The 142,558-nt window shown below is 23.7% G+C and overlaps 1 protein-coding gene across 1 annotated transcript; it reads left to right on the top strand.

Moving 5' to 3' along the window:
- Positions 1-21,326: 21,326 nt before the first annotated feature.
- LOC112593516 (frequenin-1) lies at positions 21,327-139,133 on the top strand. Its single transcript, XM_025337928.1, has 8 exons — positions 21,327-21,508; positions 22,468-22,612; positions 41,736-41,760; positions 49,980-50,028; positions 51,124-51,213; positions 77,635-77,713; positions 117,631-117,719; positions 138,837-139,133. The coding sequence occupies exons 2-8, from the start codon at positions 22,549-22,551 to the stop codon at positions 139,038-139,040; spliced, it is 600 nt and encodes a 199-aa protein (XP_025193713.1). The 5' UTR covers positions 21,327-21,508; positions 22,468-22,548; the 3' UTR covers positions 139,041-139,133.
- Positions 139,134-142,558: the final 3,425 nt, after the last annotated feature.

Below are 142,558 nucleotides of genomic sequence, written 5' to 3'. Positions count from 1 at the left end.
AAATACAATATGATAAAATTAATGGCCATCGTTTCGTTCAAAATTTAAAATTAATTAATTTAATAATACTTAAATGTATTGTGTGTAATATCGTAAGTTTCAGAATTTCAGATTTTCAAAAGGGTATGTAGCCACGTAACAATAAGAATATTTTTTAAATTCACTAAAACAATCTTATGTTAAAATATTAAAATTTTAGTATTTTAATCGGATTTTTTTTTAAATTTCAAACGTCTATAAATGTATAGTATAAAAATGCCAAAATGTTTTGAAAGTTATATTAAATCAAGTAAAGGTTATTATGAATATTTGCTGCCAAGTCCCTATAACTAGTTATTTTTGAATTGCAAAAAAAAAAAAAGTTGATTTTATCAAAAACTATATAGATAGTTTTGTGAAAGAATAAAATTTTCCTTAATTTTTCTTGATAACTATGAAAATAACTGATATATTTTTATTTTTACCATCCAAAAGTACTTACTAGATTCATATTACTTCTAGGAATAACCTTAGTTAAATATCTTAGCATTTTGCCTGTACATCCATAGAAAAAATAAAAATATGGAATTATTCAGTTCAAAATCTTAAAAATGTACTTTTCTAACAAATTTGTAGATCCATTAGTTGTTATGATGAGATTTGAATTCACAGTGTTGTATATTTGAATATTCTCATACTAACCTGAGGAATAACCAAATTATAACTTAAATTAATTTAAATATTTAATAGTTAAAAATTCCAAGTACAAGATTTCAAATTTACAAAAATACATTTTAGTTCTAAACTTATGATAATTATTTTTCATAACGATTTTAAACTGTTAAACTAATATTAATAATGACTTATTCTGAAAAAATTATCATTGATAATAATTTTTTCAGATTAAACAAGTTTTATTTGTTTTATTAAAGCAGTTAGAACTGTGTATATATAAAATATAGGTTGTCATCTAAAAATCAAACGTTTATAATGATTTCACTATTAAATATAAGCACGAAAAAAATAAAAATTGAATATAATTCCTGAACAGCATAAAACTAAACATTTTGAAAAAAAAAAAAAATTGAAAAAAGTCAACCCATTAAGAAATAATGAGTGTTCAATGATAAAAGAATTACCCTGTAAATTATATACTGTATGATAATCAAATTTATCAGTTCTAATAAAATATAGCTAGGAGATACGCGTCTATGCTAATGTGCTTACCAATATTTTTACTTTTTACTTTCCATGTTTTCACGTAACAAAGATGTTTTATACTACCTACCTATTTACGTTTAATTCATCATACAACCACATTATACATTATTAAATATAATAATTACTGTCCTTTTTCGTTTGAATAAAATAACTATAAGTGCATTTAGTTATGACATTTATTAACTTATAATTTTACAAAATTATAGTATGGGTAGTGGGAACACATAAAGAAGGGATTCAGGATGAGTTATAAGGTCAAGACATAAAGGTAGGTACCTACATTATATGTCACGGTGATCCTATAATTACAGCACTCCAGTTCAGTACAGTACTTTGTGATTATTATAGCGTTTCTTTTACTTAAAAATAAAAAAAAACCGTGTCATTTGAAATATTAAAACTTTGAATTCGCTACCAACCTAAGCAATTATTCAAATAATCATCATATATTAAGCATTTTTTTTATGATATTCCATTGCATTTTACATTTCAAGTATAAAATATTTTAGTGGAAATGAGTATCTACCTTCTTTTAGCAAAGCTCGTGTTGAAAAAAAGAGTTCTTATATAAAATAAGGCTAGGATAAAAAAAGTATAGTACAGAAAATAAGGATAAACCGTAACATATAAAAATGGATTTAAAGTAAAAAAAAAATCACAAAAATGTTACATACAAACTATATTTATTAATTAAATTGTAGTACTAAATATTTTGGAAATAAATTGCTAAACATTAAAAGTGACCCATATAAAATCATTTATATTTACACCCATATATACTGAGGCTATTTGGTCGAGTTAAAGATGTTGATTTGGATGATTATTGAATTCATTGATTTCTTTATTTAATTATTTTACAAATTGTAAGATTATGATGTCGCGACCTTAACACTATTTAGATATTTTTATTTTTGTGTTAAAATTATGTACATGGAATATACAAAACCTGACTATAGTATCCTTATAATTTACATATATATATCATTATATAATATAAATTTATAACAATCTAAAATTTACCATTTTTTTTTTTTTATAGCAGCAGGAGTTATTGAACTTTAATCCTTATACTGATAAAATAAATTATTTTTTCTTTTAAGTTGTTTTGGAGTTTGATGCGACGAAAAATGACGACACAGTGTTCGACTAAACCTTTTTTATTTATGTTACATAAATAATATTTTATAAAGATTTTAAAATTATAATATTTGAAATAGGTACTTATTTTATTTGGTATAAAAGTATAAGAATAATACTAAAATAAACATAATGTAATGGCATCATTTAATTTTTTTTTAATATTCTATTATTTTGTGTTAATTTTGATTAATAAAATAAAATAAATTATATATATATATATATATATTATTTTATATATATATATGTATAATATATTGTAATAATCTATATTTTCAAGATTTTTATTATAAATTTCAACTATATCATGTTAGATTCATTAAACAATTTAAACATAATAGATATAGAGAATATTTACAATTTTTTATTTTAAGATAAATTCAGTTTCTAAATTAGTTTAATTTTAAATAAGATAATGCTATATCATCACAATATATTTTGAATAATTTAAAAAATGTAAATAATATTTCAGATTTTTTTTATTTAAATGAATATTTTATAAAACGTATAATATTTTCATACAAACTAATTATTATTAATAACTAGGAGAAACTATTCGACATTAACTGTTTTGAGAGGGTGTTAAACTAAAATCAAGTAAGTTGATATTTCGCTAAAATTTTCGTCTATATGGCGTTTTTATTTAAATTTAGCAAAACTTATGGAACAATTGAAAATTTTCTTTTAAAAGTACCATTGAGTCATCAACTAGTAAAGAGATATTTTAATATTTTAAAGCATTCTATCTAAAGTATATAGGTATATACTCGTAAAATAAAATCATTGTTAGATATAGAGGTATATCCCTAATTTGTTTTAGAATCAAAAAGCTTTATAATCTAAGTCCTAACTATACGTTTTAAAACTCAATAATATTACACGTATACTACTTACATCGAGTCTCTAATTTACAGTGATTAATATTTAATTATTTTACATTTTGTTTACCTACCTGTAATTTTTTTTTTCAATTAGCCAGTTCACATCAAAGTCGTCTTCGTCAAACGACGAGCTCACCATTAACCAACTCGACATGTAGAAGAAAAACAGAAAATTAAATGTTTATGTTTCTGAAATACCTAACTACTCCATTTGCATACTTGCAGAAACGTGAATATTGGAATTATTAAATAATTTGGATGTATCGGATACCCTTTGCGACGATACTGATTACTCATTTATAATATTACAAAGTAAACACGGTTAATGTTACCTGTAACATTAGGTATAGTATTGTATCGCCTTCGAAGATATTAGTGTCAATTAGTTTGAATTTTGGGTACAAGATTTAACTTATTAAGTTCAAAATTTATTTGTGCAAACACATATTAGTTACGAACAAATTATTCAGATCAATTTTATAACATAACAATTGCGGACACGATTTTCATTGTCTTAATATTAATTGCGTATACAGAATTTTTTTTTATAAAAATCACGTGAATTACCCTTCACCACTTTTTCAAAACTCGTGCAAAATTTTTTTTTTTTGAAACTGTATAAATGATACTCTACTGATTTCACTACTTGAATATTGCAACATTTGTTTGCTGATAAATGCCTCCTTTTTGACAGCTTTTTTTGTTCATTTTAAATTTCGTACAGCAATAGCAGTAGGTGCAATTTATTTTCGTATAGCTACCAATCTGTACTTCATTTAAGGCTTCAGTCAATTTGTATATAATAGGGTTACTGCGATACTACATTCCATAAGGTTAGCATGAACACTTACAAGCATTTTGCGGTTCGCGAAATAGAAGAAAATTAAGTTTTTCACTATACATTTTTATACAGAAAGTAAACGATCAAAAAGATGACAAATATTAAGTAAGCATGAGTAAGGTTAAATTGATCAAATATATTTTTTGACAGCTGTCGCAATATCGTCAATATCAAACAGTCATTTCTCAGCGTCCACGATCATTATATAAAAAATAATAATTGGACTTCTGTTTGTATATAATTTGTCCTCAGTTCGATTGTTACCTTTTTAGATTTCATTCATTCACAACTCACATAGTTTTTGTCACTTTGTCCGCAATTCCGAAATATCGATTTGTGTTTTTATTCCTTGTTAAGTAATTAGTAGTGAGATAAAAGCGTAAAATTAAATTGTACTAATCCATTAAACATTGCACCCGCAACTATTATTGGTTTTAGTTTAACATTTATCGATCATTTATACATATATTATATATATAATATAATATTATATCATATTATATTATATATTTATTCATTTATATCATTTTATTTGTATTTAATTCTTAATCATAATGCATTTTATTGTTTCATCAACAATATCGATTGAATGTTGAATTAAGTTAGATTGCACAGATTATTTAGTAAATAACAATTTTCGACATTTTTTGTTTGCCCCGTTTATTTTGAAAAATTTTATTGCAATTCGTGTTTCAAATAAATCAATGTATCTACATTCAAGTAATGTGTTGTCTGTTGCCATCCAATATTCAAAACAACTGATTAAACACCAGAGGAAATGTAGCTCTACAGTTATTGCTAATATTAAAACATGGAAAATGCACACAGAAAAAAAATCTTGATTGGATTATTTAAAATCTGTGTTTTAAATTTAATTTTAAGGTGCATATACCGTAAAATCTCAATTAATAATAATTTTGATTTTGTTAAAATAGACTTTATTTTAATAAAGTTTATTTGCACACAAAGGGGGAATACTACATTTTTTAAATAAAGCTTAATTTAAGTAGACAAATAGAATTGTGTAACTAATTCATTTACCTATCGATGTTTTAAATATTTTTGTAAACAATAAAAATTAATCATATTATTGAATATAATCATTTATCAAATAAAATATTTTTATAACTAAAAGACAATAAAAATGTGTTTACATGTCATTGAATACATTTAATAAAAATAAAAAGGTCCGCGAAATATCTCACAGTCAACTTGGCTCGGGCCAAAAATAAAATGTATTGACTCTAACTTAAGTATTACAGACTCATTTGACAAAAATGAAATATAGTTTTAAAATAATAACAAACCGGTCTAATAATTCAAGTTTTAAAATTAAAAATCTAATATTTTATGTGAATTAAAATTATTTATGAGGGGTATTTAGCTAAACTTTTCTTTGCTCTGACAAACATTTTCTTAAGTTTATTTCTCATTACCTATATCTTAGTAGAACATCCATAAAAATACATTATGTTATAATAATTGTATTCAAGATTTAAAATGAAAACGGATTATATAGATACCAGGTAGTTTAAATACATTAGATAGGTATTAGTAGATATGTAGTTAGGTATAATAAATTTTAATTTAATATTATGTGTTATTCAATGGTGTAAAGTGAGTATAAAATTTAAAATTTTAAACTAACAATTAAATGTTTTAAAAAAGTAAAAGGTAAAAATGTTAATGTTTTCATAATACTATAATTATTACACGTATAAAATATAATCTTCCACAAAACTCTTAATATTATATTATGTACCTAAGTATAAGAATTTGTACCAATACATTTATAAGACGTGTTACGTTTCCAGAGTCCCCAGAGGAAAACTATATTTTATATGGAACTCAAATATTGTATTGAACTATTATTACTAGCAAGAACATAATAAATGGTAGAATAATAGCTAGAACAATACATAACGCATGTGGATCAATGATGATATTATACAATAGGTATGAATAAACACATAACACATAACACATAAAATATAAATTAGAATATTATGTGTATTAAGTATATACATGGAGCATTTTTTATTCATCAATTGATTGCAATCAGATAAATTTATCTAATACTATATTCAATTTATGTATGGATTAAAAAAAAAAACAAAACAAACAAAACATTGTGTTTCAATTTCAATATAAAATTTATTTTAATGTTCTTTTGTATATAAAATATATTGCTTTATGTGGTACGTGTTTCATTTTGTAGTTTTATGGTAGAATATAAGTAAACCATAGCTCGTTGTTTTCAAAATTATATCTACGCGTCACATAAATTATTTACCGAATGTTGGTATAAAGTTTTAATACAAATATTTTCAATACATTGTATAATTTTTTTTAGTTATAGTTAATGTATAAAATTCCGATTCTTCGGATTCGATCAAAGTTCTTTTTTTTTCTGCTACAATATATTTAATTACTCTGTCGTATCTTTTCAACTGTAAATATAATTAATACAACAGTCAAAAGACAAAAGTGTTGCTATAGTGACACTTTCCTTCTTTGAAATGTCATCTAATATGAGAACATTTTACAATATGGTATCAATAATAATGATTAATACCAAACAACAGTTAAATAAATTAAACATCTGTAGGATATTCTCTATCTCCTTATCCATAATGCATTATATTAAATTTAGATTGTTTTTTTACTAGAAATTTACCGATGAATTGTTATTTTAAATTCGTTTTTATGTATAGGCATTGCTTATAAAATAATTTTTTTATTGGATATAGATAGAGACAGTAGCTATAATAGATACTTTAATGTAATCTTCTATATTATATAGTTGTAGATAAAACGAAATTGCTAATAAATAAAAAAAATAAAAACAATATTATCGTAATTTTAATCTATTTTATTTAAGTATGCTTAGATAGTACTGTAAAATCATTAAATAAGTCTAAAATCTATATTTTTGGTGAACTATATGATCTTATTTTAAATATAAAGTATAATTATCTAGAAAAAAAATGTAGAATAAATTAGATTTATTTTGTTTAATGTCATGTAATGTGGTTTATAATTAAAAGATGAAGAAGTACATGGTTATACATATTTTATATTAATTAACTTTGTATAATTACCTATATAAATTAGCTAAAAAATAAACTTTTTCATCAAACGCAAATTAATACTTTGAAGTATAGATTGCATTTCAGTAGAAAATAAAATATAGATATAAAGCTTAATGTTTTTAGTATTAATCCATTTTTGTTTTACTTTATAATATTTGATAAGATATGAAATGTAGCCTTTAAGTGTTCAAAAATACGTTTTAATTAAGTAATAATATAATGAATAATGATAAAATCTAAAATGGGTTGATTAGAGTGTATTGAGATAATTACACTATACGTAAAATTGCATAGTGAAAGATTATGAATTATTCTCATCATATATTAAATATTTTTATGGAAAATTATAGTATAATGTAAGACATCAACAAGAAACCGTTTAAAAAAAAAAAAAAATTTTGGATCACAATTAATAATATTTATATTTAATTATAATATTTAGGTAAAAAAGAAAAAATAATAAATAAATAATTAAATAAAAAAAATAAATAGCACTTTTTAATTCTTTTAAAATGTTATAATAATAATTAAAAATGTATAAAAACTTGTATTAAATTTTAAAATTTTTTGATCGATTAACGAATTGTTAATCGATTTAATGGAAAAATGTATTTGATAATTTTAAATGTCTTTAAAAGGAATCAAAATATTTTGATCTAATTATATTATGTAGTATGGAAAATTCTATTAAAAATATTTTAAACGTTTTTTTACAAATTTCAAGTATTGATAGTTATTTGTTTTTGAATTAAAACAAAATAAAAAAATCTACATTGTTAAAAAATACAACAGTTTTGTTTATAAATTCTTGTTTTTTGCTAATTGTTTTTTGTTTTATCGAATTGTTTGAAAAGTAATGGAAATTTTTAATTTTGACCTCTTCAAAGTACTAATTATTTAAAGTTTAATTTAAAAATTGTAAAAAATTATATTTACTTAACATCTATTTAATCTATGAGGAATTGTTTTGGATGAACTTTGGAGCTTAAGAACTCCAAGCCTTCAAATGTGCACTATGAGTTAGGTACCTATCAATATATTCTATTACTATTGCTTGCGTGTAAATTAGTGGCACATTAATCCAATCGTAGCTACCATAATTTAATTTTATCTTGTTTATTTTGTTAACTAATAATTTGTAATACATCCCTCGTTTTTGCCTTGTAATATGGTTGTAGCGGTCTATACTAGTGGCATCTAATGATTAGGGTGACTAGTTTTACTGTTCGTTGACTCAAGTAGGGCTTTTTCGTCTGGCATTAAAAATCCCGACTCCATGAAATGATTCATTGTTGAAAATCTTTTTTTCACTGCCGGACATATCATTGTCAAAGTCATAAGAATAGAAAACTTGGCATATCTTATTATTGTCCATCTTATTAGTTGAGTGCGATCGTTTTATTATTATAAATTAGTGTTTTCCTCAAATATCGTATAGATTATTATATATTTATATTCAAGTTATATATATATAAATGAATAATATTGATAAAAAGTGTAATTAAACAGCTATTTTTTTTTATATAGTCATTAAACGTATAATAGGATTAAAATATACATTAAGTTATTTAAATGTTAAATAATATTGGTTTTTTTTTTACATTAATATTTTAGAAAATATAATACTAGGTACTGACACACCATTAATATAATTTATTGATTTAATTAGTGAATTTATTATATTATTATTATTATTTTTATGTTTATTAATAAAAAATCTTGTTTATATAATAATAAAAGTATATATAATTATAAAATAATATCCTAACATTTAGTTTACAATAATAACTTTGAAGATGACAAATTATTTTTTTCTCTAAAAACGCTATGTTAAATATAAAAACTGCGAGTCAAATTGTTAAATGTTCAAGTATAAATTACTATTTTTTTTTGAAACGTATCCATTTAAAAATATTTATTCACAAATTAAAAAAAAAGACAACTGTATTATTTTTACAATTATACTACATATTTAAATTGAATTAAATTCTTTTTGAAGTTTAGTTTACAAACTGTTTGATAAATTTATCATATTATACATTATACATTTATTGCAATATACATGTTGTCATCATCAGTGCATTATGAGCATTTAATCCTCATTTATATATAATATAGTTCTATTGTTAAATGACGTCACATGTCATACTAGTAATTAGAATTTTTGAAATGTGTCATTCATAGTAATTAAGCAAAATGGTTTTATGTTTTATTTTTTAATTTTATACCATGGTTAATGATTATACAATATTTGACTCTTGAAAATAAAATAAGTATTAATATTTTTAAATATATTAATTACATTTTTTATAATATACTGAAAATACTTCCAAATAATATGTTTTTTTTTTTTTTTTTTATGAATTAAGTTTGATTTGGAAAAAATAATATATTAAGTTAATATATTTATTTTAAATTAAAAATGCATTATGGCTTTATAAGTTTATAATAATTATAATTTTGTTTTAATTACTGCATATATCTAATAAATTAATATTGTAATTATTTGTAACATAAAATTAAAATTGATGTTTTGTAGCCATAAAAATATTTTAGAAATTAGAGAAATTTTAAAAAGCAGAAAAAGGGTTGTTTTGGTGTTGCAACATTTATTGTACAAGTATGTTAGATATATAATGATTTATATTTCCCAATGTCTGCAGAAATGTTATTGCATTATTTTAGATATATTTATATAATAACCTAATGCAGGCATAGTGTGACCTAATCAAGTAGATACATTCTTGCCAGATGATTAACGTACTGACGTACAAAGCCAGAGAATCCGGATAAGGTATGCTTAAGTACTGATTCCACCATTACCAACAACTGTAACGTAAAATCCCAATATAAACGACACAGGGATTAGATTGGTATACATTTGACAGTGCAACGATATTTTTTCAAAACGACTAAATCAAGTTTTAAAAATGGAGGTTGAGTTGATATCATAACAATAAAATAAGTATTATATGGTTGTTTCTTACTCTCTCTCTATGATTTTGTTAGTATTATTCTGTACGTAAAACTTAACGAAAAATAATAAACTATGAACAATATTAGATTAGGCTACTGTAGTTTGTAAATGTTGACTTTTAAACTGAAATGATAGTTTATTAGTACTAGGTATATAGAACCTAATATATTGGAATTAAAACGTATGTGTAATTAAATATGTATTATATAGTTTAACAAATTAATATATAACAATATATTTTGTTTGATAGGTAACAGTTATGTTATTTTCTATAAATTTTAATGTAGAAGTTTGGGTAAAGGTATTGTGACGATATTGAAGTTTACTTTGTCGTAATACACAGATAATTCTAAACGGAATTACCGAAAAAGTAATTTCCAAAAACATTCCGGACCACGGCACGTGGCGACCTGGTTGGTGTACGTGATGGTCATTTTGCAAACATCCGAAATAAATTTGAAAAGTTTTCGAGATGAGACCTTTTTCCGAGTGTGTAGAAAAACAGTTCATGTGTTTTTGTTATTGTTTTGTATTTCACCGCGCGTAACCATGCTTAAACGTATCCATTACAACAGTAACGTTCCGATGAATTAATTTCAGTAATTGTTTGGTGGATTCCTATCTACTAAAATTAAACACCGGATCAAGGTAATATTTTACTACATCCCGGACTTGATTAAGGAGCTGCTTTGTTTTAATACATTGATGCATAATGGCATTCATTCTGTACATAATAGTGTAATTAAAAACGTCGACATCAAAATAAATGTATCCTTAAAATATATCACAATATTAATCGTAATAAATAGAAATATATGGGAAAAATAAAAGAATACCCAAAAAGAGAAAAAATAACGTGGAAAATACCCATCTTAGGTCTGAGCATTTATTGACGGATCAGGTGTTAGTCTAGTGTTCGTTTGTGATTATTATAGACTATGACTGTATAATATACGCTCACCTGTAACTATTCAGTATTCACACTTATTTGTTTATATGTTCGTAAAGCGTAAGTCACATTACTAATGAGTATAATTTATTCATAAGTATGATAATTTATTAAAATTGCTGATTTGTAGAAAATAGGAGGAGAGTAAGATGATAAAATATTAATAAGTAAACAACAACAATAATAATAAAAATAATAATAAAATGTATCATATTTGGATAGAAGGTCATTTTATAGAGTCAGATCAAGGTTTCGCATTAACTTGATGGCGTCTGTACTCTCATTGGTAAAGTTTACACGCACCGATGTGTTTATTTCAAATATAGTTAGTACAATTTTATATTTGGTTTATAGGTTGCGATATTATAAAATAACAAATATAGTATAATTTTAGACGTGTTTTATATTTTAATATTAGTTACCTATGTAACATTTTATTTTTGATAGTCAAATATGTTACCTTTTGTTATTATTTGTTAACACTTTTCAAATGACTTATATTTTGTTTAAATATAATGTTTGTATTGATGATTCATACCAATGTTAGTGTTATCAATTATACTATTATATTCTCTATATTTTTATAAAACTAAATCTCACTTTATAGTTTTATAAAAACTTGTACGTTATATAAACGTAAGGAATTACGGTTTCAAAATGTCTGAGAAATACATTTTTGAAATTCTTAAGTAAACTAAAGAATCAATCAGAATTCTATGAGTAAGAGTAAAAAAAAAGTTTATTTTATTAGAGGTAATTTTCTGTACAAAGTTATTCCCAGTAAGTGGTTCTAGAAAATTGAAAGAAAACAATAAGAATGTAATTTATTGTGTTAGAAAATAACAATAATAAATCGAGTTTTTGTTAAAATGAAATGGATCGAAGATATAGTTATCCAGAACGTTATTATCTGATAATAATTTAATTATAAAATTATTACCATTTACCACGGTTGTTTAAAATATTTTATATGGTATTTCAGAACCATATAGGATTCTTATATACCATATAGGTTGAGTCTTGTATCTACTACAAGCATACAGTTGTTCAAAATATACATATATTATGCTAAAATCTCCCAAGAAAACCTAAGATTGAAATATTCATTTCGCTTTTAGTGTATGTTTGGTGTATGGTAGTAGTGGTCATCGGATTAAAACCAGAGCTTTCGCTAAAAGAAATATTAGAGCTGCACATTCTGTTTTTTTTACAGAAGTGAAAAAATTTGACTGATCATTGAATTATATATTCTTTACTTTGCATCTTAATATTATTTGAAAAAAAAAAAAATGTTTATAATATGTTATCACAATTTACGTTATCGTGTTAAACAATTATATTATTATTAATTTGAGCATAATCACAATATTTGGTGGTATAATACAACAGTCATGACCACGGTTTATCTTAAATGCCAAAGATTTAATTTCTTGATATTCATAAATAAATATTTATTTATTATCAATATTTTAATCATAATTTTGGAAAACAAAATAATGTGAAATAGTACCCATGTTATAAGCTCATAGACATATAAAATTAATTATTAAAAATCATATTATTTTTTATAAACTGCACAACATTTAAACAATAATTGTACATTTTACGTACACAATTGTATGTTAGCACAAGCTCTGATTCAATCAAAAAGATGTACAATTAAGTACAAAACGGTGGCAATAATGTAATTTGGCTGCGATCGATTAAATACAATTATTTCCATGACGTATATATTTGATATTTTTATATAACATATTATAATAGTATAAAAAAAGAACCTAATTGGAATTTGATATATTTATATAGACTATTTTCTTTAGACTATAGAGTTATGTTTTTTATGCTTTATAGACATTTAATTATAGGTTACTTTAAGTCGGTGTTTTTGCTATTGCTATTAATTCATTTTATTATACGCTTATTTGCATAATACTATGAAGATACATTTGAAATATTTTTTATGTTTAGGTATCAGCTTTTTCATCTCTATTGGGAGAGTATGTTTATTACGACTGCTTTAGAGCATATTATATATTACTTCGATATTAAAACCGATGAATCCATGATCGCAATGTACCTAAATAGCCTATCCAAAACGCCGTGTAATTAAATTGTTTAAAATAGTACTGTGACCAACATTTTTATTAAGTTATTAGTTATTATTGTTTTGGAATTATTTTAACTTCGAGTTTAAATAATCCACTTGGTTATTAATTTTATTAAATGAAACTAAATTATGTAGTATCTTAAAGGCAATAATGTTATGTAATATACTATAGTCATTAACGTTCCCGAGAATTTTTAAATGTAAAATTATAATTTATATATATATATATATATATATATGTAGTATTTAAAAAATCTGTACAGAAAAGGTAAACTGACTTTATTGAAATACTGAATGTATTTGATATTAAAAATGTATTGCTAGGATGGTCGATTATTATAAAATGGGAAATTATAATACAACATACTTTTGCAGTATACTTGTGTATTAAAATCAAAATTTTCGTGTAAATGTATTTTTGAAAAGCTGTAACAATAATACTAGACCATAATAAATAATAATATATGAGTATTATTTTTTATAAGAAGATCAAAATACTCATAAGATGGTTACTTTAAGTAAGACGAGGAAAACAACGGTTTTTAATACCACATGATAAATAATTGTTGTCGGGAAACAAAAAGAGAAAAAAGTAAATATCATGTTATAAATATCACAATTACTCAGAACTTGGTAAAAATCGATAAATCAAGCACGTTGTCTAAATATTCAATAGTAATAGTAGTTGAGTACAGATATGTTTGTGGCTCATTTATTGGGTAGTCGGCTTTTCAAAGTTCATGGTCCAAAAATCGTGCAAATACACAAATCAACGTCTAAGGCAAATTCGCGGAAAATTTATTTGCCATTTGAGGTTAACATCCAAACAAGTTATTACATGTAGATCAAAGTACATATAACTAGGATAATGAGCAACTGTGTGTATTGAATGAACGTATATTATGTATGGTTTTACGCTATTTCATTGTTTGACTACATTGTACTCGTTATACATATGTTTTCATTAGTTTTCAAAATCCTAAGCAAATAGTAATCAAGATCTCTTCGGGTATGCATCTACGGAGGAATCCTAAAAGGTTTTAAACGTTTAAAATGCATCCTGCATGTAGATAAAATTTCGTATGTGCATCGAAACTAGATTTAAGTACAGCTACATTGATTGAATCTTGAAGTTATCGAAGTAGCCATATCTTATAATTATAATTACCATAACTTTTCTTTTAAGATTTCAATCTAAATCTTACTATTAAAATATAATAATATGATGTAATATAAAAATATCGCATTCAATGTAAATATTTTTATTCTAGTATTCATCAACATTTTTTAAAAATTAAAAGATCTTTAATTAAATATACAATTTTCCCGAATAAAATTATATTGGTAAAATAAAATGTATTTTTTTTTTATATTCAAAATACAACATTAAGTAGAAGAAAGTACAACATAAAACTGTCTAATATTGTCTTTTAATTAGCGTACTTTGAATGAAAATTTTTTTTTGAAAGTTACAACATTATGGTGAATGTATCCTATCGCATGGGTCAAGAACCTTTTAGAAGAAAAGAGTTATTAAAAAAAAAAAAAATTACTAACCCATGATAACTGGAGAGCCGCAGAAGTTTAAACAACTTCTTTTTTTTTAGTTGTAGTTGTTGGTATAGAGTCTATACTATAGACTATAGATGATAACATAGGTATAATAAAATTTATATTTTACGGGTCTTGATAAATTGCTGAATTTTCCAAAGAGCCGTACATTACATGTTAAGGAGCAGTAAGTTCTCGACCACTGCCCTATAGATACATTAGTACTTTGTATTGTTTACAGTTTTTAATTGGAACAGTCATTGGCTGAATTTAAACTATAAAAGCTACGTATAAACGTATATAATTATTTCTAATATATATGAAATAGAAAAAAGTAAATTTATAAATTGATCGTATTTGAAAAAATTATTTTGTGACTTAATATAATACGAATATTATTTACAATTAATTAAAAATATATTACAGTTTGTATTCGATATTAAATTTTTTTATTACTTATAAATAATTTACTAATTAGTTTTTGATAAAATATTTTTACCAACATCTATTTATATTATATCTATTAAATAATAATATAATATCTTTATTGGTTTAAATATATGACAAAATACAAAAAGACATTAATGTAACTTTTTATTAAGAGCAAATTAAATTAATAATAATATATAATGTATATACAGTAAAAACTGTCTAATGCGAAATAGCATGGGACCAACCAAAAATTCTACTTTAAGCAGTTTTTCGCTTTATTGAATAAAACGGAAAAATTCAGGATTATATATTCGTATCAATTTTTCACATTAAAAAATTAGTTTATAACAATAATTTTTATTTTTGAGTTAGAAGCTAATTATAAACTTAATTTATTACTTTACTTTACATAACTTATTTTAGATTAATTATAGACTTATTTTAATACAAAATTATTAATAATTTATACATAATTGTATGAAGGTCGGGAATTAAATTTAAACATTTAGCTTTTCCAAAAATAATTTAAAGTTTTTTGTTTTGTTACTGTTATTGCTATTTTTCCAATATTATATGTATTTAAATAGACATCACTTTGTATGTACAAGCAAACTGTTCAGTGTAAGACTGTTGGTGCATAATTGTTTCACTGCTATACATATTATATATACGATACATAAGGGATAAGTTTGTATTGTAGATATGATAACCTAAAATACAAATTACGTAACTTATATTATATGTAGTGCAGTTTTATCTTGATTATCGTTTTACGATATACCTACATACTCATATCAACATACTTGACGCGTGTCATTTTTTCATCTTTAGCTAGGTTTTTACTTGCATAGGACCTACAAAATTGTTACGTTACCGCGTTAGGAAGGTTCCGTTTCATTGAGGTTCAATGTCTATATAAAACTATATACTCAATTATTATGAACAATAAAGAATATGAATTATATAGTATTATAATTTTGTAATACAGATCTTCAAAATATTATATTATATGATTATGGAATTGCAATAATGCTTTAGCTAGTTAGTATTTACATTAATAATATGGTACTATCTGAAGATATTATTTAACAAAATAGAGGAGAGGGGAAAAATAAGATGTATTTTTTTTTTAAACCGCTTTTGATTTCTTACGTATTATAATTATTAATCACTACTCCGATATATTTTTTAAAATGATTTCATAATAAATTATTGTTTAATTTTTGAATTCTATATTTATATTTGCATCACTCTAGGTTAATAGGTTAATAGCATATTTTTTTTTTTAGAGGGGTGGAGTGGAGTGTAAATGGTCATGGTATATATCTATGTATATCATTTTTTTATTAATAATAGTTTAAAGCTAACGAATCACTTAAAAATGAACTTGTACGAACGCAATGCGCGTGTTTATTTATAAACTACTAACAAGTGGAATTGTCTATTCACATTACACGAAACGATGAAAAATTATGGGTTTTAATAAACTGTAAATATTGTGAATTTCCAACCGTGAATACATGTAAATAGTTTGTAGGTAGAGCTCTTAAGATACACTTACGTTATAGTAATCCAGATGATATGTACGCCTGGGATTCGGGGTTGTTTTAATCTCGTACTCCGGGCAAACGGAATCGTTAATAATTACAGACCATACACGAATGCCGTTAGAAAAGCTTGGTAACTTTACGTCATCACAAACGCAATATATTTTCATCAAACCATAAACTACCGTTGTTTCGGTGAAATTCAGCAGAAAGGTTATATTTTTGTCTAAAAAACAAAACAACTTTGAGGTAATTTAGTGTTCACACGTTTGTACGGAAACTCTACTTCGTGTGGTAAACTGTAATGTAATAGAGTTTATGTATTTTACTAACTATTTTGTTTTAGACGCGCCGAAAAGAGGCTCGGTGAGGTTGAACGGCAAAGAGTGAGTTGTGAAAATGATGATATCAAGAAAAAAACGATTGTAAACTGGTTGGAAGTAGTTACATATTTTATATTTGAAACGGCAATCGGGATATATTATTACATGTAGAACAACAAAAACGAACGTAATATTATTGCCGGTAACATAATTCTCGACTAAAAAAAAAAAAAATGCAGATTAGATACCTATAATATATTTATGTTATTTGATTATTAACAATAATAATTAAACTGACTGTATTAATCATAAGTAGTACATGCAGATACTATTTTATTAATATTTATCAGTAGTTTGGTTAAACAATAGCGAATAAAGATGAATTCTATAAATTAATTAAAAAAAAAGTGTCCTACAAGAACAAGTTATGTATTGGCTAAAAAAAAAAAAATGCTCGTTAATTGGTCCCCTGTATCCAATGGATACACTGTTGTGCGTCATGTTTGAAAAAACGTAGGTGCCTGTTATGATTATTTAATAGTATAACATTAATGGTTAATAATTTGTTGCTGATAAATAAAGTATGATACTTTTTCGTTCGTGTTTAGGTTGTGCTATATTTATCCTTCATTTGTTTTGTATAATCGGTTATCCAATTCACGACTTATCTTATAAGTAAGTATGATTATTATTTTTGCTATTTAAATTAATAGTGATTTTTTACCATTATCTGATGGAGTAATAAATACATTATCTGAGCTCAATATTATTGTCCAATTATTATATTTTAGCCTAATAAATGAAAAATATGACCAATTTCAGATTGAAATCGAATAAAAATCAGTTATTTCCTAAGGAAATATCTTATTTAGAACATGATGGTACTTCCGAACATAATTTGGATAAATTAATGCAGACTATATCAAAGGATTTATCCCCTGGTCAAAAGAATTCCTCCACGTTAGACAATATGTCGTGTTGGATAAATAATGTTTATTTCATAGCTAATTTCAATGCATCTGTAGTTAAAGTGGGTGAACCGTCATCCAGAGAAGATTTAGAGACCAATAAAAATAAGAAGTCACAAATTAAAACCAGCAAAACAAGTGAATGTAGTACTTCTGAAGTTGATCCCACTAAAATTAGAATGGCAGAATATTTTGATAAAGCTGGAAACACTGGGAAGTCAACATTTATTTTAAACCATTCTACAACAATGCAAACTACTGAAAATAATTTAGAAATTACTTATCATTATCCTTCTAAAACTAAAGTATAATTCATTATATTTTAATATTTTTTTTTTTATCAAATATACACAAAAAAGTAACATTAGTTTTTACTATATTATTTATGATTGAAATTTTTTACATTAATACATTAGTTAATTTTTGATATAGGTAAATCATTTAAAAAAAAAAAAATAAAAATAATTATTTGTTTATATTATTACTTAAAACAATTTCGCAAATAGTTTTATATTTTTGTATTTTGATTTTGAAATTATTTTATCAATTTTTGTTCATAATATTTAAATTTAAGTAAAAAAAATTGAAATTTTAAATCAATCGAGCTATAAATGTGTATTTAACTAGAGTATTCTAAAGTAACTTAATGTATTACATGTATCTGATTACAAAGCAAGTCTAAATATGTTCAAAAATAATAACATTTAAATATTTACAATAAATATAAACAATGAATATATTATTATTACAAATAACTTCAAATCGTTATTTTATTAAAATAATATATAAAATATATATAGTGTAATATTTTTGATAATTTCAAGTTTCGTAATATTATTGAATTTGATAGTTTTATTACTTGTAATTTATATATTATTTACTTGGCTGATTATTTTGTTGTATAATATGGGCGAGTAACTAGAGAACATTACTAATACTTTGTCTTAGAAAGACTTGTAGAAATATCAGATTAAATCTCACGGTTTATTCTTTTATTTAAATGTTATATTACTGTGCATTATATTATAGTTATGCATTACAATTGCAGTAGATGCAAATAATTGTGAAATGAACGATCGTTTGAACACAGATGCGTTAAAATCAACAATTTTGTATGCAGATTTTAAAATCTAGAGCAGCGTAATAGGTAAATGAGATAAAACTAAAATTAAATTGTGTGTCAATATTTAAAATGACAAATATACGGTTAAATTAACAAATGGTACGTTTGTTTAATTCTAAAATTGTACAAATAAAATCTATAGACAATGTAAATATTCTTCATGACACTCATAATATATTACTAAATTTACATAGTAAATCATAGTGTGTAGTTATTTAGCTAAAGCTAGATTAAAACAATCTTTTGTATATTAAAATGGTAATTTTATCAAAGACTAGAATATTTTTAATATCTAAGTACATTGTTTGAATTATAAAATTGATTTTTAAGACGGCTGCAGATAGTGAGACAGTGTTAATACTGCAAATTATGTGTTAATTCGTATTCATACGATTAATGAAACGAATTTGTCTATACATTTTATTTTTTCAATAAAATTAAAAGACACAATTTCAAAAGTTGGGTTGGATGTATTGCATTATATAATATAAATATAATTATAATTCTATAATAGCGAAATTTGTATTTATTTTTATGTTATTATCATACCATATAAAAAAACTTTCACTTTAAATAATTTTAAGTAAATATAAAATATTATGTACTTACTCATTTTACAATTTTATATAGTATGCAATGCTACTCGTATATTCATAAAATAATAGAATAATTTTGTTTTAGGTGCATAGATATCAATTATTTCAAAAATATTTAAGATTCTTTCTATCAACTTTAATATTCATGTAGGGAGAGTATAATTTTTTTAACCATTAAAAAAACGTTGTATTGAAAACTATTAAAATATCTAGAATTTTGGTAAATTTATTCATGTACGAGTATCCCTAACATTTTTTTAATATATATATATTTCGTAAATTCTTGTATTTGTTAGTGGAGCCACTTCTATTTTTTAATTTCATGACTTTAATATGAATATAAAATAGTAAAAATGTCAATTTCTCAGATAATAAATAAATAGGTACTTGTTTATTAATAAATAATTTAAGTGCATATGAATAAAATAGAGAAGCAAGGACAACCTTAAAGATCCATAGTTCATTAATCTTCTCATCTATACTAATAATAAAAAATTGTTGTCTTGAATTTTCTAAAAATGTTTGTTAATATTAATGTTATTATTTCATATACTTTGATATAGGTAATATTAATCTTACAATTTGAAAACAGTTCCAAATGATTCGCCAATTATATTCATATCATGACAACTGGTGGTAAAATCGTAAACGAATTAAACGAAATGAAACACAAACTAAATTTTCTCAACGAGAACTATTTGTAATCGGAAATTTAAATCATCTCTCTCTATCTCTATATATGTGTGTGTTTTTATATATAAGTATAAATTAATGTTTCTTTCTGTTTCTTTGCCTTCTATAGATTCGAAAACTTTATTGGACCGTTTAAAATAAAAGTTATTTCAATATAGATTCCTCGAGACCAGAAAAGAGTTTTTAACATCGTTTTCAATCCGTATAAATTGTGATTTTAATCGCTCACTTATGAATTATTCGGTTTTTACTCATGAAAATCGAATATCTTTCTGTTTTTCATATCATAAACGATTGTTAACGGTTACATATAATAAATTTGTTATCGCGATTTATTTGATCCGTATTTTTTATCTTATTTTATCATTTACGTTATGTGAAATCGAATAACGGTCATATAATAATATGATAATACATGTAAGAAGGGGGAAAATTGTGTATAATATAGTCGAGATAGGTGCTTTAAATATTGAAAAAAATGCTCGATTTTCGAGCGAACATTCCGTCTCGTGAGTTTTATTCGTCTCCAGGCACTAAAGCAAGTAAAAAAAAAAAAAAATTAAAAAAAAAAATATAAAACAAAAAACAGACGTTGTTTTGTGTGTATCTCGTTGTTTCGGCTCGGCTTTGAAGTGCTCTGGGTGCAGAGTCATTATTATAATAATATGTCGTATTGTTCGTGCGATATTTTCTATCGCGTACAATGAACAGCACACACGTTATATATCGGTGCAATACGCATTCACCTGCGTCGTGCACCTCGGGCCCAAAAAGTACGAATTCGCTTTTCGCGCACGTGTACACGGGGTACGCACGACGGTGATTTACCGTCGACGTCACGGGCGGCGTGTAAGGGCGCGCCTAGCAGCCAAAGTCCATCGGTTTACTCGCTCTCGGCCGACGGGCGACGACCGCGCGGCAGTCACGCATTGTTGCGCTTTGCCGTTGTTGTTCACCGTTCGCGCGACTGCGTTCGTTGTCGAAAGTCGTTTTCGTTTTCGAAATTCAATTTTCCCCTGCCGCGGTCGGCACACTGCACTGTCAATAGTAGTTTTCCATTCGACATAAGCGCGTTCGGTTTTAAACGAGAGGTAATTCACATTTTCTTGTCCGAATTTTTGTACGGATGTCGTTGGTCTTAATCCATCGCGATTGTCACGTTGCTGACGACACGATGTAGAATTATAATTGGAGAGCTGGTCGATGATAATAAGTCGATTGTACACGTCGAATAGCACACATACCTATCTATACTTACTATATTATAATGTACTGTAACATTTTATGAATACTTACGTCATACACGTTCGTACCTGTTGATTAAATATTTAACATAGGTATATAAGTATAATTAAACAATTTGAAACCAAAGTAATTTTAAATTTATTTTTTTAAATAAGGTTCTAAAAAAGTTTGAAAATACAGTTAAGTATTTTACTGTATTAAAATTTAATATTTATTTTTGTGATATAAACAAAATATAAGAACTGCTATATATTATAAATATTCATTTTAATCTTGATTAAAAAAAAATTAATATCGATCATAATATCATGATTTTTTCAACTTATTAAATTTTTAACTTAAATATGATCTCGAAAATATCTCGAATATTCTTAAAATTGATTTATTGTTATACAATTTCGGGATTAATAAAAATTTATAATCGGTTGTTAGTATATAATTTATCATAATTTTAATATTAGTTATTGATCTATACCATTAATGGAAGGTTTTCCAAGCAGTCCAAACTAACAGTTACTTATAGAATATCAAATATATTTGATTTCTATTTTATAATTACAAAAGAATATAAACTAAAAATTTTTTTTTTTTAAATGTAAAAAAATTTAATAGAAAACTAAAAAAAATAGAAATTAGAACCTTAAATGAATAAAGAAAATATAAATAAATAGCCAACATTTCCAACACCAAACTGGCTATTTGCCACGTTAAGTGACTTGTTACTCTAACACATTGTAACGAGTAACTTATTTAACTTTAAAAAGTAAGATGGATCAAATTATTAAAATATTTTTATTTTTTTCAGTAATAAAGCTATAATTCATTAACGTCCGTCAGATGCAAGAAGGCTGTTCTTGCACACATATATAGATAAGAAAAAGAAAGTATGGGCAAAAGGAACTCAAAACTGAAACAAGATACAATCGACAAATTAATAGAAGACACGTATTGTAAGTTTTTAAAAAAATATTATACGTTATAATACAATTTTAGACTTAAAGGTATGATAACTAGTTATGGTTAAATTGAAAATTAAATAAAACGAATATTTTATGTAGCTAGTTAATTCATTTTTAATCATTACTTAATAATTGAGTATTTACTTAAAAATATAGTTTTTCAATTAATTTTAAAAATATTAGAAGTTAAAATTTTTTATTTATTAACACATATGTACTTAAAATAAATGCTAACTAAATAGTTATTTTTTAAATTTAATTTACTGACTACAATAGTTTTGAATAAAAATGAACAAAAATAAACATATAAGTAAATATTTCACATGATTTAATAACTTAGTTGCAAACGTGTAATTTTCTAAGCTTAGGTAATATAGTATATTATAGAATAAAAAAAAAAAAATAAAATAATTTTTAGAGTTTAATAAAGTTGTTAGTTTATTTTATTAGATTATAAATTAACTCGAGTATATTTTTTCATTAACTAGCGTATATTAGACATTTTGCTTGGTATTTTTAATGATAACATATTTTACAATAGTAGCTGATATCTATGCAAACATATGATTTACATTTTTAATTTATTGTTGGTTTATGCATTTTTTAATGTTTTAAAACATAGTTACTTAAATATACTATAAACTGTAACATAGCTCTTAAAATTAGAATTTTTTTTACTTATTATAGCCAATTATTTATATATTATACTTATAGTATATTATTTATAGATAAAAATTAATTTTAGATGCAATTATCAATTTATAATTGGTTGCATAATTATTTCAAAAATACATATTTAAAACTTTAATAATTATAACATGGATCTAAGTATTATGTTTTATTGTTGACTTTTAAGGATCGTTTACATCTTCACTGAAATCCAACAACTAGTATTCCTGTAGACGAATTTAAATCATCTTTTATAGATTTAAGATATAATTATATAAATATTTTAGCATGAATTAAATATCACAGAGATTTAAGATTTGTTAGCTCATAAAGTATGTATTAAATATATCAGTGTACTTTACAAAAAGGATGCATCATTTAAAAAAAAAAAAAACATTTCCTTGTGTGAAAGATATTTCTAAAGTTGACGGTTTCATTATTAAATTTTGAGCAATGTCACTGATGATTTTATTTAAACCTGTATGATTATAGAAATTTATGAAAAATATTAAGAGTATAGTGCAAGTTTTATCAGAAAATATTTGTATTTATAGTTTATGAGTCTTTGTTACTTTAAAATGACATTTGTATACAATTAGAAATGTATTAATTAAAAAAAAAAAGGTCAGTTTTCTTGTTTAAAAATAGTAAATTGATTGCTGTTATACACTTATCTTATCTAATAATAATTATTATTATTCATTTTACGTTATTTCAGTAGGTATTTATTGGTAATAAGTTAATATGAATACATTGAGTGTATCTATGTACTAATTTTACCAATATAGAATGGTTATTGTTATTGATTGTTTAAGTCGTGGAAAACTGACTTGCATGACGCACTAACATCAATATGCGCCAACATTCTATAAAAATTAAACCGTTTTAAAAATTATAAATTATTATCAAAACACTCACGTGAAATGTTTCATGTAAAAAAAACATAAGTATGATAATATTATGTTTATAATTTCGTGTATCCGATTAAGTTCTTGCATAAAAAATGAGATCTCTTGTTATTGTTAATTTATTGGCAAAAAAAAAAAAAATTAGTGAGTGTTTGAGTGTGTATGTATGAGAATGTACGTAATAATATTATTAGGCGGGTGTTGAATTTGATTTCGTATTTGAAACTGTCTCAAGAGAGTTAAGTTTTGTCACCAATATTCGTGAATAGGTTTCCGTATAATAAATTTCCGTCACTGCCTTGATGACATGAGAAAGTTAAATCAATTTATACTTTTTTCTAACCACTATTGTATTTTGCTCAAATAACCCGATGATGAAAACTTTTATTGTTTTATCGAACGATGAGGTGATTTTATATCTTTGATTTTGATTATTCTTTACACATTGTATTCAGTAAATCAATTACTGGGTTATAGGTAGATACACGTTCTTTGTAAGATAATAAAATGTTATTCCCTTCTTTCATCAGTGAACTAATCTACCTTAAAAATTTAATTTAATAATCATAATAAAATATTTATCTAGGTATAAGATTTCAAGAGGTAATAATTGTGAAGAAAAATATTAAATTTAATATTTTTTTTTAACAATAATGACACTTATATTCAGTATTACGCATAAGTGTAAAAAATGTAAAAATTTATGTGAGTTTTTACTAATTTTTTTTTCTTCAGCTGATTTTTCATGAATAATATAAAAATATAATAACAATAATAAATTGAATGTAAATATACTTGACATTAAAGTTGTATACAAGTATTAGAGCAAAGTATAATTTTAAGTGGTTATGAATAATTTTAAGTTCTTCCATGTGTAAAATACGAGTGATATATTGTATTATTGACAATGTACTAAGTATAAGGTCTATAGTTATTTTTCTCCTTAATCTTTTATTCGTCTGATGTGCAACCTACGGACAATAAATAATTGTAAATTTAAGCATTTAAGTTCAAATAAAAGTGGTTGAGTGCCTGAGAATATCTTTGAGATCTTGATATTGTATCTCTACCATTCCATTCATACAAACTTTAAATACTTATTAATACGAAATAAACGTGGTATATATATATATATAGGTATTTATACAATTTTAGATATTTGAATACCAACTTTATCAAGTAAAGTAAATACATTTTGGTTAAAAAAAAAAAAATAACAAAACATTTAAACATTGTAATTCTCGTAATATTCCTGTGTTCAATTATATCGACCAAGAAAACTAATGTATATTGATGTATACTGTCTAAAATAAACAATAAATTAATGACTATATAGTTTAGATAAGAAAAAATAAAAAACACCACGTCGGAAAATGAATTAAATACTATTATCAACGGAACGTCGATTATTTAATATGTCGTTTTCATTGGTTAGTATTATTATAATATATTATAATTTTAATATGATCAGGACGTTAGATTAGTGCTAGACAATAATGATATTTGGTGCAAAAATATGCTGGCTAATAGCCGTTAACGACTGTCGTGCTAGTTGTGAACTATATGGCATAGACAGATATAAAAATAATATGACCATAATATTATGGTTAGTTGGTAAGTAAAATTATTTTATACAATAGTAATGCACCGGACAAAAGGACCGACAACTACAAGACGACTTGGTGATATAAATATTACGTAGGTACTTACCTGTCCTGCTAACCAATAGTGGCGGTGAATAGCGTGCGGTCGAGTTTCCGCCGTCTCATCCATTATTCGACGTATATGCGTATCATAATTTATCAACGCTCGTTATGGACGGTTCTGACCTATATATCACGGACCGGACGATTTCTAGAATACGCACTTAGGGTGTGGGAGGGGGGGGCTCGCGATGGAATTTCGTTTCTAGTATTATAATATTGTACAAAAGCGATACGAACCTTTATTAAAGGTATAATATAATACGTATTAAAATGCATATAAAGAGCTATTATATAATAACAACTACTAATCTTTGATAGTATAAACGTAATAATTCGACTTAAATTTTTAAAATACGCATCTAACTTGCAAGGGTGTTATCGAAAACAACGAGATGAACGTAAGTAATAATGTAGAGATGTATACTGTTGTAATAAAAATAATTAAAAATATAATGTGAACCAAAATTTGTCCTAACTTTTGTTTTAATCAATTTAATATTATTATATAATTAGGTTTTTAATTTAATTATAGAATATAAAAGATATTAAGTATACGGTTATACATATTTTTACACAATAATTGATTTATTACATAGTTTATCAGTTTTTTTTTTTTTATTAAACTCTGTATATTAAAGCATGCAAAGTTCAAAGGATGTGTAAAATTTGTTATATAATTTGTACTGTTATTATTATTTGATATGGGTTCTTAAGTCATTCATTGTTTTTAATCTTCAACATTATAATAATTTTTATTAGATACGTGTGCATTTTCATATTGTGACCATTATTGTTTATTATGTATTTATATAAAATGTTTGTATAATAAAAACCAACATGAGGTATTAAATTATATTTAATGCTAAAGACCCATGCATTCAAATTAATTCATAATTTTTCAAGTGTTTAATATCATTATATTTTAAGAAGTGCTAGGTGCTACATTTCTTCATGCAAATAGTAAGTCAAATATTTTTCTACTTTTAGTGTGTAATTTTTGTAGTTTTTTATTACTGTATGTATTTATAAATTTAATAAATTGGGTAGACCAGTTTATAATTTATGCAAAATGAGCTAAGTAGCAGTTAACATTTTTAAAAAGTTTTTTCCTTATAAACATAAAATGATACTAAAACTTCCTTAAAATTTATAGATATACCTAACAGTCATCGGATGAAAAACTTTTTATTTTTAAAATATGAATTCGACTTTCTCTAATTTAAACTTTTCAATGACTTCATAGAGATGAAAACTTCTGTTTTAACAAATCCAATTACCAAATTATGTTTCATGTTTTATACATATTATATAAGCACAAACTGTTATTTATAGTATTTGTTATGATTATGGTGTGAAATTTCGTTAAGTTTAGAGGCTTAATGTTTAAAGCAATTAATATTACAGTGTTGAATATTCGAATAATACAATAATATAATTAATATGATTTATCTTTACATGATTAATATTTTTTAATATCAAACGTATTTCGTGTCTTCAAACATTTTTATTAAATTTATAAAGATAACTTAATGTGTATTATTATATAATTTATAAAGGAATTGATTTATTAATTTTTAGTTATTAAAAATTTGATTTTAATTTTATACTTAAAAATACATTAAAAAAGGTATTTAAAAAGATTTTTAATTAATTTTTTTTTTTTTTTTTACTAAAAAAAAGTACATTATGAATTGTCAATAGACGCACTTAGCAAAAATTTAAATATTAATTTTAACATGATTATTATTTAAAAGTATTTTTGGCTATGGAATATAATTAATTATTTAATTGATATTGAAAAATAAAAATAACATTGGTTTTCATACTAATTTTATGATGAGTATTTCAGAATTTCCAAATTCTGATCAAAACTAATCAATAATACCTTAGATTCGAAAATAATATATTACCGATGTTATGTCAGATTTCATAATATACAATTATACATTTTTTTTTTTTTTTTTAAATCTAAACTTGTTTAAAGTTATTTATATTAATTACTGATATAGACAATTGTAAATTATAAATAACCGTATTGATATATACGTTATTATTTTTTTAAAGTGTAATATTTAATTGATGAGATTGACTGACAAGGAATAATTTGTCATTTCTTACTATTATATTTGTTAAGTGTTGCAATCGATTAAAATTATATTATAAGTTCAACTAAAACTATTTTTTTACTAAGTAATATTTTTATACACAAATTAATCGAATGAGTAAAATAATTAGCTAAATATTTTGTTTCATATAAAACAACTTTTCCAGATAAAATAAAAATTGATTAGCATAGGTACATTTACTGTTCATACAAAATATTTTTAAAACACTAACAATCTAAAATTTTGAAAATTTGATAAACTTAAATGGTTAATTTATATCGATATTTAAAAAAAACGATTTACTCATAGTTTTAAATTTAAAACTATGAAAATATAATGTTAAAATTTTCAAATAAATTTTAATTTTTAGATTCTTATTAAAAAAAATATAATTATATTCAGTTCCAAAAATCGAAATTGTTATTTTTTTAAATGTAAGTAACCATAGTATTAAATTAAACAGTTTCAAAAAAAAAAAAAAAAAATAGAAAATAGACAATATATTATACATACCTATTATACGAGATTTAATTTTCATTAATATCTGTTTAGAAATAGTATGTCTCAATATTATGTTAAATTCACCTCCTAATATTCGAAATCATCCTTCAGCTGATGTTTTAATGTTTAATCGATAATTTAAGTTGATGACAGCAAAAGTGATTTTTTCCCCTTGATACCTTTATAGTTTGTTTGTTTTTTGTATTTGTTTTTTTAGCTGATTATTAATGATTTAGTCAAAACCATAAAATCAAAACAATGACAGCGATACGTATGAAACTGTAAGTAATACCGATAGTGGTGTATTAATTAATTTATATTTTCAACGCATCTCTGCATAATAATAAGCCTTATTGTAATATTTGTGAACATTAAGTCACTCATTACCAGCAATCATATAAAATGTTATTGTTGTTTGGTGATTATTATTCATAAAGTTTTAATTTCAAAAGTGTTTTATGGGTTTATCGTGTTTGTAATATTTAATGAAATATTGCAATGTCATTGAATTTTCAAAATCCCATAACGATTCCACGTACAATACTTATATGTTCTACTTGTTAACGTTTTAATATAAAAATGTTTTTGATACGTTTTATTTTATAAAACTTTGTATTGACTACAAAGTGGGTATTTTTCAACTTTTCACATAATATAACTTTTAGTCTGTAGTAATACACGTATTTTCACAGAAAAATTTCCATCACATATATTGGATTCGTATTTTGTTGTAATTCAAAAAAAGAACTTAGAAATTTAATTTATGAATTGACACGTTAGTGACAAATCTGAAATTTCTTTGCATTTTCAATATTCTTATGGTTACATCAAAGTATAATTAAGATTCATATATTCATAATTTTTCGAATAAAATTGCATAGGTGTTAAAAAAAAATGTAGGTATTTTTGTGAATTTTTAAATAACGAGTACTTATGTAGTATGATTGTAATATTTATTAGACATGATACTTATAAATACAATATATTTAAAAATAAAAATATCAGAGTATTTTTTTTTACAGTTAACACTGATTATTTTCAAAAGTATGAATGTTCTGGTAAATACATTTTTTTATATATTCTATGTCGTGTAATAATATTTTTGAACAAATATTTTATGTTTATTGTAATCATTTGTTTAAGTTTTTAATATTTTGAATGAGATCATACATTTTTAGTTTTAAAATCTAAAACAAGATAATTTTTCGAAAATGTTGGTTATAAAAATCGAATTTCTAATGAGTTTAAACTAACATTAACTACGGTATTAAAATTTTTTTTTTTGGCTTATGTCTTTTTTAATAGTTTAAATTTTTAGTAATAGTTTATTATACTTTTAATATTTTAATTTAAATAATTTACTTTATGTTTTATTTCTTATATATTTTTTATTTTTTATTTTTGAATCAACGCCTGGTATCCTCAAGTACAGATTTGTAATATATTTTACCAAAAAACCAAATTTTGTATTAAAAAAATAGGCTTAAAATTAAGATAGAATTATTCAGGTGTAGTACATAAGATAAACAATGAACATAAAAAGTAAAACTTAATTATTACTATTTTAGATAATAGTGTGTTATTTTATAGTTAATAAATTTATTTTTTAAATTTACCTATACACAATTCAGAAAATAATTTTATTTTTAGTTTTTGTTAATTAATTTATAAAAATAATAATAATAAAGTTATCAAACTTTATTTTATTTAAACTTTTTAGGTTACTTAATAGTAAAATAATAGATATGATAATGCTAGTGAAAGTAACTTTTAAATTGTAACCTATCATTCAACTTATATTATAATGTTATAAAAACTGAAAACCAAACATTCTGTAATTTTTTGATGAATACATTTTATATTATGTACATAAAAGTGTTATGTGTATTTTATTTCAAAAACAAAAAATACAAGTGAATATTTTTAAAATTCAATTTATATTTCAAAGATTCATTTTTGAGATGATACCTCTATGATTTCATTGGAGTTGTTTATTTTAACACGTATGGATTGTAATCCACGGAAAACAATATAGATATTACTTTTTTTTTATTATTTGTATGTTTCAATAAAATTTTTATTCATAAATACAGAAACAAAAAATCAATACATTGACAAAATCGTACTAGATATCAAATTATATAGACCACTAAAAATAATTTTAATTTCATAGTTTGTTCCAATTTTTTCATGAATTGAGTATTGGTACGTGTACGAATATAATACCTATATTGATACTAATACGACTTATAATATTTTATTATTTCCACTAGTATATTATGCTTTGAAATTAAATAGCATATCAATATAATATGTGTGATATAAAATAATATTGCCTTAATCAAAATGAGAATTTGTTAAAATAACTTGCATAAGACACAACAGAAATTATGGTTTATTTAATACGGACAAGTATTAAAATTGTTATGTCTATAAATAATTTTATGTAAAGTATTCCAATTACAATCATACGTTATAATAGATCCAAAAAATGCATTTAATGATGAGCAAATTTGGTCTGGATCTTGCTGCAAGATCAAAACCAAGACCAAGACTACATGGCTCTGCAATACTAAGACCAAGACTGAGTCTGTAAGATCAAGGCCAAAACAAAACCCATAATAGCAATGTTTTTCTATTTTACAATTTTTTTTTTTAAATGTCCTAGAAAAGCACATTTTAATGTAGTTTAAATGAAATAATTTATTAGAAACATAATAAAAATTTAATATTAAATTTGATGGACGTACGACGCGACGTTCGGGGAAATAACGAATTATTGAATTATTGAAAACAATATAAGAAATAATTGGATATAATAATCACGATAAAGTAAAAGTGGTTTTGTAACAAATGGAAATTACATAAACATAATGGAAGTTGGAATTGTTTTAAGCTGCTGAATATGACACAAATGTTGATGTGTGAATACAAAAACATATTATAATAAATAATAATATCAGCTATTAGATATGGGCCATACGGTATATTTATAAATTATAAGCCATAATATTCATTTAGGGCCGTACATACATCTCTCCATTGAATATAATACTAATAACAGGATTTAATTATAGTTAGTACTTGGGATATTATTTTATAATATGTATTTATTCCGTGTGCTATTCGTATGATAGTTGTGATACTGTCAAATTGTATATTGTGTATTTGTGTTACTAATGTCTAATGTCGATTGTCGTATTTACATCGGTAACGTTTAAACAATTATTATTTTATTATTAATTGAAATGAGTGTAAATAATAATACAAATATGAATCTGGATAAAGCATTCACAATTTAACATTAAATTTGGTGACTTTTTTTAAAATTATTAGGTTGTAAAAATCAAATTTCTGGCAAATTTAAGTTATGCGAATAAACAAAAGAAAATACTTCAAATTCAAATTAATCAATTCAATTAATAAGAATTTTATTCATATTGCTTTAAAAAAAATAAACATAATATTTTTTGAAAAAGAAGTCAAAATTGAATTATTGTTTATGTTAGAATCATATACATATCTAAGTAATATATATATTGCACTAGTATAGTTATATTTTAGAGATTATAAACAATTAACAAATTCTATATAACCTAACCTAAATAGAGATATAATTGTTTTCTTTAAATTTTAAATTATGTAAGAATATTGCAAGAAGATTAAAACTTGAAGTGCAAGACCAATACCAATATTAAAATCTAGACCAAGAATGCCATAAATTTGGTGTTGGTTTGCTCTTCATTATCTTCGATGTAGTTTAAAGTGGTCTTTTCGTAGTAAAGGTATCGATGACTAAAACATGTATACTGTATAGAATAAAACACTAATTTTTCAAAAAAACCACTCATAAATATTTGACTAAATATCGTTTTAACTTGTGGTATGTTTCAATAGTAATATATTATATTAGATAAATGGACATCAATACATATGCTTAACTTAATAGTATGTGTGAACAACCGGCTTTTTGACCGATTTTTAACTCACGTCTTTGAGAAGAATGCAGTTTTATACATACTGAATTGAGAAATATATTTTATAACTTATCATTGAGTCGCTGAACAGTAAAACTACAAAATTAAATTCTAGTGTAAATGATGCACACTCATCACTTACTACCCGTTGTTATATAATACGCAGGTATTTAAACGTACTGTACACAAACAATTACAAAATTGTTGATATATAATATATATCCAGTATTATATCTCAACCAACTGATCAAATTTAGACAAAAAATAATACAAATCATTTTTATTTTGCATAATATACAAATTTAAATATAAATTTTTATAACCTTCATATTATTATGGCTGGTTTGATTGATTAATTAATACATTTATTGTATTTATACGTTTTATTGGTTTTTATAATATTATGTTTGAAAAAGTGTATTCGATTATTTTAATAATTTAACAATCACAAAATTTAGTATAATATTAAATTAAACTATACAAGATACGGATTTCTATATTATTTATTTTTGGAAAAATTCTGAATATTTGAAAATTGATTTAACAAATATGATATTTTACGCAATTTACGTTAAATTAAATTTATACAGAAAACATTTTTAATCAAATTTATTTAAAATAATATAAAGATACAATAAAGTATTTATTATTATATTATTTTATTATTATCTCTCTCAAAGAAACCTAATTTCATCAATAAAAATGATGGACTAGATCATTTTATGAAAATACAATTTTTTTTTTTAATATAATAAAAAATACAATATGTATCTATGATTAACAATAACATCGGAATAATAATATATACATTGGCACTATAGTAAATAATATTAATCAAGTGTGTGATGTATTGTGCTAAACTTGCAGTTTAGTAGTTTTAGCATTTATGTACGAGAAATAGATGTTGTTCGCTAATTATTTTCTATAAGTGTATCAAGGCTACATCTAGTATAAACTGTGATTGTATTTTATTACTGTTAATAGGTATATTGTTTGTATTAATCTGTGTACATATTTTATTGTAGTATATTATTTAGATGCGGGGACAGTGAGGCATCCCACGAGGATTTATTAATTCAAAAAAGGTATTGTAGAATCAAATACTCCACTACCATTCTATAAATTAATTAATCTTAGTGAAACATCCTGTAAATATATTATATATATTTAAACATAGTGTTCAAAAATTATGAACTACTCATGATATTATTTAATATGTATAATAGCAGTATTTTAGATGATTTACAATATCAATGATTAAAAAACAGTATATAATATAATGCCTAATATAAGTACCTAATTTTTAAAATCCTACATTATATTTTATACTATCTTTTATTTTATTAGACTGAATTTGAATTGTATGATATTATCGTAAGATTTAAATAGTTTATTTTTTATCTAATTTAGAACTAAAATCACAAACTAAAAAGTATTTTTTATTTTTTGAGTATTATTAGTAGATAGTATGGTTTCACTAACGACTTTGTTTAAAATGGTTAGACAATTCTTTGTTTCCAGGGCTTACACCGTTGAGCAATTTGATTTTCAATGGTACAACTTAGTGGTAGTAGTAAACCTAACTTGAGCTCTCAAGATTGACGAGAAACCTTTAAAATGCATGAGTTTTAAACTTGTACTGAGATATTTGTTAGTAAATACTTGTACATATTATACTTGGTGATGAATATAAAAGAGACCGATAAACTTCAAATTAAAGTAATTGTTGATCCTCAAACTTGTTTTTACAATGATTATAACTTTTGAACTATCGAGTTATATATATAGTAAATAAATCATTACATTTTCGATAGCAAAGTTGTAAAATACTGAACAATATTTATTTATCGATATTTAAAAAAAAAATATTATTCTAAAAGTGAAAAAATACTGCACTTATAAATATTTGATTTTATATTTAAACCTATTTATTTTGAGATTTTCTTGAAATAATGGGAATTTCACTACACAATCTACTCGTTTATTCAATTTCCGATCAGTTTGATAATAGCTACGCGAGAAAGAAATTGAAAAGATTCACTACACTAAAAGTATTTAAGATGACATGTAGAAAAAAATTATAGAAAAAATAATAAGTGTTTTTTTTACACACAACGTATGGTTATATGAATAATAGTATAAGCGATATATTATATCAAGTACATAAATTAATATTAAATTACTCAGTTCAAAGTTATAAATAATAAAAAGTGGTGTAATAATTAATTATTGGAAATTAATTATATAACATGTAATTTTTAAATAATTATTTAATGGATAATAAATGAATGATAATAATAGGTTCTCGTTACGAATAATTATAAGTAGGACTTTTAGTACTCTACAAATCTTAAAATATGTGTACATTTATGTATTTAAAAATAAAAAACATGCACTTAAATTAGATAATATTTTCTAAAAGATAAATTTGATATTTATATTTGTAATAAAAATATGGTAAATTATAATATTTATATAAAAAAAAATTATGTTTATTTAAAAAAAAAGTTGATTGAGTAATGAAAACCTACATCGTAATATATGTACATAAAATGAAAATACTTCATAGGTGATAAATGATAATTAATTGATAAATTATCAATTATCACGAAAAAATAAAAATAAAAAATAGTTTATTAATGATTTATCATTTCCATTCGGATATGGTTTTGCAATAGTGAAATAATTTTATTTGTGGCGATAGTTTTCCAAACTCATCTGATATTAACCTTCTTTTATTGAAAAGTTGAATATCTTCTTAATTTTTTTTATATTTTGCTCAAATATGCATTTTTATACGTAAAATGACTAAGCATGCAATAATATACAAAATATTTACAATTTTAAGTATAGCTTTCTAGTGTTATGAAACATAATATTTATACATCAATCACATTTTTCTGCAACCTTTCTAAACAAATAAATATCAAATACTAGAAGTCCACAAACTTAGTTATAACTAAGAACATCTGCTAGAACTTTTTTAATTAACCACTTTTGTTTTAAATATAATTAGTATTTTATTATCTAAATAAAAATAATTTATCCTACTAATTCATTAGTTTTGCTCATTTTTTTTATATTACTATTATGTTAACTTTCGTGAATGAAATAACTTAAAAGTTAAACATTTTTCTAATAATCTGCTTTAATTTAGTTTTAGAAGTCAAGATCTATCTTATAACTAATTTTAGACATTGCCAATTTTTTATTTTGTAGAACGTTAGGTTCGCATCCCCCCTAGATAAAAATGTATTTATTTTTATTATTCAAAACCAGTGTGTTTTCACATTAAAGTTATGTTTGTATATTTAGAAATTTTTTACAGTATATCATATTTAAGTATCTTTTAATCGAAGAAGATAAAAGATAATTTTAGTTTAGTATAGACAAAAAAAAAAAAAGATAGCTTTCTGGACAGTATTTTGCATATTGAATTAAAGTAAGATGTAACAAATTTGTATCTTATATTACAATTAATCGTGATGGATTTTTGGTATATCTACAATTACATTTTTTTTTTATTGTTTCTTTGCTAAACCGTCTTTAATTTTTTACATAATCATACATGTCAGTTATTTTTTGTTATTTAATTAAACATAAAAAAGCTTACTATAGGTATAAAGTATTTGTTTGATGCTTAAATGGGATGATTAAGTCAGCGATATGAAGTACGTATTAGATGTTTAGTGATTAGTTTTCAAGTAAAGAACACTCTTCAGCTAACTTGGTGTCGATAATTGTGCGATTGTAATACTTCAAATTTACAAAAATTCTAGTCAATGGAAATTTTTTTTATAAATAATTATTAATTTATAATTAATCAAATTCAAAAATTGGTAAAAATTAGTATGAATAATAAAGATTTCTTCTGATAATTACTAATATTTAGTTACCTAAAATTGGTTATAGTATTGTACGAGAAACAATAATATTCATGAAATTGATGTAACTGAATAGTCTATCTAAAATGTTGTTCGATCATTGTACTATTATAAGGCGAAGAAAATTAGACCTAATAATAGTACCTAATTTCGAGAAGAAAGGCTGTGTCCAAAGCGGAAACCAATAAGCTATGTCAACTATTTATGTTTATAAATAATGTAGTCATGATAAAAATATGTGATTAAAATTTGCAAAATTAATTTCTAAATTTTTAATTTTATATTTAGAAAATATCACTGTTTTCTTTTTGTTACCCAAAAATATTTAAAAATTACAGCTCATAAATTAAAATCTTTTTTTTATTATGGAATATTTACAATAACTGTTTAGTAGTTCGAACACAAATATAATATATTATACGAATTTTAACTACAACATAATGATTACTCTCAGGAATCTCATGATTTATTTATTTTTTTATTACTACAATTTAGTATCGATATCAATAATAATAATAATAATAAAACAGTTATTACCTATTTATTTAAAAAACACATAATATTAATTGCTTAATCAATATTGGAAATTAAATTTCAAAATAATTGTTATCACTTCAGAATTTCAGAAAAAATAGAATATGTAAGTTGTATGTATATTTTATTAATACAGAGGCATTAAAATAATTTTTTGTTAGTTGCAAATAAATTGTTCTTAAAAGATCAAACATTTAAAAATGTTATTTCAGATTATATCATGCACATCTATTGGATTATTTATATCTGTATAATACATAATATGTTAAATTGCAAAGCTCTATCTATATAATTAATAATCGGCTTATATAATAAATCTTGACGAATTGTCTCTATAATAAGTCTGTATGAGTAATATATTATGTTTTATTTATTCTTTTATCTCAAAGATATTAAATTATTTGTACATAACTTTTTAGTGTTTGAGAGAAGATATTCTTTCTAAAGAAGCAATAGTATTATAAATTATGTTTATAATCACATATTTTGATAAATAAAATTGAAACTAAAATTGTTATATATTATTTAAGCTATTAACGAAATATGGTTCTAAAGTTATTAAACTCATAATAATCATTGTTTGTAGTTCTTCATAAATTGTACATAGTATTAATTATCATGTAATATTTTAAGCTCATTTTTAGATTTCTAAATTGTTTTTTATTTTAAACTATATAAAAAAAAAAACACATTTTAAAATCATAATCAAATGTTTTTGCTAAAAAACCAACTGTATATTTTTTTTTATCTCAATCTTATTCTCGATTTTAAATAATATTTGTCAAATACGAATATTATATTTTATTTTTTTATTATTTCTCCGAGTTGTGTTTATTCGTTCATGTATGTTCTCAAATAAATTCTAAAAATATTAAATTCATAACTACAACGTGTTTTTATGAATTTTATTTTATTTTCTTATTAATATTTTTTTTTTATTTTTTTTTTTTTAACGCTTAAGTCATGTAATGTTTAAAATTTATTTTTGGCTGATTAATGAAATAAATTATAGAACGGTAAAAAATTAAATAAAAATATATAAATTATTTATAGTTACTAATTGTAGTTTTTAGTAAAAATACAGTGGTAAAATTATCGTGAAAATTAGTTTTATTTGGATTCTAAAGATTTACCAATTATTTTAATAATTTCAGCATATTTCAGTTAATACTAAACACAATAAATAAAATGTGATATTATAATTATTGAAAAAAGTGCATTATATTATAATTTATTTAATTTTAATTGAATTTTTATCTTTAGGATTTAAATGCTGAATACAAAATCAATCTTAAAGTAATAAATAATGTATAGAATATAGATCTGGACTTTGTTTTTGTATACGTATAAATTACAAATTTCTGTATTAAAATATTAATTCATAATAATTGTTACCATCATTATTTATTAATGATTTATTTTAAAGGAATATTGTTAAAACAATAAATTAAAATATCGAATAAACCAGAGGAATGTAAAACAATATTTCTTCAAACATCGAACGGCCATTTTTATAAGTATTATAGTATTGAATTACAAGTGGGAGTGTGCCAACTGCAGTTTTCAACTATTAATGGGTGGGGGAGGCACCTTAAATTCCGCCCCATCGAAGTGGTTCTGTCTCTGATAACATTGTTCCGCACTAAAGTGTGGAAATAAGTTATGAACCACCGAATGACAGGCAAGGTAATTAGGAAATGTTTTAAAGCTCATGAGTTATTAAGATACGGAAAGTGACGACACATTATTCAAGTACTATATATTTAAAGGCATGCTTACTATTGAATTCTCAAATATATTCATATTTTGTTTTATCTCCTTTAATATTCAAAGTTACATCAAGCTTAATTTAATACCACAGAATGATTGATAGCAAAATGTCAAAGCATTTTATTATTTATTTATTTTTTACGTTACCCTAGTACCAGTGAGTTCAAAATGTCTATTCACTTGTGTATAATATAAAATTGGATTTCTTGAAATCAAATCGTTGAATATTTTTGTCATTAAAATTATATTAATATTGACTTATACAATTTAAAAAAAGTATAGTATTTTTGTTTAATAAATTGTATTGGATTCTATTAATACATAATTTTTATAAATAGCTCACGTAAATTTAAGTTTTGGAATAATATCTTCAGTAATTTTAAAGGAATACATTTGAATCAAATATTTATTACTATTTTTTAAATGTAAATTTAACTAAATTGTCTTCTTTAAGTATTTTTCAAATGTTTGTCTAGAATAAGATTTAATTTTTAATTATTTAAATTGCTATACAAAATAATAATAATATACTTCATTAGTAGTTGCAAAATAAAGTGTAGATACTTTGTATTAATATAAATTATAATTTATTTTATTAGACATTTTTGTGATAAAAATTTCATTTAAGTTAAAAACTTTACTAAAACAATTGAGAAGATTTGAAAAAATAAAGAAGATACTGTATTCTATAGTGTTTTAAACTCTTAACATTTGGTATTTATTTTTCAGAAAAAGAATTTTAACTTACTATTTAAGTTGTAATTACTATCTATATATTAATTAATTACCACTTAGTTGATAATAGAGTAATAATAAAAAATAATAAAAATCATAAAAATGTGTAATATAAGTTGCTTCCATAGAGTTTTTTTGTTGCAGACGTTCTTCTTTAACATAAAACAAACATGTTAAGACATAATTGAAGATAACTCGATTAATAAGCTGTCATTTAATGATGAATGCAACACATATTAACTTATAATTAACAATGTTGCTTAGTGTAAGAACTGTAAATAAATTATGTTTACGCTACAACTAGGAAACTGATTTACTTGAAATAAAAATACAAAATTATGCACATAGCCATGGTCGTTTAATTAATAAAATATTTATCAAAAATATCAAAATAGAAATATCTAGGAAATGTGTTTTTAATTTTAGTGTTATCGTCATTAAAATATTTATGGAAAATTTCATATACATATATATATGTATATAATAATAATAAAAATAAGAATATAAAGTAAAAATATATATATTATGAACAGAAAATATTAATTTTTGTTTGATTCTTAAGTAAAAATTAATTTTAAGTTCATATTTATAATTTACAAGTTTAATGTTTAAGTGTTAAATGTTGCTTTTTAGGTCTTAAAATATTTTTAAAACGATAAAATGAGTCATAAATGTGATTGACAAACCAACTAATATAATTGGTTGATAGTAATTTGTTTCACAAATTATCGAAGGCTATAATTCCAAAATCTATTAATAAATAATGCAATAATGTTTTAGTCAATAACAGCATGAATTTTTTAACTATATACATCTTTGGTATGAAATTTAATTTTGCATAATTTAAGTTTTTTCAATTGAATAGAAGTTTTCACATGTAATTTATTTTAAAATGATTAATTGTATTTTTTTTAAATGCTCTTAATGTTAAAATTTTATATGTATAAGCAATTTAATGTAGAAAACGTTTTCAAAATATTTATAAATTGATAAAACATGTAAATTAAATTTTTTATAGTTTTATTATAAATAATTTAATACTTAAATATTTTTTTAGCAAACTTTAGGTAACTTATATATAATGATATAAATATGCATTTCAGTAACATAAACCTGCTCTTTAAGAAAATATCTTTGGAAAACAATATATTATAATATGTATTCAGAGAACAGTTGTGGACAGTAGAAGAACATAAAATATTAAGTAGATACATAGATTATAATGACATAGGTTATAAATTTAAGACATGAAATCTTTGAACTTTCAACTATATATATATATATATATATGTATATCATTGTATCAAATAAATCTACTTCAATGATAATACAGAAATAAGAGTTACCATTATTATTACATGTCTATTATGATGTTAGTATATTAAAATTATATTATTTTCATGTTATTTTATCAAAGGTTTTTAATATTTAAATAAAGTATGATTTCAAATATTTTTCAGTGATCATTTTTAAAAATAATTAACACTAATTAGTGAAAATAAAGTGTTTGTTTTTCGTTGTTCAAAATCAATACTATATAATTATACACTATGAGTAAAAAAAAAAAAATAATATATTTTTAAAATTATTTCAATTAATTATAGTAGTTATGATGCTGTAAATAGTAAAGGTAATTGGTTTATAGGTACCTTTTTATTATTTTTGGAAATATTAATGTATTGCATTATACTAACATCTTTAGATTAATTTTTGTTTTCAACATCCAAGAAGACATCTAAAGATTTTTTTTTCATTTATTTTTATAAATCAGTGATCATCAAAAAAATGTCAATGATAATATTGTTCAATTCTCAGTTAAGTATTATTATTATATGAATATAATTTATAAAGAAACGGGTCTATTAGTGTAAAAATGTTGTAGTATTGATAAGTTCAAGTGTGCTTTTCTACGTTAAATGTGTTGATTAATTATTTTTGTACATATTATAATGACAATGCAGTCTTAATAAATGCTCTATTAAGTTATTTATATACTATATTTAATGTAATGCAACGTTATATAAAGGTTTATTGTTTGTACAAAAAATCTTAATATATTTAACAGCTCGTTTAGTACCAAATAACCCAAAACGTATGTGATTGGTCGATTAAACTTGAATCAAATCAAAATTTTAAAACTTGTGTATCTAACATTTAAAACACACCTGTTAATTTTCTATGTTACTAGAAAAAACAACTTAAAAATGATAAATTATCTCTGAGATTTAAAAGTGTTTTTTAATTTTTTCTATATAATGTTTATTTATATTTGTTATACCTATACTAATATATTATTATATTTTGTTTATGTGTTGTGCTGCTTAGTTTCGGAAAAAGAAATCAGACAATGGTGAGTACATTTTGTATCATTTATTTTGGTACATTATTTATATTATATTTTATTTTTATTACCTATATTGGCTGAATTATAAATCTTTTTATAATAGAAAATAAATATTAAAATATCATGAATATCGAAAGAAATGAATAAATGTATACAAAAAAATTTAAATTATAAGTAAAATACATTTTCTTTGAAATTAATTTTACCCAAGATATTACCTACTAAAGGCTTTGTGGAAAACCAAATATGCTATTAATTCATCATGAAAAAATACTACGAGAGATTTAGCATAGAGAATTAGATCTTTTTGCAAGTAGATTCTCAATAACCGGTAATTTTGATGCTATTTATTTTATACTTACCACAGCTGTCTATGTTTTTTTATATATCAAAATGCATTCATTTATTTGGACGGTAAAAATAATGCCAGACATAGAGTACTAAAGTATAGTGACGTATTTAGGTTAGGGTGATTTGTATTTAAATTTTCTAATTTTCATTAACACAAACAAATTACTACACACTGATATATTTACACATTTTTTTTTTATATATAGGTTTTCTTTAAATTAAAAATGTGTAAAAAAATCTACATTGCTATTTTTTTTTTGCGTGTGTAAAAATAAAATCAAGTGTAAGACATATTACATCACATATGTTATAGTTAATATAATAATTAAAAGATTTCTTTGAATTCTGATGCTCGACAATTACTAACGAACCCGGAAATTTTACCGTAGTTGATTTGTCGTTACCGTTTTTTCATCGCCTGACAATTTTTCGCAATTGTTTTGTTGTTGCACTATTTACCGCGAAGGATTAACCTCCCTATGAAATATCAATAACGCCATTAATGTACCTATCATTAACATTACAGGGTGATACCCATAACACAAAAATTATTGGTAATATTGATTTAATTTTTTTTTTTTTTTGGGTACAAGGGTATATTTAAAGTTTTATTTTATTAGGTTTTAAAAACGAAATTTTGAAGATGGCCATCGTCTTCGTAAATGTGCTGAGCTAGCTGAAATTTAAAATTACTGTCTACTTTTTTTAGCAATTCTGTGTCTATCTCGGCATTAGCAGCACGAATATTGCTCTTCAGATAACGAAGGATCTTTGGACAATCCGTGTAAAATATAGATTTAAGGCAGCCACACAGAAAAAAATCACATGGGATTAAATCTAGCGAACGCGTTGGCCTCTGAGTATCGCTTCTAAGATAAATGCGCTGGTTTTCGAGAAACATTTCATATGCATTTTTCCATACAATTTAATCGTGTAGATTTAGTTGTTGCATCACCGACAATTTATATGGATGAAAATTGAGTACTTCATGAAGAATTCGTCTCAATGTGGAGTTGGAAATCCTTAAAGCAGCTGAATGTTTGTGTACAGGTCGCTTAGGGGATTTAAAAAGCGCCATCCTTACCCTTTCGATGTTTCCAGGTACTTTGGCGGTTGTGAACGGTTAATTATGTTTTTTATTCATACTAACAGTATCCTTGAACGTGCCCACCTACAAACATATCGATTTTTGTTCAGACACATGATCTGCACGCATAATATTAAATTTTTATCTGAATGCACGCTGAATTGCGATGACTGAACAGCCGAAGGAAAAGTAGGCTTTTACGGAAAACGTGCGCTCTTTGTTCGTCCACTGTATGATTGATACTAAACTAACCTCTAAAAAATTTAGATCACGAGTTTTGGAACACTTCATAGGAACGCGCTCTAAGAGTAACAGTGGAGCGAGTTTCAATTAAGGAAATGACCGCGAATCATCCTATACAACAATACCAAGACTATGAAATTTTTTTAAGCCTCACAATTTTGATTTGTTTCTCAATTCAATTCAGGTACATTTTATGACCCTCATACTGGAATTTACAGCTTTAATTTCCGTTTGTGCATAAATGTGTAGTTTAAAAATGTTCGCACAAGATATGCAACCATGCACTTGCATACTCTAGGGGCAGATGGTTTTTTTTAGAGGACATAATATGAATAAGTCCTACAAAATAACACTTCTGGGAAATAAAAAATAATAAAATATTTTGTAGGTAGATCTATTAAACGTATACAATTTATACGTTTACAGCTTAATGTCATGTGACAAGAATTATGAAATAATTATGTATTTTTCATGTATATAATATATTTACATAAAGCTTTTATAAAAATATGTTTTTAATTTTTAATACAGAAAAAAAAATTGAAATACCTGTTATTCTTTTGAAAGTAAAAAGCAATGATAATAGAAATGTTTATCATACATATTTTAACCAATACTTTAAGCAAGGGAAATAATTGGACTGCCAAAAATCCAAAAATAATGTTTTAATGTTGTTTTCCGTTTATAAAAGATATTTGATCTATTTTCATGATATACTTCAAGATGACGATGGCGTTCATTGTTTATTATCAATTATTAACTAATATTTCAATTTTTTCTGTCCCTCCAAAAATTGTTTTTCAAATTATCTGGACCACCATAGAATTTATTTACCGACCCTTACCATTGATTTTAAAATTAATGCCCCTACTATAAACATTAATTTAAGGACATTCATTAGAATTTTAGTGTGCATATTTTATCAGCCACATACGCTGCGATCAAAGCCTACATACGTCTATAGCCTATAGTATAGTTATATTTCTGGATTATCTTTATCTCTTAAACTAATTTTTAGAACGGTAGCCCATTTACTGTTGGTAATTTATAATTTAATTTATAAATACACCTATATTAATGATAAAAGTATTATAGTCTAATCGTTTAATGTAATTATTAGTTTGTAATATTTAATCTGATTGCTTTGTTAAGTATGGTACATATTATTTGATAGCCTCATCTATATTCCTCACATTTAAACATTTGTGGGTCCAAATCAAAAATAAACTTTTTTCATATTTGTTATACATCTAGTTATTACATGTAAGAAAAGGTACTATTAGCTAATTCAATCACTACAGCTAAAAAAATATTGTTTCAAATAAAAATTTTACAATTTATTAGAAAATTTTTGAGTTGACTATAAATTAGATACTACGAAGCCAAAATAGAAAATTCAGCTATAAAATATAAAAAAGAATTGGTCAGAAACTCAGAAATGATACCTAATTACTTCGTTCTAAATCATCATTGTCAAACCATTGACTATTACATAAATAATTATTAATTGAACTGATTAATATATTAAATAGGATTATTTAGAAGTTAAAAATAATTTTAGTACAGTCGTTACGGGTTTTTTTTTTGTAGCATGCTAAATAATAATAAAAAAAATAATGATTATAAAATATTATGTTGTTTTATACTCTTATCTTCAATTTTTACTCTTACTATTGATATTGAACATAGTTGATATTTTCGCTAAGCTAACTTTACACTTCTATAGTATTTTGATACATTGTGTGTATTGTAGTGATTCTAAGTATAATGTTAATTGATACAAATAAAGTAGTATACAACTGTGGTTTTGCTAAAATTAGCACGATACTCTCGACCACAGTTTCAAACTAAATTTAATGTAATTTAGATGAAGTCTTATAAATTTTAGTGGAAAACGTATACCTAACCTATTAGTAAATTTCATGATAATTTATTAATAGTGTTAATTAAAAATATAACTTAATCTAATATAAAAACACCTTTGTTTCAATTGAAAGTGGATAAAATATAATAATATTATATAATGTTATACATTTCTGAATCTATGGCTTATGTATATTGTACAATTAATTGAATCAACACTGCTACAAAAATTGATCGCCACAACTACGAGTAATTCCACCTCAAACAATTAAACAACTACTTATTTTGTATATTTTGCTGAGCAGTATTGTTATAATATTAGTACTACATAGCCGGAACGCCTGTAGTATCTTTTGAAGTTGATATTATATAAGTGTTATAATCAGTCAACTTTTATTTAAGTTGGTTGTCAAAAAATTATTTATATTTTAGCCGTCTCCGAGTTATTTAATTTTGTGGAAAACTATAATTTATCCTATTGAATTTTTTTTTACGATTTCTGAGTGTCACTGCTAGGCAGCTACTCTCCTCAAAATTTCAGGACATTTATATTATTTATTTTTATTCACGCTTATATTATGTTTGTTGTAACTTTTAATTATAGATTGTAAATTGTCTAATAATTAAAAAAAAAAAAAAAATGTTTATTTTACAACTAGTATATTTATATGATTTTAATATTTTGTTGACTCGATACTAATTATATTAAGTGAATATTATCCATGTAGTTTTAAGTTTAAATGAGTAAAATAAACACATACCAGTAGAGTACCACAATATTCATACAGAGATCATTTATATTACAATAATTAATTTTATGGTTTTTTTTTTTTAACAAATATATATAATTGTAAGGTTACAATCACCTGTTGACGGAGTTTATTATTAATATAACCTTATATATTTGGAATTTTCAAACTGTTTTTTTTTCAATTTTTCCGGTAATTTAATATTTAATGCTTGGCAGCTATTATTTTGTCTATCAAAAAATCACAATAAACTATCGTTTATCATAAATATGAATCTTATTAACTATAAATATTTTAGCTCTAGCGAAATTAAATATATTTGTTTTAAGTTTATCACCTAGTTGTATAATTTTAATATAGGAAAATCAGTTAACTATAAAAGTCAGGAAAAAACTGTATTTATACTATGTTTGTAGCCCTTTTTAATTTTACGTAATACAATAATATTTTTATTTTTGTTTAAAGATATGTATATGTGTCACTATGATTTAATTATTCTTTACAAAACTTAAGGAACGTGTCTAGAATAGTATGTACACGAAACACCACTACCCTTAGAACAATGCGTTTTCGAGATCACATTTAAGTGGATATTTCCAATCCAGAGTTCTTGAAGTTTTCCTGAATCTCTTGGGAACTGAGAATACATTGGCTTATTTCGTTAATTTAATATTTTAAGGTTAACTACTTAATAAGTTTTTAATCTAACTGCATTATTGAGAAACTTGCTTAATATTTTCTGTATTTAGCTCATCATTCATAAATTTTGTAGTGTTTAGTTTTAGGTTTTAGAAAATATTGTGCAATTTTGCTGTAGGTATACAAACGCGTATAATATTATATTTATGGCCTACTTACAAATTTGTACATTCAATTATAATTTTAAATAAATTAAAACAGTTGTATGAAAAATAGCTATTTAATCACTATTTTAGCTAATCCTTAAATTGGTAAAAATCATACGAATAAAAATAAAAATGTATAAATTATTCTTCTTTAAATTATTCGATTAATAGTATATCCATGAAATATTTATTTGTTATGCATGATTATTTTTTTAAATCATATAGAGCGTTCATTTGTTATTTATGATTCAGATTTTTAATAATGATACTTTTATTTTTATTTAGGATTCAATTTTAATCATAATAGTTTTATTTATCAGATCTGGTTTAATTTTTAAACATGATTAAATGTATTATTTATTTATTTATTTTTTTGATAAAATTGTTAAAAAGTTGGTTTTTATTAAATACAATTAATTTGTTACGTACATAAAAAATATTTAGATACTTACATTAACAAATTAATTGGATTTTTAGTTAAATTTTTATGTTTTTAAAATTTGGTAGAACATGATTGACGAACTCATCAAGTCATAAACACGTAATTATGTAAATTATGCCGATTAGTTGACAATCTTGAATAGGATAGGAGTTCTCTATATTTTTTATTATTGAACCCCTATTTTTTACTCAGGTTTTCATTAAAATTCGTAAGAATTTCACATCTTTTTTTTTTTTAATTATAAGTAATTAGGGTTCGATTTACTAATTTTTTGGTATAAAATATTAAAATAATAATAATAATAATAATAATATTAAACAATTATTTAATATTTATGAACAAATTATTATTGTTTATGATAAATAAAATGTATACATAAAATTAAAATTATTTGTGAATTTAATAATTATTTTTTTAATCATAGATAATTTTGATTGAAAAACCTAGTTCTGGTAATATTTACGAGTTATGATATATAGTTAATAGTTTAGTTGTTTCCAATTTAAAGTTTGACTAGTCAACTATTACTTTTATTGTTTTATTTAGTTTAAAATACATACTGTGAACATAAATTTCCCTAGTAACATATTATTTAAATATAGTTAACAAGGGCAAGTAAGTCAGATCATTATGTTTTATTCCAATCCCAACTGTATCTTTATTAAGTTTTAATAATGTACCCTTTACAAATAAAGCATTAGTTAAACACATTAATTCAAATAGCGATGTGCATTACTAAAAACCCTGTTTGATTAATATACTTGTTGAACCTTATTATGGTTCATTGGCTATTAAATTTACTCTTTACTGTATTAGAATATTTTTAAGTATATTATATTTTATTTTAATATAAAATAATTTTATTCGTTATTATATACTCGTATTAGAATTTAATCAATACACAATATGTTTCATAACTTAATAGAAAATGGTTTAACAAAATGAGAATATAGTTTAAAAAATGGTTATTTTATTTTGCTAAGGTTAGTAAAATTTACAATAATAATAATAATAATAATAATAATAAAATATCCCAGGATGATCGCATAGGCTTATAATCAGAACCTTTCCACTGCAGATTATTCAGAGGTACAACATAAATTGACATTGTGTGTTTCAAAATACTTGCATATGCGTTTATGACCTTTATTGAATTTTTAGAAAAACATAGTACCTTATAAAAGCGTACTTTATAAAATATAAATGCGTATTTACAATCTTTAGGTAGGTATATCTTTATTCTCAAGTTAAAAAGTTTTTTTTCTTATAAATATATCAAAACACTAAATATTTAAATTGTTAATGCATTTTTTATTGAGAGTATATATATACGGCAGGTCATGTTTTTTAAATATTTTAATCGTATAATTCGTAAAACTATATGTATTGCGTAGTATATTGAACTAATGAAGTGACAAGTATTACCTGTAATTGACGTGGAATCGTTATTAATAATTGTTTATAAATTAAAACAACTAATTTTTACAGAGGAAAATAAAAAAAAATTGTTGCTTTTCAATAGATATTTTCTAAAATTCTAGAATAGGGTGATATTTGATAAATTCAATTTAAAACATCAAACTCAAAACAGGAGGTGAAAGCAAATAGCAAAATATTGTAATAATGATGAAAAAAAGTTTATCAATTATTACTGTTTTATAATATTGTAGGCATTTAGTAATTTTAAATGCGAGATATATCATTATGAACACGTAGAGTTGATATTTTGTTGTATGGAATTAATATAAATGATTTATTTAAGTATTATAGCTTTTACGTTATATTGTATACCATTTCACTACAGATAGAAAATAAATATTAATACACATGCCTACTAGTTTAAAATAAAATAGCCACAGCTATCAAAGATAATCTATATTATATATTATATATACATAATATAATAAGAAAAATCGTTTTAATTTATGTGTATTTAATATTTTTTTTATCTTAATTTACGTATTTACGCAATAAGAATTTATCAATAGGTATTTTTATATCATGTGTACAATAGTTTTTCGGGCAATAATTCAAATGTCAATTTATATTTAGAAATCAATGACGAGGAGGTCACAAAAATGTATACAATATTATGGTATGTCACGCGAAATAAATATTAGGAGTACTATTTATAAAACTGATAAAAAAAATAAAAAAAATACACTGGTAAGTATGAAAATTTAATTTTTAAATTGTTCAATATTTATAATATTTGTATCCTCATCTCTCTTTTTTTGTGAGCTACTTTAATAACCAATAAGCAATAACCGAAATTGGTAGTATGTAAACATTGCAAAAGTGTAGTTGATTATAGACTTCGTTGCATGTGGTATAGGTAAATTTTAAGTTTGCATAATGGTCGCTGAAATATGACCCACAAATGACATACATAGAAATAGAATTTTTCGTGGTTAGACCAAAAATAATAAAACTTTAAGTAGGCATAATATCCAATTTGTCGTGTTAGTATGTTACAGATTATATTAGAGTAATAATATGAACTACCTATCTATAATTTTTTAACCAATCATTTATTTAACAATTTTTAAAATTGTATGAATAAGTAAATATAATAGATTTAATCTGAACATTTATGTACACATTATGCAGTATATACTTAATCTATTTGTTTGTTATGTTAATAGGCACAAAGGTTTTTTAAAAGATTGCCCAAATGGACTACTGACGGAACAAGTAAGTTTTTAAATTAATAATTATGCCAAATAGTAATTCTTTCCATTATTTTTTCTTAATTGTTAAATTACTCTTAATTTATACATAAAATCAAATTCTTATTTTTTATATTTTTTATTATTAAACAACAGACACAAATTTATTATTTCTTCTTAAAATCTATTACATTTCAAACAAAAAAGAAAATTTCCATTGTTTAAAATATGTTCAAAATATTCACTTATTTTAACAAAACAAAAAAAAATCATAAATTTTAGTTATTTAGACTGAATTAATTAAAGTTTTTTGGGCAATATAAAAAATTGTAATTTATAGTTGGACTATTGAAATGATATTAATTTTCAATTATAATTTATTCTTTATTTTAATAATTTATACTAATTTATACTAACAGTAAAATAAAATTAAAAAAGTGCTTATTATTTATACAAATATCTAATGTCTAGTTAACCAATGAAATGACTAAACCTGTTTTTACAGAAATTTCATAGGAAGGTAGGACTTCGCAAATAGTGATCTACCCAGTTAAAGATACTTTTTATCTCGGAATCCAACCCCTCTATTAGTATGTTGGCATACATGTGCAGTGTGCACTTTGTCAATAAAATACGAAAATAAAATTGTTTTGTTTATTTTTGGTTGCCGTTAGTTACACACAAGAACAAAAACACATGGTTATTATTATTTAATTTTATTATCACAGGAAAGAAAGTTTTCTTTTAAAAATATCATCGTGTTATTGTATAAAGTTTACAACCGGTTACAGTTAGATAGAATCCACCATTTAATTTGATATTTAGAAGTTTAAACAATTAAATTATTCCCAAATCAGAAGAACGACAAATGTAATATGTATGGCAAGATATTTAATATTTTAATATTAAGCTAATATTCTTGGAAGTTCATATTGTAAAATAATAAAATAGCAATAACAATAAAATTCATATTTTTATATTTATATTAAACAATTTCTATATGTGAAACATATTTTCATTTGAACTAAAAGTATGATTTCAATAATTTTTTTTTTTTTTTAATGTAAAATGAACAATAGTTTTTAGACTTAATTTTCACAAAAATATTATTTATTTTCAGGGATTTATAAAAATATACAGACAGTTTTTCCCGCAAGGTGATCCAACAAAATTTGCATCACTTGTATTCAGAGTGTTTGACGAAAATAAAGTAAGTTTATTATTATAAAATATAATATTGTAATCCTTTCATAACAAATAGAGGAAAATTTCTATAAATTTATAAAATATGCATTTTAATCACTATGAAAAATTATTTTTTTTTAAACTATAAATAAAATAATTTTATTGCAAAGCATTAAAACTTAAAAGGCAGTTAAATTTTTCTTAAGTTTATAGAGGTCCATTAAATTTTTTTTCTGGGGTCATATTATGAGCCAGACTCACACTGACTATGCATAAACAATATTTGTGATCTCTTTACAAACATTTTCATCAAAACTCTATTGAACCCTAAGCCTGAAACAATAGTAATACCTATTAAAACGAAATAATTTTAAATCATCTTTGATTCGACCACACATTTATAACACAACCACTTCATGGTGATCTATTCACATGTGAATAATATGGAATAGATAATCTTGTCGTTCATCAAGTACATATTAAATAAATGTTAAAAATCTGAAAAACTTTAAACACCACACATCACAACAATTAGTAGAGCACTAAAACGTCTTGATCTTTATATTATTTTTAAATTTTTTAAAGGAAACTGAATCATATAATTCAATTTAAATGAAATGTAAACTATAAACAATAAAATATATTATATTATTAGAACTATTGGCCTTAGATGCTGATATTATAAAAATCAATGATAATAATATCACTAAAAATCTTTATCTAGCTATACATATTTTTAAAAATGAATAAGTCAATTAACTGACAAAACCAAGTTCGAAATACATCAAACCCATCCTTTAATGAAGCTATAGTCATATATATCAAAGAAAATAATCTAATGCAAGGTTCTTATATTAATATTTTTTATAAATATATTTCACATAGATTTTATATCATGGTAAAAGTTATTAATAATAATCAGTTCTTCCTGGAATTACTTATTAGTTATTAATTTATTTTATTTATTATGTTAGCTAATATATAATGAACATTATAACCAATTTAAAACCAAACATAATACGTTATACAATATTCCATTATATACTAGAAAAGCCTGAAATTAAATCATTAATATATTTTGTTTGTAATTTTCATTCAAATTATTTTTATTCATAACGAACTATTAAAAGTAGTTTGTATAATTGAAATGTATTCAATAGAAAATTTCAAAAATACATAATTTGTAATTAATTTTTCTTTTGTGCTTAACATTGAATGGAAGTTAATTGAAGTTGAGTGAGTGTGTACATAATCTCTATCATTTAAATAGGTAGCCTCTTGTTAAAATATCATGCTTATGTTTTATTGTTTCCTCATATATCGTATTAATATAATAATTAATTATGTCATGTATTAAACAAAAATTACTTTACCCTACCCTACCGTATTACTATTACAATGATTAATAATAATCTTTACACATTAAATAATTTTTGAGTACGTATGTATGTCTATTATTGAATTCTTCCTAAACGGATAGGTCAATTTTGATAAAATTGTTTGTGTTTGAGTGGATCCTGAATGATTTAGATTCACAATTGAACCCAACCGATAGGTGGCGCTGAAATTAGGTTAAGAAATTATATATTATGGCATTGGGTCATTCTTAAAATAATAGATTTTTTTTATTACAATAGTTGTATAGTATTGGTTTTTAAAGAATTTAAAATAAAAAAAAAAAGCAATGTCACGTATTTATGGAAAAGGAAAAACTATTGGTTGACGTACACGGAATTCATAAATATCTAACCTAACCCGTTGGTTAAGAAAAAACAATAGAATATCGATTGATGGATAATGTAAATTTAAGAAACCGGGTTGCAAACACGTGCAAAAATGAAAGTCAAAAGTAACGTAACGAACTCTTTCAAGACAGTGATACATGCACAAGAGCGCCCATAAAAAAATTCTCAAAGGGAGGACAAAATTTTAATTTTATCCATGAGATAGGAAGGGGTTTAAAATTTAACATTATACTAATATATTTTATATATCAAACTGGAAGATTATGAAATAATAATAATTTAACCAATTAACCATAAAAATTATTTATTGAATTTTTATTTGATTAATAACATACATTTATTAAAATATTAATTTACAAATAAAAATTTAAAATTTCTTTTTTTAACATCAAATATATTTAATACTTGTTATATGTATTCATTCGTTTTATCATCAATTTTTTCCCTATGTACGCTTATCATACATAATCCATCAAGTCCATCTTCACTCATTGTAGATCTTGTGTAAACTATTTTTCAAAATTTTTCAGGGGGGACATGTCCCTTCCTTGTCTCCCACCATATGGGTGCCCTTGCGCATGCATAACTTCTCTGTCTTGCAATCGAATAGTATGTCGAGTTGGGCATTGACTATTTGTCACATTTTCAAATTATGATCGACGCTATTAACAAAGAATACCAAAATTACTATGCATTCAAATACAAAGTTGAATCGGTGAATATTCCAAGGAGTACATTAATTTGCGTGATGCTGTTTTCGGTAACGTAGAACAACTAATATCAATGACATCGGAATCGCATATATCTTTCCATCATAATTTATTGGTAGTTCGCGTCTTATTATGCAAGAATATATTCAAGACGCCACGTCTATCGTACACGCGTACCGAAAATCAGATTTGTTCATTACATTTATTTACAATACAAATTGGAATAAAATTAAAATTTCGTTAATGTCAGTTCAAGCAGCAATGCAACACCACAATATTATTGCACGTGTCTTCAAACAAAAATTAAAATCGATGACGAACTTAGTTACACATCACTCTGTATTCAATGAAACACCTTTCTGGGTATATTCTGTTGAATGGCAAACATGAGATTTGCTATACAAACATATTTTTAATTAGTTGATCAAAAGAGCACAACTAGACAAAATTGATAAAACTGTTTCAGCAGAAACTCCGGAAAGGAATATTGATCAAGAGTTGTTTGACATTATTGTTACTGCTAACATAATCCATGGTCTGTGCGGTGCTCTAAATATGATTGCGCTATACATAGACAATAGAAAATGTGTAAAACGTTTCACAAAAGAGTGTATAAATTATATTATACTATTATCGATGATTATTTATTGTGTATCGTCGTAGAGACACTGACAATGGTGTTCAATCATATCAATTGCGCATGTCAAACAGTGGAACGGTTGATGTTGACAATCACTGGGTAGTTCCAAATTTTCCATTGATATGCAAAACGTACAAAGCACACATAAACGTAGAATTCTGAAGTTTGGTAAAGTCTATGAAATAAATTTGCAAATACGTTTATAATGGCAGCGATATGGCTATAGTTTTAGTTCAAATTATAAATAACAACGATAAAATAACGCGTTGTCGAATGGGCTGACTCATTAGCAATATTGAAGCAGTTTGTCGCATTTTGAGTTTACCCATACGTGAAAAAGACTGCAATATATTTGGCTATAAATCTTGAAAATGGGCAGGATATTAATTTATCAAAGAGGCTGTTTTACAACGCAAGCGTTAATAGTCTCAAAAACTATACTAATTGCATTTTGAAATTATGTGATCGACCAGATATTTTCGGTAAACTTGCTAGGACATTAAAGTATAATGATGTTCCACAATTTTTCATGTAAAATAAACAGTCAAAAAACTAGGACCCACGAAAGGGGGCGTTCTGATCCGAGGACATTAAGGGTGTTAAGACATATTTATGGGAACTATATGAGGCCAGTTATACGTAATCTATTCAAAGCAGAAAAAGTTCTTCTTACGTTTGTTGTTAGCTGATGTTCCTGGATTGACGTCATTCCAATATTCACGAACAGACTCTGGTATTTTGTGCAATACGTACCATAATGTGTATCACAAAATTTATTTGTTGGACGATGATAACCATTAGGATCTCACATTTTCAGATGCAGTATTGAGTTCTTATCTTCATAAAGTTCACCAATTATTCACTTTAATGTTGAATATATTATGTTTTCTGTTTTTATCTTCTGTTTACTGGGACAAATATAAAAATTAAATGAGTGATGAGAGTCTGCATCACATTCGGTTCGTAGTTCAAAATCCTAATATTGATTTTTCACCGGAAATTATAACGAGACGTTAATAAAGATAAAGGATATTTGCAATCTCATTTTGAATATACCACTCATTTATTTTAATACGTCATAGCCAAACTGCCTAAATATAGATATCATTAACAGTGATGTTCAGTGCGAACAACAATTAGATGCAGCTTCTTTGATTACTTTTGTTGTAAATAATGAGAAACTGATTACTGCCGAACAAACAAAAAAAAAAAAAAAAACATATACGATTTAATTAATTTGTCAAGTGCAGTACAACAAAGCGGATTCGTTTTTTTGGACTCACCAGGTGACTCTGGCAATACATTTTTCATCTAATTTATTCACACATTTGTCTATAAAATAATATTATTGGCAATCGCTTCATCAGTTATTGCAGCAACTCTGTGTTTAATAGTGGATGACCTGAAAATTCAACACTTAAGTTGCCATTGAACGTTCATCCAAATTCAAATATAATGTACCACATAAAGAAACAACTTGGCGTGGCTAAAGATTTTTTAAAAATACTAAATTATTGTTTGAAATGAATGCACAATAGCCAACAAGTATTCACTCGGAATTCTCAATAGAACAATGAAAGATCTCAATGAATTATTGTCTGGTATTAACCAGATTTTCGGTGGCGTTCTACTGCTGTTGTCCGGTGTAATTAGACAGTCGTTACGCGACCTAACGCGCTACACGTGTGGACGGAATTAACGCATGTTTAAAAAATCATATCTTTGGCGAAATGTTAATATAATACCCCTTAATATGCATGTTCAACTGCAAAACGATCAATTGACACGGTCATTCTTCAAACAGTTGCTTAACATTGATAATCGAAAAATTTTAGTTTATGGAAATATACAATCCATCGAATTGCCAGGTAATTGTTGCAACATCATAGCCACGAAAGATTTTTTGATTGAAAACTTTTTCAGATATGCGCAATAATTGCATTAATCATGCGTGAGTTATTTTGGCTAGATAAATATTGATGTTAATTATTTTAATTTCAAAATACAACAGTAATTTCTTGACAATAAGATGTCATTTAAAGTGATTGATATTGTTGTTGATCCTAACAAAGCAGTCAACTATCCTATTTAAATTCTTAATTTCATTGGATTTACCAGCTTTAAAAATTATCATAGTTAAACAAACATTTTATTTTTGAATTTAATTGCATCTAATTTGCAATGATTTATCAAAGTTTACGAAAAAGTCGTAGGAAATATTTTTGTTGCTATTATTTTGAACTGCAAGTTTTAGCGTAAAGTTGTTCTCCTACCACGTATCCTAACAAGCTCTTCAGACTCATCCATTCAATTTTGATGCCCACAATTTTCAATTATACTATTAGCCTAGCATTCGCAATGAATATAAGTCATCATAGGTAAAACAATGGCATTTGTAGGTTAGATTTAGTAAATCCATGTTTTTCAAATGGCTTATTATATATTGCGTATTTATTTTCGAGTTGGTAAACCATAAAGTTTATTAATTTATACATATTAGAAATTGATGAAAAAAAAATTATTTATTAATTCACATTAGGATAATATAAAAATAAACTTTATTTCTATTACTATTAAGATTATACATGTATTTTTTGTGCATATTTTACTTTTTTAGCATAAATAAAAATATGACTGACACGGAAATGATTTTCAGTTTTTCTTTGTTTTTTATAATTTATTTACAATGAAAATTATTCAAATTTACATAATGTTCATATATTATAAGTAAGGCTTCACATTTCTCTGAAATGACTTAAACGGATGAATTTTGTATGGGCGACGGAATGCAAGAGGCAGCTAATTGATAAATAATTACTTATATTAATATTAACTTATTATAAAACATCTTCGAAATTAGAGGTTTGACGTATCATTTCCGGTTAGAGTAATGTTTAGTATTTAATTATTTATTATTGAATTAAAATTAAACTCACTCATTACAGAGATATATTTAATACTGAGGTATACTCATAACTTATTAACATCGGGTCTGATAAAAGTTAAGAATGTGGGTTAAATAAATTAGCAAAACTAAAAAAAAATTAGATATTTTGTGTTTTTGGATCATGTATTTGACATTTACGATGTTAACTAATTTTGATCACGTCCAAAACAAATAAAAAATTGACTATTCTTAGTTGGTATTGATATTATCAATATAAACATCTTAATTTAAAATCTTTTTCGTTTTATCTGTAACACTACTTTTTCTTCATATAGTCAGCTTAGCAACTACTGTTTTTTTTCTTTAAAACGACTCCAAAACTTGTCCTGAACATCTGTCTCCTCCCATACTATATAAACTGAATTAGGATAAAAATCAAGAAATTCAAATAGTTTTCCGTCAAAAGTCTTGAAACAACAGCTAACATTAAATAAACTATTGTTTTAAAGTTTGCTCTACAGAGTATTATTATATAACCGTTAATAAAGATTTTGTTTTAATATATGTAATTAGTTTAAAAATGTAAACAATTTTAAATGGCATTTTTTAAACTCCGTTTTATTAAATGATAGTTAGATTAAGAGTCAAAAGAAAACGTGACATTTTTATTCTTTTTAGTTGTGGTGTGCCTATGTTCTAAATTATAATGTATAAACAATTAAGTTTTAATTTATTATTTTATAAAACTATATTGTTTATTTAATGTTAAAGGTAATTTTTTTTTTTTTTAATTCAAATATTTAATTTGATTTGCATCTGATTTAGAAAATCAAAACAGTAATTCACTGCATTTGCATTAGTAATATTTTATTTTATAGATAAAATATTTCATTTTAATAATTAATTTTCATTCGCATTTTTCATCTGAATTCGCTCTTTATATTTTTTCATGAAAAAATGTAAGCATTAGGATTATTTTCATAATGTATATACCATGATGTATATATATTTTACAGTTTTTTTTTTTATTCATTTGCTATTTGAATATAATTTAATAGTACTGTGCAAACCAGAAAAAAAAGGACAAGCAAATGGAATATTTGAAATATTAGCTTCCAATACAAAACGATTTAACACGTGTAATATAATTTTTTTCATGATATAAAAATATTATTATTTTTTTTTTTTTGCCACGCCTCTAGTACTTATGTTTTCGATTAGTTAAAAGTTAATTTTAACAAAACAATTAAACCAACATAAACATTAGTTCGATTAAACGATTTAATATATTTTATATTTATATACTTTGGATTAATTTCATATATTTTACTTTAAAGACAGAACATTTTTATAGTATTTGTGCCCGTTTCCAATAAATTTACGTAAACGTAAAAATGGCAAAAAATAATATGGTATATTAATATTAATATTTTATTTTTAAATAGTAATATTATAATTTGAAAGATTTAATCAAGGAAGATTGTTTTTAATGTAATTTAACTATGGAAACTAGTTTTTTTTTTCATTAAATCAAAAATAAAATAATATGTAGTTCACCCCAAGTTCATTCCCTAGTTCAGAACTTTAATTAAACTTTGTGCTATAGGCTATATTGAGAGGGTAACTAAGTTTGAGAACCACCGGTAGCTACAGGTTCTTGTATACATGAAATCCTCAACGTCATGAAATGTAATTCAAATGTAAAGTCTTCTACACTAATGCAAACAATTCTAGGATACATTATTCGATGAACGAATGATACTGTACATCAGTTATATTTAACATTTAAATATATTTTTTGTATATTTATAAAAATGATTTAATAATTATTATAATAATCATTAATTACCTATGTATGATAATTTCATCGAATAAATAAAAAAAAATTAAATATATTTTCATTTAACTAAACTAAAAGTAAATACACGCTTTTGATTTTCAGTTAAACTATAATTCGGGTTTTCGACTTTGTCACGTCTCAATGTACATAAAAAATTCAAATTGTTCAAATACATGTCCTATAATATAGTCCCTTGCCATTTACTAGCCAGTAACGTAATTTTTCACCGGAAAGAAAACGGTCAATAGGGAGCGTGAAAAATGCCTTTTATTTTATAAAATCGTAATAAGGAATGTTGACAAATTATTCACCTCATTTTATCCACTTAGGAATAATCTAAAAAAAAACTAGTGTTAACAGGCCTATATGTATTCATTTGAAATTACATTTTCTTAAAGAATAAAAAGAAAAATTAGTTGCCTTTTTTAAAGTTAAATTTTTGAATCGAAAAAATATCAAAATAACGCACTTATTACAATTTTATATAAATTATTACTACACAGTTTGTTATAATAGAGATTCATGTAAACTTTAATTAATATTGATATTATAATTATTTGTATTTTTCAAAGTACGCATAATTTTTAATAATTTGTAATTTATAAATAACTTTAACCCTAAATGTAATTATTACCGGAAACGCTGTTTAAAATTTTAAAGTTCTATAAAAACTAAATTTAATTTATATTAAAACAGTTCATGTAAATCCTTTACAGTTAATAATAACAAATAATTTATATCTTATTTGGAAAAGTTTCAGGTTTGTTTAAACTTATTTTATTTATAACTTTTTAATTTTTAGTTAATCTTTAAATCAACAATTATATCATCAACAAATATAATATGAGTAAATACTTTTATGATATATTTTGTCAATAGGTAAATCATAAATTTTAATAATGTATCATAATAAAATAATAAATAATATATCTAACGCAACAATCATGTTTCGTCGTGAAACTAAAATCTAATAACATAATTAAGTATTAATTGACTTGCCTTATTATTTAAAAATGATAAAATTATTGCTTTTTATAACGATATAATTTACATTTTATTAGCTGTTCTAATGACTAAAATTAATGTTTAAAAAATATTAGATCAATTTTAGTTAGTATTTTAATATTTTAGTCAAATATAGTTATAATTTTAGTTATATATAATTTTAAGTCAAAGAGATATGCTAAAAAGAACAAAAAAAAAAATATTGTAATAAAATTATTTTAAACGACATTTTCTCATCTCAACACTTTTTAGAACGGTTATACAAACAAATACTGTGATTTATCTTTGTATTCAAATGTTTTATTCCAACAGAAATATAACTACAGTCATAGGACTTTCAAGTCTATAATAATTTTATCCTTAGCTATCTAAATTCATACAAAATTATAGTACGTATTATTCTTATATTTATTATTCTATCGAGAAATCAGTAGAGTTTTGTTAAGTATAGAAATTATAAGAGGCAAAAAAAAGATGAAAAGTATATTTTTTTTATTTTTCCCTATCCATATTCATAAATTACATTATTGTTATTTGGTAATTGGCATTTAGTGAACACGTTTTATGTTCTAAGATAACTTATTGTATTTTAACATTGTTAGAAATATTACAGAATAGTAAATTGAAAAGTTGATATCAGTTTCTTCGTCAGTATCAGATTGTTCAGTATCTGACATAGTTTTATACTCTGCAGTCTGCATAATTTTTATGGAATACAGTGTATTTGTGAACATCACCTTGGGCAGTTTCAATATCTTGTTTTGAAGCCATTTTTTTTTCATCAGATTCATCGAAACCAACTGTAAAATACATAGTATAAATAAATAAACAATTTACTGCATATATAAACATGGTATACCTTGTGCGATATGTTATCATGAACTGTTGTATAGTAATTTTTCATAATGGTATACAAAATAGATAATACAATATATAAGTAATACTAATAATGAAATACATAGCTTTATAGGGTATATATTTTATATAATACATACTATAACTATTTAATAATAATAATAATTACTGAACAAATCACTTATGAATTTATCGTCCGACTTCTCGTTTGCTATAATTTCATCTAAACTTGTCAATATACTTTCATCATTTATAATATGGATGGTAGTAGGTAAAATAATAGAGAACAACAAATATACAAGTATAACAAATAATACAGACGTAGTCACTCAGGTGTACAGTAAATACTGAGTGCGTGAATACGTGATGAACATCTAACGATCAAAATATTCAAAACAACGAATATTGATATCAAGTTATAAAAACATAACAACTGATAACAACATTTTGAGAAGCCTGGCATATTTCAAAATATTAAAATGCATGTAACTTCTTTTGTAAGAATAGTACCATGTTTTTTTGATGTAGTTTAATTCGTTTTTGAAAATACTACAATTTAACAGTTATCATTTTTTCTATCAGATTATCTGATAATAATATAAACAAATAAACGCACATATGCGTCAATGGCCTATCAATATAGTTTGTCATTGACGCATATGTGCGCCAATGGCAGAGAAAGAGTTAAGTAGAGTGCCTTTTACGTGAACCCACAATTTACCACGATATTGACATACTGAATTCCATTGATGTTCCTTCACAGTTTTGCAGGGACATTTGGGAGTTTCAATCAACTAACTCGTAGCGTTAGAAAATAATTTTTGTATTCAATTCGTTTTAAGCTTAAAAAAAAAGCATAAGTCTTTTTTTGTAATTCAATATACCGTCGTCGTATATAATTTATTTAATATAAACTGTTCTATTACCTAATATGTATTGAAATTTCTGTCAAACTATTAATCCGTTGTACAAAATATGAACACATTTACATTGAGTATTTTTCTTTTTGTTTCTAGAAACTACTTGCACAATTTAAAACAAAAATTTTTGACTATGTTAATTTTTTTTCCAACGTGATAATCAATAATAGTATTACTAAATATTTGTAAGTCAATGTCGATGAATTCATATTATAGTACTACTATTCACTAAGCATACAATATAATTTATTACTATAATTGTTGTTGGAATTATCAAGTATAAAATACAACAGTTGTTCATAAAGTTGAAATAAACATTTTTTAGAGAATACTTATTATATAACATGTGTATAGGACACAATTATAAAAAAATTACAAAAATATAAAAATTATTTTAAATAAAATAAAATATAAAATTAAGTATAATAAAACGATCAACTATGGATATTTTGTCTTGATTTACTAAGCCTAATAATATTAAATATTTTTATTGATTTTTTATTTATTATTACCAATATTAATATAATACGTAGAAATATGTAACTAGTTACCTATCGTTTATTAATTAATTTAGCTTTATAATTAAAAAAAGTTTTAATTTCAACACTGTTATTACAATAATATAATAAATTTATTTTGTGATGAACATAAAGAAATTAAATTTGTATTAAGCCTGTATTATGTATTTATTATTATTACTATTATTACATTAACCCGCTAGAATAGTCAGCTCCCATTTCGCCTCTGTTTCATTTCACCGAATTTAAATTTAGAGTATCTTCACAAATTATATACTAAATAATTTTATTTATGTATTGTGTATTTATATACAATTCCGTACACCATTATTAGGTATCTTTTATAAAGTAATAAATAAAAAAAACTTTATAATTTCATAATAATAATAAAAATAATAACAAACATATAAACGAGTTTTTTAATTAAAATAAAATTACTCATTGTGTTTAATAAAATAACTAATATTATTCAAATAATCAATTTATTTTATCTATTGTGATTTTGTGATTTTCTCCTTAAGACAGCAAATTTTTTGTTTACAGCTTAAAATATTTATTGATAATTTTTTTAATTTTTTCACGTCGAAAAAATTACATGTAATCCTTAACCTTTTTGTTTTATTTTCATCATGTATTATATATATATATTTTGATCAGCTGCTTTATTTAATGCATGATTCCAATCTTCTAAATCACTAGTTATTCATCATATTATTTAAGTGGTTTCAAATATATCGATTTAATCCAGGTGTTAGTTCGTATAACTGTATTTCAAAAAATAATTTAAAAATTCTTCTTCTTTTTGATTATTCTCAGGTTTTTCACTTTCAATAATTAGTCATAAATTACCTAGCTATTCTATAGGAAGTAGAAGTAAAACCGAAAGTTTACGAATTGACATTTTAATAAGTAAATCCCTCCAGTAGAAACATAATCTTTTCACAACCATGTTTTAAAATAAAAATAATTTAGAAATTATGCGGTGAAATAAAATTATGACAAAACGGGATATGGCCTAGTTAGGATGTATCAAAAAGAATTCTTGTTGGAGTGTCATCTTATACCAATAATTTAGTTAATTGTTAATAGTAGCACTTTGTATACTTGTTATATACTTGAAAATAATATTATCAGATAAGCATTTCATTGAAGAGTAGATAAATAAACATAATAAACGGTATAAGGTTATACAGTACAATATTTTGCCTAATACAATCGACCGGAACAAAAGTTTTCAAATTTTAATAATTAGTTACTAAATATTTTTGGAATATCAAGAAAACAGAACAACATAGTGAAGTAATGGAAGTAACTTTAAAATCACTTTAATTTAGTATAATAGAATAGTCTAACAATAAAGTTCTAACCAGTTATCTACAGTTAAATAGAAAATATTTCTTTTTAGATTCACGCCAACTTGATTTTATTTGGAAAATTTTATACTTTGACGGGTTTTCATATTTTTGTTGTATTGCATCATATTATTTTAGATTTACAAACAGATATTTGGTATGCGTATATAAATATATAATAATATAAAAATCGTTTTATATCCATTGTGGCGTATATGTCCCATTGTGTTTGTACTCTTGTTTATTATTCATGCCTTTCGTAGCTTTTGATATCGTAAATAGTATTAATATTTTGTACACTAAATATTCTTGATTTACGCAAAAAAAAGAGTTGAATCTTATTGTAGTATTTAAGATTTTATTGCAATAGCAAATATTAGATGAGTTAAACCGTTGTTTTTAATAAATTCGTATTATTGTGTGTACGATTTTTGAGACTTTTACATCAATTACTTAGATTGTTTGTTATATTGTGTATCAACTTGATATCTTAGTTGATAATTCCGCAACTTTATTAGTTTTAGTTCATATATTTTGAATTAAAATTGATAATTTTGTCATTAATTGTTTTTAAAATAACAAGTATCAGATAATACTTATTTTATATTACCTCTATTATTATCTAATCTTATATCTTTATGTATACTTGTATGTGTTGTATTCGATTTTTTTATTTTTGTGATATAATAATTATGTTATTTTTTTCGATGAAAACTTTTATATACATTATTAATGTGTAAATTATTAATATTATGTTTAGACTTTTAAAGGTATCCAATTATTAAATGTCATAAAATAAATAGTGGAAAATTGATTGATGACAAAATAATGTAATTTATCAAAAAAAAAAAAAAAAACATGGATCTAAAAACAAAAAATAAATTGAACATATAATATTAAATTAAAAGGAAAAATAAAATAAAAAGTTTACTTAATTTAATATTTGATCACATTTAATAGACAATATAGTCAAATTATAGTATAGTTTTATAAAGGATAATATAATACTATGATAATGTATTAAATATTTTAAAATGTTTTAAACTTTTTTCTTTTTTTAATAAATATTAGTTATAAATTCATTAATTTATTATAATCGTAATCTGTACGCAACATAACTTTAAAAGCTTGCTAGTATTTTACTTTTAAGTTATAAATTAAATGGTATTACTAAATGATTTATTATAAAGTTTAAACTATAAAAAATATTGTTAAATTGTTTAGTCCATTTGCAAATTTATCAAAAATTCATAAATAGCAATAGGTATTTTACATTTATTGTAAAATGACATAAAAAAAATATGCATATATTTATTTTCAATTAATCAGCTTTATTAATTGTTTGTCCAACACTAAACTAAAGTAAATGTTGTTACATAAATGTATATATTATTTTTTCTTTCAGAGTGCATGCTTTATTAGAATTTTATTGTTTGAAAGTAAAATACATTACGATAATTATTATATTCCAGAGTGCTTTGAATAGTTAAAATGATTCAATAATAATTTATATGTTTGAATTAATGTTAACAAAAAAACAAAAGCATAAAAAAATATAAAATTAACGATTATTTGTAATCGTATGTAGATAAATTTGTAACATTATATAATTCGTACATATTTACAATTAAATACAAATACTTCAATTAAAATATTTTATTTATGTTTTACTTTCTGTGTCTGTAAACATATTAAAATAAATATTATTTAAGTTGTTATGTTCTATTTCCATATTAAATAATAAACCAAATAAACATAAATACTATTTACTTGCATAGTAATCTTCTTTTTATCGTGTCTGGAATATACTAATTAGATGTATATTTAACCAATAAATGTATTACATTTTGTCTATTTAGCTGACAGTTCTCAATAAACTAAGTAATATTCGCATTTCAATTGTTTTTTGCTTTACCATTGTTTCAAGATTTCTAAACACTGGTACAGTGATATCTGAAAAAAAAATCTTAATAATATAAAACGAGCAGTCATCTTGATCCGCTTCAAATCTAAAGTATTTGATGTGATTATTGCGTTAATTATAAAATATAATTTAGTAAATAATATTATTTTTATCAATTACAAATTATTTAAAATTGTAGTTGTAAATATTATTTCATAACCAGTTGTTTTATTCGTTAAACATGTACGTTTTAAATTTTTAGGTCCTTATTTGCATTTGTTTCTTCACAAAAATGAATTCAAAAAATAAAAATACTTACATTATAAAATATATAAACAATGATAATTAATATAATAAGTATAACAATTAAAATTAGTAGAGTATTTATGTTTTAATTAATTCATGGTCACTATATTAAGCTGAAGCAATAAATGTGTAAATATAAATGTGTATTATATTCACAAACAATTGTATTTTAGATTCCTTTACTACACGTGCAACTGCGTTTAATTAAATAATACCTACTTTATATTTAGGTAACTAATGAACACAGTTTAATTTTGTGTTTTCAAAAACAATAATGATTATTTCCTTCATACAGAATTGTAAAAAATATAACAATTATATAAATGGTGTAACTATAACAATACTTATGACTTTAAATTAAATTATAGGCATCTAAATATAGCCACAAAGCATAATATTATTATTTTACAACGTGTGATTCTATAGTTGCAACGGTGTTATGATTATTTTACGAATAAACACAATATTTCATATTGAGATAAAAGACCAGTAATTATGAAATTTTGAATAACTCCTAGAAAATTAAATTACATGAATATTATATGCATTTGTCATTGCACTATAAACTAAATTAAAATAATTTGATTAATATAAGTAGGTACTAAAGTGTTAACTATTACCGTTGTCTTGTTGACACGTATAAAGAACAATTTATCAAAAAATGTTGTTCTCTATTATAGTCATTGCTTATTATTACGTACGTACGTACGTGCGTGTGTGTGTGTATTATTTACCCAATAATAATGTTTATATTAATACATTAAGTTTTAACATATAAAGAAAAATTTTAAGTGGTAAATATGATTTATTTTATGTTGATTCCAACAAATTAAAACATAAAAATTTAAAAGTCTATATAAATTGAAATGTAATTCCTTTTGCTTACTTAACGTTTATCTTCTACTTCAATTTATTTTTCCTTAAAATGTATACATTTCAATTTTTTTTTTCGTTATAAAACAATATAATTATTGTTTACACAATTTAGTGATATAATAATATAATATTCCAAACTAATAAAGTAAAAAAGAAAAAAAAATTATATGATATTATAATTATGATTTAAAGTATTATAATGGAACTCTAAGGTAATTATTTAAATTTTTTGTAATAAATAAATAAGTAGGTATAATCATAAACAATTATCATGAGTTATATATATTTTTTTTTTTTTTTAAATATGATAAAGTAGGTATTACTCTGTGTATGGCAGATGTAGAGTAGACGTGTTAAATTTAAATTAAATGATATATCAATATTTACGAAAAACAACTCTTTGAAGAATTGGTCTATCAGCTAGTATTGCTAAGTATATTTTATAATATTCATGATATTTTTTTTTAAATTAATTTATTTTAAAATTATTAATACAGTGGGTTAAAGTATTTTTTTTACGAAAACATTAAATTTAAAAATATCATTGTGTGTATAAAATATAATAATATACATAAAATGTCATATACTCACAAAGATTTTTTTACTTAAAAAAACAATAAATATCGTTATTTATAATTTAAACATTTAAGTTTATCCAACTTTAAAATTAAAATGTCTATATGAAACAAAATAATGTGTGTGTATAAATATATATATATTTATATTTTTTTGTTTTAGCATGAACACATTGAAGAGGTTTATATTAAACTTTAAAACTTTAGCTATGAAAATTGCTCATTTTGTAAATTTTTAACTACAAAATAATGTATGTCTATGTATTAAAAATATTTTTGCTGTCTTTAAAAAAAACTTATGTAAAATCTTGTGTTAAGTTCCCAAGTACTTTTACAAAGTAAAAACAGTCTTACTCATATATTTTATAAAAATAGGTAAAATTAAAAAATTAGAATTTTAAATGTCATTAAAAAACTCCAAAAAAGTTGAAGTATTTTGAAAATTTGAATATGATTAAAAAACTATCATAAAAATATCAAATATTTATAGTTTTCCATTGTTTAAGTATAATCTAAATACGATTTACTATTCAAATTATACTCAAAATTGAAAATCAAAGCATTTTTAAATGTTTTATCTTGTTTACACAATATATATATATATATATATATATATATATATATATATATATATGAAAAAACTCGCATACATACTTTGTAAAATCAGTATATTCATCGTTCCGCTTAGAATCTCTAAAAATTAGAAACAAATACTGTAATTGGTTTCAAGAAACTATAAAACAAAAAAAAATATGTGTTATCAAAAGTGTATAATTTTGTCACGAATAAACAAAAACAAAATGCTGATTACTCATTAAAAATAAAACAATTACAGTTACAATAGGAATGGATAATTGATAAATACATTTGTTATTTATTTAAGTGTTGAGTATTTTTAATTATATAGTCATTCAGTTATGAAATATAATTACTTTTGATCTAAGAATAACTTTTAGATTTGTGAGCTAATATTCGCATATCCCCTTTTAAGTGAATGATAATATATTTATAATGCGTTTGAAAGAATACACCAATGCCAGTCAAAATATAGGTATTTGAATTTTCCGATACTGTCGATACATACATATAATAATACAACAAAAAAATAATACAAAAATTAAATAGACTATTGTAATGTAGTAATATTGCAACAAATAAAGGGTGAAAATGATATGTTTTATTATTTACAAATTTATAAAAACGCCATTTTACCATGGTAAAATATAGGGTTTATGAAATAATGTGTAATAATAGGTAGTTAACTAACTGATTAATATGCATAATATACAACTGCGTAATATAGAACGTTCAGATGTAAAATGGTTATGTTTAAACGAAAGATAAATAACAAAACACGTAGGTTATATATAACTAATTATTTATTTATATTTTTAAAAAAGAAAAAAAAAAATCAGAAAATAGATAAATGTTCTGCTTTACAGCAAGAACCGAATGTACTTCATTATTTAATAGGCACTGTAATTTATGTGTTTGAATTTAATGTAGTATTAATAATAATATACAATTAAAAAATATTCTGAGTTAAGGTTGTCGCACAATTATTTTAATAATATTATTAAAATATTAGTTAGTATAATATGTTCGTATTATTTTTATTTAGTCTCAATTGTTTTAAAAATTACTAAGAATTTTAGATTTTTATTTCTTAAATGTACTAAATAAACTCAATTTACTTTAAAAAAATCTTGAAAGCATTTTTTTTATTAGAAAAATATTTTCAAATACAAAAAAATAAAAAAAAAATAAAAAAATAAATATTATTGTAAAATCAATACATTCGTTGTTATGATCAGAATCTAAAATAATGATTTTTTTTTTCATTTCTTTCATATACACTATATTTTGTTGTCGAAATCAAAACTAATTATGTAAAAATATAGAAATATATTTAAGTATATAAATAAATAAACTATGATCTTTTAGTTCTTTACGAGGAATTTAAAATTGAAAATAAAGGTATTTGTTTTTATGATATTGCTATAGGTATGATTGTTTTTTTCTTATATCTAATATCTATATATTATACATAAATATTCGAACGAATTATTTTAATGTTAACAACGCATACATATATTTAAGTACATAAAGTACTATTATTTGTAAAAGTAAACCTGTGTTTCAGGATTATAAACAAATTACGCTTTTTGTTTTAACATAATTCCCGCTCGTATAGGGTAACAAAAAACTTGACTCGTAAATTATGTAGACTAGGTATATTATTATATAATGGCACAATCAAGCAATAATACGATTATACAATACCGAAATGCCACAAAAAGAAAAAATATTCAAACAAATACGTATGATATATTATTATACTAATAAGTAACAATTAAATTATTTAATAGCACCATTATACGTTCAATATTATTCAATATATTCATACGTGATTTGTACAAACTGTCGAAATAACATACTAATAATAGTTAAAAAGTCAAAATAATCTGTGCGTCCATTTATTTTTATTAAAACCATTTCACAAATCCATTAAATTAATCAGCGTCGATTTCACCATCCTGATAAATATTATAAGTTTAAAAACTCGCTATTTTTTACTTCAAGCATTTTTCATGGTATTTTTAATACATAAAGGAACCAACCCTGTCCTTCAAAACTTCGAATGTAAATAAAAAAAAAATTAAAAATATTCAATCTAACGTAAACTTAATATATAGCGCAGAATGAACATATAACTTATGTAATAAGTTTGGACGTGTATAATTATATTGACAGAATTTATATTTTATTATTTATGTTTGATGAGATATTTTAATATTTCATATTCTAAACGGATGATGTGTGTTTTTATAAAGTTATTTTTTTCTGTCTGTCATCATCTCTTGGGGCTGTACAAATGATTCTTTCTTAAATTTTATTAGTGTTTTATAGTAGAAAATTGTACCTAGTTAATACTGTTAGACATTTGTCAATAGTAAAAATTCCCTGTAATTTTGAAATTACCAAAAAAAAAAAAAAAATAAATAAATAAATAAAAAATATGAAAAAAAAGTAAAAATAGAAATACAAAACCGATTTCGTTTGTTTTTCTGTAACAATATGCCAAGCTGTATAAATAAAGTAAAATACGGTTGACATCGCCGGAAAGTATTAATTATTTAGTTTTTTTATCATTATTATGTTTTAAATATAAACCTATAAAAGTTTGATTCAGCTTTTCCTGTTAAGTATTGTGAATATTGTGTTTGTGACGTATGGCTTTTGGCATAAAAGTACATAGTGGAGAAATATAAAGAGAGAGAGTGAGAGAGAGAGAATGAGGTGAGCGAGAAAAAAATTCTCAATACGAATAAAACCACCGTGCTCATGTGATGGAACGGAGGTAGTTGACTGACGATCTGGAACGAGTTTCAACCCTTTGCCATTTGTCAGATGATAATAATATAATAAGTGTCAATTGACGAGAGTGCTACAATTCTACAAAATACTTCGCCGTAAATATTGCCGAATGGCGCGCGTGTACCTATATGGGATGAAAAAAATCGCTTCTGCGTTGAGCGTCAGCGATCGTACGGTGCTATTATTATATTATATTACCGCGCGAAGTGCTTACCATACACGCTCTTATTTTCACCCGTCACCGCTCTCTACAACCGCACAATAACATGACGTTCGACACGTTGTGTACATCGTGTAAATTACATTTCGCAGACGAGTAGCGCCTACAACCTCAAAACCGCAAAAATTTTACGATATTTGTCGTGCCCGTAAAAAAATTAATACGTATTTTTTAACACGTATATCATATTGAAATACGATTTATTATTGTCGTCAGCATATTTAATCGCACGGCGGCTAATGCGATACGGCGGTGATGATGATGATGATGATGATGATGATAATAATAATATAATAAACGTATAAATGTTCACATTATATTGTGTACTTAATGTCGGGCACTGAGTAAAATGTGCTCACGCTCCACGAAGCTCGCGCATAACCGTCAAGTATGGCACTTCGGAGGATTATTTTATTATTTTCGACGCAGCGCAGAACCACTCGACGACGCATTTTGTACGTACGTCAATACGACGTGGGTATATATGTATAGGTACATATAAGGCGTGTGATAATAATGTGTCCGTTCCTTTTCCGGTCGCCGTCGCGTTTACGTCCGAGAGACGTTGAAAACGGTTACCGTTAAACGTATTACTATTATCCCAGAGGAATAAAACGCCCGTAGCGTAAAATGTGCGTTTCGATGTCAAAACATCCGGAAAATAGTGTCCATAGACAAAACGTACGAAAAAAAATAATACATCTTCGGAATAAAATATGGAGGCGAGCGACGGCGGCGTGGCACTTCCCACCTCACCGCTGCACCTCGTACAGTAGTTTATCGTTCGCTGTGCCGATTGATGGCACAACTTTCGGAGCGACGATTGAATGAAAGTCAATAATTATTAGTCAAAGCCAGTACTATGTGTACAGAATTTCTGAAAAATTCATTTCAAAATATCCATAAGCGAACTCAGTCGGTGATGAATTATTTTCTCATGCACGTTTTTAAATCGGTATTGGTAAAACTTGCGGTCGTTTGACGAAAAATAGTTCAATTATAGCCAAACAAAACTGAAGGGTAATTCAATTTGAATATTTTTGTGAATTCTAAAAAATGTAAATAATTACTTTTTGATTATTTATATTATGATATAATATAATATTTTGTATACATCTGAAATTATTATGAATTAAACATCGGTATTAAATCGAAATGCTCATAGTATTATCACTCTAAATTTCATGAAAGAATACTTTCATATTATATTAAAACAATATTACCCATGTTTTTTTTTTTTTTTTTTTGAGTAATATCAATAATATTAATGTTTATTTTTTAATTGTAAATATAAAGATTATTATTATTATTATTATTATTACTCTTTAAAAGTTTAATATTTATGTATGTTTATTTGTATAGGATGAATATTTTATTTTGTTTCTCGAATTTAATTTTTCTGTTTATTTGGATATTTTTAGATTTGGATATTCTATTATTTATTCCTAGGATATTTTTCACAAAATATTTTTTTTTTACATATTATTTTCTCTAACATATTTTAAAATATATTGAGTGTGACTTTTCAAACATAATATATAGTTATGTGGATAAATTTTTTTCTTTAGAAATGGATTCGGACAAATAATAATAAATAATATAACTTATAACAAAATACAATAACAGTTCATACCATATTTTTTAATTTTAGATTCTGAGTGGAGCTATGAATTTATCGATTTTACAACACAGTGTGTGTATTTTTTTTTTATTATTACCCGATTTATAGTATTCAAAATGCTTTGATTTTCAATTTCAATATATTTTCTGGTAGAAAAATGAATCTAGTTGGTAATTTTAGGAGGTCAAAATTGAAAATTCCCCAGTACTTTTCAAAACAATCGATAAATATATGTATATATATATATAATCGTTTTGTTATTTTTCAATGCATAATAAAATCATTCATGTTTCTTCTATTACGGTGTCTTATTTTATAACAAATTCTGTTCTCTTTAAAAGACCAATAAGCTATCTTTTTTCAATAGATCGTTGTTTCTTGTTGGATAATTATAGGTAAGTGTTTCCTTTTCTCCACAAATTAAAAATCATTTATTATTCATAAAACGATGTCTATATTATGTCATTTAAATGTAAGAATAAATGATTTGACTTTTATATATCAGAAGCAGCACAAATTAATAAAGTTAAAATGACTAAAAAATGAAAAACATACTATTTACTTTGGTTAACTATTATAGATGACAAGAAGAAAAGTTAATTAAGAATTAGTTTCTTTACTTAAAAATGTATAAACTATAAAGATATGTTGTTTTTTCCATTAATATTTTTCAACTATTTTAATTAATTTAGTTTTAAAAAATTAAAAAAAATATAAGTATACTAATTTAAAAATTTTAACATGTCGTTGATTAATTCAATGAGAAAATTTTTTTAGATTATTGGAAATTATTAAAAAAAATATAATATTTTTAAATATATACATACATATATATATATACCATTATTGCAAAAAAAAATATACATTAAAATTACAAAAATAGAGTTGGTATATACATAGAAGTGATAAAAAAAAAATAACTGTGTTTAAATTTCATTAATTTAGATTTGTGAGTTATCAAATAAATTACGATTACACGAAATTATTTTATTTTACATTCTTGGTTTTAAACCATATAAATAAATTGGAAGTTTTAATATGTTTAAGTTAATTTTTAATTAACGTTTGTCATATTATTTTGCTGTTGTCTTTTAACAGTTAAACAGATCACTGTAATAAAATATAGATGAATAACTGTCTATCCCTTACAACTGTAATACATAAAACTCAACTGTATAATTTTTTTCAGGTGGGGAATGCTAGTATTATAAATATTATAGTATTACACAATAAAGTGACCAAAATTACGATTACTATTTACAAGATCCATTGATTTATTCCCATATTTTATGATAAAATTAAAATTATTGGTAATGTAATTTAATTTATATTATTATTGTTCATTTCGGTAGATTAATTTAATTTTTACCAATAATATTGCATTAATTGTATAATTAATATTTAGTTATTATAAATTATAGTATACATATTGTTTATTAATTATTATCATCAACTTCTGAATAAATACCGTCTAAATGTTAAATGGTGTGAATAGGTTCGTGGCAATAGTTTAAAATGATTACCTAATATAAATATTTTGATAATGTCATAAAATATTATTCTGTGTTTAAGTTTGATTTTGTCCAAATTTTAACTTAAAATATGTATAAGAAAATTTGTCTTTATAAATTTTTGAAATATTTTGATTTCAAAATAAACTATTTGTGAAAAATTGTATGTGCTTGAAATATTAATATGATTAATACAAACTTTCTCATAAGTTATTATTATGATTATTTAATAGTATTATAATTATGCATAAATGATTTTTTATATACTTAAGCATTTAAAATTCAAATTTTAGCAAAATTTGTCAAACATCGTTATTTTGTAGTAAAAAATGTTTAAAAAGTTTAATTTTTACATCTATGTTATCAGAAATTAAAACAGAGTCTTATTTGGAGTCTGTATATTTTTACTCGTGCAGACAATTTACAATAATATGGTGTCTTAATAATTCATTTACTTTTGATGTATTTTGGAAAAGCGTGTAAAATATCAAACAATAAAACTATTTGTATCGAAATAATTACAATTTTTTTTGTTATAAGTAATAAAAATCTATTTTGAAAAATGAAATAGTGAAATAAATATTTTGAAAAAAATGGCTACATTATAACAGGATTACTAAAAAAAAAAAAAGATAAAATAGTAAAAAAATTCTTATTTTATTATTATTTAGAACCTGAAAAAAAGTTAGTTATTTTCTAATTAAAATTTTGGAAAATATTAAGTTTTTATTGTTAAAACTTGAAACTGTAATACAAAGTTACAAAGTTAAGTTTTAAAAATATTTTTCTTGGAGATTTTAAGCTTTTACGAACATCAAATATTATTTATTTTATAGGCATAATGGCATTTTAAAAGTTAATTCCTTGGTTAATAATATATACAGTCTACCGCATTACTAATAGTAAAATAAACTCTTTTACAGCAATATTATCATATGATAATCATATAAGCTGACTCTGCATCATTTTTTTGTATGCAATAATTTATCATAGAGTTAAAATTTAACTCATATAATACCGCAGCTTAATCAATGACAAGATACACTCGACATCTACTGGCTATTGTACAGAAAAGCGGTTACTTACTGTCCTTCTTTTTTACTTATAATTATGATTTATGCATCACTTTTTTTTAAAATATTTATTTATGAGCCTTAGGTCAAATTTACTAACACAGTTACACAAACAAATTCTAATTAGCTAATATTATATATGTATGTCCACATAAAAAGCTTTTAATATGCTAACAAAATAGATACAAATATTTAAATATTTATGAATGAAAATAACATAATATTACGCATGAACATAACTGTATTATTATTGCTGTGCAAATTTCAAACATTCACTTGTACACATTTGTAATTCGATATTTCTTTATCAACTCTTCGTGCAAACATATCTAAGATATTTAAAACTTTGAGACATTGTTATAATAGTTATTGTCATACCCAATATAGATAACTATTTACATTAGATGTGTTTTAATTATTATTTTGTAATAACAATTATTAATTTTTTTTTGTGTAGATAAATACTTTTCTATTTAATTTAACCAGATTTATGAATACTGTTTCATTTAAAATAATAAAATAACTTTAATGTTAGAATTATATTATTTCAAGATGTTTCTAATATGATAATAAAGAAAAATCACCAAACTTGGTAAATTTAATTTATTTTATGTACTTTTAGCTATAAAATGTATGAATTAAATAATCATAAAATTGAGCTATAAAGTTTTTAAAGTGACATAGCTTTTTGTTTTTGTATGATAGTATAATGTAATAAATGAAGAAGAACTTAATAAATTATAATATACCGTTGAATTATGCTATTTTTATTAGTTTAAATGTTGGTTATTAATAAGTTATTGAAATAAAAACTTTGTATAAAGCAATATCTGAGATTAAAAATGTGTACTCAAGAATTTTTAAATTGATACTATTTATTTAAGATATTGTCTGAACTTTGAAGCATGGAAAATGTATACTAGTAAAAGCAAAGAATTTTTACATAAAATTATCATTATATTTTATTATGATTGTTCTTTAGAAAATATCGTGTTTGTTTTTTATACTTAAAAATATTAATTATTGCTTATTTTAAATTACTGTAGATTCTGTTTAATAATATAAAAATATTTATATTATAATTTATTGTAATTATTTTTGAGAAATAAGATAGGTACTGTACCTTCCTTAGATAATTTGATATTACTATATTATTACGTTTGTATTCAAATATTTAGAAGAATAAATTATGGTATGCAAATTACTTGTTTATTTATTCATAACATAATATTAAAATTACTCTTAAAATAAATTTTTTTTTCCAATAATACCAAAGTGATTGATAAAAACGTAGTTTTTTTTAAAATTAATTAATGGTTTAAAATTATTTTAAATGTAATACGATATTGGTAGTATTTTACTGGAATATTAACTAAATATTTCAAAATAATTGGAGAAATAAAAAATAAAATAAAAGTTACAAAGTCCTAGTTTTTGGTAAAATCGAAATTGGTTTTATATTGTACTTACAAATTAATAACCGAATACATTTTAACTAGATATTAATATTAGTATTTTAAAAAAGGAATTGTAATATTTTGGAAGTTTTAAGCTATTAAAGGAAATTTTTCAATCAAATTTCTTGAAAATTTAATATATATTTCCTCATACTTTTTCTTATTGAAATTTAAAAGTATGGAATATAATATCTAATTATATTTATTGTTAGGCGTATGAAGCTCAAATTGTTTTAAAAATCTCATATTTATAAGAAAATAACGAATTTTTCTTAATTTATTTTATTTATTACATGTTAATTATAATTTTTAAATTATTAATCTAAGGGACTTGAGATTTTTCATCATAATTTGTTCAAAATACTGACACTCATTTTAAGGTGACCCAATTTAAGCAATTTAAATTTATGTAGTTAAGTTAGTGGTATTGACTAATAAGTTAGTAATAATAATAATATTATACCATATAAGTATAAAATATAATAATTTATTCTTATCTTATAATAAAATACATTTTTTTTTTTTTTTAATTAGTTGATAATATCTTATAATACTAAAATTACTATCAAAAACATAAATTATAAAATATCCTTAAAATTAAATATTAACATACCGTCTGCACTAATAATTATTTTTTAAATTCTATAATTTATCAATTTAAATTTAACACATTTAGTTAATTATAGTTACCTATAATTATTATACTTACTAGATAACATATTGACTTTTACTATTTTTTTTGTTAAATATCTTAATTTACGAAAACATAATTTATTTTAAATATTTTATCCTTTTTTTTAAATTTTATTATTATTTTAAAAACAAATTCAGAGTGCTTTTTACTTATTTGGAGTTAAGTAATTTTAGTAAAAATAAAATTTATACACATTGTTCAATGTCCATACATTATATGTTTAGTATAATGTTATTGTATTTTTTTACTAAAACATATCCAGTAATATAAATAGTATTTATATGAGTACAATTGCAGTTAAACTGTAATTTTTTTTTTTTACCATGTGAAATTTAACCAAATTATAATATCATTTTTCAGGATGGTTCGATAGAGTTTGAAGAATTCATCAAAGCTTTATCAGTGACGTCCAGAGGAAATTTGGATGAGAAACTTCACTGTAAGTAAATAATTAATTTTTTTACTTTCTCTTCACATTTTATAGTAACGTATATAAACAAAATACGTGGTGTTTATATTTAGTTATTAAATACAAATAGTATACTAAATATTTAGATTTATTTTACACCTATATATATTCAAAAATGATAAAATAATATTCCGAAAAGGAAAACGTATTAATCTATATTTTAATGCATTACTCATTATAATTATTAAATGAAATTTGTGGTTTGTTTAATTCGTGGTATTTATTATCAAACTATTTCCCTGGCATAAACTTCAAAGTTGTTTTTGAATATTCAAATCGTCTATTTTAAATGCCACAAATAATGTATAATATTTGTGTGAACAGAATAAGAATTCATTTTCATTATAAATTTACAGAATATTATGTAATGGAGAATATGTAAGCACCTACAAAAATTACAAAATGTATGCTATTTAACAGCTAAATTATTTATACATATAACAATAATAATATAATTCATTGGTTTTTGTTCTGCAAATAAATGTAAGTGTCGAACTTACGTGGAATAGTATGCTATAATATAGCGTGAACAATAAAATCTGACACATAATAAGATGATTACTGTGAGAAGAAGATGTAAGATAGGTTATTAATGGTCACAACCACTTATTACCAAAGACAAATGACATGATTTTTTTGGGAAATGTTTTCAGTATACTTACCACACATACTATGAGTGTTAACTTAGAACAGGTTGTAACTAATTGTAATATTAGAATGGACTTTAATAGGATTATCGTGCATTTAAATATTGTAGAGAAAAACAGAATGAAGCTGATGACTGTACATAAATATTTAACAACATATCAAATTATCTGTATACTCATATATATATATATATATATATATATTAACGCAATCTTATCATTTATTTATTAATGAGTAACACTTTCATATTATTATAAGTAGGTATGTGGTTGTTATCCGAATGAGAGTGTTCTTTTAGACCGTGATATACGAGTATACGACAAAAATATGTCGTTATATGAAGTGTGACTTCACAATATATTTGGTGAAAGGTAATCATTATTTATGATTTTTTTTTCTCAAACGTCATGCTGTTTTGGATACAGCCCACAGAACGATCATCATTTGTACAGAAAAGCTATTAATTAAATGTTATTTTGTCGTTTAATAGCGAGGGGTATTATATAGGAACTATCTCTAATAATATGTTACGTACGAATGACGTTTAATATTTGTCAAAAATTACCAGAGAATATTTTGAAACGGTGCGTTGGAAAAGACAAATAAAATATTTATCTCGATATTTCAATTATGCTTGTAGTACAATTATTGTTATACATAGGAGATAAATAATTTTAAGTCATAACCTAATATATGGGTAAGTCGTATACGGGGTTGATATTGGTACACCAAAAAATTAAGTATTGCCAATTATTTATGTTTGATCAGTAGATTTTTTTGAAGACGTGAGTATTTCTTTTCTTTTTTTTTTTTTATATACTTACATACATAGTACAAACTTACATTATATTATCATCATACCTACACTTAATGTACAAAATAAAATAATATGGTTCCAACGAGTATATTATTAAAACGCCATCTCAAAAGAAGAAAATTGTATACCTTTCGAATTGTATGCTAAATTACAAAAGTTTAATTTGTGTAAACCGTAATTTGTAAGTAACAAATATATACACAAGCTCGGTGAAAAGTTTTCGAGTTTGAATACGTGCATTGTGTGCTATACCATTTTTCCATTTCCATTTTGTTTTATTTACATAATAAATAAAATACAATTTTATTTTATTCGTTTTGAATTTTTAAAGTGAAAATGTGATGGTAAAATATGAATAAAATCATTTTAACCATAGAAAATTAAAAATATACAATTGTGTGCACTTATTCTTATAATATTTTCTTTTAATACTATAATATATTGTAGTATATGAGCACGAATAATATAATAGTGATTTTAAAAATACTGCAATCTATGTAAGTCGTATTTACCTATAATATGATGTTTAAAACAAATATCAATACGAACAATCTAATTGTAGAATACAAATTTTCCATCGATATTGAGTACATAAACACTTTTAAAATAAATAAAAATAAATTCATATCATCATTAAAATAAAAATTAATTTATTAATTGTTTAATGGTACATTATTTTATGAACACTTTTATTCAGTTAAGAAATTGTCATACTCATTTTAAATTTAATACTAATTTTAAATTTCTCCCTTGGTCATTATTCAAATAATACATTTTACAAAAAAATCAAATACATAATAAATTTAAAGTAATATAACCAAGAAAAATGCATTGTAATGATAAAAATATAAAAATGTTTATAACATTTGTTTTAATTGAAAAATGTATTGAACCTATTTTATAATCATTTAATATATTGTTACATAAATATATTTATGAAAATAACTTCACAAACTTCTGAGGATAATTAGTTTTTAATGTTGTGTTTATGTTGTATAGTTAATAGTTATGCGTGTTATTCAATATAAGTATAACTTATAATAAAAAAATTAATTTTTAATTATACTCTAAATTTATTTTATTAAACATTTTATGCGATTGAAACATTTAAATTTTTAGACATTTCATGGTGTTTGTCAATACTAGAATGATTCGTGCTCAAGAAGTAACAAGGACAAAATGTGTTAAATATTTGACGATAGTGATTGATGTTTAGCAGTCTGTTGGACGGTTACAATGTACGAGTAATTCACTAACTCATTTTATTTTGTGTGTTTACTGAACTAAAAAAAAATAAAATAACAAAAACATTAGCCATTTCTTTTATTTTTCTTGAAACTAGGAATAAAATTATCGTTTTGTAAGATAATTTCCTATTAAAGTTGAATTAATTTTAAGATTAAATTTGTCTTGATTAAAAACGATTTTTATAGGATTTACGTAATACTAATAATCTAATATTCATTAAACGTGTACCTTGTATCTGTTATTGAATGTTGATGTATCAACATTTTTATATAATAATTTCAGTATACCTACAGTGTATACAAATATTATAATTATTCTAAATATCTATAAAATGTAAATAAAAATATGATCGTTAGTTATCTTTAAGCACTGATAATATATTAGTATATTATAAACACCCATGAATGCCCACAGAGAAGTAGCGATTTTTCAGAGAAACATATTTTAAGTATCAATATAAGCCCTCTACGGCTTTGGTTTAAGTCAAACGAATGCACTGTACAGTGTAAAATAATTAATAAAATGCGATTTTTCGTTTTATAAGTTAAGATTAGTTTATAAAATTCCGTTAAATTCAAAAAAATAAATCGCTTTGTTTGGTTTGTAAATGTTTTCATCATATCAGTAATTAAATACATGTATTTATGTGATGTGAATAGAATTCTTATGCGCTTTTAGATATTTTATTTTAGAATTCATTACATATTATGTTTTTGTCTAAACTATTATTCAAGAGCTTTTCAAGTTAAAATTGTCAGTGCATTGTTAAATTGTTTGTAATATGTATCAAAAAACAGTAACTTCCTGTTATTATCATGTCAAGCTTAATTAAAAAAAATAAAAATATTCTTTAAAATAATTCAGTTTTTGAAAATATCACTGTTAAGAAACTATCATGTGTTTTTCGGTTAAAAATGATTTTTAAAACTCTAGTAATTATTTTCATGCATATAAGGTTACTTTCAATACATTGTAATATATTTATATCTAATTAAATATTGCACGGTATCAAAAGTATCTACGGTTATTCATTTTCGAAAAACAATAAAATAAGAAAATCAAATTTCGTCAAAAATTAGTTTTGCGTTAACAGTTTTTGTTTTCTCAATTATTTTGTAAATGTTTGTAAATTTTTAATTTTTATATCTCAAAAGTAGGTACCAACTAAGTTCACTTTGCTATAATTCCTGTATACATACACATAACAAAAAAAAAGTGACATAAAATCAATGTAAAGTCAATACATTAATTTTCCCGTTTAAAATCTAATATACATTTAGACTTGTAAATAGCCTGAAAGTTTAACTGGTTTATTTAATAAATTCCTTTAAGAATCCTTGAAACGATAGAATGCAATTTAATAAGCATAACAATATTGATCTCCTAATTAACTTGAAAACATCTATCGCTTTAAATTCCTTAAATTATTTTAAAGATAATTTCCATCTTGTTCTATAAAAACATCCGTTTATAATATTATTTTTCTGGGTAGAAACATTTTTTCTGGTAAAATGAAAAAAAAAAAACTGAAAAATAATATGTAAATTTATTTACAACTATTGATAAATACATAAATCAATTCTATAAATTCAAAAATGTATAAATTAATAAATATAAAATAATAATAATAGCAGTTATTGAATATACACAAATGTAACAAAATAAAAAAATTAACCATTTACTCATTAATTAACTGTATGATTTCTATAATATTGTCCTACGTCTTACTGTTGCAATACAATTCTCTTGTACACAATATGCAACTAAAATGTCCGTGTATCAAACGTCATCTGTGTAATCAAAATAATAATGCATAATATACAAACCATATACATTGTCACGAACTCTAATAATCAATAATAATAATTAGCTTTGAAGAAAACGACATTTTCAGACGACAATATCTGTCTTATGATAATTTAATGTGTTCTTCGGTTATCTACGAATAAAAAAATTAATAATAATAATATCAACTCGTTAGTAATTAGTTCTCTCCTTCGAGCGCCCCTCAGCATTCATTATTCGATAATATTATAATTAAGGACTAGTCCCGTGAAATGCTACGGACTGACGGACCTCACGCTTCGACTAACTACATAATATAATATTTTAATTCCCAACAAAAGGAAAGTCCAATATACGACGACTTTCGGGTCGTGTATGTTTACGTTACAGTATAGGTTATTATATTATTTTATTAAATGTATACATTATAGCGGGGCTGGTTTTTCGTACGAAATCGTCCTAATACACAGCGGCTGTTCTGGCCGGGTAGATCCCTATTCGGTGAATTTGCATATTCAAATTTCGTACAATGTGTAACCCGAAAACGAACTGTGGCTGTGGCGTGTAAAATATATAAGAATGTAATATATTTTGTGCGCCTATGAATGTGAACTAAATCGCTGGGATTACGTCCCATACAGAGTTACTTTATCAGGCGAAAGTGGGGTACACGACATAATTACATCGAAACAATGAAATGCACATCGATATGTGCACAATGGGTTTAACCGGGTAGTTCATTAATATATTATGGGAAACAATTTAGCGAAAAATAATCTTTATATCGCCGATGTCTGAAAGGGTGTACTTTTCATTTTGATTTCTATATTCTCAACAGCTGAGATGGAATACACATATTTAATAGGTACGATCTCTGCATAATATGATTAATTATTAAAACCTACGGTGACACGGCGGAATATTTCTGATCGTTTTAGATCATAATAATATATTTATAGCAACAAGTTGATTAGTTTATTTATATATTTTAAGTTTGTTTATCCAAAAACTAAAAAAAAATAATGAAAAAAATAATTTCCTAAAATTTAAAGTAGTTAAATTTTTTCCCAGAGGTAACGCTATTTTATAATTATTTTTGTAATAACTAATTTAAACATTTTTGACAAGTATGTAATGCATCTTACAAAAAAAATATATTATTTTATTTTTAAATGCCATTAATATTGTCTATACTTACCTAATTCCTTAAATTCAACAAAGCTTTAAATTAATACTTAGGTACTAGTACAAATAATTTCAAAATTAACGTTTTAATATTGACACTAGAATTTTTAAAAGGTGTTTAAAATCTATATAAAAAAAATGATAAGTAACACAAATTTACTAAGTATCACATATTATCTATTTTTCGGTATTTCAAGTATATTTAATGAGGTTTGATTTAAAAAAAATTCTTATATTTTATTTTTTTTTATTAAATATTGTACATTTTAGTTTAACAACATTTCAAAAAAAGCACACGAGTTGACTTTTATAGGTTGTTATCTTTAATTTTCATAACATGCGTTTTAACACTATAATTATTTCTCTAAAAGCATATTTATATCTGATTTGCGTCAACAAGTTTATAATATTATACCATCTTTTTACTGAATTATTAATAATAGTTAATTGCAGTTTATTCATTATCACGATATACAATATTATTATTTTTCGTCGTCAGAGAAATTTTGAATCGTTGCATTTATTTTTTACTGTTTATGTGCACACTTCTAAACCACAATTTATCAATAGCTGTTGTTTTTTTTTAATAATTAACAGATATTTCTTGTATCTAATTGTATATGTTTTCAATGATATAAATAAAATTAGCTACATATTGTTTGGTTTATAATGTGCATGATGCTATTATATTCTAAAGCATAATATTGTGATGTGATATGAACAAACTTTTTTATTTTTTTAACTTTATTTTGAAACACATAATATGTTATTTAAATTTACAATAAGCATGTATGCGGGTGTACATTAATTTGGCATGCGACGTGTGAAAAAAGAAGCCACCCAATAGCGATACTTTATAATATGAACAAACTAATAATTAAATGAGATAAGTTTCTTTTTTTTTATTTGATATTACAAAAACACAAATTGTCATCCACTATTACATCGTTTGTATAGAAAAAACGTTCATACAATTAAAAAAATAATACACGATTTTATAGGGATATCAAAAAATAATGTTTTGATACATAATATAATATTATAATATTTATACATTTTACTACAAAACAATAAAATATTAACGAGTATTTACAATTATTATATTTTTGTTTTTAAAATAATACTTATGTATTTATAATTGTTTATAATTTTATATTAAAAATAAGGGATTTTTAACATTGAATCTATCAATCATAGGACTTTACAAAATAAATCATAAATATATATCAATAATAGTATTGTATTTTAATGATATCGATCAATTCTAACTATTAAACACATTTATTTTAATATTTAAGATTAAATATTATTTCTTGCATAGAATAATTTAGAGTTTGTTAGTATTATTTTTTTTTCAAAATTGAAATTTTTCTAACTTTTTATGTATTCAAGATTTTTTTTTTTTACAACTATTATTTAATTTTATCAGTCTAATACTAAAACGTAATGATTTAATACTAAGTTTTGGATTTCTAACTAAAAACATTAAAATATTCGTGTTTATTGTACATTATGAAAAAAAAAACTTACAACTAAAAGAAAAAACACGCAAATTACTTATACATACTTTTGGAATTATATGTTAATTTTGTAATTAAATTTATAATGGATCATTAACATGAGTATCTAACATAAGGTATGTTAAATTATTAAAACGTGTTTTATTTAAAATATATTTCTTATAATTTATAAAACGTCAGTGTATTAAGTAGTGTATTTATGAAAACAATAATTCTAGTTACCTATGTTTCTTAGCAAATAATAAATACGGTGAAAATATTTTATAATACATTTTATCATAGTACTGTATATACGTATCAAACGATAAAAATATCATTGATATAATTTCAATTCTTTTTTTCGTCAATTATGAAGCGAGTTTGATTTTATTTTTAAGTTGATATACACAAAGATAAATAATAAGTATATATAATATTTTAATATTAATATTTTTATGGTGCAGTTTTTGTATTGTGATTCATAAAAACTAATACAATTTTCTATTTTGTTTTTCATATTTATACTTAGAGACGTAATAAATATTTGGAAAACCTTAAATAAATCCTTTTTACCAATATATAAAATGGTAAAATCAATTACAAATTCAACAGAAGGCTGTTTAAGTGAGAATCTGTAGAGTTCCGAATTTTATTAAATTAAATTCAACGCGATCGTAAAAAAATAGTTCGGAATACAAAAATGTAAGAACCAATATGCTTACAAGATCTACTGATTACAAAAATGTAAAATTTACAGTTTTTTTCATTATAGCAATTGTTGGCTACTTGTCATTATTGCATTATGTTCAAATATTTAAGTGTATATATATAGATATTAGATATAATAGTACGTGCAGATGATTGTGTAATATTATATTATGTGACATATCTAAAAGTAGACCAAAGAGATTAAAATAGTTTAATATATTAATATCTTTAGAATAGTTACAAAAAATAAATAAAAATAAAAATCTTACTCGTTTGATGATGGAGAAAGGGTAGATCATCCAAAAACTCGAGACTGGTATTTAAAGAGTAGTACAATAATAATATATTCTATGTCACATAGTAATTTGTATATTTTTTACACCCTAATTATATTTTGTTTTTTTTTTTTTTTTTGTGTACTTACCTTCAAAGCGCTTGACTGTAATTACAATAATATAATAAATGATATTGACAGCGATACTTATAATAATGTAAACTACAGAGTTCGCATCTTCTTCTCTGTTGCGTGCTGCAATCGGATTGTATAATTTGCCGTCTCGCTCACTAGCCGTTGGTTTTTAATAGTTATACACTAGATAATGTTACATATCATCATGTCGTGCATACGACGCGTCATCGTTTACTTGACGGAAGTTTAGTCATGGGCATGCTCGTCGTCGAAATAACGACTACCGTTGCTGTGGCTGATCGAAAATCTATCCCTGAATATTACTCTGCATCGTCAACGGATAAGGACGGATAGTAGGCTGTTGATCGTGGGAGGTACAGCTGATGCTGGTGCTGGCGTTTGTGGTGGTGGTCACCCTTAATATTATTGTTGCTATTGCGATAACCTAACTCAAGTATAATAATATGTTATATATTATGCCGTCACCGCCACCTAATGCCACTAAATGATTGATTGCTGTTTATGCGCAAATGGAAAATCATACCTACATGCATATTATACATCTTGTACATTATTTTTAATAATACTTGTACATATATACTGTACACGTACTGGAGATTTTGCGAATCGATTAAGCAGTTATTACGAAACTATATTATTTACACGTATTATAATATTGTACTATAGGGACATAAAGTGGCGACGGTACGTTGTATTTTATTGGTCTGTAACAGCGTTTTATAGCGTAGCAATACGACGCAAGTGTAAGGGACGGTGTAGTAGTCAAGAGGAGGTTGATTTTGGTTGTCGTTAACATTTTTTTGAGTATTATTGTTATTATTTGTGTGCTATTTGATGGTTAATTTACGTATTATTGATTTTACCTGTATACGACTGCATAACGAAGTGTATTAGTCTGTATAAATGTACGATGTATACTGGATGTCATACCTAGTGCATAGTGTACTCTAGTTTATTTAAATTCTCAATGATGATCAGCAACACAATTAACCTTACAATATTTCTATTAATATTATTACCTCTTTTAGGTTTTGTTTGGAATAAAACATTTATTGATTGTATAATAATAATATGTTTTTTTTTTATGACTAACTCAAAAAGCACTTTTTATACTAGAAAAAAGCTTTGATTTTTAACTTAAATACATTTTCGGATAGAATCTGTAGTTAGTATGTTGGAGGAAATATAAAATTCCAAATACCTTTCTTTAAAGTTGGGTAAAACGGAAAATTTAGTAAGTTATTGGCAAATAAATATTTCTTGAACCGTGAAAACAACTATTTTAAAGAAGTTAAGTAGCACGTTTTAATTAGTAATTATTTATATTACTAAAATTTTTATTTAAAAAATTATTTTCTAAGATCATATTTTTTCAAACATAACAAATAGAAAAATATGTCATTAATACGAAAATGTGGAACGGACATGGTGAAATGTTTTGTATATTAAAATATAATCTCATTGATAAAATTATTATTTTAAATAGATTTGTATACAAAACGAAAAATTGTTTATGTTCAGTTATTTGTACTATCATCACTTTCATAATCTAAAATTCCACGAAATTTTTAACGTGAGAGCTGCCTTTTACAGAGCAAACTAAAACCCATCTATTGATCGTGGTGTATAATATTTAAGACAACATTCGTCAATTCTCGTCATTTTACGTATTATGTTCCATTATTGTTCGATGAAATGTATTGAAGATGGAGGCGTGACGTAGTTAGTCATTGGCGTATACCTATAACACGACTTGGCAAAAAAAGTTTCCTTTTTAACTCCACATTATCTGCCGCAACCACTGTCTACTATAGCTGTATACATAATAGTACAATGGCCAAGAATACAAATTGACGAATTAATTTACGCAACAAAATTTTATGGCGGTCACGAAACGTTCATTTTTTGCTCCTCTCAATCATAGTTTTATCTTTTTTATATTATATTTATTTTCTTTCGATTTTTCCATTCAAACAAAATAAGCACATGACTATATTTTATTATTTTTTTTATTCACCACGTATGAACTTTTTTCCTGATTGTCCTTACTGCAAAATTTTATACTGCAGTGCAGTGGAGACAAATGTATAGTGTAATAATATTCTATGATTCGATTATGCATTATTATCGTGTATTATCATTCATCGTTAAGTGTAATACTGTGCCTGAAAATAATAATATAGCTGTGTTTAAAATAGAATTCTGGATTCAATTAAATGTTTATGTTTGTAATTGGTTTTTGTACGTACATTTTTCAAATGACAATACCATACATGGTTTTAATTTAACAGCGTTTACAATATACACTAAAATTGTGTCGGATGTATAAACTTGTAATAATAACCATTAGTGGATATTGTGATATTTTAATTCGAGATAGATTTTTGGTTTATTTTGTTGCGCTAAACCTTACACAAGTACAATTATTTATATTGGATATTAAACCTCACTGTTAGTTGTATTGCACAACAATATTATTTTATAGGGGGGAGGGGTTACCCATTTGTGCCTAAAAAAATTAATTCATTTTGGGTATAGCCCTTTTGCGCCAAATTAAAAAGGTATATTTTTTCCGACAGTCCATTTGCACTAAATTTACTTGCGTAAAAATTTTCATTAACGAATTGAACGAATTGATTATGATTATCGATAGCTTATAATTTTCAAAAAAATATAAGCATATTAACTATTCATTACCTGCCTATTGTTTAAAATAATTTGTATTATTATTTATTGGTTATTATTTTAAAAAAATTCGTACTATTGACTATAATTTAAATAAAATTGTATTGATTATTATTGGACGGAAAATTATATTACTTTATTATAATTATGCCTGGTAAATTTGGCGTAAATGGGCTGTCGGTAAAAACATACCTTTTTTATTTTGGCGCAAAAGGGCTGTACCCAAAACGAATTAATTTTTTTTGTCGCAAATGAACGATACCCTTATATACTTTTAGTTAAATATATTTATTAATAACTATTAATCAAAAAAATATAACTTTGTAAATGAATCCATAAATTATTAAATATTGATTTTAGTGTTTGAAATATAATTTATTTTGAATCCTCTAAAAATTGAATTAGACGAAATTAATTTATTTCCTTAATAATTATCGTCAACATATTAATAATACAAAATAAAATTATTAATTACCTATATTTATAAACATATGAATAAAACTGCTATAGATTTAGAATTTTAAGGTGCTTTATAGACTGGAAAATATTAAGAAGTAGTGTTATTCTCAGAATTTTTCATATTAAAACTTAGTACCATCACAAATTTTATTTTATCATAAGTTATTATTGTAATATGTTATAGTATAATTGTATATATATATATATATATACTTAATATTATATACATATACGTTATACGTATATTATATAAATAATAAGTTTTTTTTTGTTATTATGTTGGATGAATATATGATAATAAAATAATACGATTATTTTTATACCTTTATTACTATAATATAATTTTATTATTTAATTCAACGGTCTAGTAGCATACTTCTGGTTGAATTTTTGAAAAATAATTTCTTTATAACAAAATATGTATACAAATTATTTTTTATTAAAACACCCATTATTTTAAAAGTAATTCAAATTTATAAAAATATATTTATTTTTAAACAAAAAATTTAGTCATTAAAAAATAAAATTCTGAATGGAGAAAAGGATGAATGTATTGTTTTGATTTTTTTTTTTTTGAGGCAATTAATAAAAATAAACAAAATGTTTCGATTTTCAAATTTATGTGGTTTTTTGATAACAAAGTGAATCTGTAAGACAGAATCTAATTAATGCTTTTAAGAGGTCCAAATTCACAATATTTTTAAAAATAATTAATGAAATAATAAATAATTAGAGAAATAAAGAAAACCAGTTTTCAACAAACTATATTTTGTTTTTTTATTTTGATTCAAAAATAAATAAGTCTATGGATATAAAAGCATTTAAAGGATTTGATATAATTTTGACAACTGGATTGTCATAATTAAAATTAATTATTTAAGAACACAGTATTCTCTGCACAACAATATTATTTTATAGTTGATAATATTAATTAATAACTATTAATCTAAAATATATCTTTTTTTATGTTACTACTACACTCTCGTTTATAGGAGATGCAACTTAACGTGAGCACAAGAGTAGTAAGACAATTTATGTCAACTAATTGTCATATGTATCTCATCTTACGGGCGCTTCATTCTATGTTAGTTTTTTTAGCTGTCACATTTTAACTTTCATAATTGTAAATAATTGTAAAGTTAATGCAGCTTTTTGGTTAGCATTGAACGAAATAAGTTTGTATACATTTATTATTCTTCTATAATTTGTATCATATTGTACGTGTATGCAAAGATCTTACCTATACCTCAGTAATAATACACTAATATTTTTTAAAATAATAATAATAATAATAATAATAATAAAAACGTAGTGATGCATTTTTTAGTTATATTGGTTGGTTGAACTTATTTATTGGGCTTTAAAAAATAACACCACTAGTGTCACTACCACTTTTACCGCCACCCCCATCACCACTAATGTCATTCTAATAACTTTTGTTCGTATACCTAGTAAAACTATACAAACAAGGGTGCTTAATTTTTTCATCATAAGCGTTTGTACAATATTAAATGGTTTTTTACTTATGCTTGATTGCACTTGAGGTTTTTCAGTTCTAAATATTAAAAAAATTTAAAAGAACACAAACACTAAAGTATTGCATTAAAATAATATGCGTACACGCAAACTTCATAAAATAAAAAATATCTATGTCTTTAATAACTTTTAAATTTTTTTATTTGGCAAATAAAGCACGGCAGTTTCTCATTTTAAGAAATAAATCACGTTTCCGTCGTCAATTAAATTCTAGGTGACATGTTATTAATCAATTAAAAACAATAAAATTACAAAACAATTTGTCAAAATTATTCTATATTCTATAACCGTTAGTCTTATTATTGTGAAAAATTTATTGAAGATTGCAATAATACAAAAATTCGTTTTTAATTATTTGAAATGTACCTAAACTATAAAGTTTTCAGCGTTAATATGTATAGCCGAAGCGATAACCAAATATAAATATAGTACAATTTAACTTATAATTCAGCAGGTATACTGATATGCTAATATTAGGAACTTGCAATTCTAATTACAAGGTATCTTATTTTCCGAGTGAGGTTGTAACCTTGTATTTAATGAAACTCGAAAACTTAATAAACTTCGTATTTTAATTTAAACTAATATTGTTGCACACGCACACTAATAAGAATTACCATAAACAAATACTACGTCGTGTTAAAGTATTCTTATAAATCAATATTATTGTGTTTTATTAAATGGCTATAATAGGTTAGTTCATATTTTATTCATAGTCATTAATACGATATATACATAAACGCATAACAAAGAAATCGTGATATTCAAGAGTAAATTAAACACGTGTATAACTGCGTAACATACGTTTCATACGAATATTAGATTTTATTAAATCTAAATATCAGTGAGTAATTTCTTAGTTATTAAAATTAATGTACTATTAGAATAACATTCCTTTATTTGATGGCTTTACATAAAATGCAAATAATAAACAAAAATATTATTTTTAATTTTTAATGACTATAGTTAGTGTGTCTTCTAAACCTATTAATTATTATTAATTGAACTGTTACTTAAAAAGTAATAACTCAAAAAACACTCGTAAAAATTTTAATTTATTTAAATCAACGTTTTTAACAAAAAAATGTTTGTAATATTTTATAATGAAAAAAGATGGTTAATACTTGAAAAAAAGAAATTTATGTTATCACAAGATAAACCTTGAATATTATAAAAAATCAAAGTATTTAAAAATATTATTTTATTAAAATTAAATATCCTAAAAATCAGAATCCAGATAAATGTATTACTTAAGAAAAAAGTGAGAATAAACTTGGTGAATTATCCTGTGTATTAATATTATGTCACAATGTAAGTAAACTTATGTTTTTAGATGTATAAAATATTTGGCCGATGATGTATTAACTATTAATATAAAAAAAATAAAAATTGAATCAATAGGCTTTTGGTAGTTAAATTAATAAATTATTATTAAATAATTGATAATGATAAAAAATATAGTTTTAATCCGACAATGTGGAGTATGTTATTAAAAAAAAAAATAAAACAATGAATTGTACAATTTGGGGGTAGAATTATTGTTCATGTGATGTAACGGTAGTTATGGACAATCAAACCAATTGTATTTTTTTCTATTTTTTTTTTTTTTTTTTTTTTGACAAGTATACATTAGTTAAAGTTGATGGTGACCAAATTATTGTACTTTTGAATATTTACAGCAATATACACAATATTGAATATATAGTATATTCATTTTTTTGGACATAAATTGACATATTTGGTGATATAATTATTATCATATACTTTTATCCTAATGGATAAGTTAATGTAAATATATGTAATTTGTTTTGAAAATTTTGCTAATTTATACTGTTTAAAATTAGAATAAAAACACTATATTTATTATTTAGTCAACAATTATTATGGGTTGAAGAGTTCGATTTTAGGTTAATTAATTTTTTTATTTATTTGTCATCATCGCACTTCCTATATTGCAGGGATGGGCAACTCAAAGTTACTATAGGGCCAATGTTTAGAAATTTAAAATATAGCGGGCCAGAACATAGAAAGCGAAAAAAAAAAAAGGTCATTCAAAATATACATTTTGAATAGCATTTATTTTGTTTATAATGAAATAGGACATAGGTTAAAATTGTATACCTATACCTAATGCAATTTGAAAATGTAGCGCGGGCCAGATAAAAAAGGCTCGCGGGCCGGATCTAATGAATTTACACGACGTGTAGATTGGTTCTTTTCTGTAGTTCTGCATAATAAAATTATAAAAACAATAATCGATCACATTTGAACCTACTGAAACAATTAAGTAAAATGTCCATAAAATATATGATTGTCGGAAACTGTAGTTAGATTTAAATTTTCGCCTATGTGAACATAAATGAAAATATCATCAATAACTTTATATCAATTCTCTGGAACATAAATTAAAGGGATCGATTTTTATTGCACTACTGGGTGAAAGTTATTTTGCTAGAGTTGTGTGTCTGTTCTCTTCTCAATTTTTATCGTTAACGAGAAAACTGAAAAAACAATATTTTCTCTTACTTGACAAATATATAAGTTGATACAAACTTATTCTATCATTTTTTACTACCAAAATGTGTACTTTATAGTTTTATATAATATGTTCACATTGGAGTTTGAACTATGCTCATGAGTTTCAGTTGTTTTTTTTAACTAATACTTAAATAAACAAAAAATAGTAAATTGTGTAATATTTATCATGATATAAGTAATGTGTATAATAAACGTTAAATTTATTTTATAAATATTTTTTTTTTATGTTTTTTTCTTTTGGTCGAGATTTGAAATATCTGTTTTATACATTTTACAGTTAAATATGCAATTAAATTAAATAAAAGTGTAATATATCATATGAGTACACAGTAGTATTCTATACTTGAATGCATATTAATTTTGTATTTTGTAGAATTTATTATTATTTTTTTTATGAGTATTTATTTATTTTTTTTATTTTTTTTACTAGTGTCTCATGAAAATGTACTGAAATAAATCCTATTCGGTTACATGACGTATTTGTTACTATGTCTTGTATTGTATTATGGCCGACGTAAAACCATAAACATCTCATGAGACAAATACCAAATCGTATGATACACGCAATACTTGCACGCACCATGCTGTTGTATGTTTCTCGTGATTCTAATATATTTTTAGTTATTTTAAAATTATGAATTTTATGATATGCGTACACATCGCATTATTGATTTTGCTTGATTTATATCAAATCTTCGTCTCTAAAACCACGCAGTAAATCTTAATACGCAATTTAAATTATTTCACCTATTTATTTTTTTTTTCATAGTTTTAATCTTTGATATTGCGCTGTAAACGTTGATATTGGGATCTACTCTTGTGTGTTTAGTTGCCTTGCAGTTTCTTTCGTCACGACGTTTCGGCACCCTTATTTTATTAGTTGAATTTATTGTTCGAAGTTGCCAATCCCGAATTTTATTTATTGTGTTGTGTTTGCATTGTTTTGAATGTTAGCCAAAAACACCCTGAATAAAATATGATTGATATCGGTTGTATTGCAGTTGTCTGTATTACAAAGCCATCGCCATTTCGTGGACTGATTTGACAGTGAAACTGTTTTTAATAAATTGTGCGTAAATCCAGTAATATGATGTTAGTCGTAGTATAAATGTATAAATATTGAAACATATTATTTATAAATAAGAGTAATTATAAAAACTCTTTCCTAGTTACAGAATAATTTATGATAACTAAATACCTCAAAACATATTTAGAAGCATTGTACTAACTGCCAAAACATTATTAGTATAAATTATAATAATCTGCTGATATTATATTATTGACAATGTTAAAGTACAACGTTTATTGAAGACTGTTATGATGGTTTTACATTTATTTCGTATTCTGGATACCATGGGTCTTTCATAACATAATATTATATGTATTTTAATTAAGTGGTTATTGTCTAGAATACTTAAATTATTCGATGTATAATCTTTAATTGTTATTATTCAGTTACTCAGTATTATATTCAGATGGACGATGGTATTATATTGAATTTATTGATTTTACATGCATTTAAAATTTAAAATTTTGTTTTATATACTTATCCATTTTTAATGGTAACTATAAAAGTTATAATGCTAAATATACTTTTCTTAGAATAATTAAATACAAAACTATATTTGAAATAGTTTAGATATGTTTGAGAGGGAAATTTTTAATAGAGTGAGGGGAGGGGTTCACTGGTTAATTTCAGTATTCAATGGCCAAAAAAAAAAAACAAAAGGTCATCACTAAGAATTATTACTCCGATATCAATATATTCGTCTTGATTTTTAGATAAAAAAGTATTCTAATCCTTTGGCTATGATTATGGTAGTTATAATATTAAGTATAAATATGTATATACTACTTTAAACGATTTATTTTATTACAGTATATTATTATATGATGCCAATTTAAAAAAAAAACTGTTTAATGTGTAATTAAATTAAATATTTTTTTTTTCTGTGTACGTATATATGTATAGAAAGACAGTCATAATAGTACAATAAAAAAAAAAAAAAGATAAATCAATTATAAATGTATTGTGGTGTTCTCATTGAGGTATTGTGTACTTTTATTCTGCGTCGAATATGTTAAACCTATAAATATAATCAAATTAAACTGAGCTTAAACCTTATATTACATGCATTACATAAATTCTACACTACGTTTGTAATGTTATTTACAATTTATATATCGATTGGTTTTGTTCTTATACTAAACTTAGATGCTATAAAATTATTCTGAGAATTATAATTCATACATAATATTATAATTTATAATATATTATGCATTTTGACGTACATTATATTGCTATATGAATATATTTCACGGTACACCGATAGTCGAGTGTAAACCGAAACGTTTTATATTTTCAATATCAACATATTATTGATGCAGTATTAAACAATTTGTATTTTACGTTATATTAACCTTATGATTATTTAAATTTCACTAAATTGAGAATATTATTTCGTGTTATAGAGTTTGGCCGTTTTTAGGTACCTACCTATATATATATTTCAAATTTAAATAATAGATGGACTTTCAAACTTGTGATATGTATTGCTAATTGTTTGTTCATGGCAATTATAAGTTTAGAAGACTTTTATAAATTAAAAATAACTGTTCTATAAATCTGTCAAGTGTATGCAGAAAAACCTATCAACTTGACTATAAAATGTCGTAAATTTACTATTTATATTGTCGTATACTATTTAAGCAGCCATTTATAAATATTTAACAATACATATTGTACATGCTTTAATGAAAATTAGATTTAAGAAAAATAAGTAATTAGTTTATATTAGGTTGACGAAGCGAGTGCTTTGAATGTTGGGACCAGTGGCATATTAATGATGATGGAGAGATAGAATAATTAACAAATATAAAATATATGACTATTAAATTTTAATAATAAATATAATAAAAATACAAGAATAATTTTTTTATGTTAAAAAAATAGATTATTTTAATTAATTAATCAACATGTATTTTATATAGTTTTAAATTATTATTAATTATAATAACTCTTAACTATCATAATTTTTACTTAAAAAAATAAAAGTCAGTAGTAAGAAATCACATGAAAGATACTAATCTTATTGAAATACATTTATAATATGTTGTAGTGTTTATTTTATACCTACTTTTTTTACTCTTTGTATGTAAGCTGTATGATCTTCTGTGGCAGATTAGAGATATTTTTTGATTCGGAAAATATAATTTTATATGACTTACTGTAACTTAATATATTTTTATTTTTCTAGTACACGAATGTTTTTCATGGCACATGTACTAAAAATAAATAAATTTATTTGATATTTTTTTCAACAAAGTGCTTATGAAATAACTATTATGATAATTTATATCAATATTTAAGCAAGTGAAATATCTTAATTCAATCAGTTTAACTAATAATTCAAAACATTATCTACCCAGGTTGAAATAAATGTAAAAAGATACTTATATGTAAATGTAAATGTTTATTGTTGATATATCATATTATTATGTATTTCTATAAAACATACTTAAACATACATTTGTCATTAAAAATATTAAATCATTATAAATATTAATAAACAGCACAATTTTTATGAATTTTTAAAATACCTGTTAAAACAATAATGGCAATATGTTATTATAGGTTTTCGATATCATGGAAATTATAATTGTTTATATAATATGAATTGTTTAATGAATTTGTTGAATTTTATTTCAACTTAAATTAACGTTTAATCATTTCATTTGTGAACTATCCACATGGTAATAACTTATTAGTCGTCAGTCGTCACTATAGTTAATAATAGGTTCAAGTATTTATATATTTCATATGCTAAATGTGGAATTTTAAAAATAAACACGCCGATGGTAATTACATTATAATATCGATCAATCTACTATAAATTTAATCGTTCAAAATGTCAGCAAGTTTTTCATTTTGCGTTATTGCACGGACATAATTTTGTGTATATTACACTACGCAGACATTTCAAAAAAGGACATTATTTTTTTAAATGTATGTTTTTTATAGCATCACAACACAGCTGATGTAGATCCCTATTTAATAGTTAAAGTTTTCCAGAATTTCCATTGGGTGACTGAGAACTAATGGGGCGATCACTTCACAAGTATCAAATAATAAAATTCAGACCACATAAGATATTATGTATTTCCGACTAATGTGTTCGATTTTTCAAAACGTTCATAATAAAAACATAGCATATCAGCTACAAGGACCATACATAATATACGCTGTCATAAAATAGCAAAGCACTCAAAAACTATTGCAATCTTAACGATTTTAGTACTTAATGCGTAACTATATTTTAATACTATTATTCAGTATAACATATTTTAAGAGACAAAACAGAATTATTTAGGTTAACAAAATTTTTAAAAACAATGATAATAAATATTATTTTATAGATGTAATATAACTTATAACTACATCATAAAATATTAGTTATATAATAATAAAAATTTGATTAATCAAAGAATTTTTCAACTACGTATAATTATTTGTACTGAGAATAAAACTGATCGTTTTAAAGTAGTCCGAAGCTAAAATTTGTATGTAGGTAAGTCGTTTTTAAATTTATTTTATTTTAATTTTTTTATTAAAACGGTAATTATTGTACTCATGCTACATGATACGTGAATAGTTTGCCGGTTTTAAATTAATAAAATATTTTAAATTAATTTTAATTTATTTGCTAAAAAATGATTTTACATTGGTTTAATTAGGATTTTAAAACAAAAAACTTCTAATATTGTTGTAACTATTTTAAGGATATAACATAATATTTTTATGATCTTTAGTGCATAATAATATAACATACCTACATACATACATAATATATTATATTATACATGATTTAAATATTGATGTTGTACATTTATAAATTGTGGGAAATTACGATATGAAGTATATAACCAATTTCATTAAAAACGTTTTATTTAATTTCGATTTTTTTGAACATAATGTTCAATTTCTAATCTAATAGACCTAACTTAAAATCAAATTTTCTGTACCTTATTATCCATTTATTATTTTATTTTAATATAAATCTTCTTATACTCAATAAAATTATCCTATATGCAATTTACGTATTTCAACAATTTTTTTTTGTTATGTGTTATGTAAATATACAAGAGTAGCATTCAAAACAATATTTTTAATGTGATTTAAATTAAATTAAGTATAATTTTCATTATACCTGTTGTGAATATATGAAAAAAATTAATAAACTTTAAAATATCACATAATAAGTACCAAAAATACAATATATTACAATTATACATTATATAAACTTCATATTATGGTATTTAACATTAAAATCGATGTTTTAATAAGATACTCAAATACTTAGAGAATTAATAAAGAATATCTGAATAGATATGAAATAGTATAAAAACTCGCAAAGTAGTTTATGATACAGCTGAAAAAGGTATAGTATTAATGACATCGCTTAATGAAATTTATGCTTATCAATTAGGAGAACTACTTTGCGAGTTTTTAATTTTTTATATCCATCTAGATATTCTTTATTAATTCTCTAAGTATTTGAGCATGTTGTTAAAACGTCGATTTTAATGTTAAGTACCATAATATGAAGCTTATATATTGTATGAATTGTAATAAAAGTAGATAATTTGCTATTTGGAATACTATATCTAGTAAGTTTTATTCTGTGCTTAGGAACCATCAGCCCTACTTTTATCAAGAGCTTTAACCATTCAACTTTAATATAATTTGAAACTTGCTTGTCAAAAAATGATAATCCAATTAATGTATTACCAATATTTTACCTATGACAATTTCAAAAATATGAACTCGACAGTTCAATTTTAACAAAGCTAGTCCTAATTTGTTTTCTAGCAATAAACAATCACCATTCTTTTACTAGCAGTTGTGTCAAATACATAAACTACTTCAGCTAATAATATCCCAGTACCTCTTAACAATTGTAAAATGCCTAAACATTTCATTTTCGGAAACTAAAACGGCTTAATGATCTACGTATATTCTATTTTTGTCAGTTTTATCAGAATTTTTCATCAAAGAAAAATTTTATACCTACTGAAATTCTTTTCTTACGTTGCCGTCATCTTCTTTGTATTAATTCTGTGTTTACAGTAATGTTAGCTAAATTTTTCCCAACCAATTGAGCAACAGCTGCTAATATAAATGTTATATTTCTGTAACTTATATTAGCTCTGTCCAACGCTGATGTTAGGGCGGAGTTAACTAAATTTTTTGTTCTTTTCATTGGACAAATTGACTTTTTAATGGACTACTAACACAATATTGCCATTGATAAAAATAAAACTGCAATCCATACCTACTTTATCTAATCTTTATAGTTCGTTATAAAAATAGATATAAACAGTACACAATAATAGTATAATGCACAATTTAAAATGTAATTATCTTGAGCGATTTTGAAGTATTATTTTATTTATACTGAACTTTCAATAAAGCACTTTTAGACCGAATGAAACAATATTAAACTATAAGATACGATAAAAAAATAAAAATATATCATCACTTATAGAACTGAGTACCACCATTGTCTTGAAACTATTTTTATATCATTTCCGGAAATCTTAAATAAAAACCGGCGATCTTGTAGCACTTGGTGGGTAGTATTATTGTTTTTTTTCCAAGATGTCCAGGGGGGATGGGTCTGGATACTTACGATTCCAGTAAAATTGGCGCCAACTCGTATGATCGTGAAGTGGGTGGACGTTCATTCTAACACGGTCGTTACGATATATTATCTTACACGTCCTGCCACTATGATATACGCGTGTGTATTTATGTGTATATATTGTATTACAATTTTACGATCTTCTTAGGCCCAGTCACAAGACGTCGTATATCCGGTCAGCGGTTAATCGTTCTTTGGACGGTTTTATTAAACTACACACTTAAAATTGGCCCGTCCATGAAAGTTCCAGTCAACCGTTCCAATAACAACAAATAATAACATACGTTATGATTTTATCATGTCGGCTACAAATTATACAATGATATTACCATTGTATCGTTAAAACGTCTGTCACCATAGACCGTTGTTGTCAAAATGCGATCATACGGTTTTCTGTTTATCAGACCGAGGTTAGGTTAAACGACACATCCACAGAATCATTTATTCATGAATTCGTTTAAGCGACGTCGTATTCATTATTACGTGTTTGTACAATATTATAATAATATCGTAGACGAATATTCGCCTTCAAAAATGCGTCTATCGTCACTTATTATTGTGTACAGCACCTCTTAAACGCGTGCCGAAAATATATAATACAATATATTTCATACTCCGAAAATATCATACCTACGTGTATATGACATAATATTAAAATATTTTGATATGTCTGATATCACTACGAACCACATTATTACTCTTACGATTTTGTATAATGTAATAATGCCGCCCGCGTATGAAACACAAAGCTTACCGTTTTGATTGTAATCATTATTATCCAACTACATTAGTATACTAAACTATAATCATAATTTTTAAGTAGCATAACCATAGTAAATACAATATATTAATATATCTAACAAGTTTATTAGAAATATTGTACATTTTTAGATTATTCCTAGAACTTTTTAGACATTATTTTTGTTGGCAGAGCATTTTTTAAGTTTGTGCTGCCAACAAGATAACTTTATGTTAGCAAACTTTTACCCCAATAAAAAATGTCGTCATAGTTTGTTGGATACTACTAAACCATTTCTAATTTTTTTTTTCTTTTTTTGACTTTATTTTCGATGGCATAAATTTGTGCTGTTATATTTTAATTGGCAGTAGGCAAGTTATAAAAGTTTTTTGACAAATAAAAACTCCATCAAAGTCTAGAAGTAATTCAACAATATCTAACAAGTTAACAACAAATCCGTTGGATATATTTCATGTATATCCGTAATAGTCCTACTTCTAACTATTTATGAGGGTTTAGTATACTCGTATGTATGATTATTATAATATGGGTTTGATATGCTAAGGTTGCTGTACCGCTGTATAGAGTAAACGCGTGAATTCCTTTATTCGTTAAGTAATAATATTATTTAACGTTATATTGTATTTGTTTCGTATTTTGAAGTACTTCTATTGAAATATTCTACATTATTATCATTATATTATACAATAAAGTGCATTATAATATATAAAACCCTATGCAATTTTAATTTTCAAGTATTGTATTTTAATATTTTTTTTTTATATAAAATACAATTGTTTTCTATTGAGAATTTTGCAATTTATAAGTTATACTAATATTTTTGAATTTAATGTCAGTCCGTTTTGCGTAATAGTGAAGATATACTCAATATTTTGGGGAACAAATTTGTTTAATAATTTTAACGTAAATTAATCTTTAAATAAAATATTTAAATATTTATTAAATTGAATATGTAAATTAATAATAATCATTAAATATTAAAATTAAATGTATGGTTTATATAAATTATTATTTGGGTTATGGTAGAATAAAAATAAAAATATCATTTCAATTAACTGCCAAAAATTGTTATAGAACACCATCATAATATGACACCAGACGCCCGATATGATAAGCATTTTACATATTTAAAAAAACATATATTTGTATATATATATATACATTAATGTTTTTAAACAAAAAATATCATTTTATAAATCGTGTCACGTACTATTTGCACACAAACGCAAAAAAAGGTTCAATACCCTATTTCCAGAAGGTCTAATACTATACGAGTACTGCTATAAAAATAATATAACGTTACAGTTTTTAAGCGTTATTTCTATTTTATCATATTATTTTTGAAATTAAACGTTTTGCTATTTAATTTGTTACTGATTTTTGATTTTAATATTATAGTATTTGAGAAATAATTATGAAACGGTAAAGACCAAATGATATAATATAACATTCAATAGACTCAGTAGGTATAGGAACATTTTTTTTTTTTTTTTATTATTCTGTGAAACACCTTAATATTTATCAAACGCACCTTTTTGTTGACATATGATTTACTTTCAATTCGATTATATATACACGCGTACAAATGCAATTTATTATAAATTCACTGTAAACTTTTGGAAAAGTTATCTTTTTTTTTTTTAATACAACTAAAAAACGAAATCAGGTTATTCAAAATTTAAAAATGTAACGAAAAAAAAAGTGAAAACGACGGTACAAGTTCTACTTGACAACGAACACCGACATTTGTTAAATTGTATTTATGTCGTACGCAGTAAATATTAATAATCCGACTGTTGAGGTTTTAGTTTTTTTTTACGAATGTATTATACATATTATTTTTTAATTTTTTCTGATCGTTGTTTAATAATATGCGTATAGTTTTATTTTATGAATATGGAGTTTATTTTTTAACTGAAAAAGGTAGATGCACTGCACACATTTACGATACATATGTTGGAAAACGAAATAATTAACAATTTTACAAACAAATCTACACATTTGAATGGCTCAATACTAAAAACTGTGTGTGTAATCATTAGTCTTTGTGTCACTGCTCAGTAGTAATTGTTTAATTTAATATTAACGGTTCAGGGTTGGCTTTATTTATGAACTACGTTGGTGGAGGCTATAGATCATAATTGTTGTTTTATCAGTATTTTATTTTTCGTCCAACTACTCACAGAACAATCATTGGTTATAAACAAACAAGATGGCTTATGAAAACTCCATTGTGTATTTTTGTTTTTCTTACGCTTTTCAAATTCGTCCTAACTACATACATATCATTGTGTGCTGTATTTGAGTTATTGTGTATGAGTGTGTGACTTGCTGCGGTTTTTATAAGTAATTCGTCACTACGGCTACCCTGAGATGCTCTAATGCAGTTGCGGTAATTTTGGATTTAAAATACGGTTTCCGGAAATGTTCAGAAAGGTCGAATTTTACTACAACTAGGTCAATAGGAAATTTGTGAAATAAACCCTAACCTTCCTGACATGGACAAGATATATTTAACACAGTATACGCATAGATAAAGTTTTCAGGATTTGAGAACTAATTTATATAGGTATTGCTTATCATAATTTAATTGTAAACTGTTAATGATATTAACTGTCATAAACTATATCGACACAAGTATTACGCATTCAATGCAATAATTAGGTATGACAAAGAATAAAGTTACTAAAATACCAAAGTATACTCTTTGCTGTACTCTAAATGGTAGTCCAGTTTTACAGCTTACAATTGATGCCTATTTACAATATAATCAATATAAATAATAAAATATTTCCAAGGAGATTATTTTTCGAGGTCATATGCTTCAGATGCTTTCATTTCTTCTGCCATTTTTCTTCGGGTATTTTTTGGGATAAATGTATAAATTATTACTAATTGTTGAATGCTTTTTTTTGGTTTTCAATTTCTCATATTACTGAGTGGATTTTTTTTTTTTTTTTAATATCGATAAAAAAACATTAAGCTAATTTATTGTTTACTCTTAAATTGTTTAAATGTAGAACGTTTACTATAAGAATTTAGATCAACAGATTTTAGAGATGCTTCTTGTTTTATACCAATTCTAAGCGATTCTCAATACCTACAAATTGTTTTAATGCCTAATACATTTTGAAACATTTTTAGTATATGAAATTAAAAACAAAAGTTGTTTCAAAAGACAAATAGAAATATATAACAATCAATATGTATTTTATATTAAAAAGGTTTGATAATACATTATTATCTTAGTTAGGTTAAGTATGTAGTGGTATAATTATTAATTATGTTTTCAAGTTATGGAAAGATAAATACAAAACACAAAAATACCTTATAATATGATCGCTTTTTATAAAAAAAGTATATTCATTGAAGATATTACGTAATAATATACATACCTATAATACACAGAGTTGAAAAACTAAATGTGTTTTAAATGAAATTTAATATTATGAACTCGTAAAATGCACTCGTATTTTACATCGTCATCAGTAAGTACCTAAATAAGTATGTGTGCGTGGGATGGTGCCCTAAGTCCGGAAACAAGAGATATCCCTAACCGATACTTCGTAGTCGACTACCCAGGTGATGGATTTTTATATTATTTCTATATAGTAAGTTCGTTGAGTTTTATTTTATCCTGTATATAAAAGAGTGTACATTGTTGTTAATATATGCTGTACTGTGTCTTATATAATACACTGTTTACTGTCTTGCATCCATGAGTACAAAATATAATACTATATGCGTGTTCAAAATAAATTATTGTACTATTTAAGTACATAAAAAACAATGCATTAGCTGCATTCGAGTACATCATTGTGTGTTTAAAAAATGCACAGAATAAGTAAAATACTCTTAATATTCCTAAAGCGTAAACCTTTACTCTTTTATCGGATCTGGAATTCTTGAATATACCTACAAATAAGTAACGAATATTTCTTTAGTAACGCACTATTAATCAGTTATCATTTATCATTTTATTTGTGTAACACGAGCTTACAAGTACTTATATTTATATATTTTACACTTTTTGAGTTTTATTCAAAAATAGTATAATATATTCTACAATTTTGGTTGTTTTTGTAATTATAAACCCATTAGGTAATGTGTATCTCAGGCGTTTTTATTTTTTTAAATTTTAATTACAAAATATATATTTATAATAACAAATAAAATTCATATTAAAAAAAAAAAAAAAATATCAATGTAATATTTATATACATGTTGTGCAGCATACATGGTATAATAGCTAACTGAATGTGACAATAACATGATGTTTGTAATTGTTATTCGATTAATTACTCCGTATTTCATACAAACAATGTATCGATAGAAGAAATAAAACAGGTGGATATTTTGTGGATTAACAGTTAGGACGAGCTCTTTGACGTACACGATTTCACTATAAGTAATATTGTTTATAGTAGTAATAGTATTAACCAATAAATGAGCGACTAGCTTGCAAAAGCGGAAGTAGTTTTACGAGTGATAACGTTTCTGAATAGTAAACACAGTCAATGTGATAGCTGCAAATTCCATTTTCAGCAATAATTGCATAATATTAAGCTGTACATTCTTAGGATATTGTGCAGCGAAGGATAAAATGATCATAAGTTCTGACAAATCTTGGACTACAAAATCAATAATAGCTGGTCTACAAATATAAGGTGTCTACGTTGGTTGATTATTATGAAGTTAGTAAATATTATGACATATAATGCTCGTAACTAATGTGATATTACTGATATTTGTATCTTTGTAATTATCTTCGAATAAGTTATTATAATTGATAAATAAGGTTTGAATTTATAGGCAAAAGCTTTTTTTTTTTTTTAATAATTATAATAGAAAAATAATTTTTATATAAAAATGTGTTTCAATTTAATATCTAAGACGGTGGATGTATGTTTTTTTTTGCATTTTTTTTCTTACAATACAAATTGATGAGCTACGGAAACAGTGGATTGTCGATTTTATGTTTAAAATTATTTAGAATGGGTTAACAATTAGAATAGAGAAATAAATTATGACGATTTAATAAATAGTTATCTTAATTTAGATAATTGTTTATGTATAAAATACACCCCAATAACTTTGGAAGACGTAGAAAGATTATTTTCTGTGTACAAAAATATTTTGAGTCAAAATCGTCAACGTTTAACTGAAGAATAGCTTATCTAAACACATGATAGTGATTTTTTTTAATACCAACTAGTTAGTATATTCAATTTTGTTTTGTATTTTTAAATTGATTTTTTATACAAATTAAATGCCTTTTTTTGCATTTTTTTCACATTTTAAATGATTTTTTTTATTGATTATATTGCCTTCAAATCCGAACTCTGTTGATAAACAATTATGTATTGTGTATGCAATTAATATTTTAAAATTACTATTTTATTGTATCACAAGTTAATATTTTTTTCACTTAAGTAAATCTATAAAAAAAATGTTATATCTGTTAATAAATACAGGTGAATATTTAAATTAATTTTTAACAATATAAATGCATTTTAAATGTTTCACTTTTTATCAGTGTAGATAGAATTTTCGTTTGTGGATTAAAAAGTTTAAAAATACAACATAATCATTTCAATATTCATTCTAGATTTCTTATTAATTTAATATATTTTATTTACTAGTTATTAGATAAAAATAAATAAGATGTTATAACATTTATTTATATAGGTAAATTACATTGTAAAAAGTACATTTCAATTACGTTAGTTTTTTTTTTTTTTTTTTTTTTTTTTTTTTAATAATTAAAGTTTAAAAAGGTTTTTCTGTAACATAATAAGTAATACAAGTAGAAAAAGTGTTGATCCCGTTATTACACATTGTGGTAAACTTTTTGACAAGTTTAAATGGGATTTCAAAATCAGAATTAAATTTTTATAAATATTTAGTTTTTTGTGTCCAGATGGTTTCTAAATCTGGATAAGTGAATTTTTTTTTTACTTCCAACACATATCTTTGTAATTAAAAATGTTCTGGGTGATTTTTCATAAATCATAATTTATAATCTATCTTCTCCGACTGGTTGATACTAAAAAATAAACTGATAAAAAAAAAAAAAATTATATCAATTGAAAAATAAATTTTGTATTTTCTCGGTAGTAGTAATGTTATTATTATGTACTCGTAATACGAGGAAACGAATAAAATGTCAAAAATCGCGCAAGCCAATGATTAATGATAATATAATAAGACGTGCCTACATACACAGCTGTTTGATCAATATCGTACATTTTTAAATATTGGTACTGATAGATGTTATTAACAAATTTTTAAAAACAAAATATTAATTAACTTAGATTTTACAGATTCGGTAAGGAAAATGATAATTATGATATAGGTGCATACTATATTACTATGTAGTATGTTTATCCTATATGGCTATATATATATACGATTACACTGCGCGGACCGTGCATACATTTTTATAATATAACGAAATGGGCCCTCGTAAAGTTTATAATATCAAATTAGATGAGACTCAAAACTATAAAAAAATTAAAAATTAATATTTAATAATAACTTGTATTTTAATCTAAATGTCATGTAGGTAAGTAGTTAAAAAATAAAACATGTACGAACTATGCAGTTTAAGCAAAACCAAAATCAACAGGATACTGATCGTAAAAAAAATTAAAAATAATTGTGTTTGTTAGATATTTTTATTGTAGAAGTTAAGTGAATACTAAAATAATACGTACAATAAATATTTCATTATTGTTTTTTTTTTTTTACTGTGCCTTCCTTTTACATTGATATAATATTTTGTTTATTTAATAGAATTTATATAGTCCAGTCCTTTAAAATATTGAAAACCTTTAACAATAGATTGGATGGATAATCTTATAATTTTTTATCATTGAAACAATTTAACATATTACATTCATTGTAATAATTAAAATACGTATTAATATTTATGTGAATTTTGATGTAAGGAGTTTTGATCTACTTCATCATTGTGCATTGTGAACTAAAGAAGTATGGCCAAAGACATAATTAAGGATTTGCTATGAGCCCTTCTATAGAAAGTAGTAAAAACAGCTATTGGTTTTTTCGAAAAAAAAATTCCTATATTTCAGGCATAGTCTATCGCTTATCGAATTAATGTAACCTACAATAAACAAAATATAATATGATCTCTATCACAGTGCTCAAAATACTAGAAATTTATTGAATTAAATTACTTGCACGGATAAATTGTATGCAATAAACTCTATATTTTAGAGGTATAAGACTATGAGCTAATTTATTTATTATTTTTTTTTCTTTTAAACGAAATTTAATCAATTTCAACTTTTAAGTCAATAATTGTGCTAGAAAATAAAAATTGCAATCGTCGTGCAATTAAAGTGTCAAATTTAATCTCTCATTGTAAACGGTGAATCGAAATAATTTCTATCAAATACATTTTCGCATCATTCGGTCGGTCAACAGGAATAAACAAATGTAAACAGATTTTAACTTTTTAACGAAAAATACGTAACACGATTGGTTTGCGCTTCATAATTCATGTTAACGCGCAACTTAGTTTTTGTGACTCGTACAGAGACAATAACTGCTAACACAAGTAAATTCATGAACATATTTGAACTTATCTGAACGATTTACTGAATTTAAAGCAGATAAAATCAAATTTCGTTTGCAGATTAGCAACAACCTTCAATAAACAAAAGTATTTATTATTTTAATACTATGCATATATTATAATATATGAAATTATACATTGATATTGATGTGGGGTCGCATTACATTAACAGGCTAATATCCCTATTGAAGTACCAAAATCTTATTGAAAAAAAATGTATATGAATGGTGTATCTTAATTAAAGCTATTTCAAGAATAATATAATTTATTGATTGATTTTTTGGTTTGTTAGACATTGATGTAATATAACACGCATAATACTTAATTTATTAACTATTAATTCTTATTTAATTCTACAATGATAATTTTAAGAACTATACAACAATATGATAATTTTAGCGATTTTGAAATACTTGTATTTTGTCAATATTTTAATACATAGGTAAGATGCTTGTAAAAAATACCATTTATTTTATTGTATTTTTGATATTTTTATATGACAAATGAACTACTTATGAAAAACCTAGTATTACATTTTAAAGTATGTTTTGATAAGAATTTTCTTTTACTTTATTCACATGAATATAAAAATACATTTTTTTTATAAATACTTATCTCAAAAACTGCTAAGAAATTTTTAAAATCAAATCATGTCAATACAAATATTTAACAACAGTTTTAGAAGAATTTGAAGTTAATTGGTTAGTAAATAGGTAATTTTATTTCCTAAAAACCAACACTACATATAATAATATATGATTCATGTAATACCTAAATATTATTAATTCAAAAACTACATTTTATAAAATATTGTATATTACCTGTTTGTATGTTTAATATTGTTTTCGATTTGTACTAAAAGTATAATTATATAGCACACCTATATCAATGATTAAAGGCATATTATTGTGAATATAATAGAGCCATACTGATCAGTGGTCACTGGGTAGCAATAAATAATTTTAGTCAAAATTTAAATTCATAGATAAACATAAAATATTTATCGTTGTTACGTTTTTTGTATCAGAAAATTATTTAAAATATTAGATAAACATAGAATATTAACATTGTATACTAAAATTAAATTAAATAGTTAAGCTAGGTTAGTATCATTGTATAGCATAGTATATTTACAACAAAAAGGAAGTGGAAAAAATAATTAATGTTCTGTTATTATCTATTCCTAACAATATTTTATTATATAATAATAAGTATTATATTGCTATTGCCTAATGATATCTTGTTGTTCAATTAAATTCATTTTTACGCTATACTACCATATTTTTCTACTTGTAGTACTGCAACTTGAACATATATATATATATATATATATATTTTAATTACCTTCGAATTATTAGTCAAATGTTTCATTTCCCTACTAACTACTATCGCAATCTACAATGTAATGGTTGCAAGTAGAACGTATTATGTATCAATATATTTTTTATTTTTTTCAAACAAGAATTTTATAATCTACAAATGTATATTTAAAATTAATAAACGTTTGCAGTTTAATCTGAAATAAAAAATAATGAATTAAATTAGACGAAACGGAGGACGCAATTAAATAAAAACTATTCCAATGAGGGAACCTTATGATGTGAATATTTTTGTGAAAGTTAAGAGGATAGTGGTGTGGAGAAAATAATAGTATTTTAAATAGATTTGAATTCATCAAGGAACTTAATAAGTGAGATTTCATTGTTGCTTATAGGGGTAGGGTTAGGTTTGAATGATTAAGGTAATTATTAATATAATTATTATGATGACCCTCTGTTACATTCGCACACGAACGTGGTTTTGTAGTGTTTTCAGTTTTGTTGGTATTCAGGATTGGTGTAGAGTTGAATAGCGATGGTTGTTAAAATTTTTGGTGTGAAATGTTGTATTTGTGGGTCAATTGTTTATATAGATTATCTTTTGAAGATTTATTTGTTTTTAACGAGAGTTACTTAAACTCCACAACTTGTCAAACAAAATTGAAACCTTATATTTTAGTATGCATGTGTACATATTTATATTTTTATCAATATAATGTATCTCTTTAAATATACATAGGTGAAAAGTTTATATTTTACAGATAAAGTTATTACATGAAAAAGAGAAAAAATTAAAGGAAATGTATTTTTAAATATTGTCGTGCATGCCTTAAATAAATTAAAAAACGAATCATTACTTAAATAATGTTGTTATGGGCATATGAAGGGAATAACTTTCTACAAAAAATATGATTCTAATACAGTAAAACCTCTGAGGAGTGGAAACTCTCGGTCGCCGAAATTTTGTCCGCTATTTAGAGGAAAACATTTTTTTCAATAAATAAATATATTCAATAATTTTATTTTATATTATTTTTACATTAATTAAATACATCTTAAAAAAATGCCAAGATTGAAATTCTCAAGAATACCCATATTTGTATTTGATGTTCGAAATTCTAGAATGTCTATTTTTTCTTTAGAGTTAATCGTTTTATTTTGCTGGCTATAGCACACTACAATAAACGTACGTATATTGGCATCACAAACACAACTAAACGCACTTAGGACAATGCATTAGTTATAATATTTCGTTGACGTGATAATATTTCAATGACTGAACGGATAAGATAAGATTTTCATATACAGTTTAATAATGTTGATAACTTAATAATTGAAGTTTTTATTCTAGTATTCCAAAATAATTCTTAATTTATGATAAAAATTATTAATATCAGTGTCATAAAAGTTTTCATTATTTAGAGTGTCCTATATTTAGAGGTTTTCCTATACATAAATAATGAAAATGTTCCCGTCCCCGAAAAAACGTCCACTATTTAGTGGTGTCCGCTATTTAGATGTGTCCGTTAAAAAAGGTTTCACTGTATATAATAAACTTTATTTAATTTTTAAGATAAGATGGTTGGTTTCTATAGAATTTCTTTCCAACTGTAATCATTACACCGAATTTTGTCCTATTAAAAATATATTATAATTCAATTGAATTTTGTAAGTCTACAGCGTCTACTATTACTATGTGTATTTTGTTATATTAAATTTACAAATAATTTGAATTGTGTTATGAAATATATGCCTAAAAATTTAGTTAATAAATTTAAATTATCATATTATTTTACAATTCATTCAACTTTTGGTTCAAGGTAAAAATAATTGTGTTTAAGAATTTATTGTATTAATAACTTAGAAATTAATTAAATTAAAACGCCATCGTAAAAAGTAATTACTTATACCAATCTGACTTTATTTCATTTTTTTTTTTTTTTTTGTTGATGATTTTTCCATTATTATTATTTAGAGTTGCCATTTGTTATTAAACATCCGCAATTACATTGCATTGTATGGGTAGTGGGTACCTATACAAATAATAGACGTATACCATTTGTTATAGAACATAATATTTTAATCTTAAACAAAAATACATACAAGGTTAGTTGCAGGTAAAGTACTTTAAAATACATATGCAAATAGTATGTAGTGTTATTTAGTAAGTGTTTTACACTCATGAAAAAATACGAACTATATGAACTACTTTATTAATAGCTCTTTATTGGTATGTATAAATTAAAAATATACTGCAATGAATATTATTTCAAACATGGACACTCAATGAAAAATTTATGCATTTTAAGTTGGTCTCGTTAGTGTCGTTTTATCATTGTAACATAATAAAATTTCATGATTATTATGTTCAATGATGTTGATACTAACAAGTAAATATTTTTTGAATTCGATTACAAAATATTTATACACACACTTCGCTTTCTTCTCAAACTTTTAAGGGTGAAATAAAGTTTTCAATTACGGTGTACATATTATACTAAATATTCTCAAAGTCGTTAATCCATAGAATATGAACCTAGTGTGTTAACTTAGTCTTTACAAACAGAATATAGATTAGGCAAGCATTGAACAAGTACCTATACACATAAAACATCGTACCGGTGGTGTACTTACATACATAATATATTATAATACACCTCGATCAACGAAATTACATAGGCTACAAAAAGACTTTTCTCTGTACATACACATTATTTTATAATATGCCTATAATTTATTGTGTACATTAAGATTACATAAAATACCATAAGATATTAGCTAGGTACTGCGTTATAAATTTCCTTGTACATAAAAGAAGACAAAGATTAATCGGCACACCAACTTTTGTGGTTTAATTATTTTTCAAATTACCAATATCCTATAAATTTACTTTAAAGTCGGTCGAGATAATATATTACGTATACGAATGATTCTAGATTTCTACGATACTTTCTCCAGCTCATTTTTTACCATGAGGTTTTACTATGTGAAATTCAAAAACCAGCAACTGAGTTTTAAAAAAAAAAACCTTTTTATTTTGCACAACATCATTTAATTATTATACTTTACTAATCATATTAAAAGTTAAGCAAATACGTAAAATAGGTGTCCACAAAATTAAAATTTAATGTGATCAGACAAAGACAAAAGCTAATGAAGTTGTTCATCCTAAAACAATATTTTAGAAACAAATAAAAACTTCTTTTTATCTTAGTTACTTTAATATTTTATTGATTATACATTTTTAGTTAAAAATACAGTTCTATCACATAAAACATCAATATTATTATCTTAATTATTAAATGATTTTTATGTGCATAAATAATGTACAAATTTGAATCAATGATATGATTGATATATATATTTTATGAAATACCTATATTTAAAAATGTTCAACACATTTTTGTGAGTGACTTAATAAAAACAATAAAAATAAAATCGCGTACTAGTATGATACGTGGTTATTAAAATTTTTAATAAATTGATTTTCGCAAATATCAAGTATAATATTATAAATAGAATTTCACGCAAAACATCATGTCATTTAATTTTGTGGGATTTGAGATAGCGGATCGCACTTTATCGTCTATACCACATATAAATGTGTGGATAATCTGTGGATTAATATAAGTACTAGGTATTGTCAGTATTTACATATATACTGTAGATATTATACACGATAATGTAATAATTATAAGCAATATGATTTGAAATGATTACCGATTTATACGTACGATAGATGACCAAGCAACTAGTAAATATCTACTGTTAATCAATACACGAAGTAACGTATGATGTTTAACTTAATCGATTTGCTGTGGTATATTTGAATAAAATATTTTTACTATGATTTTAATTATATAGTTTAAAGTATCCTAATTTAAGTATAAGATTAGTATCGGAGTTCTCTGTAGGTAAAATGCGTTTAGATGTACTATATTCACTTTAATTATTTAAATTGTATTTCTTATGAAAACATAATAGTTATGAGGAAATATTCGATGTTTAAACACTAATGTTTCAATGTATTATTAAAATTTAGAGTAATAAATTGAAAATTTAGATGAATAAAAATAAATAAATATAGTGAAATAATTAAAAAAAACTTTTTTTCTTACTAAAAATCATAGCAATCGATTTAAAAAATATGCAGTACAATTAAATGGATACTATTGTACCACGTGATCAAAATAATGTATATTATTTCATTTTTTATTCCCTTCTTTTCTTCCATTACCGTTTTACGCAGTGATTTATGAGAGATAATAAAATAAAAATATGAACATTAGGTACCTATTTATATAATATAATATAGTAGGGATGTACTTTATACTGCTATCATATACATTACAACAATATACCAAATATTCAATGTGACAGGTGCAATATTTTATTGAAGAGAAAATATTTTCATTTTTATTTTTATTTTTTTTTTTTACATTTTGTTAAAATATAATAATTTAAAATGGTATGCCCTCCATAGAGGGGTAAACAACAGTAGATTTAGTCAGTATAAACGCTTTCTGAAATGTTTAAATAATAGATATAACATATTTTATCAGTAATGTAATATGGCTAGATGTATTTTTATTATAAAAAATATAAAAATATTGCTAGGTATTTGTTTTACTTTATAGTTCCTATGCTATTTGGAATCCTAATTTTTTTTATTTAAAAATATGATTTTAATGATTAATCATACCATAAATTTAAGACACCGCATTTTTTTTTTTTTTTTTTAGTTATTATTTATCTTTTATTAATAGAATATAACTTATTTTTATAAATTTGAGTTAGCATGATAAGAAAAACAAATATTTTAATAACATATTTTTTACAAATTTAGAAAAAGTAACTTCGTACAAAAAAAAACTTTAACTATTGGTAAATACGACATATTATAATGAATATTTGTATTACTTGCTGACTTTATTAGTAATACAATGAATGATCAAAATATATACATTTTTCCGGATTATAGTATTTTATATCTATTATTTTAATTTTAAGTTTAATTTTTGTTTAATTAAGTAATTAGGCAATAAGACTACTTATTGAGACAATATATGAAATTAAGAATATATGATAATAATATTAATTATTGTTATAGTTATTAATATAATGAATTTATAACTTTCCAAATTTTAAAATTAATCATTACTCTGCAAACTACACGTTCACAAAAATAACCAGATTTAATTGACGGACGTTTTCTTACATTTAATATTTTTTAGTAATTTAAATAAAACACACGTGTTACAATATAATACCAAACCTATAAAAACGTTCTTATCTATTAATAAAATAATCATGCATTTATTTATAAATATAAAATGTATTTTAATGTTGGTGCAAACGCATAATTATAGTATCCTTGGCAATGAATTTAACGTACTAGATATGTTAGATTTGTTGTCAAGGACTTATTTAGAACATGTAAAACAAAGCAGCCGTAGGGCGTAGTTTAAAGAAGGTATTACAGTATATAAATATAATATTCATAACTCATACTAAAAAGAAAAAGATTTTTACGTTTTAAGAAAAATTTGTTGTAAAATATAGTTTCGATTCATGACTGTGATGTAGATATTTATAATGACTAATAGTAATTGAAATCAATAACGAATTGAATTATCATAAATTGAAACGTTCGTCCAATTTGCACTTTTATTTTCAATAATATTTTAGTTAAAAATAGATTGAATACATAAAATATTATGTCATATCATTTCATTTTCTACAATTTGTATTTATTTACATACCTGTAGTAAAGATAGTAAAATATGTTTTATTAACCGATGGAAATACAATTGAGAATATTTCTTATAATATTATAAGAAATATTTAATAATGATCACTTGAATTAATATAGGTGTTCATAAAAACAATAGAAGTATCTTTGATAATAAAATACAAATCGAATAATTTATCAGGAACAAATTATAATACTTTTACTTAGCATTTTTTTTTTCACTTTTATTAATATTCTTGGATTTTTTTATTGTGACCTAACTTAATTTAAATAGTAAATTTTGTTAGTTGTATACAAATTGAGATAAAACGGCAACAAAAAAACTTAATAATATTATTTTTTCGATAAAATAAACAATCGTTATTAAATATTATTTCATTTTAGTTGCTTAAATTATTAAATTTGTAATGGTGTAATGTAATAAATTGTAATTATATAATCTATCGTATAACGTTCATACGTAATTGATAAATTACATTTAAAATTATAAAGAAAAAACGCTATGAAAATCTTATGAAGAAAAGTTATTGATTTCATAAAGCACATTGAACGTACCTAAAAAAAAAATCAACTAGGTAGGTAAAATATAAGGTTTTAAGTCAAATAATGTGTAAAATATAGGTAATAAATATGTAATATAAACAATAATATCATTGCAAAATGTAGACTACGGGAAAACGATTGCTTTAAACACGAAAACAACATTTTTCCATTCCTACTACATATTATATTATTCTTGTTATAAATATTATATTATTAAATCGATTGCATAAACCTTTACGTAGTACAATGTATACAATAATGCAATATACGCGTTTGCACTTTTAATTATGTAATAAATGCAGTAATAACGCTCTGCTATAATATTATGATTACGACTGTAGTGTATGCATCATATGGTTTGTTTGGTTTGTTATGAAGAACGATTTAATTTATAGGATTGTGATATCCATGGAGATCGATAATGTATACAATACGGGCGTCATTAATAACTGCATAGTGTTTACACCATTAAATATAGAGCATTTTTTTTTTTTATTGTAAAAAAAAAGGTGAATTTAAAAGGTCAATACTTAAAAACCAATAATCAAATGTAAATACAATGTAAACTTTAAACTACAAATGTCCAAAAAAAAAAAAAAAAAAATAAAATAAAAATAAAAACTACACACATTTAATTAACAATTCAAAATGAAAAATGTATTATTAATTGTTATTAAATAAATCGTCGAAAAATAATTAAATATATAAGACCTTACAATTTTAATATTATTTAATAAAAAAAAAAATAAATAAATATATAATAGAATAAAATAAAGAATGTATAGTATAAAATATTGGAATAAATTTACTCCCTGGAGTTCTTCAAATATTATATTAAGTATTGATTATTTATTGAGCTAAACGGTAATCTGATTTTAGAAATGGTGTTCCTTAGTGATATATACCAGTATGTGTATTACATTAAACGACTTAATTTAGGAAAAACTGTATGAAATTAACGTATCAAAGTGTGCGAATTTTAATGATGACCTATTATTTTTTTTTAATAGAGGTTATGATAACTACAGCCATCGTTATAAAGTATAAAAAGTCATGCTATGAGCATATATGTGATAATTGTACTAAAATAATTTACAGTTCAATGATTTAAAATTTAAATAATTTTCTTTTCTTTGTGTTTTTAATACATATAAATTATAACACAATATTCATGAGACTATATCATACTAAACGTTTATACCACGTTTAGTAGTCCACTTACAAAGTAAACCCATGACTAGCACGAATTTTATACATTATCTCTTTGTGTGTTTTTTTAACTAAGCAAAACACATCAAAGGCATATAATATTACTATTATAATATAGTAAGTAAACCAAACAAATGTTATACCTGTTGTGTTAAGCACTAAACGAGAAATAGTTTAATCGATTTTTAATTAAATCAGTGTTTTTTCTGTGACGCTTAACACAATAACCATACTTTCGAAAATTAAAACGGAAAAAATATCACCCTGAGCAACCTGCTTTTCGGTATTGCACGTTAAATAATCTACACAAATTATACATTTAAATGTTCTATAGTTATAAATGATAACTTTACTGTTTGTTCTTACACATGATATTACAAACTTGTGAAATTATTTTAAATTATCTTATGCCAATAGCTATGAAAAGTAAAAATATTAAAACGGTGTTTAATTTTTATATTTCAGGGGCTTTTCGTCTATATGATGTCGACAACGATGGTTTCATAACCCGAGACGAGATGTATAACATCGTAGACGCTATATATCAGATGGTGGTGAGTAGAATAAAAAAAAAGGAAAAACAGATAAGGTGGCAAATGTAATATATATTTATTATATTATATTTACTCATTTTTATAACGTTCAGACTCGTAAAATATCCAAGTTTTTCAATTTTCACGTAATGTGTATTATTATTGTAGCACCCTATCTTGATATCACAAATAATGGTGATTTTCTTTCTTTATTTTTTTTTTTTTTTTACCATTGTTGTCTGCAGTTTCGAAGCGAATGCTCGCAGAAGTGGATATATATGCGGAAAATAACAAAAAAATAAAAAATAACGTCAGAATCGTTTTCCACAAAATGTCCCGATTGTTGTTAAAACAAAAAGACAATTTTTGACCGACAAGGAAAATAATACATGAACATCTAATTTCCCATGCGTGTCGTATTTTTGTCCCCCGTCATTCTCCTTGAAAGGCGACAACAATTTCAGAAAATTAATCTCCCACTTCTAAATCAAAAAAACTCGCTGACATTATTTACAGCATCTAAATATTGCGGGCTTAGTGTTATTCACTATATTTCGACCTGGTTAAAATGTAAAATACGATTTTTAACATATTATTAATGTAGGCACACTCCATCCACTAAAAGGTTTGAATAATGAGATCGATATGATATCAAGTTATAATAGAATACTCGTGATGATATCAAAGATAATAACATTACACAAACGTTTATAGGGATTGACATAGCTAAAGCAACAGGTTGTACGAGGGCCGCGTACATCCATCAATCACTTAGAGTAAACTTTCATTTCCGGTTTTTTTTTTCTTTTGGGGTTATTATTTCGTCACATTCCTGCAATATTTAACACTAATACACTATACAGTAACCGAACAGTGTTTTGTTTGTTGTTTCTACTGTTGTTATGATTGATGTTTATTGGTTTTAATAAAATAAACAAAACTATTATAGAATATTCATTAAAAACTACTTAATATTTTGAATTTTATATTTCAATAAGCGATTGATTAATATGTAATTTAACAAATAAACGAAACACTTGTTAAAATTTGTAATATGTATTACCAGCGACGATTTAAACATAAACATAATCATAATTATGTCATTTTACCAAGAAAATGTAAAATTAATTTTTTTCATCTTTCTGAGTAGGTATCTAATTTTAAAGAAAAACTACACATGATATAATTTATAGAGAATAATATTTTTGAATATATAGCATATCAATTCATCTAAATATTATCTCAAATAAACTGCATATTATACACTTACATATTTATTCGTTTTTTTCAGGGCTTGCATTTGGTTATACAAATTTTGCATTTATCGTTATTTAGAATTAAAATTTTTACTATAATAATTAATTAAATAATTGAAATTATTTATTTTATTTTTTTAATGATATACTATATATTTTAACGTTTTACGTTACGTTTTGTTTGATGATATATCATATATTTTGTTAATTGTTATGTTTTATTTTGTGCTACTTAATTATTTATGTTTATCGTTTTCCGTTATAATTACGTTTACAAATTTCAATCGTTTTTGTTAAATATAACGTTATAATCATAATGTTATTATAACGTTTGCAAGCCCTGTTTATTTTTAATTAATACAGAAAAATAATAAAGAAATATTATATAAAGTGTATGCTTAATTCTCAAAAATATTATTTCACATAACTTTTATTATAGGTGATTTTACTCTAAATTTACTCGAAAATCTTAAAAAAAAAACATTTATATGAATGTATTTTATCTACGTTGTGTATAGATTTAAAAGAAGAAACAGAATATATTACTTTGAAATCCTCTTAAATAAGAAAAGTTAAAATAATATTTATTAGCTTATGTATTTACACTTAATTTTTTAAGTCTATAAAATGTTTAAGATAAATGTCAAATCTTCAAATTTCAATGAAGTTAATTAAAAACCATTGTTATGCATATTATAAATATTTATTATTGTATAATAAAATTTACCTATAAATTACTTACTTTACAGTTCACATAATTTAGTCATTAATAATAAAACAAGTATTTATTTATTTTTTAATCTTATATATAAATCAGTTTAAACAATTTTTGCATTTAAATTTTAATTATTTTTACCAAATCGAATAAGATTAGTTTTTTGTATCAACAATGAAAAATGTTTACACATTGAATTTTATAAATAATGATATTATTAATATTTTTTTTTCTTTATAAAATTCCAAATTAAATAATTATTATTTATTAAAACCAAAATTATAACTATTTAAGATGCATTTCATATTGTGTAACTAAATACCTTTTTATAATATGAAAAGTATAGCTTTAATATATAAAATTACTATAAATGAATTTTTATAGGTTAGATTTATAGAATATTAATATTTTAATGGCATCAATAAATTATAAATTTTGCTGAGGCATAACATTTTTGATTATTATTGGAGGTATAATAATGACATCAGTGACTTAAATATTTAATAAATTAAATATTTAAAACTATAGATTAATCAAAGTAAGTAAAAAAGATCTTTCAAGTCTTGATCGATAAATCATGTATTATCTATTTTATGTTAGTATTGTTTGTTACATTGTGTGGTAATTTTTTTATCTTACTAATGAAAATACAACTTGAATAAAATCTATATTATTATTTATTAATGATATTAATATAATAACAAAATAGATAATATAAATAGCAACTATTTTACATATAGAATAATATTAATTATAATTTAGTTATTTTAATTAGGTATTGTACCGTTTATTGGTGTTCAATTTTAATATTACATTATATTTTGTTTTCTGTACCGTAGGATAATATTGATGTAATAGAATCTTGTCGGTTAGTAAGGTTAACTAAACAGTCAATTTTGTCTGCCCCATCGTCTGTTCAAGATATTAAAATAAACAATTAGGTATATAAGTGGTGTATCGTTAAAATATTTTTGAAATGTACACAAATATATATTGGAGAAAGTACTCAAATTTAAACAAATACATTTATCATCTTGTTAAATTTTGAATTAATCAAAATATCTAATATTATTTCACAATGATTTCACAAAATAATATTAGTAGTTATTAGTGATATTAGATTACCCCTAACTGATTATATATTTCATATAGAATATTTAAACTGAATTCATTTTTAAATTGTATCGTATTTACTAACTTATACTAGGTATTAAAATTTATAAATATTGTGGATAAATTAACCTAAAAAGATATATAATGCATGTAAGTAAATAAATAATTTAGTAGTACATTATGTTGATATTTTTAATGTGACGTTGGTAAACATTAAGAATAATATTATGTCATGTAGCTAATGTATTTAGATTAATTAATGACAATTAAAAAGTAACAGTATTTGGCTAAAGTAATTAAAATAATAGACGTTTATATTATGTGTTATGAAACTAATAAGAATATTTTTTGGTTATTTTCTATTGGTTTATCGTTATAAATTTTAAATGTGGACAATTCACCATTATTTTATAGCTTTCTATTTGATTTTTATAATATTATAAAAAGAAAACAATTAGATAATATTCTACATACAAGTTAAATTAACATTATTGGTTTCTGTTAATTGTTAAGTAAATGTTTTTTCTTCTGTCTTATTATTATGTTATGTCTTATTTTACATATTATATAATTTATTTATATCCTAAATACTCAATTTTGTTTTCACTATCTAAACTCCACGACTCACCAAATTAATCACATAATAAATACAATTTTAACCTTACTGGAAAAAAATCAATATTATTCAACAATCTTTTTTGACATTGTCCAAGCTTTTGACCAAAAATGGCACAAAATCCTATTTATTAAATAAAAAAAAAAAAAATCTTATCACATTCATATTTTAAAATCTTTTAATCGTACTTAACCTGTCTGCTGCTATGCACATTTATCATTCATATTCACAATAATTACTGTGGTCCTATAATAAGTGATAAATTCTCCACTGCCCTTTTACATTTTTATTTCTGACTAACACATCTGTCAAAACATATATAATCGCGGAATACATTAACGATAAAGCCGTTTTTCTATCCTCTTATTTTCCCAAAAATCTTAAATCCTATCTTCATAATCTCGAATCATGGTTTAAAAACTGGAAAGTTAAAATTTATGAAACAAAACATTGTATATCATCTTTATACTTAAACATGGAACATGGCCTCCGATAACAATAATTAATAAAACGGTAATATAAATCCCGATTGCATTAAAATACATTGAAGTACGCTTCAACAAAAAATTGAACTGGTCATGCCATATCCACTGTACAAAAACCAAAGTAATTCGTCTTCGCTTACTCTGATAAATCCTCCTTTCGTTGTCAAAACTTACTTTTCACACAAAATTAAATCCATGCACATTTTCTCTAAAACTAATAGCATACAATTTTAGGTATCTGTCAAAAAATCTTATTTAAATGAGATATATTTATATATAATATATATCCTAAAATACAATTTTTCTGATTCATCACAAACGCCTCATTTTACGCCTCAAATAAAACATTGCACTCTGACCCAAAAACAATCACACAGACTGCTAGAAATTACTACACTCGTTACCATAATTCCTTGAAAAATCACTCAAACATCCTTGCAAAGGATTTATACTTACCTATACTCGAAAACCCTCTCAAAAGATTTTTAAAAAAAATGGTGCCTAGACCATCTCCCCACTTGATTAAAAACGTGTAATATAATGCCCCAAAGAGTGTCTAATCCAATTTAAGTTTTTTTTGTTTTTGTATATCTATATATTTTATGATTGGTGTACATACTTTGTGTAGATTGTATAATAAGAAACATGGGAATAAAGTCATTTATTATTAAACATAGTAGAATGCTGTAAAAATCCACAAAGTTATTGTATAATATATGTATATCCGTAATTATTAAGTGCTGGGTAAGACAGTATACAATAGAAATGTTTTTAATTATTTATAAGTATATGTCATGGACATTATCAAACTATAGAAATTGTCAATTACGCCTAATAAAAAAATCAATGGAAATCACAATATATTTTTAGTATGCAGAATAATTGTTTTCAATATGATCGATTTTTAGAAATTGATTAGCAAAGTGTAATGGATTTGGGTAATCTTCGATTTTTTACAAAATTACGCATTAATACATTTGTATTAATTAAGATATAAATCATCAACTTTTTATCGTATAATAATTTCACGTATAAATAAAAGGATTATATTCTTCTTAAGCAAAGTGATATTATTGAAACATGTATTGTTAAATTAAAAACTATATTTCTTATAACACAATAATTATTCGCTACCAATTTTACGTTGAATAATTACATCAATAGCTGACATAATAACTTAAAAGTTGTGACAATTAAGTACCTATTAACTGTTAATATTAAATATACATATATTAGTAGTTGAAATGTTAATCGTGTTGTTTATTTAAATTTTAAACGAATAAATTTAATTAGGCACTTATTAACACAAAATTTAAGTTTAGTTCTGTACAATTATTGTCCTCAACGTTCAACAGTTAATAAATATTAATAACCCGAAATTATTTCTTTTGTTAATAAATGCACACGCACAAAAAAAAAAAATAATCCATCGTTTAAAAATAAAACAGAAAACTGGTTTTATTATAATTACATCGCTAAACCCATAATATTATTGTTATTATTACTATCTATGTGTATCAAAGTTATATCACGATACGTTTATTTCGCTACAGATAAAAAATGTTATGGTTAAGCATATATAATAATATTACGTATATACCTACATGCGTTGGATGGTATTACGCGTATATAAATGAATACCTCATAATAAAATATAAATAAAACGACACAAGGATATAAAATTATCGAGAACAAGCATAACGTCCGGCGGTGGTAGGTAGGGGACAAAGACAAAAATCAAAAACCAAAACTGGTGGGAGAGTTCAACGATTGTATGCTGCACGGCTGGCAGGCTTAAGTTATACTCCGTGGCCCCGCACTTTCAGTCGCAATGATCCGCTGACCGCCGCGGCTATGATATTCAACGTGTTATATTTCATCGCTGCGTTCGAGTTGTTGTTGTATAGTTATATGGTAGCCAACAGGGATTGGCTCTTTTCTTCCTATACGCGTACTTTAACCGACGAGGCATATTCCGCTGGCGGCGGCGGCAGCGGTGACGGCGATTCGGACTTGGAATATGACTACGGGTCGTTTATCGTTGACTATTGACATATCAATCAGTGAGTCGCTCTATATTCCGATATAATTAACACAATTTCTACGATAAAGCCACTGTAAATGTATGGGGTGATTCAAAGTTTATGTTACAGTTGTTCTATCATGTAAATAATCAAATGGAGAAAAATTTTAAATAAAAATCTGTGTCATAAATTTTGAAACATTCTGTATTATACGGTTATGCGTCGACTTAGAATATATATCGTTGTACACAGTTTAAAACGAAACCATTATATAGTCGTAAACTAATTAGTTGTAGCTTATAAATATTTGAATTTTAAATTAGGGAAGTTGTGTGGAGTGGAATAAAATATAGGCAATCTGTTTAAGGTTCATGCATGTCTACGCTCATCTTAACTAGTATACAATTCTTATGTGAATAATAAAATAATCAACTCTACTATTAATATAATATGTTGACAGTCGATGTATGCCAAATCTTCTTATTTTCGCTTCATTTGAATTTTCGTTTTCTTATTCATATGATTGATAAGCTATTAGTGTATTCCATAACTTTTAAAATAAAATATCTAAAGTATATTTAGTGACTAATACAATATTTAAAATTGGGAACAATATAATATACATTTCAAAAAATTCACAAATTAAAAATAAACACACATATTTGAGTGTTTAGTCTAATATAGTTCCGCGTGGTGAACTTATGACTAACCTATTTATATTTCAAAATTTATATTAGTTTTAGAATAATACGAACCTTATTTACTATAAATTTACTGTAGATAACTTAAAAACTGAACAGTATAGGTATTCATATTCTATGTAATTCTATATAAAATCAGTAAAACGTGCAAGTACATAAATAAAAATTATATTACGTTAATGCGTATTATAATTACATATTTATAATTTTTAAATACACAATCTTTCCAAAGTTTAAAAACTAATATTCTAAAATTGATCAGTGTAAATTAAAAATAGATTTTAAGAAGTGTAGTTCTAATAATTTTTCTCTGCTAGGATTGATTTTTTTTTTTTTTTTTTTTGAAACAGCGGTTAACTAATTAAAATTATCAATAATTCTATACGTAAATCTAATATTTTCTTTCCCTTTTCTCCAAAAACTCTGCAGTATATTTCATCGGTTTCAATTTTGTTCTTCCTTTGTCGTTGGAAAATCTTCTTTGGTGACCAATTTAGTTCAGTCGATTTTGATCAAATTATGATCCTATTGATTTTTAACTTTCCAAGTCAATTTTGTTCTATATTTTTATATCTAGTAATTTTTCAATTAAATAATTTCATATTCATGACGATAAAATATACTATTTTTGTATACAAATATTTTTTCTTGATTTATTGTTTTATCATAAACATTGCAGCGCTATAAAATTATAATTGAGTTTAATATTATAATGAGAAAATGTTGGACCGGTTGTCCGGTGATTAACTTAATTCAGAGCTAATTTATTTTATTTTTTCACTTGTATATCTATATAGGTTACTTAAAACCAATAGTCCATCTGCTGAATTACAATTTACTTTTTTTCTTATAACATGAAAAAGAATAAAATGAAAAATTCTAAGCTAGTCCATCTTAAAATTAATGTTTTCAATTTATAAATTGTATCCTATTTTACGTAAATATCTAAACTAAGAAATATATTTTTAATTCGTATATTGATTCTGAATAGGTTGTTTTATTTATTTACAAAAAAAAAAAAAAAGATAAATCTATATAATTTTATCGATATGCATTACATTTAATACTTGTATGCTGGTAATTTAACATTAAAATCATATTTAATATTAAACATTTTTTAGTTTAAAATTTCAAAATCCCCAAATATAATAAGAAATTGTAATTGTAATAAAACCATATTATTCATAGTTGTATACATATAAAATTTTAATAAACAATACATTGTTAAGAACAGTTTATTCCAAAAAATTACATTTAGTATTTAGAATTAAACATAAAAATTACCAAGATTTTTCATACTTTAATGTTGTAATAAATCCTATTCTTCATTATTAAAAGCAAAACTGGTTATATTAATAATAATTGAAAAAAAATTCTGTATTATACTGAAAACTATAGTACATTTTTGAATAAATTGTCAGCTTAATTATTTTATATTTTTAAAATAAAATGTTTAATATTTAGTATTGATTAGCAGTTAATTTATTAGAATATTGCAATTATTTCAGAAGATAATGGAATATTTGTATTTAACCTTCGTCTATACTTGTGAATGATGTTAAATTGCCACTGCCATCTTAATCCTACATAATACGACCAGTTGTATATTAAAAAGAGTTAAATAATAAATTTCGAAAAAAATAAAATAAATATTTATAAATATACCGATGATAAATTGTTTATTTAAATTCTTAAATTCTTAGTTAGTATCCACACGTATAATATTAAATCTTATTTTGTATCTACCGAGTAATACAAATATTGTAATTTATATTCATATATCTTATATATAATATTATCAAATTGAATTATTTAAAAATAAGAAAAAGGTTATAAAAAGGTTTTTACCTTATATTTTAAAGATACAAGAAGATAAAATAATATATATGTATAATAATATTATTTTTATAGAAGATAATTTTATGTGAGACTATATTATACGCTTATTATATCAGTTGGTTATAGAACAACAGCTGTTTTCAATTTGTGGTTAGGACCATTAAGGCATCATTATTATGTATTATAAACTTCAATTATATTATTTACAATATTGAGATGTATAAACCTATACATACAAAGTCAATTACACTAGTTTGTTTTAAGGATTACGTCATTTAAGTATTATTATATTTTAATTTTGTCCGATACAAATCTATAAAACATTATCAATACATTGATTTACTATAATGATATAATACTAGTTTATACAATGTCAAGGCTTTAATAACAGTTTAAATAATAAATAGGAATATAGTAATAACTACAGATAAGGTATACGTCAATCATTAAATCCTTAAAGTATTTACCTACTTTAATTAACACGAATCATTATTTTTGATTTATATTATACTAATATAATATTAAACCATCATTTTCGAATAGTGATTACAATAATATATTGCTTAAGTTAAAACATGGCTTAATATTATTTTTAAAGTTGGGTTTAAACTTAAAGGTATTTTTTAATTCGAGAATAACTCTTAAAATAGAACCTAAGAGCACATGGAAATTAATTCCTACGTGAGTTGACATTGAAGTAAGCTTGTATCTTGTACCATATTGAACTTGACAGTGATTAGAATTACATTTAAAAACCAATAAAAAGTTATAATAATAATAATATGAAGTATTAGATTTTATTTTTTTCAAATTGGAAATAAAAATAATCATCATATAAATAAATTTGAAAATGTATTAAAAAGTATTTTGTTTGAAATATAATTATACGTATATACAGAACACATACATAATGGAAATATAAACAATCAACAAATAATATTTTACGCAGTGCATTTTTTCTCGTTGCAACAAAGTCATTTTTTTTATTAACGAACCATGATAACTAGTCACCAATATGATAATTTATGTGTTTCGATTTTCAATGAAATTCCGCATCTCATACATAACAAAATATTTAAATGTAAAGAAATAAAAATGATTCTTATGCCGTACATAGTTTTTCTTAACTTTTTGACTAGATATTTCAAAAATATTTTTTTAAATTAATAAAAAACAATGTCTAAAACCTTAATCGTAACTTTTTCAACTCATTTTATATTTTAAAAATTATAAAAAATAAAATTAAGTTATAAAAAAAATTATTTAATAGAATTATTACTTTTCACAACTATATTTACATTCAAATAATTTTATAAGAGTTAATTTTGTAATTCTTTTATACAATTGGATAATGATTTTATTACCACTAAAGCATGTTTTTATTTCATCTTGAGTTTTTTCTAATAAATATAGGCTAATTTATTAGGTAAAATATATATTCGGTGAATATTATTTTTCTGAATGTAATTTACTGTAGGTAATAAACAAACATAAAATTATAATTGTTTCATATTATATTTGATTAAAAATTATATCATTTTGTTTTTAAGTACCTATTATTTGTATAAAAAACTATAATAGTTTAATTTTGCCAAAAAATAACTTATAATATATTACTGTCTATTCAAATATCACATATTAATTTTTATAAAATTTTAAAAACTTAAAATTATAATATTAAATTTAAACAATCTTATTACATTATAAAGTATAGCATAAAATCCGTTATATTTTATTTTATACTTATAAATCACATTTTGAAGACATTTAATTAATTTTAAATATGCTCATTAGTCTACTTTCAAGTACATATAAGTTTTAGTATTGTCTAATTATTCATTAATATAAATACGATATTGGTAATATAATATTATCTGTTTCAACTGAGTACTGAGTAGTTATTACCGATGACGTATATATTTGTATAATATCTATGTTTACTACATATATATTATTTGGGGATCAGTGAAAATAAACATAAACAATTTAATACAGCAAAAAAATTGCAAATTAAAAGCTAAATTTTTGATTTCTATAATATTGACAAATAATTTTAGATGAACATTTAATGTCAAATCTACAGGCAGCTAGTAGATCGATTAATCTACATCGATCAATCGAAAAAGGCATGTGTATATATATTAAGATACAATGTGTTTGTGTTTAATGCTTTTTAGTCTCATGTGCATATTTCACCGTATAGAGAATAGTCATTATACCAGTTACCTATACTAAATTTGTATAATATTACTGTGTGTTGTGATAAAATAACTACTTTTATTTTCGTGAATATTTATGAACACTTTATCTCATCAAATATTTAAAAAAAAAATGCATGGGGTCATCTGACGCTCACATATTTCTTCTTTGTATACATACCTGTAAACCATAGATTGTTTAATGTGAAGTAAAATAGTATCATTTAGATTTTATGTAATATATTTAATGTGAACAAATAGATAAAAATATATTTTATTATTATGATACATAATTATCACGCTTAAAATTAAATGAAAATGATATTTTTTCCCTATGTGTATTATTTGTTAGATACCGTTCAAAATTATGAGAAACTGTGAACTAATAATGACTAAAGAAATTCTGCGCTCCAATATACTGGTTACTAAATGGTCCTTAAAATAGATTGGAATGTGTATTGATAGTATTAAAAAACTATTACAAACGACTTATCTGGGCCCAACACACCAAACTTAAAAGAAAATAATCTAACACACACTCACATCTACTTCGTCCATAAATAATGTCTTTTTCAATGAGTTTAAAAAATAAAATTTTTATTTAGAAAACAATTATTACCCCTCTTTGGTCATATGGTATCCAAATCTGAGGCCAAACCATACCATCTAATATAACACTTATACATGCCTCCCAATCGATACGTCTTAGACAAATAACTGCAGCCCCACGAGACCAAAGACGCACTATATAAGGATCTAAAAATCTTATCAGTCAATAAATTAGCAAGTTAACACTATAAAAAGTTCCTCTCAAAACTTCATTCAAATCAAAATCCTCTTATTTCTCGTATGTCTTCTATAACTACTCCAGAAACCCTCCAAGGAGATTAAAAACAAAATGGCCAAGAGCGTCTCTTGCCTAAAAAAAAAGAAAAGAAAAAAAAAACTTAATCTAACGTAACCTTCACATGAACCCACCAAATTAAAGAGAAAGTATACTGTTGATAGACGGTTTTCCCCAACAATTCAACCAAGTCGTCTTTATTATTACTATTTACTATATTATCCAATTTATTTATTATACTTTTCTGTATAGATTGGAAGTAAGCTTTTATAAATAAAAAAAAAAAATAAAAATATTTTATCAAAAACAATTTGTTAATAATTTTTTTTGTCAAAGTTCATTATATCAACAATAAAAATATTTTATATTCTTAATTTCAAATAAAATCATAAGGATTTTATTTATTGTGGTACAATAAATCTTTATTAATATAAGTTAGTATTTTTTTGAAATTTCTTTTAAATACTGCAGTCTTTTTTCTTTTTCTACTTGAGTTGTGCTAACAGTTTATTTTTTAACCTTATAATTGTTGCTATTATCCCACGTTTGATTATCATGATAGACCCCACATTAAGAGTAAACTTTACAAGATATGCTTGGTATTTTTATTTTTGATATTGCGTTCACCGCAAATATTATGTATCATTTTTTTTTTAGAAAAAAATTATAATGTATATGTTCATCAATTAAAAGTCAAGGTTTATTATCTTCAATGTGTATATAGATCATTTTTATATAAAGTTAAATAGTACTACAAACACGTGTACAAGCAATTTATGATTATACGAGTATAAATATATATATATGTATATAATTATATATAATTTATAGGCACTCAAAAGAACACGATCGCGACGATGTACCATTAATTTGAAGATAAAGGAACTGTTATATATTATTATCTATTGAATGCGATTACTGACGTATAATTTCAAAACAATTTAAAAAGAAGTAGTTTATTACCAACTATTTTTTAAATTTTTTTTTTAATGAACTGTTCGAATTCCTTATATTCTATTTATATTAAACAAGTTATGGTATTCCTTTTAAAAAAAAAAGTTAAATATATTAATTAGAATTTAAAATGCTGTACTTATTCGTAGTCACAATAAGTCTACTTAATCACTATAAAAAATAAGTAATAACGATTCTTGGAAAATTATTTTAGTAAAAATATTTCATAAATTTGAATAATAGTTGTTAAAGAAAATCGTTTTCAATTAAACAATACATTATTATGTAGTTTGTAGTACGAAAGTAGAAAAAAATAGGTATAGCTAATAGGAACTTAAAGGTAGATATATTTACAAGGTCTTTACTGTGTAGTGTGTACCTATTGCAGAATCTATGGCTAGAGTAATAACAGTCCGTGTAATCATAGAAGTTTATATAGATACAAAAGATTATTGTATTTTTATAGTATTATATAATATACTCACAACACAATGAAATTATTTTATATATATTATATATATTTATATATATATATATATAAACATAATTTGAAAGTTTTACGTTTTTTATTTTTTTTTTCAATAATATCAATATGTATAACAAATCTAATTACTGTATGTACAATTAAATGCTGATTTCCAAAATAAATATGTGAATAACAATATAATATTGAACTTTGAACTTTTTTAATTCGATTAAGATTGAAATTATTAAAAAACACACTCAAGCCAATAACGTAAAATGTATTTATATTGTAGTTCAAACATGTTTCTTGTCAACACAATTACCTTTAAATTAACACATAAGTTTATAAATATAACTACTATAAATACATTTTGATTATTCTGTGTATCTTGGTATCATTTATTGAAATTATGTCTACATAAATATTAATTTAAACATATTATGGACTTATAATTATCAAATTATCACAAATAAGTTTCATCTTATTTTTACTTTCAAAATGAACACTTATTTGATATATATTTTTAAAATTATTGGAACATTTTAGCACATTTTTTAAATTTAATTAATAATAACATAGATTATAGACTAATAAAGTTTCTTAAAAAACGTTAGGTACTTTATCAAATGAAATCCACCTATAAATCAAATGTCAGTTTTAATGTTTAAGATTATAAATTGTACTTTGCGACTATTCAAACTTAAAACCCCGAGATTTAGCCAAATATTGCTATTTTGTGACACTTGATGTGTGAACTAAACGATCTTATACGTGACTTATAATATGCTGTACGACTTGAACAAGAGTTATGAGTTGACGTGACCCGTGTCAAATTTAAACAGATTCAATATGATGAATAAGTGATACTACGATGGACTATAGATATAAATATATAATAACATTAAAACCTACTGCTGACCAAAAATAAGAAAAACTGTTTAATCTTTTGAAGGATGCAATTAAATGCATGAATACATTTGTAATGAAGTTAAAAGCAAATCACGAAAATAAATTCATACGACATATTGTATGTATAGGTATAATTATTATACAAGAGTGATCGATTACAAGGTACTTACTCTTACTTTAATAATAATAATAATAATATAACATTAACGCTGTTTTTTTTGTACATCGTCATTTGTCATTAACTTGATATATTATCATGAAAATTATAAACTTCAAACCAAATATAAATATGTTTAATTAATTTCATTTGAAACGGGTTTTATACAAAAGTCTATATGTCGTTTTCCATGAAACATTTTTCATTTTGGAAAATGGGATTAATAATATTTTAGATTATCTGTATAATTATATTATATTATATTATATTATATTATATTATATTGTATGTATAATTATTATCTGTGTAATTTATTGCCGAAATGCATAGACGTAATTACATTTTTAGCTTACGAGAGTGCCAAATAAAATTATGCCAAATTAACGTGTGCGGAGCTTCATCTCCCCTCCTTTACATACTTAAATTAATCTTTCACATTTTTTATTTTTTTTTATTTTTAATCTCAAAATATTTTCAAATTATATTTTATTGATAAATTTTAATTATCATTTAGATTTATATATCAGAGATAATCTTACATTCAAACATAAAATAAATTAAAATATTAAATACAAAATGATAGTGATTGACACATAATTCATAATTGAACATTTAGTTTTTAATAAAGTATTACACAAATTAATATTAATTTTTTAAGAACATTTTAATGATTGAATTAAGTTTATAGAATTGAATATGAAAAGTTGTGTGGTTCTAATCGTATTTTCTATGTAATTATAGATATAAAAGAAATCTATAATAACAAATAATAAACGTGGTTTTAATGTTAAAAGAAGAAAAAGCAGCTTTTTTTTTTTTTTGAAAAAAAAAATACACATTAATTTGTTGAATGATAAAAACTGATTAGTTACTTCCTTATCTTCGTTTAATAAAACTAAAATTTATACCATTTAATTCACAAATAAAGATTATATAATTATTAAGCTTATTCGTGTACAAAATAAATAAATATAATTTGCCTTAGTTAAATATGAATATCCATAAAAATAATTGCAATAGCATTGGTAACTTGTACTATTTTCAACTTAAACATTTTTTAACTACAAACTTAGATCTTATACATCGGTATCTTAGTCCATGTTTAAATAAAAAAACCGGATAAATTTAAACAATTAATACATTAAATATTTTCTTATTTTCTTATGACCTTATTGCTATGCATATAGCCAACAGTCATATTTGCAAAATTGAGATAGTATTGTTTTAAATTCAGTTTTAGATGTTTTTACACAAAAAAATACATTGCATTTTATTTGTTTTTTTTTGTTTATTATTTTATTTTAGATTTTTAATACATAATAATAAATAAATAAAAATTTTGAAATACATTTTTAGGTATTTAAACTACAATTATTCAAGGAATAAGATAATAAAATATAGTTTCAATATTATACGTTAATTTAAATTATACTCTTAAATTGGATAAAATATTTATGACGTGTGGGTTTACATATCATTACTTAAAGGGATACAAATAACCAACTATAGATTTGGAATTTGGGACATACTAAAATATATTGTTCAACGTACGCCACTGTGATTTTAGTTGCAAAACCGGCAATAACTTACGATGTATATAATTTGGAAGAAAACATTTTTGAATAGGTTACATTTACTAAACATAACTTCTGATTTTTATGACATCCAATTTAAACATTTTTGCTAGAGAAATCCAATTTTATCCGCAATGCTAGCAGTTATTTAACTGTCTTTAACAATGTTGTATTACTAGTAGGGTAGTGTTTTTGTTTTTATTTTAAAGACCATGATTTTACTTTTCTGTTTTATTTATTTTAGAAAATTCAGAGTAATCATTTAATCATAATGATTATACAAATGTTTTATTCAAATTTATTATTTTTTTAACTGGAAAAAAATATACAAAACTTCATAAAATATATAGTATGAACTGTAAACAATAAAATATGAATAAAATCGTTACAAAAATATTCAAATAAATAAATCTATCTATTTTTAATCAAAACTTTGAACCAACATTTGCGAATAGTACGCAATTCTAAAACTTTATTTCAAACTTGCCCGAGACTTTTCATTTATTCACAAAGTTTCTGTTAACACCAACTATATATATAAGCTATGCGTACCTATAGTGTAATTATGTAGCCCCGGGGACTTACCACCTTCAAACCAGTTTTGACCGGACCTCTGAAGGACGATGAATAATCTAGAAATATGTAACTATAATTAATATCCCATAAATTGTTATCACCTGCAGTCTTGATAACAATTCTCATGTATCAGGCAATGCCTCTTCAAATCTATAGCCTAACATATACTATAGGTAATTCAATATAAATATTACAATTCAAAATTATTCAAATTTAATTATAAGTCTCTAGAAGTTTTTAGTTTTTACACATGGCTCTCTAATAAAAATATTTAACTCCCATGGTAATTGTAATTATTTCCATCACAAACGTTTTTGACACAATTCGTCGCTATTATATTGTTACTCAAGATTATCGATCGATCCTCTGATTACGTTTGTTTATCCAAAGCGTCACCAAGAAATGTAATCATTATATTATATGCATATTTAATAAATATACAGGTATTTACGTATAGTTTATATTACTCTAGAGCTTTCCGGTAATAAAACGAGTGAGTTTATTATAATTCCAAAACGGTGGTTATGATTTTGTGAATTTGGATTCAAAGACTTATCCGTAACCTGCAACCGTATAATATATGAAAACGTGTACAGCGTACCTACCTCATAAGTCATAACATAAGGATATAGGTTCATTACCTGTACATGTTAATTGCTAAATAAGTAATTACATAATATATTGAAATGTGCCCTAGCTACAATAAATACTTGTATATATATACTGTCATTACGATATACATAATATTAAATATACTTACTACGTATCAATAGGTATTATACATTTTATATTTTTTCATACGTTCAATTCGGGTAACTAATAAATAATTATATTTATCGTCTGCTTTGAATATTTATCATCCAGTATGATAATGTATTATTATCATTAACACGATTCGTTAATACTTTTTCCATTTGAAAATTATGTATACGACTAATTAAATTTCATTTTTTACTTGTCGAACGTTTTTCAAAAATGTTGATTTTAGCTGTACGCATATAAGTTTTATATATATTATAATATCTTAGATTACGGATAGCCTTCTATGCATTGCGAAGTATTTTATAAATGTGGTCGTCGCCAGACATTGTTCCTGGTATACCAAATTTAAATGCAAACAGAATACCATAATTATCATTGTCGAACAAGATTCAATAATATTAATACGCGTTAGTGAATAGAATACAATTTAATTACATCGTAGTAAATACACAAAATGGGTGTGCATATACGTAATATTACGTATTATAAATAAAATAGATGCGTATAAATTAGAGAATGTTGAAAATAACAGTAAATTGGCAAATTTAACTTTTAATTAATGAGTCGGTGCCTCGGTGGTTGAACCCCACAACCGGGCCCCTGACTGATAACGTTAAAATAAATTACAATTTATAAAGGGATTAAGTGAGTGGTATTTTTACTCGATGTGTTGGAATAATTCCACCATGATCAGGTACAATGCTAATACCAAAAACATTAATTTGTACGCAGATGTAAGTATATACTGTATTTGTCTTGTGTACTTCTTAATTTCGGTGTACAATAGTGCAATATATTATAAATAACTATACGATATACTATGACTCTGGTTGCTATGACAGTAATACCGAAATTAAAATCGTTGATATGACAATAACAATGACGACAACAACATCAACAACAATAAACCCTTTCAAATAGTAATATTAATCATTTGCGAATTTAAATTCATTGAATGTTCTAACATATGAATTCCACTTTCTATATAAATTTAAAATATCGAGATTATTATAATATTAATGTTACACGATATTTTTAAGAGATTTTAATCAGTTATAATGATAATAATAATAATAATAATAATATATTTTATAAATTAATGAAATTGAGAACTTGTCCTCATTTCATTAGTAGGCTACTTCTTATATTTTATATTCCGAAAAAAAAAAAATTTAATTGTCTTTGAAATAAACTAGATTACAATTTACTAGATGGTAAACTAAATGAACCGCATTTTTAGACGAGTTTCAGCGTGCTCAGTGGGACTCATTTTATTGAAATAAATTTTAATTTTTTTTTTCAATTTCAATGGACTCGTCCTTGTGTTCTTTGTATAGTATCATTTTTTTTTGCAAATATAACTTTTTTGTATATATTATTTATTATACCTTAAAGTAAGTACAGGAATTAATGAAACTGGTAGTAGGCGAAATCCATTAATATAACATATTTCAGGGAGTTCTGTAATGTTCACGTTGACGACCATGAAATCTCAATGATTTTTGTTTTCACTAACGAGGTTATTTTTTGTGGTTTATTTGAAAAAAGAACATTAATTTCCACCTTTTGCCCTTTTGGAGAATACATAATCATTAATTTGTTTTAAAGCAGGCCATAAAACATCATTATTGATCTTATGTCATGATCTTGAGGATTATTTAAATATATAACCAAGTAATTGTAAATAACTGTTCATGATATAAAAATACAAAATATAATATTTTCTCGGTAAATTTTCAAAATAAAAATTTTTAAATGTGGATTTTAAGAATATGTCACTCAGTTAGTTTCTAGGTCGTGAAATAGTGTGTTACTATTGAAACTATTCTAAGACATGAGATAAAGTCATGTCAAAAAAAAATTTAATTTATATGAAATTGTACATTCGACATGAATTTAAATATTGAATTTTAAAGTTTTTATGATTTATTTTTATATTTATAATTAAACTTATTTAATTCATAAAACTGATTGGAAATATTATTTAAGTATAAAAATTAACAAATTTTAAAATTTTAACTATAATGACTCTTAAAATGTAAAGAAGATTCGCTTTTCAAAGCACTGACAGTATGAGACCAAATTACACATATATCTAATTTTATATTTCTTTATATTTTGTGGATTTTCAAATTCGGGATTCTTGGCAAAACAGACTTAGTGAAAACACCTCTCAACAGTCAACGTGGTAAATACCTAGGATAGCAATTAAAAAAAAAAAAAAATCAAAGGGTAAATCATATTAAGACATGAAAAATATTTTGGAAGCATTGTTGAAATAAAAGGGCTAGAAATATTAGGTTTATGATAATTTGTGTATATTATTTAGAAAGAGGTAAATTGAGTTTTGTAGGAAAAAAATAGTGAGTAATTTGGGTTTCGTTCCTGTCTTTTATTAATATATATGTACATATATAACCATTATTATTATATTTATATCTATAACTGGAAAGTACACAAAGCTAATTATTTAGATTAGTTAATTTAGGTTTGATTTAATTATAATGATACATGTTGTTTTTTTTTTTAAATTAATAATTTATATTACAAATATAAAATATACCTATTATTTATTTGACTCCTAATAAAGATTATTAGATATTAAAACAAATATGTATTTTTCCAGGTGGTACTTGATTTACTTACAATATTTTTTTCTGAGTCTTAACTTATCTTCTATTTTTTTCCGGAACTCAATTAACCGAGAAAAGGTTATTTGAGATTCAATTTACCAGTCTTAAAAATATTTATAATGTATAACCTCCAAGTTTTTTTACTGTAGTATAATCACTGTTTACACAGAAAAAAAAAATGGAGCATATTAAATAAAAAAAAAATCTGGATATTTAACATTTGCCCAACCTGAATTGCATTAGAACAGGCTAGTGGTTTGTATTAAAACTAAAAAAAAAAAAAAAAACAAACAATAATTTAATATCATTGCGTTTAAAAGTCAGTTCTAAGCTCACTAAAAATGTTACAACGGTTTTGAAGGTTGACAGTAGTTATTCCACTGATATAATTTGAGAAACCCATAATAAAATAAAATAAAACAGTTCTTTAATAAATGACTTAATCTCAATTTCCGAATGTAATTATACTCATCTCGTATAATTGAGTTATTAAATTGTCTTTTTGGTAGTGACTGATCAATAGGTTATAAGTAAGTTTAATCACCAACGTCTCGAACTTGTATTAAAATGTTTACTTTAAATATAATTTAATAAATAATTTTATCATAAATACTTTTTATTTATTTATGTTACATAAAAATGAACTTATAAATAGTTAAAAAATCATGATCCTCGTGGGAATTTTTAATTTTATATTATATTAGCTAGGTATACATAACATATAACAAGAGCCAGTAGATTTATGCCATGAACTCGTCTGTAATGCAATGCAGAAAGTAGAGGTTCTATTACACAGCTGCTTAAAGAACATTTGGGCTGTAATCGAGTAATAAGTTATATTATTATAAAAACTCTATTATAACTTTAACATTTATTAGATATAGGAGGTAGTGCATCAAGCGTTGTCGCTCGACAAACCATTATGTCTAACCGACTAACCGATTTTTTTTTTTATTCAACGTGATTTCTGAACATTTTTGACTGAATCGGCTGGAAATAACTTAAACGCTAAATAATGTGAATTTATACGATAAATACTTTAAAGGCTTATTACATTTGATAAAAATATATTTTTACCTGTCTGACTAGAGAGACTGATTAAATGTTACATAATAATACATTTTCGAGTATCCCGTTATCGGCAAAAGTCACTTACCGGCATTGTTTTTCTTACGTATATTATAAAACATATTATTATATATCGCATTTATTCTCAACATGAAAGCATTTTTTTCGAAATTTTAAGAAGTACTATTGAGTAGAGTACTAATGAAAAAAAACACTTTGACTAATTTGTTTATTGTGCTTGTTTACAGGGTCAACAACCACAAGCCGAAGACGAAAATACTCCACAAAAACGAGTAGACAAAATATTCGATCAAATGGATAAAAATCACGATGACAAACTTACGCTGGAAGAGTTCAGGGAGGGCAGCAAGGCAGATCCAAGAATCGTGCAAGCACTTTCACTTGGGGGAGATCACAACAATGCCGCAGCTCCCCAAGCAGCCACCACATAAGTCTGTCGGATGAGAGTTCTTTTTTTTCTACATATTGACTTTGTTACTTATATTTTTGTGTCTAATTTTTTGACCTCTTTACATTACATAATAACTAAGTTGTGACTTTTCTTATAAAATACTTAAACATTTTTATAAATTCGTATGTAAATTAATATACCTACTCTAAATTTAGTTATACTTTATAGTGATAAAACATAAGGTTATATTTCATTCATATTAGTGGTTATACGTACAGTATAATAATATATTATAGTATTTACGTATACATGATATATTTTGTATTATAAGTATTATGCTTTTATACCTATATAAATACATATATAATACATAATATGCATACAGATAATTCAATTTTCTTAATTTTTGTGTGAAAAATAAATCTATGTATTTTTAAGCACTATTATATAGTTATAAATATATATATATATATTCTATATATTCAACCAATCTGTGCACAATTATTTTAAACCCATTAATCTTTGTAATTTCATCATATATTTGTTTTATTACCTATAAAATCACGGTTTTATTTTTATTAAAGTAGTTTGTATTTAAAGAAAGATCTATTTCAAATTACTTGGTAGATAACATTTACATTTTTCTAGTCGTTAAACTACTAAATTAATTCGTTTACAATATGAATTTTACTTTAAACCGATATTGTAAATCGCTCAATGTATGTTTTGTTTTTAGTTAAACTCCCGGAAGTTTTTTTTTCGCGTTAAAAAAAGTTATATTGAAGTTTCGCTTAAGAAATATTTTTATAAAAATTAAATATTACAAAACCATTTTTAATTGTAATAGTTTTCTCATGTATAAATTTAAATTGGGAAATTTATATTTTAGGTTTTTAGTAGTTTTACTTACAAATAATGTGTTTATTTTTAAAAATACAATAAACTCATATACTTCTATAGAATGGAAATCAAACACGGATTGCACTAAGAAACGTAATTTATAACCGTAGAAAACTATTAAAGTACTGCAATTAAATATATTAAACTTAATATTGCCCATTTTTGGGTAAACCATATCCCACCTATAACTATTTCAATAATTGTTTGCGTCTTTTTTTTTTTTTTTATTTTTTTTTTTTATTTAACAACGAAATTTATTATCTGCACATAAAATGATCAATAGTAATATTTTATCAATAATTTTATTTTAACATGCATGATTGACATAATTAAAGAAGTCATACAGTAGTGGTACTTCAAAGTCTACCATAGTAATAAACAATTTTTGTATGTTTGTTTAAATCATATTACATGGTTACTTAAATACTAAAAATTCGGTAATAAATACCTATAGATAATTGTTATGTATATTATTATTAAATGTATAAGATTTTTTTTCATCCTTTTAGCATCTATCTATTGATATTATTTTCTTGTGTTTTTATTGTAAATATTCATTTATTGTTATGCTTTTGGTCCTGAAGATAATGCATTATATACTATATATTATTGTCTTCAACTTTATATTATCAGCTTGAAAAATAAAATATTGTTTTGTTTGGATTAAGCGTAATATTATTATACACAATAATATTTATTATTCCTAATTTAAATCTAAATTGAAATTTAGATATTCTTATTGCTGCTCCTTATTAGTTATTTTTACTCTCATACAGAATAACTAAACAGAATTAGAATTCAAAAACCATATGAAATATATTGATTTTCATTGAGAAATTATGTAATATATTAAACAGTTAAAAAAAAAAAAAAAAACTATTAAATAAAATATCTTAGGTTAGGCGATGAAATAAAAACATAAAACGGATTTCAAACCCTATCAATGCTATTTTACGCCAGTTGAAATATAGTAAGACAAAACCTGTTTGCCTCATATCCTTGAAAAATTCTTTATATCGATCGCTAATCATAACTAACCACACGTTGTAGTATAAATTAAAAATTAATGTATGCTGACTACCATGAATTCAGTAAATGTATAACAATTGTCTGCAATTATTAACAGCTTGGCATTTTTTTGTTTCATGAGTATATCTTGTTATTTATAAGTACATATTTATTTCTATGAAAAAAAGTCGTTATATTGATCGCGATGGCTGTAAAAATATACATAAATCTATGTACATAGTTATAATTTTAATAAAATCACAAATAGATTCATACCTATAATGAATATTGATGTTTAAAAATGTATAAGACTGTGTTTTAAAATATTTTTATTTTTTCTCAAGTAAATAAAACTCTTTTTACAAACTATATAATATTAAGTACATTAAAAATTTAAATTAATTTTAAAAACTAGAGTTAATTCTAAGCATTTAGTACGATGTGGTCAAATGGTAATACTTTCCATAATCATAAAAGATTAAAAATTATTTCCTGTTTACAGGTCGGAGTGGTTAGATCATAATTTTTTTCTATGAAGAAATAACACATCGCTTAATTTTTTCATCAATCCAATATCTGTATATCTAATACTCACAGGGAAAAGTGAATTTTAATTAATATCACTTAAAATTTTACGAATTTGAACGCTGTACCAAACCGTATATTATGTATTATGGGTATTAGCGTTGGTCAAAAAAATGTCTTTTTTAAATTATTTTTTAGGATTCATTTTTGCAGGCATTCATGTTAAATTATTCTTCCATCATCGAAGGCAAAAGTTCAACGATAAGATATTATTTATATGTACCCTTATAATTCCAAGTTAACTGCTGAAAAATCAATGTCTAATAATAATATGAAGTATACATTATCTGAATACTAGTGGTGGAGAAAATCTAAATTTATCGAATTTCGAAAATTCGAATTTTCTGAATTCTGAAACTGAAATCTGGATTTTAGATTTTGAAAGATTGTATTAATATCCTTTATAGGTATTTTGAAATTTTACAAACTGCTCACTATTAATCTTAAGTGTCATTGTCGGATGAATACTATCAAAATATACAATCCTGATTTAGTTGTAAGTGATTTTTTTTTATTCAATAATAAATAAGTACAGGAAAATATAAAACATTTTCAATATAATCTAACTTTGAATACAAAATATTTTATCAAACCGTTAATATTAGCGGGCTTTTTATGTTCAATTTAGAAACTTTAAGAAAAACCTATTATAAAATAAATTCTACAAATAAATAAATAAAAAAATATATTAGGCATAACTTCTAAAATTAGAATTATTTGCTATGTTTAAAATATATAAGTTTGTAGGATTAGTAAGTATAAATTGTATACAAATAAAATTAATTTTTTTAATAAAACTGCAGAAATTTATAAACTTAAACCTGAAATCCGTAAATCTGAAAACTGGATTTTATAATCCAAATTCCAAATTTAGTAACCTAATATCTGAAATCTGGATATTTTGGAATTTCGGGTAATCCGTATTTACGTGATATCATTACTGAATATAATTGAAAATACGCCATTTGCTGTTGCAAAATTATTTTAACTGAAAAAAAAAATGAAACTGTATTACATTTAAGCTATTCTTTGGGCTCTGGCTTTTTTTATTGTAATCTTAAGACT

The sequence above is a fragment of the Melanaphis sacchari genome, unplaced genomic scaffold (genome assembly GCF_002803265.2).
Source record: "Melanaphis sacchari strain LSU unplaced genomic scaffold, SCAv2.0 Contig0_pilon_pilon, whole genome shotgun sequence".
Classification (NCBI taxonomy): Eukaryota; Metazoa; Arthropoda; class Insecta; order Hemiptera; family Aphididae; genus Melanaphis; species Melanaphis sacchari.
This window is presented reverse-complemented; position numbering and strand designations above follow the sequence as displayed.

Coding starts and splice junctions, on each gene's coding strand:
- LOC112593516 (XM_025337928.1), top strand. CDS start 22,549: ATGGGCAAAAGGAACTCAAAACTGAAACAAGATACAATCGACAAATTA. Junction 22,613..41,735: donor ATTAATAGAAGACACGTATT/GTAAGTTTTTAA, acceptor TGTGCTGCTTAG/TTTCGGAAAAAGAAATCAGA. Junction 50,029..51,123: donor ATGGACTACTGACGGAACAA/GTAAGTTTTTAA, acceptor ATTTATTTTCAG/GGATTTATAAAAATATACAG.